This window comes from Ziziphus jujuba, chromosome 2 (genome assembly GCF_031755915.1).
Source record: "Ziziphus jujuba cultivar Dongzao chromosome 2, ASM3175591v1".
Lineage (NCBI taxonomy): Eukaryota > Viridiplantae > Streptophyta > Magnoliopsida > Rosales > Rhamnaceae > Ziziphus > Ziziphus jujuba.
In genome coordinates, this window is record NC_083380.1 from 26322169 (window position 1) to 26436095 (window position 113927).

The window sequence follows — 113927 nt, forward strand, 5'->3', positions numbered from 1 at the left end:
GTCGAATTTGATATTGGGTTCCTAATTGACACACCTAATTGCTTTTTGAGAACATCTGCTTCTCCTTTGGCTCAGACAATGTGGCCTTATGGTTGAGGCCTACCTATTTAAAAGTTTTAGGATCGAGTCTCTTGAATGGACCTTCTACTATTTTAGTTCACTGGTCCAGCCCAACATCTTTTTCAAAAGGAGCGAGAATTGTAAAATTTAAAATTGAAATTCTTGGCCCAGTGTTAGAAAGTGATTGAAAGCTATCTTTTTGAACTTCACCTTCACCTACGTGTTCTTCTATAATGGCGTCATCATGATGGCCTACGTGTTCTTTCTGAGCATCAGTGTGAACTGTTGGCTTTCCCTTTACACTAACTCTGACTCGGTTCAACTCGCTTTCCACTTTTGATATGGTGCCGTGTTTACTAGCACCAGATGCTCTGGCGTCAACTGTATCTTCTTCATCTCTATCATCTGTATTGGTGTCATTTGAGAATTTATCGAAGATTTCACCTCTCGGAATTTTGACTCTTTTTAAATAGCTTCTTTCAAATACCATTCTGAAGGCATCTGCTTCTGCCCTTGACTAAGGACCATATAGATCTCCACTTGTGATATGGTTATGGGAGAATGATTGATTGCAAGAAGCCTTCCCGTGTCCAATAATTCCACAATTGTAATAGAACTTAGCTAGTCTTTCATAGCAGAACTAGATCCATATTCCACCTTTCCCAATTTTTTGAAGAAATCCTATAGGAATGGATTTCTTGGTATCGAGTTCCACTTGAAGCCTCACAAACTTAATACCTATTATGTTGGTGTGAGATGAATGATCACACTATAGTACTTCTTTGAATAGGCTTGTATTTTTAGCGCATTCCCTCTAGTCATGTATTAGAGAGGAAGGCCATGGATCTGTACCCAAGATGAAGATAAACTAAAGTCTATGTCATGCATTGCCTTCTCAGGGCCCCATTCCTTCACCAGAAGATGAGAACCATTAAAGGACCAAGGTCTTCATTCCCAAATCCTGTTTATATCAGAAGTTGTTTTGAATGAAAACAAGAATATATTTTGTTCTAGTTGCTTCACACCCACTGAGTCCTGGGGGAACCAAACATGTTTGATTATTATCTAAACTTTGTTTTTGCTTATGCTTTTATCTAAGATAATTTTCCCGGCTAAAAAACACTGCGAAAGCTGTTTAGCGCTTAACTTGTCTCCTACCAATTGAAGTTCTGGTACTTCAAATATACCTATTTGGATTTTGTCCTCCATTGAGAAAATACTAAGCTTAAAGCTAAGCTCGGACCATCTAATTCATACCACCACATTAAATGGATGAGGGAAGGTTTACCAAGATACTTGTATTCTTGAATTTTCAATGCGATGCCTTGCCCCGAAGTCAAAAGGAACTGAATAGAAGGAAAACTTTTTATACACATCCTCTCTATGTAATGTTTACACACACTTTCTCATATGAAATGTAGCGTGCATGTTTATATATTAAGAGTGCCTTTAAAGCATGGCCTAAAAAAAATTGCACATAAAAGTAATGATATTGATGATGCACAAATTTGAACCTACATTTCGAAGCTAATACCTTATTAAAAACTTGCAACACAAAGGCATAGAGAAAAGAAAATGTGAAGATCTTACAATACCAATGTAGTGTCGACAAAAAACATTTTGATGTTTAAGTTAGATGATGATTTTTCAATGCTAAAATCGATATCTAATGTTTGTGTAAATATTATGCATACCTAATCTTCAAGAAGTATGATACATTTATATAAGTAAGGATATTAACACCAAGGCATCCAAGATTATACATAATTTGATATATTACATCCCTTTTTTTTTTTTTTCCCTATCATTGTATATCTCGAATTTCACTTTTCTATGGGCTTTTTACCCTCCTTTTTTGTGATTAATTTTTTAATAGATTTGCCACATACTTAGCACTAGGATAAAAATGAAGATATAAGCTTAATTTTGTATAATTTATGATGTAAAATACAAAAAATTTCAAATAAAAAATAACTTTTTTGACTAATGAAAATTATTATTAAAAAATAATACGTAAATATTATACAGATTTAAAAAAAAATAAAGATTTATAGAAAAGAAGTAATCAAGTATTTATAATGTCTAAAATAAAACTTTGAAATTTTAAAATATGTTATTTTATTTATCACATGCATTTTTTATATTTATATTTATTATTTTATTAAAAAAATTAAAATTTTCTAATATTTTTTGCAAAAAATTAATTTTTAATGCTTGATCAAATTTTTATTGATCTTTATGTTTTCTTGGATATTTATTTTATTTTTATAAAATTTAAATAATAATTTATACATATCATAAAGGATTCCCCCAAAAAAAAAAATGAAGACCCTTAAAAAAACAATAAAATATTTATAAAATCTAAAAAAAAAAAAGGGAAAAATTAATATCATAAAATATATTATTTTATTTATTATATGTACTTTTTACACTGATATTTATTATTTAGGAAAAAAATACTTATAAAATTTTCTAATATGTATATATATTTTTTAAATTTAGTTTTCGAAAAAAAATTTTTTTTTAATGCATATGTAAATTTTTTATTTGTCTTTATTTATTAATATTTTTAGGATATTTATTATATATAAAGATTTTTATTTTTATTTTTGAAAAATTACATTTTTAAATTTTTTTCGTTCTTTTACAAATTTCTTTATTTTTTTAATTTGAAAAATTTTTATATTTTGCACATAAGCTCTATAAAATTGCACTTCACATATATATATATATATAAATATATATATATTTCCCCTCATATTCCAAGCACATGACAAGTCTATTAAAAAGTTTTAAAAAAGAATGAAGATGCAAAGTATAAAGAAAAGTGAAGTTCATGATGCATAATGTTAGAAAAATAGTCTATGGGTACAAAGTATCAAATCAAATATAGTTTAAGGTGCATCAGTGCTAATATTCCTATAGAATATTGGTATTGAATTCCCATGTCCCTCAAAGAAATTAGCTCATCAAACCCTAATTAACTTGGACCACAGAGCCAAGAATTAAAAAAGGAGTGACTTTCTTAATTCATGTGATTCAATCAATCTTATTATACAGAATTTTCAGGATTCAATGTTTAACCAATGTATAAGCCTTGGATACTATCTTTCGGAAGACCCGAAGGAGACTTTTTCTTGGACAAACTAGCCTTGAAACATTAATCTTGGTGCATCAATTCACAAATAAGCATACATTCTTCCCGGATAGTCTGCCTAGATTGATAGAAGCGTTTTCTCAGCTCTGTATAAACATTTGCTTAGCCATCACATTTCATACATTTCCTTCAAAACTCCATAGCTAGACCCCCATTAAGATTGTATTAAGTCAGAGGGAGGATTCATTACTTGGAACAATTCTTTCCCACATACATTATAAAGTAGATCTTCTATATAGAAGCAGCACAACATATATATTATTATATATAATCCTTTTTTTTTTTTTGTGTGTTGAAAATATTATTATATATAATTAGTTTTATCATGTTAATGAGATAATAATATAATAATAACTTTTTATTTTATTATTATATATATATATTTGTTTACATTAAAAGGATTATAATGTGTTTGGACCAGCTTATGTCTAATTTAGTAAGGACTTTTAAGAATCTAGCTGTTAGATTCTCTTGTATTAATTTGTTTAATTGAACTGTATCTATTTTTTAAAATTATATATAAAAATTGAGTTAATAAATTGTTAATATAATATTATCACGTCAATAAGATTCATTATATATAATAATGTAGGGTAAGTCATAATATTGATGAAATTTCAATTAATAATTGAAAATTAAAAACCTAGCTAGTTGGGTTTTATTATAAATTAGGAGATAATTGCAAAGATATCAAATATATATATATATATATATATATAAAATTTATAAATGTAATACTATATATATAAGGAAATATTTTACTAGGCCTTGAAGTCTTGAGCATCGTGATTATAACAACATTTTGACGCAATATGTCTTTTTTTTTTTTTTTTTTGGCTTAAAATTTGACGCAATATGTCATGGGACATAAAAATAGAGTTTGCACATCTGGTTTACAACTTATATTATCTGAGATATCATTAGCTCCATTACTCATGAGAATGGAACTACATATATATATATATATATATATTCTTTTATACACTTTATTTATTTATTTATTTTTCCTAACATGAAAAGGCCTAGTATGATCTGAATTTAGAAAGAAAGAGGAGGCTATATATATATATATATATATAAGCTATCATAAATTAATCCAATATATTAATCTGCCAGTATTTATTTATCCCTTTTTCTATGTAAGACATTTAATTCGCATTTATTTGCAGAATATAACAAAGTAATATTTGATTAATTTCACAGTGGACTAAACAATTCAATATTTAAACATAATGGCAACTTCATGGAATACTTTCAACAAGATGAGATTAAATAATTACTTTCATATGTACTCCTTTTTTTTTTTTTTTTCCTTTTAAATTTTATTCCATGCATGCACTGACATTATCCTATTTTCTTATATATAGATATATATGTACATAACTATTTTTTTCCCCCCCAATTGCTGCATGTTGTACTATATAGATATAATAATCATATTCTAGATGATAAATTTTGGCGAGCCGTGGTTTTTGGCAAACCAGCAGTAATGGAAATCCCACACAATATGGGCCACAATCTCTATTCTCTTAAGGATAGAAATGTAAAATAAAAAATAAAAAAAGCTCCAAAACCTGTGGGCTGCTATTCAGGTTTTTGTTCTGCTAGCTTTTTTCAGTTTTCACCCTCAATCTCAATCTCAAAATCCAAATATCAAATATCAAATCCTAAAGGGGTTAAATTGATATAAAATAAAACAACCAGTCACATGATATCCAAAACTAAAAAGGTTTTATCAGGTTTGTCATGTGCTCTTGCTTAACTTGCACACCATAACCAATACCAAAATATCTAAATGCCCACTTTCCCAATAAATGTTTTTTTAATTTATTTCTATTTTTTTTTAAATGGGTGTTTTCTCTCTAGGTGAAAATTCTGCCACGTCACTGGGCATCATACATTATCCTTTTCACATAAGATTGCCACTATATGTGGGAAATTAGATTGTGATCAATTTGTATTTGGCAATCTAATAATTTTTTCTTTTATTTTCATTTTTTTTAGGTTAAAAAATTGATCAAAACTGATCACGATCTAAAACAAAGAAATAGATGGGATCTTTTTGATGGTAAAAAGGCAACCAACTCAAAATGATTTTGGAAAGACAGCTAAATATAAGATTTCCCCCAAAAAAAAAAAAAAAAATCTTATTATGAAAAAGTTTATTTTCTGAGATCTTATTGATAGAACATTTTAAAAACGCAACCAACTCAAAATGATTTTGGAAAGACAGCTAACTATAAGATTCCCCAAACCCAAAAAAAAATAAAAAATAAAAAATAAAAAATAAAAAAAATAAAAAATCTTATTATGAAAAAGTTTATTTTCTGAGATCTTATTGATAGAACATTTTAAAAACGCAACCAACTCAAAATGATTTTGGAAAGACAGCTAACTATAAGATTCCCCAAAAAAAAAAAAAAAAAAAAAAAAAAAAAAAAAAAAAAAAAACTTATTATGAAAAAGTTTATTTTCTGATTATTTGGACAATCAATGTATGAAAAGAAATGTAATAATTATAGTGAAAATTTAAAGCTTGTTGGACCAAAAAAAAAAAAAAAAAAAAGAAAAAAGAAAGAATTAGTGGAAATTACTACAGTTCTCACTAGTATCCTCTTTTTTTTTTTTCTTTTTTTTTCTACAAGCTATTATATAAAAATGAACTACTGGAAGATGTATAATTATCCATATGAAAACCAATGTATAAAAAGGGATTATTCTTTAACTTACTTAAAACCTTAATTTACCAAACGCGTCCCCAAGTGAAACCATTGAGAGAAAAAAGAATTGAGATTTCAAATTTCAACTAAATCTAATGTGTTATGTACTAAAATATTGAGTTTTTACTTTTATCATAATTATCGAGTTAGATGAGGATTAAATTTTGAAACTTTGGTAAAAACAATTTTTTTGTTTTTCGGGCTTCCTCACACCACACCAATAATTGGTGTGTTCTTTATTCAACATACATGTAATGGAAAGTCAAGGATCATCTATTTCAATTTTAATGCGTGGGAGAAGAAAGAAGAGCTTAATCAATTATTATTAATTCAAAATTATTTGACCTAATTTCTGGTGAGATCACTTTGACATTGCACTAAGCAAAAGCAGATTAGGAGAGAGATTTTCGAAGTATGAAAAGAAATTAAAAAAGGGACAAATCAAACTTCCTTGATTCACGATGATACTTCATTTTTTTTTCTTATGAAAAATGCCATTAAATGCAGCGGTTAATTAACAATTGTCGTATAAGAAATGAGTGGTGTATATATATATATATATATTCTAATGTTACATTGCAACCAAGTTTTTCCCATTTTATTATGAGTCATGACAAAACAAAGAAAGGAAAAAAAAAAAAAAGTTTGAAAAAATTTTCACCATTAAACCAAATATCCAAAGTCCCAGTTTCAAGTGATTAAAAAAAAAAAAAATTAATTTCCTATTTTTTCAGCCAAAAGTTATTTTTAGCAAGTGTTTGAACGAATAAAACTTTTGTTTGAATGAAAATAACTTTAGTGCAAGCATAAATAAATAAACTACCAAGTAGATAGTTCTTGTAGCGTCAATCTAATTAATCTTTGGTGAATGGGTCAATCTAATGTTGAAAGGCATTGTTTCTCATTTGAAAAAAAAAAAAAAAAAACTACCAATTAGATATTATAATGACTATCTAATTGTAGATAAGTAAATTATTGAAAAAATAAATATAAATCAATTAAATATTGTTAGTACACCTTTTGCTAAATTTATTTGGTTTTCCTAATATTATTCTTTTCTAATGCATGATTTTTTAAGACGGCTCATATCAAGAGACAATGAAAATTTAACTTTTAATATATGATTAAAAGTCTCCAAAAAGTTATTTTAAAAAAAAAGAAAAAGAAAAAAAAAAGCATATATTATTTTGGTTAAAAGTAAAAAAAGAAAAAACATATATACATATATATATATATATATATATATATATATATATATATATATATATATATATATATATATATATATATATATATATATATATCTTACGATAATTACTCCAACTTTTACAACTTTATATTGAGAACAAATGCTGCCATAGGGATAATGTATTTCGATTATATATGTTTGTGTGTATATATATTTTGATATCTAATTTAAAAAATAAGATATTTATAAAAAAAAATTAAAATATAAAGTTTGATCTTCTTAGAATTCAATAGTTAATAAAGATAAATTTTAATTTAATAAAATAAAATAATGTATAATATGTATCATAACTTTATGAGCATCTTGTCCTTCAAAATTGTACATGATAATGCATTTAACCTAAAAATTCGAGAAAAAGGACATCCTAGTGCCTTAAAGAAGGTGAAAGTCATGTGATACGTAAAACCTAAAGGCCACTTAAATTAGCTTTAGCCATTTACTGCCTACCTTTTTGTGTTGTACAAGCTAGATGGGGGTTATATTAGCCAAAAAACAAAAGAATCCATTTGGAGGACCATAAGACTACAGCTTATAAAACTACATATTTGGAGCATATTTGATCATTTGCACTAACTTTTGTTTTATGAAGTTCAAATAGATGAAGAAGTTTTCACGCTTATAAAATTTGAAAGCAAATATGTAGTACATATATAGCTAAATGGTGGATAAGATGTCTACTTTTTGTTTGTCATGTAAAATAGATGCTCAGTATTAAGCAGAGTTCAGAACTGAAAGCCAAAAGTACCGTATGTAATTGTGTTTTGTTTATTTATTAATTTATCTATTTGGTAATAGTAATTGTGTTTTATTGCATGTGAAGTCTCCAAAGAGGTTATTAAACCTTTTTTTTTTTTTTTCTGATAACATCAAGTTATAACATTTATATATATATATATATATAATGATTTTAGACTTGATTTATTATCACCTAGCATCAAGTTATATATATATATATATATATATATATTACTTTTGAAAAAATCAAGTTATAAAACTTGACGTCATTATTTCAGTTATTTAAATCCCTCTATTTTAGTGTTTATCAAAAAAAAAAAAAAAATCTGATTGTTGCCCAATTTTATTTATTCCAGAAAACCACAAAATAAAACTTAATCAAATTGGATATTTTACTATTTATCATTATTGATAAGTGGAATTCATATTAGATTTGATATATGCATTAATTAATTGGCCGCATTTAATATTGGTCGCCGTTAATGTTTCTTTTCTATTAGTATTATTTTTTTAAAGCTTGACACCTAATAAAGAAAAATGAATCCTTAATCGTAGTGAAATAAATTGTCATGCCATTCATTTGGTAATAAGTCACCTCATATGAGGCAGTGGTTTTCTTCATTTTCTATGGAGTTGTTGGCTATTAAATTTGGATTAGATTTATGCATTGAAATTGGTATTGAACTTGATATTGTCCAATCGGATTCTAAAACGGTAGTAGATCTTTCAGTATCATTGGACGATTATCTGGGTGGGGATTGTTTTTAATGGAGGATATTATAAACAAATTTATATACCTTATAAATTTTAGTTATGTATTTTCTAATTAGAGATTTCAATATGGTTATGCATAATACTGCAAGGTATGCAGTATCTGCTGGGAGTTGTATTTCAACCTTTGATTTAAATTGAAAGTTGTATTTCTGTTTACCTTATTTTCAGGTCACCTCATGTGCAAGTAGTGGCTTTCTTCTTTTTTCTATGGAGTTGTTGGCTATTAAATTTGGATTAGATTTATGTATTGAAGGTGGTATTGTCTAATTGAATTCTAAAAAAGCAGTGAATCTTTCATTTTCATTTGACGACATTGATTGTTAGTGGAGGATATTATAAACAAATAAAGATGTTTTAAAAATTTTAGTTGTGTTTTCTTAATTAGAATTTTTAATATGGCTATGCATAAGCTTCGAAGGTATGCAATAGCCGTTGATTTTACTAAAATTTGAATGGAGGAAGGGCTTGAATGGCTTCAGCCTTCTATTTAAATTGAAAGTTATAATTCTGTTTTATTTTTTTAATAAAATTCTATTTTATTTCTTTAAAAAAAGAAAAAAGGTCTTTTGTATTATAAATAGCATTTTTCTCAATTTTAACAGTAAATTTTTGAAAAGCAAAAGTAAAAAAATGTTCAATGGAAGACAATGTATTATTAATAAAAATTAGAACACAATATCTTCATTCGATCACAAAAACTTTATGAAAACCATTATGTAGTTTATATATATATATATATGTAGTACAAAATATTATTTAGTCATCTACCAAAATAAAAAATTTATCATGTAGTTCAACATTGAAAATCACATATCTTGACAGTTAACACTTATCCAAGAATTATCTTCCAACATCATACATTAATTTTTAGAATAAATTTCGAAATTATAAAAAAATACATTATCAATTTTTTTATTTGTATTTTTAATTTGCTAATTAGGTACCTTTGATTAATTTTAGCTTTATAAACTCTGTTTTAGTTGAAATTAAAATAGATTCATTTTCTCCTATCAGCTTCAAACATGGTAAAACTAAAAAAAAGTGGAGCAAGAGGCTAGTCCACTAAAGGCAAAGTATTAAAAGTACCCAAAAAAAGGAAAAAAAAAAATTTAATAAATTTGTCATCTTATCCAAAATTTGTGCAGAGCATCAGCTACGCGGTGAGCCGTTTTATGCGACAAGAAGATAGAGATAAATGCCAAACATTTGCCGGTAATATAGAAAATCAAAATTTAAAATTAATAATTGTTTTTTTGAAAAAAAAATAAAATAAATGGAAATGACCAACTAGATTCCAATAAACAAACCCAATTATCCTCAAAACCGGTCAACTTACACATCAGACATTGCTCAAATCCATGTGTAATTATCCATAAAATAATCCATCAAAAAATAATAATCCAGTTAAATAGACTAAAAATAAAAATAAAAGAAAAATGGATAAAGCTAAATCCAAATCAGAAAGACCCCACCAACTTTTTTTTTTTTTTTTCCTTTTATTTTCCATGACCATTTCTTCTTCTTCTTCTTATTCTCTCCCACTCCTCAAAGTTTGAAACCTGAAAAACAAACAAAAACCCTTTTGTGCTTCCTCTCTTTCAAAACCATAGTTACCAGTCAAAAAGTGCAATTTTTTTCTTTTTTTTCTGGGGCTCATTTCTTGCACTTTGTCCATTAAAAAGTTGAACCTGGTTCTCTTTCATAATTTTATTTTTTAAGCCTCTTTGCCTAAATAGCAAGCCAGGGATCAATTTCCTCAAATTTCTTTGATTAAAAAATAAAAAATAAAAAAATCTGGTTTTTGTTCAAAAGGTGGAGTTGATATTGGTTGGTTTTGCTTGTTGTGTTCATTAGCATTGAAAAAAACGCCTCCTTTTTGAGTTTCCATGGCTTGTTCATTGAAGACTGGTTTCTACATTTCTGGGGTGGATGAGATTTCTAATGGCTCAAAATCCAAAGGGGTTTCTGGGTTTTGTTCCTCCTTTGGTTTTCCCCATACTAGGGAACCAAATTCAAGACATTTTCCTGTTCTTTATGCGCGTTTCATGGGAAAACACCTACTCGTCTCAGATCAAAAGGGCTTCAGAGATTTGAAGGTCAAAACCCCAAGAAATTTCTCTGTTCATGTATGTAAAATTCTCTCTCCTTTTTTTTTTTTTTTCTGTAATAATTTTCAGTTCTTTAAAAAGTTTTTTTTTTTTTTTCTTCATTTGCATTTTTGGGGTTTATCTAAGAACTTTATATATCAAACTCTGATTTCAGGCACAAGCATCGATCTGTGTAAGCAGAGGTATGAGATGGTGGGAAAAGACCATTCAACCCAATATGGTGGAGATCCATTCTGCCCAAGAGCTTGTAAATTCTTTGCTTAATGCTGGTGATAGATTGGTTATAATTGATTTCTATTCACCTGGTTGTGGAGGTTGCAAAACTCTCCATCCGAAGGTACAATATAATTTTTTTTTTCTTTTTTTTTGGGGGTAATTTTGAGAAATATAATTCAATAATTTCTCAAGCTTTTCATTTTGAATCATTTTTGGGAAATTTTCTAATAACATTTAAATCAATTTCTCAGATCTGTCAGTTTGCTGAATTGAATCCAAATGCTCTCTTCCTCAAAGTTAACTATGAAGAGCTCAAAACTATGTGTCATGGACTCAATATTCATGTCCTGCCATTGTTTAGGTTCTATAGAGGTGCAAATGGACGTTTATGTAGCTTTAGCTGCACAAATGCAACTGTAAGTGTTTCATTCAATCAAATCAAATCCTATTTCTTTATTTCTTTATTATTTATTTGTTTGTTTTTGTTGTTGTTTGGTTTCTGAATTTGGTATAATGCTTATCAGATTTTATTTTATTTTTTTTGACAGATTAAGAAATTCAAAGATGCAATGGCTAAGTATGGTACAGAACGTTGTAGCCTTGGCCCTGCAAAGGGTTTGGATGAAAAAGAGCTATTGAAATTAGCTTCAATTGGTGAAATCTCGATAGATTTACCATTTCCATCTAAAGAAGAAGAAAGGGTGGAGAATTTGGTAATGGAAAGCATAGATTTATCTGGTTCTTGGAGCAAAGCTGGGAATCAGATAAAATTACAAGAAGAGAAGAGTGTTGCATTGAAGTTTTGAACAATTTGCAACAGCTTTTTTAGAATTTCAAATTAGAAATGGAGTAAAGAAACTCCCTTTCTTTTTTTGTTTTTGTGCTTTCGTTTTTTTTTTTTTTTTTGTGTGTCCTTTTTATGTATATAATTAATATTAGTATTTCCATTAGCAGCAGGGCTTTTGGGTTTTTGTTGCATTTAGCCCTGCTTTATTAATATTTATGGATTGGATATTGTTGATCTGATTTAAAAGATTAATACGGATCTATATTGTTTTTCTTTTCAATTTCTTTTATATATATATATGTATTTTTTTTTTCTGGGGGACATTTGTAGAAAATTGTATTTTATATGATTTGTTCTCATTGCTATTTTTGAAAATATTTTATTCTGGTTGGACCACCCAAAAAAAAAAAAGAAAAAAAAAAAGAAGTGGAATTGTCTACCTTTCTTAAATCCGAGCAATCGAGAAGGGGGAAAAAATTAATGAATGAGGTTATTCTAAAAGCTAGAAAGCAAAAGAAAAAAAAGAGGTTATTCTAAAAGCTGAAAATAAACCGTACATGACAATATTTTATTTATTTATTTTTGTTTTCAAATATTGATTTCAAAATTTGAATATTTTTAAAATTCTCATCCTCTTTCTTCTTCTTCTTCTTCTTCTTACTTTTCATCTTTATTCTATATTTATCATATTCTATAACAACAAAAACAATGATTAAATAAGCTTTCTATTTTTAATTTTCAAGATGATTAGACAAAATCAGATTTAATTTATAAACTTTAAAACTAATTTTGGATGAAATTGCAAGAAATAGCTGATTTTGACACTCAATATTGCCGGTTGCCTCATGATAATGAAAATAAGTTTTCATCCAATGATTATTTTTAATTTTCAAAATCATTAGCCAAAATCAGATTTCAAATAATTTGCAAACTTTAAAACAAATTTTTGATGAAATTGCAAGAAATAGTTGGTTTTGATAATCAAAATTGTCGGTTGCCTCAAGATTATATTTACTTTTATGGGTTTGGAAGTCCCTTTTTTTTACCTTGAATATTTTGCTCCTCTATGCAACCCGGTTGGGCCGTTGGGAAACATATAAAAGACAATTCTTTTTTTTTTTTCTTTTTTTTTGTTAGTTTTACATCAATTCTTTTTCTTCAAATTTTTATTTTTTGGTCAACCTTTTACTTCAAGTTTAATTCTTCAATATTCTTACATTAATTTCTGATAGGAAATTATTTCAAGCAATGGACTTTTTCAAGTTGCCAAATTATTGAAGTTTGTCAATAATTTCAGCTCTTAAACCATGACATAGTCAAAAATTGTTTATAGAATTCAGCCACGCACCATGCTAGGCATGTAACATGTGTTTTAAAATTTTGATCCGTCTTGAACCTTTACCAGATTATTATGCTTTTTATTATATAAATATTAAAAAAAATAACAAAGATCATTAGTTTTTCTACCTTTAAAAAACAGTTCAAACGACAATTATCAAGTTACTAGGTCAGCTCCTACAATATTTGATTTAAATCTCACAAAATCCAATAAAAAAATATGCATCTTTAAGATCAAAATGGGTCCATCGGAAAAAAAATAATAAGTAAATAAAACTAACCAATAAGTAAAGAAAAAAGTAGAACACAATAAATTATAATTATTCATTTCAAAGATTGTCAAATGTTGGTAATATATTTTATAATTTAGAAAATATCTGCCTACTAGTTTTGGATTGTGAAACATGTGGACGTAGTCTGATTTGAGAGTTGGTTTGAGTTGGTAAATAAACAAGGTAAATATCAAATAAAAAAAAAAAATCAACTACGCGTTGGAGCCAAATTATTACATTAATTAGTTCGGCAAGACAAGGTATATCAACTTCTACTTTCATTTGGAAAAATCTTGGCGTTTAATAATATATTTCCAAAATATAAAACTATGCCCGTGAGAATCAGTACAATAATTTAGTGTAGGACAACATGAGTTGGTTCAAGTTTTGGGGACACCTTGACCCCATCTACTGCCTATATAAAAATACCTTAATTAATATTAAATTAACTATTTTCTAATTAACCAAAACACAAAAAAAAAAAAAAAAAAAAGAAGGAAGAAGAAGTTTTCGTTTTTTCAAGAACATATCCAATGATAAATACTGTTCAAACATAATCATTTTTATAACTTAACATTGACATAAAATATATTATTAATATGTATTCCAATAATATACACAAAAATAACATTGTTTAAATATAAATATTATTAAATGATCATTAGATCTATTTTTTATTATTAAAAAGCAAAATAATAATTTTTAACTCAACAAAAATTTATGGGGCCCACGTACTTAATTATTGTGGACTTCCATGTCACAAAAATGACAATGTCAAATTTGATATCAAATCCAGCACTAAATTTAACATTGCCAAAATTTAGCATTTTTCATTAAAGACACAATTGAAATGATAATGCAAAATTATAATAATAGTATATAATTACCCAAATGGCATGCCATTTCATATGCTAAAGATTAAAACTCAAGTTTGTACAATAACTTTCCAACTGCCACATGATAAGTTGAGTAGGTTTAACAATTAATTTTTATGAAAAATCAATTTTTATGTACAAAGAAATATGTTTGATAGGAAAGAAAACTACTAAAGCAAAATGAAAATCCATTAGAGCATCTTCAATGATTTTGTTTATCAGTTCAATCTATCTAAAAACTCTTTACAATATCAGATAAACAGATAAGATTTAAAAAAATCATTTTCAATGATATTGTGCATTAGTTCTATCAAACTGATAAAACAATAAAAAAAATAGAAACTGTAAAAAATACTGTTTACTTGTTAAAGCCTTGTTAGATAAACTCGGTGAGTATTTTGTTTATTTTTATTGATTTTTGTTAAAAAAATAACTCCATGCGTTGGTTTTTGGCTTTTTTATTTTATTTTATTTTATTTTTCCTTTGGAGCTAATTTCTTCTTCTTCTTCTTTTTCGTTTCTTAATCAATGTTCTTCTTCCTCTATCTTTTTATTTATTTTTATTTTGTTCAACAAAATCTCAATTGTTCCAAGGGATTTGAACACTATCATCATCTTTGAATCCTTCCCACTGTTCCATGGTGATTAAAGCACGATTGAATTTGTGTTTATGATTTTCTTGGATCAATTTTTCACAAAGGGGTAAGTCAAATTTTCAAGGTTTTGTATATCTATTAAATTTACTATGAGAAATATTATCGTTTTTCAATAGACTCCTTGGTTTTTGGCTCTTCCTTTATCTTCCCTTATTTCACCTCTCTCTCTTTCTCTATATTTATTAAAGAAAAGCAGTAAAGTCATTACAAACAAACAACAAAGAAGCAATTTTAGATTTTTTTTCTTTTAGCCGAGCATAAGAGAAAGATGATGTTTCTAGGAATTTTGTGTTTACAACAATTAATTATGCTTGTGATTTAAATACCTTTTTTTTTTTTGGAGAGGGGGGGGGGGGGGGGGGGGGGGAATCTTTAAGCAATAGAAAAATTTGGAAAAGCCATATGTTGGTATCTCTGCTTTGGTTTTAGTAGTAAGGTTTCCTTCTTTTTTTTCTATTTTCTTTTATGGACTTGCCTTCTCTCTGTTCATCAAGCTTACAGGTTGTGTTGGTATGGTTTCGTTTATCAATCATCTTTCATTTTTCAATTTATTATATTTTAATCAGTTTAATTTTAATTAGATATAATTTTAAACTAAAAAAGTATGCACCAACATTTTATGACACTTTAAATAGAATCCATTAAAAAAAAATTATCAGCAAACATTATCTATTAAATAGAGAGAATGCCACATAAATATGAACACTTTCTAAAATTCATGTCACATAAACTCCAATAGATGAAATCATTGGAGATGCTTTTACCCCATCTTATATGTATAAAAACCAAAGTACAACATGGAAATATGGATAATTATAAATAGAAATGATGATTATATGTCTACCTTTGTTTTAAACATCAAAAGATTAAAAAAGAAAAAAAGTTATGTATTTGATTTTATTTTAGTTTATTTTGGTAATAAACAGCAAATTAAAAAAGTTATAATAACTCATAACATGCAAGCCAAAAATCATATATACAATTGAAACAAAACAAGAAGATTACCTTTCCAAATTATAGAAATTATCTAATTATATTATAGAATTCTTCAAAGACAACAATTATGTAATCTATTTTATTGTTTAGTTATCCTTTTCTTTGCATTGGAATGTCATTGAAGAGAAATAAAAAGGAAATTGGATATTTGTATTTTTTTTAATTAATAATATTAGAATTATCAGAAAATTTTATTTTTTATAATTTTAGGTTATATCAATTTATCAATAAATAACACACTATCACATCATTTTTCAAACAAAAAATTTATTTGTCAGTGGGATCCATGTCTTATTTAACAATTTAATTGGTTGTTTCAAAAAAGTTGTCTTTTCCTAATTAGGTTTTGAGTATAAAAAACCAATATATAATTAAATGCATCTAATTACATATTTACCATCTTAGCAAGTATCCCATTGGTGATCATCATCACTAGTGTAAATAGCATTTTTTTTTTCAACATTACAATTCATTTCAATTGAGGGATTTGAACCTTGAATTTAACATATATTCTTAATAATTTTTACCATGGATCCTACCTTAAGGATATGAAAAATGCCATATCATTTGTATTCAAAATTTAATAGATAAATTTTGTGTAACCTTGACATTAATTTTTTTTTTTTTAATATCAAAAGTATAGAAATTTGAACTTGAAATTATTTACTAAAACAATATCAGGTTAAGATGATTGAATTTGCTACCAACTAGCAAATTGAATGTTTAAGTGAGAGAACCTAATTCATATTTTAGTTTACTTCACTCAACCATATTATAAATATAAAATGAATAAATTTTATATAATAAAAGAGTTATGAAGATGGACTGTTAGAAACAAATTTAATAAAGTGAATAAATTATAAAGATGAACTGTTAGAAATAACCATCTATAACTCTCAAATAATACAAATAATATACATTTGATAGCTATGATATTGTCTCTCATAATTCATCTTCATGAATTCTTTACTATATTAAAATTGATCAAATGAAACCCCTCCTAGTTAAAAAAATAATAATAAATAATACCAAATGATGGCAGAAAGGAAAAACAAAAATAAAACAAGAAGAATACTGAAACAAATTTTTTTTTTTTTTCCGTTTTAACTTTTTGATTAAAAAAATAAATATATAATAAGAAAAATCTGACACCAGAAACAACGAGTGCGTCCCACAAATGATGGGTTGGAAGACAAAGTGAGTTGTTCTACAAAATGCAACTACACCAAAAGTAGCGTCCAACGTACAACTTTAATCATGAATTGATTCGTAAGATACCGTGGCACTGACATGGATTTCTCATATTCCTAATCAGCGTGGACCCACTTAAACCAAATTGGATAAGGATGAGAGTCTGGCATTGAGTCATTTTTTCAGGCAAAATTACAGTCTGTATAATTTAAGAGGAAACAATTTCTCCCATATAAAAATTTATAATTTGTTCTAGATCTTGCTTTTTGGTTTGGGAGCTACGAAGTCTACCTTTTTTTTTTTTCTTTTTTTTTTTTTCTTCCCCAGAATAATTGCATTTTACAATTCGCTAGTTTATAGTTACTGCATATTTAGGTTTTGATGTTGAAAGATTGCGATATTGAGATTCATTACAATTTGATCTAACTTAATTTTTATATCTTTAACCGTGATTAACAACTCTCCATGTAACTTGTATGTGTGCTCGGTAATAAAATGCAATTCAGTTTAGGGAGAATACCATTGATCCTTATTTTATTATTATTATTATTATTCTAATACTATTAGATTTGTTAAAAAACTTTGTTATTTGTTAGATCATGAGTTTATATAATAAATTTTAAGTCTAAAACCATAAAATATGAATTTTTTAGTAATATCAATTTAAATTATCATTTGGTATATAAATTTTAAAAGTGATTATTCACCGGTAATAATAAATGGTATTTTTTTTTTTAAATGTCATTCATTCTTTAAGGCTTCAAAATTGGTCACTTACCATCCTAGTATTTTATTTAATATTATAAAATTTAATTTTCTAACGAAATTGACTTATATAAATTCTACTTTGCCCTTATATTGTTGGAAATAAATAGTAAAATAATATTTTGTTATTTTTTTAAGGATCTTTTTGTACCCAACATCCTTATAGTTTTAACATTTTGCATTGGTATATTTTTCCTTTATAGTATTGAATTTAGCACAAATACCCCTTGAAGTTTGTAATTCATGCATCATCAATTCAAAACTTTCACAGGTTGACTTTTAAGTTGACTATTCTTGATGAGATTTTCCTTTTCTAAATAGGGGTATAATTGGAATAAAAATTATGTTATGTTTAACATTATTTAGCAATTAAAAAAATCATTGCGTGAAGGTATTCAGGGTATATTATATTGCATACTTTTTAGATTTTTCTTAATTACAATCAGATATTTTTATAAAGTTATAAAAATATAAGTATGAAGGTATTCGGTTGTAATAAAAAAAAACTTTAAGAATATGCAGTGTAATATATCTTTTTTAAACTAATATTGCACCATTTACAAACTTAGGGTGGTGTTGGTGCAAGTCTGAAACTTCAATGATTAAAGTGTAAAAATGTTAAAACTACAAGGATATTGATGTCAAACATTGTCTTTTTCATTGTATATTATAAAATGAAATAAATTAACAGATATAAAATAAAACAATATAAACTTCAAATATTTTATTGATTAATACTTTGTTCTTTTTTTTATAGTAAAATACAAAATAAAATTAAAAAAAAAAAACATAAAATGCAAACATTTCATTTATTATTGAAGATAACTAGATCTTTATAAGTCAACTACATTAAAAAGAAAAATTTTGAATACATATTAAATGTTGAGGCAGCGAGTGATGAATTTTGAATTTTAAGAGGGTAGTTCATATTTTAGCAAATAATAATACTAGAATTATCAAAATACTTATTAAATGATGTGTCGAATGACATGGTAATATTTAACTTATTTAATTAAAAATTTATTTATCCATATTTATATTATATGAATATACTAATTAATAATATATTAACATATACTATTTGTTAAATAGTTTTGGTGAATATTTTAATGTTTAGCGAACATTATAAAATCATTAAATGTTTCCTTAAGATCCCATTTGTAAAGTTAAACATTTTTTTGGAAATATGAGAATTCTTAGTTTTCCCATTTTTGAGTATTTTTCTAAAGGTAAAAAATGTAGACCCAATAAAAATCTAATTCTAAGGATTAACTTTTGATATTTTGCAAACTTTAAGGTTATTAAAATTTTCCTTAAGTTACCCTTCGATATGTTGAAAATTTCTTAGGAAAGGTAACTTTTCCAGCGTTTGCATATTTTTTAAAGGGTGAAATATGTAGACCTCTTGAAATCTTATTTTGAAGATTAACTTTTCTCATATTTGGGTAATTTTTTAAAAGGTGAAAAATGTGGATGCCTTCAAGATATAATTTTCCAGATTTGAAAATTAGAGTCAAATGCAATTTTTAAAAAAAAATGTGTTATTTTAACATTTCTTATAAAACCTACTTTATTTATTTTTTCAAAAGTTTATCCTTAATTTTAAAACATACATATATTTATTTACTTCCATGTTCTAAATTTTCTCATATATATTTTTTCTTTATGAGTAATGGATTTTGTTCTAAAGTCTTTTTTCATCATTTTATTTTAATTCTAAATTATAAAAGGAAATTACATTAATTAATAAATGCTTCTTATTTAACAATGACATAATTAAATTTATGTCATGGTAAATTTTTTTATGTCATATTTTAACAATAAGAAACATAAATCTATTTATAAAAATAAAACAAACATAACATATTGCTTATAAGTATGAAAATATGTTTTTCATTATGTGAGAAATTTATGTGATCACTTAGAAATTAAATTTTATTTTAAATTTTAATCCATAAAAGGATACTAACATTAATGAATAAGTGATAAAAAGTATGCTATTCAACAATGATGACATAACACAATTCTAACCATTAGATCTAATTTTGTTGACATGTCAGAATTTGACAGATATAAATTGAAATCCTTTATTTCCTTAGAAATGGCAAGGATCTTTTTTCCTCTCCCAGTGGAATTCTAAGACAACTGCAATCACTACCAAGTCCGATTGGCCAACAAAATCATACCACTCTCTCTTTGGTCAATTTGATTCACGTCATACCCACATCCATTTCAGCCTTTAGGATAAGTCTCCTCTCTTAGAATCAAACTCTTCCTCTCAAATCATTAAAACATTTTGATGTGGCTTCAATGTTTTAATGGTTTCTCAAAATTATAATATGCATTCACATTCTTACCACACACAACATTAAACACTCAAAGTAATATCGACTTTATTGCGAAAGTTCCTTTTAATCAAGGTTCGAACGAAACAATTTCAGGAAGATCAAGAAACTGGAAAAAAAAAGGCTAGAAGGAATTCTCACCAAGCAGGGAGACCCACAAGGCAGAACGAAAGAGGACAATCTTCCCACTAGGTTTTTCAATTGGTGGAAGAGGCGGACCGAATCATGCGCTCCTTCCCCCCTAAATGAAACTTATCTCATGAAATTGCAGGGGAATAAGAGGCAGAGATACATTTAGGGCGTGTTTGTTTGTTTTACCGGATTGGACAGGATTGTGTCCCAATCCGGTGTTTGATAGAAGCAAATGAAAAAGCGGATAACTTAACCGCTACAGTAGAATAATCCCCCTAGAGGAAGATTAAGCTGACCCTTCCCTCCCTCTGGGTCAAGTTTCTGTCCGAAGCTCATCGAAGGCTTTTGCTGGTGTCTTTCGAGTGCCTCTGCCCAGATCAAGCTCGTGGATAGTGTTCTTCTTCTTGAATCCGTGAGTTTTCCTTCTTCTTCTTCCTCTTCTCATTGTTCGTCTGCTTCTTCTTCTTCATTTTTCAGTTTATTTCTTTTTTAGGGCTCAGATCTGCCCATATTCCTCTTCTTCGATCTGGCATAGAAAATTTTTTTTCTTCTTCTTCTTTGTTTTTCATTTATTTCCTTCCTGCCATATTCCTCTTCTTCATTCTTCTTCTTTTTCGATCTGGCCATTTGTTTTTTTTTTCTGCGAATTTATTTTCGATCTGGTAGCACAAATCTGTAGAAAAAAATTTCTTCTTTTTCTTCGTTCTTCTTCTCCTTCAATCTGGCATTGTTTTTTTTTTTTTTTTTGCCATTTTATTTCTTCTTCTTCTTCGATCTAGTAGTACATATTTGTAGAAAAAAATTTCTTCCTCTTCGTTCTTTTTCTTCGTCGTTCTTCTTCTCCTTCGATCTGGCATTTTTTTTTCTGCAATTTTATTTCTTTTTCCATCTGGTATTACATATTTGTAGAAAAAAAGTTCTGCTTCTTCGTTCTTCTTCTTCTTTCGTTCTTCTTCTTCTTCGTTCTTCTATAATTTATGCATTGTAGAAGAATTTTTATGTGAGTCATCTATATCTTGACTGATTTTTTTTTTTTTTTTTGGTTGGGATCTTTTACAATTAGTGAAAAATTGGTTTTTGTTCATATTAAGGAAGAAGGCTGAACAATGGTGAGAAGGTAAGAGAATGTTCATTTACTTCAGCTAAATGGTTTCAATTGAAATTTGTGGCTGTCAATTTCTTTTTTTGCATACCTGGTAGTAAGAATTAATGTTTTTTGTTTTTATTTTTAGGTTTTGTTCGAATTCTTTGTTATGAAAGTATGGTTTTCTTGGTTGTGTTGTTGTATGTTGTTGCACCGGTGATGTTGTGATGTTTTCTGGTACCTCCAAAAGACACCAATTTTGAAAAATCAATTTCACTTGTGATCTCTCTATTTCTCTCTGCACCGAGTGATGTCATTTAATACATGCAGCTGATATTCTAGTCTTGAAAAACCAATTTCATTCGTGATTTCCCTATATTGCTTGCACGGTTGGGGTAATTTAGATTTTCGGATGAAAATTTGATTTTCAAAGTAAAGGAGAACTGCACCGAGAACACAAACGATAAACATGTCTTTGACATCTATGTCGTGTAATTAACATTCAAATATATTGGAAGAGTAATTGGGTGATTTTCACTTTTTTCTGGTATCACAGGTCCTAGGTCTATTTTGAGCAAAAAATATGTTGTGGGAGAAACAATTTAGTTGCTGAATGTGGAGTATTAAGAATATCTACTTTGTTCCTTTTTCTAGGGATATAGTCTCTGTTTTATGTATATGTACATCAAAGACCAAAAAAAAGAAACAACAAAAGTGTAGACCATTCTTGAAATACAATTACTTTGTTAGCTCTGTTTTCTGATGGATATTTGTACCATGCTTGTAAAGCTTTGTCTATATAGGATTTGAGAGTTGGGAGACACCTTTTTTGCTATATAGGAACAAAGTGTAACCAACACTAATTGATTATTGAACTTGCAAACAATCTTGACCATCCGATGCTTAATGGACGAGCAGATTGGTTTCCCTCCAGCAAACATACCTTGTTTTTCATATTGGTCTTGTGCATTGGGCCTTTCGGTTGGCTTACTTGTTGGGTTTGACTCTAGGGCACGTGATGCGATACGTGCCCCATCTCATTAGTTTCATCATCATCATGGAAAAGCAGCCCTTTCTCCCTAACAATCTAAAACCTAAACAAATAAAAAAGAGGCATCCAAGTTCAATTCTTGTTGATACGTGTACTTCATACCTCTGCTGCTCGTTACTTGCAATTTCAATTAAGGAAAACAAATTCACATGTTATTGCTAGGGGTTATCGATGATTTAAATTTCCTTGGTTTTTTGGTTTACATATTTTGTCAAATGCAATCAAAATTCATCATCTGAAATGAAAAATAAATAAATAAAAAAATAAGTAATACAAATGAATGAAGAAACATTTCAGCATGTGAATATTAAGTCAAACCAAATATACTCAGATTTTTGGCATCTCATCACTTAGACCACCATGTCCAAAACAGCCCAAACAAAGCAAACCCAATATAGAGTTTTATCATTCTCCCTCTGACAAGTAATTGGGTGGTTTTATAAATTATATAACACTTGGCATTGAATTGGGGATTTTTTTTTTTTTTAGCCAAAAATTAAAAAAAATTTATTAGTTCTTTGATTAGTGTTCATCTGCCATGTTGATGAATGTAATATATTTATTTGAATATTTAATTGTAATCGGGATTATTACTTTTACTATAATAATTAGAAGTCTTACTAATTTTCATTCAAGAAATATTTTTTGTACATTATAATTTTTTTGTACATTAAAATGTTATGTTTGTTTTGCTTTTTTGTTTTTTTTTTTGTTGTTTTTTTTTTTTTGTTTTTTTTTTTTTGTAGTGAATATGGATTGAAGAAAATTAGCTGCATTGTTGATGCTTTCAAATGATAAGGCATTAGAATATTTTTGTACATGCTTTATAGTTGTCGGGTTTATGTACATATATGTAGCAATGCGAGTGAGAAATGATAGAGGTGTTAGGAATCGAATAAATAGGACTCAGAGTTGTGTTCGTCTTTTGTAACTAGTTTGTTGGACAATGATGTTAACTGTATTAGTCAACTTAGGATGGATAGGAGAACATTTGGCATTTTATGTCAGTTATTATGCTAGGATGGATATGTTAAAAGAGATGGTACTGTTACATTAGAAGAGCAAGTGTGCATATTTTTGCATATAATTTCTCATCATACAAAGAACCGTACAATTATCATTAGATTCAATAGATCGGGGGAAACAGTTAGTAGATATTTCAATTCAGTGTTGAATGGAATGTTACGTTTACATGGGACTTTGTTGAGGCATTCTAAACCTGTGTCAGATAATTGTTCGGATGATAGATGGAAAATGTTTAAGGTATGTTGATCGATTAGTTTGGTTACTCTATTTAATTCGTAGATATATGTGGCAATATCTGATGTAACTAACTTTGTTTGCAACGTAGAATTGGTTGGGAGCATTAGATGGAACTTATATTAAGGTTAATGTACCCGAAATCGATAAGCTGAGATACCGAACCGGGAAGGGTAAGATAGCCACAAATATCTTAGGTGTATGTAACCTAAATATGGAATTCATATTTGTATTACCTGGTTGGGAAGGTTCCGCTTCAGACTCAAGAGTGCTTCGAGATGCATTAAGTAGGCCAAATGGATTAAAAGTATCCACCGGTAAGATCAATCCTAAAAGTTTATATTGTAGTGGACTAACATTGCGTTATCTAATATGAGCCATTTTTCTGTGTTAGGTTGTTATTATTTAGTGGATACTGGTTACACTAATGGTGAAGGATTTCTTGTACCATATAGGGGAACAAGATATCATCTTTTCGAATGGAGAAACGGTTGTGCACCTACAAATCATGAAAAGTATTTCAATATGAAGCATGCATCTGCTAGAAATATCATAGAAAGATGTTTTGGAGTTCTAAAAATGCGATGGGAAATTTTAAGAAGTCCATTGTTCTATCCAATTTCAACCCAAATTAAGATAATTACTACATGTTGTTTGATACATAATCTTATTAGGAGAGAAATGACACTTGATTCTGGAGAAGCTGAGTTTAATATGAGGAACGATGTGACATAAGTGGGGAGGAAGATATTATAGGATCAATTGGTTCTTCGGATCAATGGACTAATTGGAGAAATGAGTTAGCTAAGCATATGTTTGATGAGTGGAGAAGTCGTCGTGGTCAATAGTTGATTGTTATAATTTATATAATTTTGTAACTATTTAATTTTATGGTGTTTGTTACATCTTTTGTACGAAGACTAAATTATATTAAATATAACATATGAGATTTTTGTTACTTGTTATTAAATTCATATTTGTTATGTTATTATTGGAATCATGGAATTTTTACATAAATAGCAATGGAAGCTAGAGGTAGCAGTAACGATAATAGGGGTGGTGACTCTAGGCGTACATGGACTCAAAGTGAGAAAGAAGCTCTGCTGATTATCTTAGATGAAGCTGTAGCTAGTGGGAAATGTTGTGATACAGAGTCATTTAACCCTGGCACACTTACTATAATTGAGAGGCGACTATATGAGATGTGTCCTAATTCGAGACTGCGAGCAAATCCACATATTGAGTCGAAAATGAGAAAGTGGAAGAAGCAATATGGTATAATATATGACATGCTGAACAAAAGTGAATTTGGATAGAATGACTCTCTTAAATGTGTGGAGGTTGGCAGTGAAGAAGTTTGGCAAGCATTTTGAATATTATTTGAAAATATATGTTAATTTCAATTTTAGTTTGTTATCTAGCATTTTTTTTTTCTTAGCTAAACGTTGGCTTTTTGTATTTTAAAGTGCCTCAAGTGCAAAAGGTTAGAGAGGTAAACCTTTTCCTATTTATGAGAAGCTTGCTAATATTTTTGGGAAGGATCGGGTAACCAGACATGGAGCACAAACTCCAATTGATATGATAAATGAAATAAATCTGAACTTTACAAATGAACCAATTGATGATGTCGATTCTCCAATGTCTGTGAATCGAGGAGGTAGGGAACCATCTACACAAGTCCAAGCAAGAGGTAAACGAAAATCTAGATTGAAGGACGATGACATTGTAGCCGGGTTAGGCAATGCAGCAGAGAAATTATTTGATAAATTGGCTGCAAAGTTGGAAAAATCCGAGGCTTATTATCCACAATATTTAGCTATGAAGCTTGACAGATTAAGATTTGAGGCCAGTGACAATCTCAAAATCTCTAAGACAATGAGATCGGATCCATCCAATATAAAGGTTTTTAAGGTTATTAAAATGGATGCGGGGAAGATTGCATTTGCTCGTGACTTTTTGGATAACTAATTTAGTAAAGTAGTGGACTACATATTTCTGTTTATGTATGGGAGGATGATAATTATGAACAATTAGGTTTAAAACTTATGAACTTGTTGTATGGTGGTGGATGTTTGTTTCTAAATTTGCATGTAAGGATAATTTTATGATTATGTGTTATGTTTTAGAATATTCATATGCGCGTGATTGAGTTGATTTATTGTTTTTTTAATTGTATTACTATATTATATTATAATATATTTTTATATGCAGGAATATTAAATAGCAAAGAGAAAAGTTTATGTTGTGTTTAAAGGTAGAGAACCAGGGATATATACTTCTTGGCCTGAATGTCATCAACAAGCGCAAGGATTTAGAGATAATTTATATCAAGCATATAATGCAACCCAAGAAGCTGAAATTGCATATGTTGAGTATGTAGAACAACTGATGCGGAATTGTAATTATGCAAATCTAATACAAAATACCACCGCACATACACATGCTCAATTGAACAATGAATGGCATAATGGTTTTATAGTAGGTTTTTTATTTGGATTGCTATCAATAAGTATATTTACTTATTTGTTTTATAAGTAGATTATCCTTGTAAAATCCAATATATTTATATTTATGTAATACTTGTTATTTGAATTGCTACATGCGAAATCTATATACATATATGTATAAATTGGAGATGGATATTCTTATCTTTTCAACAAGTTCTTAATCACATATAGTGTTAATTATTTCTTTATTTGTGAATAATTGTTATTTATGATTTACCACACTAAAATTTTATTTTAATTGGTTTTGGAAGCAATATATTCATGTAATTTATGGGTTGAAAAAAATATTCAATTGTCTTATGCATACCATTAAAATATATTTATTTTTAATTAATTGTTATTTATGGCATACTATGTTTTAAGTTAATTTGAAGTTATTTCTAAAGTTATATATTAATATAATTTGTGGGTGTACACAACAAATTTTACATATTTTGCATGTATATATAAATATATAAATGTACAACCTTAATTAGATGTAATAATTTTTTTTTCATGTAAATTTAACTTTTAAAATTTTTATTTTTTAAAATTAAAAATATAATTACAAAATTGTCATATCCAGTCCAATTCTGCACGAAACATGGTACAATTAGTCCATCATTCAATCCGAAACTATGCCAAACATAGTACTACACTAACTATCCTGTCCGATCCGGACCTGTCCAGCATACCAAATGCCCCCTTAAAGTCCTCCGCAACCTAGTCAAGAAACATAATCCGCACTATATGTTCCTCATGGAAACTAAAGCAAACAGGTCCAAGATGACAAAAATTTGTAACCAGCTAGATTTCTACAACTCTAAAATCGTTGAAGCAAACGGTTTGGCGGGAGGCTTGGCTCTTTTTTGGAACAAAGTGCTTAATTTTGAGTTAAGGGGGAGCTCTAATCATTTGATAAATGGAGTTTTCAAAGGAGCAGACGAAAAAGAAAGCTGGGATTTATTTGGTTGCCATGGTACTCCATACCAAAAGGAAAAAGCAATATTCTAGGTGCAATTGGAAAAGAACATTCTAAACTGTAACATGCCCTGGTTGATTATTGGAGACTTAAATGAGATCTTAGAAGACTCAGAAAAGGTTGAAGGAAGGGTTTGGCAAAGCTCACACTCATACTTGAGAACCTTCTTCCAAAATATGGCAGCCATCGACCTGGGTTTAACAGAGAAAAGATTCACCTGGGAAAATAAGCAGGAAGGAAAAGTGTACATCAAGGAACGTTTAGACAGAGGCTTGGTTAATCAAAACTGAATATCCTTATTTAGTGAAGCTAAAATTAGACACCTACCCATGGAGTAATCAGACCACTCCTCTATCCTTCTATGCACTCACAAGCAAGAGAATAGGCAAAGGCGCCCTTTCAGATTCCTGAAAGCTTGGACCAATGACATATCCAGCCTAGACACTGTGAAGAAGGCTTGGGAAGAGATTCCGAGAAATGGAATGGAGGCTCACAAACTGATGAAAATATTAAATGACACATCCTCAGCCCTTAAAAAGTAGAACAATCCCATTTTGGCATTGTTCAAGAAAAGGTAAAAGATCTAGAAAAAGAATTGGAGAATGTCCGGTTTGGAAAGTTGGAAGAAAGACCTAAGCAACTCTATTTAGAAGAGGAACTAGGAGAACAACGAGTAAGGCTTAAGACTATCTGGAGACAGAAATAAAAGGAAACATGGCTTTTAGAGTGGGACCGAAACTAGCACTCAAAGCAAAAGAAGGAGAAACAAAATTGACCTCATTAAGAAGGGAGATGTTTGGCTGCAGGACAAGGAGCAAATAGGTCTCTACTTCACAGATGGGTACACAGATTTATTTACCTCTTCCAACTCTGTCTTTACTAGAGCACTAGAAGAGTTGGGAGAAAGGTACATCACAGATGGAAGAATATCAAACTCATGGAAATACCATCGGAGGAGGACATAAGAAAAATAGTATGGGAACTTCACCCTTTTAAGGCCTCCCGACTAGATGGATTCCCAGGAGTTATCTACAAAACTTATTGGGCCACGGTGAAATCCCAGGTCATCAAAATGATTGAAGAAAGTTTCAGCACCAAAACCATCGCAAGAGGAATCAACAAAACCATGTTGGTTCTCATTCCGAAGACGAAAAATGCAATAAACTTCAACCATTTTCGCCCAATTAGTCTATGCAACTTCAACTACAAAATTGTTACCAAAATCATTGCCTCAAGATTAAGGCCCTTGTTGCTTAAAATTATTTCTTCACCTCAGGAGGACCTTCGTTGAGGGAAGATGGATAGCAAAAAACATGGTTGTAGCACAGGAAGTTGCTCATAAGTTCCGGAATCACAAAGGAAAAAATAGATTAATATTTATCAAGATAGACATGAAAAAAGCTTACAATAGGCTTGAATGGGTTTTCATCACCAAGTTTTTGAAACTCTAGAGTTTTTCAGAGTACTTTAGAAGGTTGACATTCAGCTATATAAGTGCGGTAGATTTTGACCTGCTTATTAATGGCAGCAAAATGAATTTGATAAGCTCAAAAAGAGGAATTCAGCAAGGAGACCCCCTCTCCGTTTTTATTTTCATCCTCTGCTTAGAAATCTTCTCGAGATTGGTGGAAAGAAATAACTACATACAAGGGATCAAAATTAGCAGGAATGCACCAGCTATAACACACCTCCTCTACGCCGACGACATTTTGATGGCATGCCGAGCCAACTTACACAATGCGGAAGGAATCTAAAAGGTACTGAATCGATATAACAGCTGGTCAGGCCAAGCTCCAAACTACGATAAGTCTTGGATTTTCTTTTCCAAGAACACTACCGGAAAGACTAAGAAATTGGTTAAAGAGAGGCTTGGCTTCAAGGTCCTATATTCAGGCTCCATTTACCTTGGAAATTCCCTTATCATAGGAAGGAACAAACGCAAGAAATTCCTCCATCTTAAGGAAAGGATGTAGAACTTCCTAGAGGGATGGCAAGGTAAGACCCTTTCAAAAGTAGGCAAGGCAATTTTGATTAAATCAGTTGCTCAAGCTGCCCCTATATACACAATGTCGACTTTCATATTTCTAAAATCTATTTGCAACGAGATGAATGCTCTGATCAAAAGATTCTGGTGGGGGGCAAAGGAAGGCAGCAGACATTACCTAGCGCTAAAAAACTGGGGAAGCTTACGCAAACCCATAGCTTCTAAAGGCCTAGGGTTTAGGAAATTTAAAGACTTCAACATAGCTCTCTTAGCGAAACTCGGCTAGAAATTAACCAAGGCAAAGGACAACTTATGGACCTGTCTTTTAAAAGCCAAATACTTAAAAAACAAAACTTTCTTTGGATGCAAGTTCAAAGCTGGGAATTCGTATGTGTGGAAAAGCATTCTTGGTTCAAAAGAACTAATTCGAAAATGCTCTTGCTATAAAGTCAGAAGCGGATGGAGTATAAATCCCTGGAAGGACCTTTTGATCCCAGAAGTAGAAGGGAAAAGCCCAAAATCAAAGAGGGAGCTGATGATAACCAAGCTAGGAGAGTTGTAAATCTGCTGAACCCTTCTACTCTTATTTGGGACGAAGCAAAGCTACAAGAGGTTTGTGATCAAGAAGCCACAATAGAGTAAAGATTCATGAAGCCGACATAGAAGACAAACTTTTCAGGACAAGCATTAGCAACAGAACCTTCTCAGTTAAAAGTTGTTATAACATCCTTGTTGGTAACGGGGAACCTTATGACAACCTCTAGAAGGAAATATGGACAGCCAAACTTCACGAGAGATTGAAGATATTTCTTTGGAGGCTTGCTGCAGATGTGTTGCCTATGAAAGGCATCATCTACGAAAGAACTGGCATGGGAGACCCAAGATGCCCTTTTTCTAGAGTGTCCAATAGCAAGAGCAGTCGCTTTCTATAGTAAATAGGCCTAAAACTAAACTTAGTAGCCTCCAACAATGTCGAGGACTTGGTTAGGTGGTGTGTAAATCCTTCCCACCAGCTACATTCAAAACTAGGAGGAAAAGACTACACCTCTCTGCTCTTGACCACCTTTCTCTACATTACTTGGGAACTACGGAATGACTTATTATTTGAAAACAAAAGAGCTATAGCTCAGACAACGGCAAGATGGGAACCGCTCGTAGAAGAATTCAACCAAGTGACTCTGGCAAGTGATATCAAGAATCCACCTCGCAGAGACACAACCTAGCAACCCCCCAAAAGCAACAGAATCCATATCAATATAGACGTTGCATATTCTCCAGGTAATTCAGCGATAGCCTTCATAGCCAGGGATGATAAAGGCGTAGTTCGACTCCTTGCTGCCAAGCTCATACCACCGGTAAGAGACGACATAGTTGAACTCAAAGCAATCGAATCGGCAACATCTATTACGGAGGAATCGGCTTGGAAAGATGTTGATTGGCTTTGCGATGCTAGGTAGGTGGTTGATCAGCTGAATGATTCTTTTAAGCCCTACGAATGGGAATAGTGGGAGCTAGCTGTAAAAATCAAAACTAAACTGAAAGACAACAACTGACAATTTCTTGGTCCCAAGACAAGCAAACAAATATGCTGATCTAGCACCCAAGAAAGCCTTAAAGGATAACTTATCTTTTTTCTGTTCTAATACTAGCTTTTGTAACTACCTTGCTTCTGTTTTAGTTCAAATCCTCTCTGAGAAGAGATCTGTTTGTTCTAGGGGTTAAATCGGTTTCTTTATTCTGGTTCCCCTCCCATTTTTTATGCTTAATGCAATTACTATTACAACAACAAAAAAAACAAAAACAAAAAACACTCAGAATTCCTCAATCAATCCCAAATAACAACCAAATTTTCACCAAATTTTAACCAATGTTACTTCGAAAGTAGATAAGGATAACTTTGAGTTGGAAATGGTATGTGTAATTGACTGTGGAAGAGTTCTGGGTGAGACAAGGTTTTGGATAATGGCTCAGGGGAAGAGGTGATAAAAGAGTAGCAGTACAGGGCATAGAATTAAGACAAAGAAAAGGACAAGTAGGGCCTGTTTGTTTCACCGGATTGGACAGGATTGTGTCCCAATCCGGTGTTTGAAAGGAACAAATGAAGAAGCCGATAAGTTAGCCGCTACAGTAAAATAATCCCCCGAGAGGAGGATTAAGCTGACCCGCCCTTCCCCCTGGGTCAAATTTCTGTCCGAAGCTCATCGAAGGCGTTGCTGGTGTCTCTCGAGTGCCTTTGCCCAGATCAAGCGTGCCTCTGCCCATATCAAGCTCTGAATATGTGAGTTTGCCTTCTTCTTTCTCTTCTCATTGTTTGTCTGCTTCTTCTTCTTCATGTTTCAGTTTATTTCTTTTTTATTAGATCTGCCCATATTCCTCTTTTTTGATCTGCCAGAAAAGACTTTTTCTTTTTCTTCTTCTCTGTTCTTGTTCTTCTTCTTCTTCATCTACATTGTTCTTCTTCTTCTTGGTTTTTCATCAACACACATTCAGGCCATATTTTTCTTCTTCGTTTGTCTTGTTCTTCGATCTGGCAATTTGTTTTTTTCTGCAATTTTATTTTCGATCTGGTAGTACAAATCTGGAGGAAAAAATGTCTTCTTCTTCGTTCTTCTCTTCGATCTGGCATTGTTTTTTTTTTTTTTTTTTTGCCATTTTTTTTCTTCTTCTTCTTCAACCTAGGAGTACAAATGTGTAGAAAAAATTTCTTATGCTTCTTCTTCTTCTTCTTCGTTCTCTGATTCTGGGTGCTCCATCTTTCAATCTTTATCTTTTCATCAACCACGTATGAAATTTTTTACTTTTGCAAGATTGTGATGCCAAATAACATATTATCCATCCTCTAATTACTAAAATTTTATCTAATTTATCTAAAATTTCAAATTGCTATCCTCTACATATTCTGTATGTTGTATTGAACTTGTGGATGCACAAATTTTGCCGTTAGGCTAGTGTACAGTCCGTGCTTCCAAGGTTATGTGTTAGTGCCACATTTAGATAACATCTTGATAACATCTTTAGAAAATTTAATCTGGTGGTTTCTAAGCTTTCAATATGTCTTAATGAAATGCCAACCAAAGAAGCATAGTTTTGACCAGAGAAACATAGTTTTGATGGCCATCAGTAAGAAAGGGTTGATAAATCTTGAAACCTGAATTAAGTGCATGAAACTTATTTTAATCGCCCAATCACATGGGACTAGATTGGATCAGACTTTAGTGTGAAATTTGGAACTTTGTTTCATCTTGTTGGATGAAAGTTAGCAGTTATACTATCTTAATTTAAGTATGGCGGTTAGAGATTTTTTTTTTTTTTTTGGGTCAATATCACATTGAGATTGACAAAAACCTTTTAATTAACCCGTAATTTGGGGGGGGGGGGGGGGGTGGGTGGGAAGAACAACTAATGTGTAGAGCATATGCAGTTACTGAAAAGTAAAACGCCTATTTTGTTACTATGTGCTATATATTTTATGCATTTTGTCAAGCAGATGTTGGCCAAGTATGCAGATGTGATCCACTCATCTCCTTTTTCTGTTCCTTTTAAAGGCATGCCTTTCATGCCTTCCTTCTATGTTCTTAGAAGATGTAAAGAAAGCAATTATGTATTTTTATATTACAAATTAAAGCATCAAACTAAGCTAGCTACAGCCTTGAAATGGCCACATATATATATATATATATATATATATATTATATTTCTTATTCTTGGAAATTGTTAATTAAATGGTGTTATCATATTGACAACAACCTCTAGTCCATGTCACAGATGGAAAGAAAACTTGTGGATGATATGGTCACCCAAAGAGGTCAACTTTGGAAAACAGATGTCTATATATATTTTTGTCTATCTGGATGCATAGATCAGGGTCATATACCATGTACCATGATCTCCTTGACCACAATTTTATCAAAAAGAAAAATGGCCATCCATCTTATCTGTATATGTTCATTCTTACCCACTACCCTTCACAAAAGTTCCACATGGTGTACCTTAAAATCCAGTTGGTTTCTGAGAGATATCATAATAACTTGTACCTTATTTTTCCAATTTTTTTAATTTGTTTCAATTTGGGTTTTTGTAAGTTTAATTAACAGTTAATCACTTTTTTACATAAATAATATTAAAAGTAATACAGTTAATCACTTTCTAATAAAATCTCTACTCTTGAAAGGGGTTGCTTTTACTTGAAGTATAAGAGCAGATTACCCATACATATGAATATTCTAGTGTTTATACAGGGATTTTGTCTTATCAAATGTCTTAACTTGTTGAAGAAGGCCTCCATTTTTTTTTTTTCCATTTTATTTCTTCTTCTTCTTCAATCTGCTAATACATATTTGTAGAAAAAATTTCTCCTCATTCATTCTTCATCTTCGTCCTTCTTCTTCTCCTTCCATCTGCCATTGTTTTTTTTTTCTGCAATTTTATTTCTTCTTCCATATTTACAATGCTTAGTGTACAGTCATGTCAAGTTTATACATTTGTTAATGTTGGACTTGTCCTTCTATGCGTAGGCTGTGAATGCTGATTCTGTATCGGAGTTGAGTGAACTTGGAAATCAATTAGCCAACAAAAGCCGTTATCTAAAGTTGAGGTATGCAGCTATCTACCTACAGATATGATTGTCAATGTATTTCTAACATATTTTTCTTTCTCTTTTTAACATTCATTGATTAGACTGTTCTGTTTTTTTTTTTTTTTTATGTTATTAGTTGACTGCAATTTATCCTTTGAATGCATTGCTTTTAAATTTAATATGGAAAATAAAAATAAGTGTAGCCACATCATGCTAGAGAAACAGAGAAAGATAAAATTAGATCTAGAAATCTAAAAATAAGTGTTGCCACATCATGTTCTGTTTTTTTTTTTTTCTTTGTGAGTGCTTACTTTGAATATTGACATGAAAAAGTATTTGGAAATTAAATAGAAAGAAATCATCATCTATTCTAAAAACTACAGTTAATAAAAAATAAATCCAAGAATGTATATCAAATTCATTTTTCAATATAAGCCTAAAAGCTTGAGAATATTTTTACTGGTCTCAACTTGAACCAGGGACCCTCAAGAGAATACTTGTAATGTAAGTCCACTATAAACAAGGATGTGTGCTAAGAATGGGAAGAGATTAACTTAGTCGTTGCGCCTAATTATTGAATAAGCAATGGGAAATTAACTATACATGATGTGGTTGGTGTTGAAGGTAGATGGATGAGGGCCCCAAAGCATGAAATTGTATTGAAGTTTCGTTCTCATTGAACTTTGGTTTACTTTTTTCCTGAGTGGGGTTAGTTCCATGCACAATGCAGTTCTTTGATAAGAAAATAAAGAAAAGGAAAGCAGAAAAAAAACAAATTAACGCTTTGCGGTTTAAATGAAAAAAAAAATAAAAAAAAAATAAAATACAAAGATTATGCTTGAATAATGATTAGACCAGTCCTTTACCAAAATTTAAAAATGAAAGTATGCTTAGATTGGTCGAAGATGATTTGCAAGCTGAAAGCCAGAGAACGAAACCGACACCAAACTATAATAAGTTGGGCCTTAAACATTGTTATTTAGTTTACTAGAAGCCCAATTTTCAATGCAAATGATTGGACTCATGTATACTTGTATCCAACTGGTGGATGGGCTTGTGGTCCGAAATCTTTTTTTCTTAAAATTTTTTTAAGAGATGGCCCAGTTATTTGTTTCTAGTAATCTTTTCAAGTATACTTGTATCCAACTGGTGGATGGGCTTGTGGACAGAAATCTTTGTTTTCTCAAAAAAATTTTCAAGTATACTTGTATCCAAGATATATTTTTGTAAATTATAATTTTTTTGTACATTAAAATGTTATGTTTGTTTTGTTTTTATTTTTATTTTTTATTTTTTCTTTTTTGTAGTGAATATGGATCGAAGAAGATTAGCTGTATTATTGATGCTTCCAAATGATAAGGCATTAGAATATTTTTGTACATGCTTTATAGTTGTCGGGTTTATGTACATGTATGTAGCAATGCGATTGAGAAATGATAGAGGTGTTAGGAATCGAATAAATAGGACTGCAGAGTTGCGTTCGTCTTTTGTAACTAGTTTGTTGGACAATGATGTTAACTGTATTAGTCAACTTAGGATGGATAGGAGAACATTTGGTATTTTATGTCAGTTATTACGCCATGATGGATATGTTAAAAGAGATGGTACTGTTACATTGGAAGAGCAAGTGTGCATATTTTTGCATATAATTGCTCATCATACAAAGAACCGTACAATTATCACTAGATTCAATAGATTGGGGGAAACAGTTAGTAGATATTTCAATTCAGTGTTGAATGGAGTGTTACGTTTACATGGGACATTGTTGAGGCATCCTGAACCTGTGTCAGATAATTGTTCGGATGATAGATGGAAAATATTTAAGGTATGTTAATCAATTAGTTTGGTTACTTTATTTAATTCGTAGATATATGTGGCAATATCTTATGTAACTAATTTTGTTTGTGACCTAGAATTGTTTGGGAGCATTAGATGGAACTTATATTAAGGTTAATGTATCCGAAATCGATAAGCTGAGATATCGAACCAGGAAGGGTGAGATAGCCACAAATGTCTTAGGTGTATGTAGCCCAAATATGGAATTTATATTTGTATTACCTGGTTGGGAAGGTTCCGCTTCAGACTCAAGAGTACTTCGAGATGCATTAAGTAGGCCAAATGGATTAAAAGTACCCACCGGTAAGAGCAATCCTTAAAGTTCATATTGTAGTGGACTAACATTACGTTATCTAATAGGAGCCATTTTTCTGTGTTAGGTTATTATTATTTAGTGGATGCTGGTTACACTAATGGTGAAGGATTTCTTGCACCATATAGGAGAACAAGATATCACCTTTCCGAATGGAGAGATGGTTGTGCACCTGCAAATTATGAAGAGTATTTCAATATGAAGCATGCATCTGCTAGAAATATAATAGAAAGATGTTTTGGGGTTCTAAAAATGCGATGGGCAATTTTAAGGAGTCCATCGTTCTATCCAATTTCAACCCAAATTAAGATAATTACTGCATGTTGTTTGATACATAATCTTATTAGGAGAGAAATGGCACTTGATCCTGGAGAAGCTGAGTTTGATATGAGTAACGATGCTGACATAAGTGGGGATGAAGATATTATAGGATCAATTGGTTCTTCGGATCAATGGACTAATTGGAGAAATGAGTTAGCTAGGCAAATGTTTGATGAGTGGAGAAGTCGTCGTGGTTAATAGTTGATTGTTATGATTTATATAATTTTGTAACTATTTAATTTTATGGTGTTTGTTACATCTTTTGTATGAAGACTAAATTATATTAAATATAACATATGAGAATTTTATTATTTGTTATTAAATTCATATTTTTTATGGTATTTTTGGAATCATGGAATTTTTACATAAATAGCAATGGAAGCTGGAGGTAGCAGTAACGATAATAGGGGTGGTGACTCTAGGCATACATGGACTCAACGAGAGGAAGAAGCTTTACTGATTATCTTAGATGAAGCTGTAGCTAGTGGGCAACGTTGTGATACAGGGTCATTTAAGCCTGGCACACTTACTATGATTGAGAGGCGACTATCTGAGCTGTGTCCTAATTCGAGACTGCGAGCCAATCCACATATTGAGTCGAAGATGAGAAAGTGGAAGAAGCAATATGGTATAATATATGACATGCTGAACAAAAGTGGATTTGGATGGAATGACTCTCTTAAATGTGTGGAGGTTGACAGTGAAGAAGTTTGGCAAGCATATGTGCAGGTTTTGAATATTATTTGAAAATATATGTTAATTTCAATTTTAGTTTGTTATCTAGCATTTATTTTTTCTTAGCTAAACGTTGGCTTTTTGTATTTTAGAGTGCCCCAAGTCCAAAAGGTTGGAGAGGAAAATCTTTTCCTATTTATGAGAAGCTTGCTAATATTTTTGGGAAGGATCGGGCAACCGGACGTGAAGCACAAACTCCAATTGATATGATAAATGAAATAAATCTGAACACTGCAAATGAACCAATTGATAATGTCGATTCTCCAATGTCTGTGAATCGAGGAGGTAGTGAACCATCTACACAAGTCCAAGCAAGAGGTAAACGAAAATCTAGATTGAAGGACGATGACATTGTAGCCGGGTTAGGCAATGCAGCAGAGAAATTATTTGATAAATTGGCTGCAAAGTTGGAAAAATCCGAGGCTTATTATCAACAATATTTAGCTATGGAGCTTGACAGGTTAGGATTTGAGGCCAGTGATAACCTCAAAATCTCTAAGGTAATGTGATCAGATCCATCGAATATAGAGGTTTTTAAGGTTATTAAAACGGATGCAAGGAAGATTGCATTTGCTCGTGACTTTTTGGATAACTAATTTAGTAAAGTAGTGGACTACATATTTCTGTTTATGTATGGGAGGATGATAATTATGAACAATTAGGTTTGAAACTTATGAACTTGTTGTATGGTGGTGGATGTTTGTTTCTAAATTTGCATGTAAGGATAATTTTATGATTATGTGTTATGTTTTAGAATATTCATATGCGCGTGATTGAGTTGATTTATTGATTTTTTAATTGTATTACTATATTATATTATAATGTATTCTTATATGCAGGAATATTAAATGGTAAGGAGAAGAGTTTATGTTGTGTTTAAAGGTAGAGAACCAGGGATATATAATTCTTGGCCTGAATGTCATCAACAAGTGTAAGGATTTAGAGATAATTTAAATCAAGCATATAATACAACCCAAGAAGCTGAAATTGCATATGTTGAGTATGTAGAACAACGGATGCGGAATCGTAATGACGCAAATCTAATACGACATACCACCGCACATACACATGCTCAAATGAACAATGAATGGCGTAATGGTTTTATAGTAGGTTTTTTATTCGAATTGCTAGCAACAAGTGTATTTACTTATTTGTTTTATAAGTAAATTATCCTTGTAAAATCCAATATATTTATATTTATGTAGTACTTGTTATTTGAATTGCTACATGTTAAATCTATATACATATACGTATAATTTGGATATGGATATTCTTATATTATCAACAAGTTCTTAATTACATATACTGTTAATTATTTCTTTATTTGTGAATAATTGTTATTTATGATTTACCATACTAAAATTTTATTTTTATTGGTTTTGGAAACAATATATTTATGTAATTTATGGGTTGAAAAAATATTCAATTGTCTTATGCATACCATTAAAATATATTTATTTTTAATTAATTGTTATTTATGGCATACTATGTTTTAAGTTAATTTTAAGCTATTTCTAAAGTTATATATTAATATTATTTGTGAGTGTATACAACAAATTTTGTATATTTTGCATGTATATATAAATTATATAAATATATAAATGTACAACTTTAATTAGATGTAATAATTTTTTTTTCATATAAATTTAACTTTTAAAATTTTTATTTTTTTTAAATTAAAAATATAATTACAAAATAGTCTTATCCAGTTTGATTCGGCACCAAATATGGTACAATTAATCCATCATTCAGTCTAGAACTATATCAAACATAGTACTGTATTAATTATCCTATCCGATCATATCCGATCCTGTCCGATCCAGACCTATCCGGTGTACCAAACAACCCCGTAAGGGGTTTTATCTGAGCCCGTGACGGTGTGGGTTTTGGTCTGTATACTTTTTTTTTCTTTTCTTTTGTTTTTCAAGAGAAACTCCAGTTGAAAACACACCATAAATACGAGGAAAATTTTTTATTTCTATACATAACAAAACAATACTGAAAAAACAAGAAAATAATGCGCCATGCAGTGATAGTTAATAAATTACTCCAAATTATATAATATTTTAATTCCTTTTTGCATGTAAAATTTATTTTTTCAAATTTAAAGTATATAAGTATTTTAATTTATAATATTTTAACATTAATGAATAAATTTTACATATAGTATTATTGCCACATTAATAAAATATTTAGATAATAATAACTTGAATGGAAATATTTAAATCATTATAAAAAAAAAATTGTCTGGATAATTTTAAAAAAAGAAAATTTATAAACTTTTTCAAGAAAACTGAAATAGAATACAATTTCCTAAACAAAATATCATTCTAAAAAATTAATTTTAAATATTTTTTAAATACAATTTTAATTTTTAATTTGAAAATATAAGTTTATTTAATTATTTATAAATTTTATCTCCTATAATTAACTAAACATAATTACCTCTAAAACCTGAACCCAAAACACTAATTTTTTGAACATCAATTTCCCTCCGCACTTTCCTTTTTACCCAGGTGTCTATGACTAAAACAAAAAATTTATGCAAACATATCGAATTTAGAAGTCCCATTAAAACGCAACAAATTCCATATTCTTGAACCATATGTTTTGGGGTATTAAGAACCGTGCGAGGCTCAGAATTCATCGAACTCCATTCATTCTATCTTACATTTATTTTACAGACCAAATTTCTTTCCTCCAATTGAAAACGAAAATGTCCATTTTTTTTTCCTGTTCAGTTGCAAGTCTTGTAGAAATATTTATTTTGGATCTATTTATGAACCAAAGCAGAAGGTTTCTGAATTAATATCTTATCTTTCTTTTCTGGTGAACAGAATATCAAAATCTTCTAACAAGATTTTCATAATTTAATTGCTACTACTACAATTGCATATTTTTTCATCACATCTAATTCCAAAAACGATTATTACACCAGGGCTATAGATCAAAATCAGATTACAAGTTGCAGGAATAAAACCACATCAAGTAAACTCCATTGGATTGAATTGGAGCTGGTAGATGGAGAGAGAGAGAAAAAAAAAAAAAATTATTTCGAAGTTTGAAACACATTGCAAAAGGCAAATATAATGTGAAAAAATAAAGGGCATAATAAACAATTTTATATGAAACTTTTACCAACACAAAGAACATCGCACAACTACCTGCCGTCTAAATTTGTAAGGAACAAAATTGTAAATTACACCAGAAAAACTAAAACATAAAAAGAAAAAGACAGCCTTCATATACTATCCAGCGGAACTAATCACACATGGTGCCTATTGGAGCACAATTTTATTATTGAGCTTCCACAATTGCACCATTCAAATCTCCGTTCTTTAAAACAATCATCAGGCTCACTTACCACAACTCAAAAAACCGAAAGCAAATTAAGAGCAACTGAACTAGATTAGAATTGAGATCAATTAACACCCTTAAAAAGAGGGTACTAAACAGCAAACTAGATAGATTGCCATTGTCATATTTTACCCTTCGCATAAGAAAGTCAACTGCAGAGCAAAGTTGCCATATCAAATGCTTTATATAGATAAGCATTGAAAGTAAAATTTCTAATTCATTACGCATCACCATTTGCATTGAAATGGTGAAAGAACTATTCGACAGAATCAGCGTACCATGAACCCCTCTTACAAATACATGATCCCATCCAGTATATGGACCAACATGTAAATATTTCAGTATTGAAATTAAAACAAGAGTATACACAGCTTCAGAACTCAAGATAGACGTACTGTCTTCTAGGAAGAATATCACAACAAAATCTTGCCACTACAAGAATGGTCAAAACCAAACATCATAAACACAAAAATTAGAACCTTAACAAATTTGCAACTTAGCTAATATGCTTGTTCTACATCATGTTAAACATATACATATACAGCGACCCAAAAAAAAAAAAAAAAAAAAAGACACTACAACAGATGCAGATGATGTCTAAAACACTATAGGAGACAGACCAAAAAAAAGGAGTAAGCTTTGAAACAAAAAACCAAAAACATAATAATGAACTATGATACGGGTTCTGCCTCAGAGGTAGTGACAATTACATATATCATCATATGTAATCTGATAATACGTGCATTAGTAAAATCCATCATTGGCAAATGCCATAAAATTTAGAACTACTCAAGCCAAGTAGCAATTTCCAACAAAGATAGATTATCAAAAAGAACACAATCACACTAATCTGTAGATGAAGAGAGATTAAAATATTTACGGACGAGAACAAAAATCAAAGTCATAAAAAAGGCAAAAAAGAATTGGAACTTTTATAACAAAATAAGAAAATTGATTAAATGAAAAAGCGCATCAGAGAGATTCCCATTTGACAAATCACCATTCTCCTAAGGAGTGCTGATGTCCCTGTCTGTTTATCGTCATTTGCACACTTCGATATATAAATCAAACAACTTTTTTATGCAAAACCCACATTCGGAAAACAATAAAAGACTAGAAGAACCCAAAAAATTAACACATAGCAAAAGTCAACAATTTATAATATACATATATATATATAATAAAAAAATCAAGGTAAAGAAATATTTGTAAATCGCTAAAAAAGATGATAAATTTCAAACGGAAAAGACTTGGAAACCTTAAAAATCAAAACTTTAATAAAAATTATGCCTCAGATTTTAGTTGTGTTCATGGATTCTTGATCTCATAGTATATTTAAACCCATCCCAGGCACATTCATAGAGAAAAACACAACAAAATAACAAAAGCGAAACAGAAAAAGAACAAAGGAGATTACGATCTATGAGTAAGCGCCGAAAGGAATCACTACCCTCATGAAGAACCAAGAGAAAATTACAAAGAGTAAATGCCAACCCTAAATCCCCTAAATCACGAACATTAGGGTTTATGTCCGCGAATTTGGAACTGGGGACTTCTGGCTCTGGAATGATCGTATATATAGCGAAGTGAGAGCTAGGGCAAAGACTAGGAACTTCTTTTATCATATATAGGAGGATGAAATCACAACCGTTGACTTGAAATGCTACCGAAAATAAAAAAATTATTATTATTAGGCATCAACAGCCCAGTCTATATGAGCTGGCTTCGAATCTCACCAGCACAAAAAAATACATAAATAAATAAATAAATTTGTAATGATACCCTTGTATTTCTACTAAATGTTAATTTGGATCCTTTGTTTTATCTATTTCCACTCATCTGTCTTTTTGCTTGTTTTATCAGCGGACTTTGTAAAACAAGAAAATGGTTTTTTCTTTAAATTTAAAGAATATATATAATTGATAGAAGAAAGTGTAGGGAAAAAAAAAAAATTGTCCATGAAAAGGAAGGTATGATTGAGAAAGGTAAGTATGATTATACCATTTTCTAATTTATTATTTTTTTAATTACATTTTTATTATGGAAAATATCAGTATAGTATTTTATATTTTATTTTTGTTTTAACATAATATAATTTTTTAATATTCTTATTAAGAGAGTTAAAATTTAACCCATTTATTCTTTTTTTGACCACTTTTTTTTTTCTCTTCTATAGTTTTTTTAAGAACTTAAAAAAAAAAATATATATATATATATATATACATACTTCTTTTAAAAGTATTAAATTTTTAAAATATTGGAGCTAAAATCTTCTCCCAATTTTTTTTTAAAAATATAATAAGTTATATATAATAATTATGATTATCTCAAATACAATTTCAAAAGTTAATCTTATTAACATTTAGTACATATGAAATTGTTTCTTTTTTCTTAACAGCAAAAATAATTTTGAGTGCGATTATGTTATTTTCATCATTAATTTTCATTTTTCTTTATTTCTAAAAATAGGTAAAAAAAAATTAATTACATGAAGGGTAAATTAGTTAAATTCGTACTTTATTTTTGAAAATTGATACTAATGTTAAAACAAAAATAAAGTATACAAAGCTTGTATTAATATTTTTTCATAATAGGAATGGAGTACTGAAAAAATAACAAAATTAAAGAAGCTATTGTGATATTTACCCATTGAAAATTAACAGTGATGGAAATTGAAAGACAAGTAAGAAGAGAAAATAAATTGAGAGAAATTAAAGGAGAGTTAGAGAAAAAAACAGTTGCGAGATAATTTTGTTTGTATATGTTATTCACTATTTTTTTATTTTGTTTTGATTTTTTTCTTTTGTAGTATATATTATTCACTAGACAATAATGTTTTTCTTTTTTTAAATAAAATATTTTACAACCTTTAAAAGTTAACAAACAAAATAATTCTTAGATAAGTAACAGAAGTTTATTCTTTAAAATCTCTTTTTCTTAATTTTACATTTAAATTATGTGTACATTGATTATCTTTGCCTCAACCTAAACCATGCAACTGAACTGGCTGGAGGGATGGTATACTTGGTATGCCATTTTCCTTTATTTTATGTGTTGTGTTTTGGTTTTTACTTTTCCATTTTTTTACCGAATTTTGGTAACAAAAAAATAAAATAGAAATCCATTTCCATCACTTTTATATCGTGGTATAATTAATCCGACTTTATAAGTATATTGTGCATACAGAAATGTTTTTTATTTTTTGTATAACCCAAAAAAAAAAGAAAGAAAAAACTATTATTGCAGGATGCAGTTTTCAACAAAAAATGCTTCAAAAAAAGTTTTATAGCAAAAAAGATAGTTGGGGGTGAAATAAATAGACTTGGGCTTGGGCCTTGGTTTAAGTCAACCCAAAGACAGTTGGGTGGTAAGAAAACGAAACTGGAATCACCAATTTTTATTTTTTATTTGTTTTTGGAAATGCATTCAAACTTGTTAAAGTTAGATAATTCTAGATTTACTAAACTTATTAACCAAATTTTTATTATCCAATGACTTAGTATCATTTCATTGAGTTTATATTCCATGATTTCTATAATTTTTCAACATTAATAAATTGCGGATTTGAGTTTTATTTTTGCTATTATTAAACCTATGAAATAATATTTAATGATAGCTTGTAGATGATGGTGATAATTGGTGGATTGAGTTTCCATATGAAAAATTGCTTGAGTTATGTTTTAACTGTGGCAGACTTGGACATGTTAAAATTGATTGTTATTGGTTGGTGGTTGGGATCAAAGAGCAATATGATGGTTGGTTAACGGTTAGCAAAATATTTGTTACAGCACCAAACGATGCTGGGTTATGGTGGGCAAATACATCAAGAGCGATCACATTGGTTCAGACGAAGGATACAAATGATATCTTGCCAAAACAGGTTTCTTAAAGTTCCAAAAGTGGTTTTTCATCTACATATAAAAGGATAATGGTGGTAATCTTTCTGATGCGTCATCTCAACTCAAGTTCTATTCGTTATTCCTCAATCATTGTTAAAAACAATTCATAATACTTTTTAATGTCAAATGTGATATGATATACTATTAGGATAGAAAATTGTTAAAATAAAAGATCTCCATCCTATAACATCCACTTAACAATGGATTACATTTGGTTGATCAAGCATCGCAAAAAGTGCAATGATAGAAGGGGTCTATTATGAAATTTACTCCTTTTGTATGATATGTATATTACTGGTTAAAACAACGTTGTAACATAAAACACTTACCTTAGATGGGCTGTTTCTTTCTTTTGTGGTAATGATCTTACATGGGCCTTAGGGAAAAGACTAACAACATGGGGCAGCCTAGTTTCTTAGACAGGTGCATACATTAACTTATTGGGCTTGTTTGACTAAGCCCATAAAATATGAAAAGGAGTTTCGGGTTTTTGGAAACAATGGAAACTTTTTTAAATTGCCTTTTGGACGAGCATACAGAGACTCACAGATAAGCCTTTTTTTTTTTTTTTTTTTTGTTAGATGAAGAAATTAAAAGAATTTTGATGATGAATTTTTAAAATATAGTGTTTAAATGTAATTATGATAAATTTAAGATGCTTAAATGAAATTGAAAATTTTCATTCGTCAATAATAGTAGTTAATGATAAAAAACAGAAGCAAAAACTAGAGCAAGCATAATTTTAAGTTAATGATTTTTAAAAATTTTTTTCCTTTTTTTTTTTTTTTGAGAAAAGAAGATTTTACCGTTAAATTTTAAATATAAGATAAATAAATTATCATTAAGTAGTTATTGTTAATTGCGCTGTTCTAAGAAGGCTAAAGTTGATGATTCAAGTTTTCAATGATCTAGAATTTATATATCTACATCTCCAGTATAAAAAAGTGAACTAATGGAACAATCATGGGTTTTAATAAAAAAATAAAATAAAATAAAATTCTTTACCCTGGCAAATAACTGCATTGCTAGCCGAGTCAAAATTGGCTAAATAAAAGTTGAATAGAAATAAAATTGAAATATAGAAAGGATAAATTGTAATTTCTGAAAACACAAAAGATATATACAAAAAGTGCAACAATAAAAGGCGTCTATTATTTGACCAAATGAAAATTAAATAAAAGGGGTCTATTATGAAGTTTACTCTTTTATAAGATAGGCATACATAATTGGCTAAAACGTTGTGGCACTTGTGGTAATAAAATTTGTTACCTTAGATGGGCCTTGGTAAGAGAAAGAATAAAAAGATTGGGCAGCCTAGTTTTGTTGATGCATACATATTCAACTTGTTGGGCTTTTTGAAATATATATATATAAGCCAACAAATGATTAAAAAAAGATTATCTTTTTATTTGGTGCTCTTCACGGCCTAATTTATTGTGGTGGAATATTTTTATTTATTTATAATTCATATTAGGGTTATAAAAATATTTTTAAATTTATTGATTAATTGATGTGATAATATGTAATTGATTTACTTTTGTATTCATTTAAAGATTTACTAATCAATTAATATTTCTAATACATTGATATCCAAATGTCTACATAAAAACAATAGTTTTTGAATAAATACTCTCTTTAAGTGATATATTGACAACATTTTTCTTAAAAACTGTCATTTTAGAATGCATCCGTATATGTTAAGAACAAAGAGATATCCACACTATAAAAGAAAAATAATATCTCTAACATGTATTATTTAATAAATAAATTTAGTTAATATTTTGGAGCTTATAAAATTATTGTTTATTTTCTTTTAAAAAAACACATTTATTGTTTATTTATCTGTTTTTGCAATGTATTGTAATATAATCAATTTAGTCATTTTGAAGAACCAAAAAAATATCCAATACCCAAAAAAAAAAAAAAAAAATTACCCCCAAAAAATCATAATAATAATAAAAAAAAGTTAAATGAAAATCTTGAGATGGTGGACCATGCACATATCGGCTTGTTGTCTAGTAGTTGAGATTTTCTTTTGTCTGTGTTTTCTATCATTATATTTTGTCCTCGTATCTTCGTACATATATTTCCATAAACCAACAAATTTATAAAGATTTTTACGAAAAAGAAAATGTACAATCCCGATGAAAATTCGAATGAATGTAAAATTTTCAAAAGAGGGACATAAAAACTTCAATCGATCCCGTAAACTTGTGGTAGGATAGGAATTTTAAAATTTAATGTTAATTGCACTTTATTACTTTGTTTAGCTCCTCAATTTTTTTTAATAATGATTTAGGCCTTCAAGTTTTCAATTTTTTATAAATTGATTTAGTTTTCAATTTGACAAATTGATTGGTACTGGTTCTACCTATATGGATTTCACATGATTTCTTTTTTTTAATCTAAATATGAAAAATTCTCACTCTTCAATTCTATCCATGTAAACAGAAATTAAATCAATCTACAACAAATTAAAATTTGAAATTTTAAATTATTATTTTTAAAAATTAAAAGTCTAAATCAACTAATCCTAAAAGTCTATCAAACAAACCAATAAATGTTTATGCTCTCCTTCCCCTATCTCAATTTAAGGTTGGAGATGAAAGAATAAAGAGCTGCACTTTTTTTACCCTCTTAAATCTGATACAAATAAGCTTGTTTTTTGGTTGATTGGCCAGATGCAAGCCATTGGACATATTATATAACATTTGCTGTTTGAATGCTATGCTAAATTAACATTTTTAGTACGTTTCTTTTATTTATTTATTTAATTTTTTTTTTTTTGAAGACAACATTTCTAGCAGTTGAATTAGAAAAATTATGTCAATGTAAAAATTTTAGGATGAAGTTGTCATTATAGCATTTTCCGTACGTTTGAGATGATGGTCTAAGATGTATTATGTTTCTATATCATTTCTTTCCATTTCTAACTTCAGTTTCGTACTTCATTTTTATTATCATAGGCATATCAAACCCCTTCCTATTTTACATTCCAACACTCCACTTTTTAATTTTTACTATTGTTACTAATATTATTATTATTTGGTATTTTTCATGTCTCCTAATTCTATCTTTTTTTATTTTTTCATTGTTAATTACACGTCTCCTACTCTATCTATTCGTTTTCTTATCAAACTGTCAAAACTTGTATCTAAATTAAGGGCTGAGAATTTGATTTAGACACCCAAAACGAAAAGGAAAATAGGTCCCAATCCAACTTTATTTTTCTGACACCCGATTTCGGTTGATCTACATGGAAACGCTTTTACAAAAAACCATGAGAGAGAATTCTCCAAAATCAAACCTCAATATTATCATGTTGGCGTCTAATCAAACCCATTGCTTTCTTGCTTTGAACAAAATATTTTTCCTCTCGAGTTTTCTCAAACCAAGTACTACAAATCACATTTGACGTCTCAAAGAAATGAAAATTGTTTTACGTGTCTGGCTTATCCCCTCTTTTATCAAATCTGAACATGTGGGTTTTTATTTTTTATTTTTTATTTTTTGTTCTAAGGGTTCAGCATGAACATGGGCTCGGATCCATATGGTCCAAAAATCATAAGAAGAAGGGGTAGCTTTCATGTATTCATTTCTCGCCGTACATATCTAGTAGCTATTGCTGCAGCCTTTTTTGTTGGGTCAAGATCATGAAAACTTCTGGTCCAAAATAACGGATGCAAAGCTTTTTGCATGTTAGTCACGACACTACTATTTCTTCATTACCCTTACCCTATCAAATCATATTGAATATTGATTGCTGCTTACACCACTTTCTTATGTTTGAAGCAATTAAAAATTCTACTAAAGAAAAAAAAAAAAAGAAAAAAGAAAAAACGACAAGATGAGTACAAGTTGGGATGATTCCCCTTATCTTCATTGTACTTTCGTCAGGGTGGAAACGATAAAGATTGTTGTCAAAACTCGAAAGAGTGTGAATGTAAGAATAGAAAAAAGTGATGAAAAGAATGTAAGAATAGAAAAAGTGATGAAAAATTTTAAAATAAGCTATTTAATTGTTTAATTGTGTGTAATTTGTTTATATTATATGTTAATATTTGTTAAAGTTCATTCAAATATAAATTAATGATAAAATTAAGGAAAATTGAGGAGAAAGGAAAACATAAATTTCAAATTAAATACAATTTCAATTTATGTTTTTTTTTTTTCAAACTTATAATTATTTAAAATATTTAAAAAATTATAGCCACCTTTTGTTAAAATTTGACATAAATAAATTTAATGATGCTATCAAACGACCTTTATCGATTTTTGTTTTTTTATTGCTTTAATAAACATGTGCGAGGGCCAAGATCAAATTTCATTACTTCGAAGTCTTTAAAGTGGTGATATAAATAATTAATCCTAGTAAATCTTGAGAGTTGAGATACTATGCATCATTTTAACATTTACTTTATTTTACAGAAAAATATATAAGTTCTCTTTTAAATTTGCATATCCTCGATCGGCATGTTTTGTTTTTAGTTAGCAATAAAAGAAAAAAACAACATTGGACATATTATTACAATGATTTTGTTTGGACATGGAAGAAGTACAATGAATTTGAACCAAGTATATATCGTTCTCATTTCAGAAAAGTTAATGATAAAAAGTCCAATTAAAATATAATAAAACCCTTCTTTATAAACCAGTTTCTTCTTCTTCTTCTTTTGATTTTGATTTTTTGGTTTTTATTGCCATTGGCCAGATTAAGAAAAGAAAAGTAAGACCGACCACATACATTAATTTGAAACTTTATCAGCTCTTTATTTGCTATTTACGATGACAGCTTTCTTTTTTTTCCCGGACGAGTGCTACCTAAAGTGCTTTCCTTATCACAAAGAATCAAATGATTAATTGAGATAATTAATTGTGTATAATAATCATCAAGTACACATACAGGTAAAAGCAAGCCGCATAATAACATGTAGACAAATGCATGCATTCCAACATACGAACAAAGTCATTACTAGCTTTGTAATTCCCATCCCACTTTTGACTCAGATATTATTTTTAATTTATTTATTATAATATAGATGATATGAAATTTTTTACTCCAACTTTTAGAAGATTATCTATTTTAAAATTGTTTCAAATGAAAGTACGTTTAATTCCAAAGGTTTTTTCAATTCTAAGTACCGTGAAAAGATTTGAGTTGTTAAAAAATATTAAATTTATATTTGAGGTATTATTATTTCACACTCAAACAATGTAAAATTGAACATCAAATCGTTTTTGCCAATAAAAATCTTTCAGTGTTACACAACTGATACGTGATTGTGTCCTTTCTTACCTCACATCTTTTAAAGTTCATAGGCTCATAAATTTTCTCTTGTCAAAAATCCAAAGTTTGAATATCTCCAAGGAATACAATAAATTTCTTATAGTGTTTCTATTTGCTAAATAAAATTTAAGCTAAATACAAAACAGTTTGTTTAACGAGCTGTATTGACGAGGCTCACAGAAACAGAAGAAGTTGTGCAGCTCCAGCTGCCTTAATTGAAAAAATTGAAAATTACTAATTTAAAAATTGAAGTACTTTAAACCCATAGCAATTAAATTATAGTTAAAAAAAAATCAAGAATACTGCTTCTTAAATTTTATGCTCTCTTCTTTATGTAAATGCTCTTCCTTGTTCATATTATCATTTTTCCCATCTAAGAAAAACAAAAAAAAAGCTACATAATGATAAATTATATTTGCTTTTTATGGGTTATGCATGTTACCAACTCACCCTAATATCCTTTTCAATCAAAATTTGTCCATTACCAGAGACCTTTTGTTATGATGTCAAATATTTTTTGTCAAACAGCATTTATATATGAGTTAATTAAATGGGAAATGTAACTATCTCCATTTCTTCATTGAATCACAGCAATATCTCTCTCTCCCCCATATCTATAGCATGTTACACTTTCACACAGAAAGCATATTAGAAAATAAAAAATAAATAAATAAATAAAAAGTTAAGCCAACTATCCATAACATCATAAAGAGAAAGATGCCGCTAAACTTTAGTGTTTTATGTGACGATGGCAAAGGGATAGATATATATCATTACATGACATGACAAACGATGTGATTTTCAATATCTATATTTCTCCTCTTTTTAATTTTAAGAAAAATAAAAAAGAAAATCGAAAGTTTCAGCAAAAAATAAAAAAAGAAAAGGCAATTACAGCATTGAATTAAGTAATGTTGGGAAATATCATTAGGTTGTTTTCAAAATTTTGCGATTTATTTATTTTTTTTCTTTTTTGTTAAATTGTTTTCGGATGATGAAAGAATCCTTGAGAGATAAGGAAATAACATAAGAAAAGAGATTCCGGCGGTAGAGATTTCAAGAAGGATAGAAAGAATACAAAATTACATATTATATGCTTTCACAATCAAATATACGGTGCATGTAGTACGTGTCATATATCCCACAATTTCGGTCCTTGAAAGTTGCTTTCCAATTTCTATGCCATCACGCTCGCCCTCAATTCCTCTCTATCATGTTTCTCAACGTCTATTTTCCGCCGTTTCGGTCCTTAAATCACTTTTTATTCTTCCAAGATTTCCAGAATCTCTTGGTCCCATGGTTAACATCTAAGGTTTCTGTTTTTATTTTGTTTTTTATTTTTGTTTTTTGTTTTTTGTGGAGACTGCTACAATAGGAGGACATTTTGGATACGCAATCATTTTAGAACCATGTCAAAAGAACAAATAGATTATTTTGGACCGTTTTATCTGCCATGCGCATGTTAAATTTGAACAACACAAAAAAGTTGTAGTGATTAATATATTAAAATAAAAAAAATAGATAATTATTTATGTACAAAATTTAATCTTAAAAGTACTTTGTAATTTATGATCCAGGTAAAAAATAGATAAAAGTATATAACAATTAAAAAAAAAATAGTGATTTCAAAAATTATGGGATTGAATTTAATTTGTTGTATATCAAAAATTCAAATAGTGATCACGATCTAGCAGAATCAAATAAGGAAAAATCATATCCAGGTCAACATGATCAATGTATCCCAGATAGAAAACAATTAATGTGTCTTACTCAAATACAATCACAGCTGATGTCACCTAGCCATATATATCTCTCTGTAGTAATGTACGTTACATTTCTTGTATAGTCTTAATGGCTATATGTGTAATATTGCCAAAAGTGTACAAGTAAGCTTACAATATGAATAATAAGTAGGCCCTGAACCTTTCTACAAAAATTTCATGGTGTTTGCGTGGTTGAAGATAACGTATATATCCAAGATGTAGAGAGGACTTTATCTATTTTTTTATTTATTTTAATTATTGTTTTCTTATCTAGATTAAATTATCAAATTATATTTTGTTTTTATATACTTTACTTAATTATCGAATAGGTTTTATTATTATCTAATTTATTTAATAAGATATTTATCTTGATAAATATTCTGGCTTGAATGTCTATACAAAGTTTCCTACTGAAGATAGAAGAGAAGCACAATATTACAGCAACCTTTTTCATGATGTCTATCTAGCTTTAGTCCAATTTTAGTTTTTTAAATTTTATTGTTCTATTATTGTTAGGCCTAACAAAATCCTACACAATACGATAACACTACACAAATCTACACGATAATTTATGGGTTTTGATTGACAATATCCTATCGGTTCTTTATCACTGTCACTTAATAAGACTCAATAAATTATCAGGTTTTAATAGGGTAAACACGATAATACATGATAAACCATAAAATTCATTAAAGAGGAGTATTTTTGTAATCACAAAAGTTTTATAATATTAAAATTATTTAATTTATTATTAAATATTATTTTATTATTTGAAAGCTAAGTTAAATTTAAATTTTAAAATTTATATTTATTCTTAATGGGCTAACGAGTTGAGTGACGAGTTATACGATATTTTATTGAATGAGTTTGAATTTATCTAGTTTTACACGAAAGCTTAACAAGTCGTATTTAGGTTAACTAAATTCCACACGAGCACGACATGAACACGATTCACATAACATGTTGCCAGGTCTAATTATTATTCTAAATATTTTATTTTTTATGTCTAAAAATCTTTTAAGATTCTTTAATTTTCTATTCTTGAATAAAGTTGCCTGATTGAGTTAGATTCCTGCGCATTTCTATTTCTTCTAATTTGCTTTTATTTGATTGCACTCCTTAATTTTGGCATGCTTTCATTTTATCTTACATAGACTAAAACATTTTTGATTATTTTTTTTAAATCAATACATGATATCGAAGCCTTCATCCCTACAAATTAGCAATAAAATCATGTCTGCTTCAGTGCTATCTATCAAGCAAAAAGTAGTTCTCATAATCCAAGCCTTTCATCAGTGCGCAAGCCTTGTTTTCATAAGACTTACTATAACCAACTTTATCTTTTAGAGATTACAATTTCTTCCCTTGATGTGTAGCCTTGGAGTTCACCACTATTTTAAAGATGTTGAACAAACTTCATAAACCATTAACAACATTGATGATAAGATTGAGGTAAACAAAAATTTTGAACCTTGGATTAATAATGATAAGTTTTCTAATAGCTTGAGTTCAAGGACTCATGATCAAAAAGTCCTAAGCCTTATTGTTGGAGCAACTAATGCATATCAAGTTTAGGATTCTCTTCAGGAACAATTCTTGCTTGCAACAAAAGAAAAGGAAGGACAATTGAAAAATATGCTATTATTGCTCAAGAAAGGTCCTTTATCTATAGATGAGTACCTTCAAAAATTTAAGAAAATTTGGAATGATTTAGTGACAATCAATCATCTAATGTTTGATTTGCATAAAGTTTTTCAATTGGCTCATAGTTTAGGATTAAAATATCAAGATTTTTGTGTAACAATGCCCACAAAAACCATCATATCCAAACGTTCAGTCAATTTGTGCTTGCTCTGCAAAGTCATGACCAGGCATTAGTTGCACAGAAGGAAGAAGACAAGCATTATGTTGGACATACAGAAGCATTCTTACGACAATGTGGAAGGGGTCATAATACTAGAGGAATGAGAACTTTAACTCACATGGAAGAGGCTTTGTTCTAGTAGTAGGCATGGTGATTCTTCATTAAATAGAAGTATTCCTCCACTTCCACCTCATCGGAATTTCAACCTACATAAAAACCCACCTCAACAAGATTTCAAACAACATCATAACCACCTTCAATAAGGTAATTCGTCTCATGAAAAAATTCACTGTCAATTCTGAACATAATTCAATCACTTTTCCAAAGATTGTTGGAATTTATCTAATCATAACTATTAATCCAAAGAAGTTCATTTAGTGATAACTACCTTTTTATTGATTGATCAAGAAGATGAATTGTTCTATGTTGACTCTGGAACTACAACACATAAGACTAATGACCCAGATAAGCTTAATAATCTTAAACCATACAATGGACATGATATGATTTATGTTGGCAATAGAGAAGCATTACCAGTACTTATATCGGTGATGCATCTATATCTATCAATCATGGAACAATTAATTTAAAAGATATACTTGTTCTTGAATTAGAGAAAAACCTTTTATCTGTTGGGAAGTTTATTAATGTCCACTTCTTGTATCTTTGAATTCACCACATATGGTTTTGTGATGAAGGATTAAAAATAGTAAATAATAGCAAGAGAATATGAAAATGGCCAGCTATACTCTTTAAAGAATCACTTCTATGAAGTGTTTAATGCAACAAAAGGAGGCAGAGATGCGAAGGTGTTTATTTATGAGATTAGTTGAGTAAGCTTGTGTTAGTTGTTTGTTATAAGATAGCTAGTTTTGGAGCTTTCGACATAAAAATCTTATCCGACTTTTCAAATCTATGGCATAAAAAATTTGGCCATAATTTTGAAGTCTTTCAAAGTTTTGAAAGATCGACAAAATATTACTGTTCTCATTAGTATACTAAGCTTTCCATACGCGCTAGCTATCAAATGGGCAAAAATTGTAAACTTTAATTTAGTGATTCCAATAAAATAAGTGATTCTCCATTAGATTAAACCCATTATGGTTATAAGGCTGCCCTAGTTAATTCTTTTCAAAACTTTCATTGTTATGCAATATTAGTTTAAGGTTACTCTCTATTCTCAAGTTAATGTGCTCTTAGGAAGAAAATAGATTTTTTCAGTTGCTTTGTCAAGTTTCAAAGGTTGGTTGAAAATCAAATTTAACAGAAAGATCAACGAGTTCTAATGAGATGGTAATGTTGAATTTACTTCTTTTGATTTTCTTAACCATCTTGAATGTGGTATAAAATAGCAAAACTCTTGTCCTGTAACACCTAAACAAAACAATGTTGCAAAACACAAGCATAATCATGTGACTGAAACTGGCCTAACCATGTCTTTTCAAGCAAATGTTCCATTGATATATTAGGTTGATGCTTTTATGGTAGCAGCATACCTCATCAATCAACTACCTTCTTCAATGTTACATAATGTCATTTCATATACATTGTTGTACGAATGGAAACTTGATTATTCTGGATTATAAATCTTTGTTTGTCGATGTTTTCCATCATTATGGCATCAAGGCAAAACAAAGTTTGATCCCAAAACCTATCTCCGTGTATTTTATAGCTATAGCCCAACGCATAAAAAATTCTACTACTTATATCTTAAAACTAATTAAGTATATCTGTCAAGATATGTAGTGTTTGATGAGTCTTTATTTCCCTATAATACAAACTCTACAACTCACATGTCCTTCAACCTAGAAATTACAACTTTCCTAGACTTTGATGAGTGGCTTATATATAATAGAAACTCCATCATTCTTACAACAACTTCTAAATCATCTCATGTAAATCTCTTAATACCTTATATAAATTTTGGTGAGCCTTTTATAGATAAGTTCGATCTTTCAATACCTACAACAATTGTTGCCGTGCCAACAAATCCCACTGAATCCATCATTGAACAAATTGAATATAATCTTTTATTATTATTCTTTTGAAGTGCGAGGTCATCATCTAATACATCATCCTGATTTATTTCAAACTGCAGGCATTATTTTTCTTTCAAATAAAAATAAAGAATTAAGAAATACCAAGCTAGTGCCCGTTTATCTTAAGCTTCCTTTGTTCATCATGAGACATCCTTATCTAGTTCTAAATTGGATCATACTAGTACTAATTTGACATAAATTCTCTTTATTCATACTGGAATTGATCCTCAACTTGATGTGCATCTCTTTATTTATCTACCCATTGATTCATCAGGTGCCCAACCTATTGCTCCTATGTAACCTATGACCACTCATCCTATGATTACATAACACAAGCTTAGAACTAATCTTTCATTTATTTGGCAAATGATACTTTTCTCATCTGACTACTCTACTCTTACTGAGCCCAAATCTTTTTGCACTGTACTCAAGGGTCCATGATGGATAGCATATATGAATGATCAATTTCAAGCTTTTTAATTTGATTGTACACGGTAGCTTGTTCCATCACCAAGTAACATTAATATAGTTGGTTATAAATGGTTTTATCTTTTAATATATAAAGAGGATGGCACATTAGATTGGTTCAAGGCCTGTTTAGTGGCGAATGATTTCACTCAAGTCTCTGATTTTGATTATGATGAAATATATTTTCTAATAATTTCTTTAGCTTTAACATATAAATGGTCCTTTAGGCAACTTGGTGAGAAGGATGTATATTTCATCGAAATTTAAAAGAAACCTTATTAATGAAACAACACATCTTGTTTTGTGAGCAGTACTTATTCAAATCATGTTTATCTTATTCAAAAATCATTATGTTGACTGAAATAACCTCCTTAAGCTTGGTTTGATTGTCTCTCCTAATTCTTGCTTAATCATTGATTCAAGTGTAATGTTGTAAATTCATCACTCTTTGTTTATCGGTCGGATTCCTTGTTATTTTACTTCTCAGTTATGTTGACAATATCACTCTAAAAGTAAGTAGTATAACTTCTTTTTAATTCATCATTCACAAACTTGGTCAAAAATTTACAATGAAGGATTTAGGTCGACTTCATCTTTTCGTTGGTGTTGAGATTAAGTATTTTACTAGTGGTGCACATCTATCTTTAGACCAAGTACATTCATGACCTTTTTGAATGAGCTTGCATGTCTGAATGTTTTCCAATATCAGCGCCTATGGCTTTTAAAATAAAAGCTACAAGCACAGATGGAGATGTTATTAAAGTGTTTGCTTATTATTGTCTTATGGGATCTCTTCAATATGTAACATTCACTAGACTTGACATAACTTTCGCGATCAATAAGGTCTATTAGTACTTAAGTAACCTAACTTGGTTCATTTGTGAGCTGTCAAAAGATTATGAGATGTCGTGATGATACATCTAATTTTAGGCTTTGCTATCTTTGTCAAAGCTCTTGCAATCTTTATGGTTTTTTTTATGCAGATTAGGCAAGGTGTCCCATTTCTAACATAGCATAACTGGCTACTATGTTTTTCTTTGAGCAAACTGTATTTCCCAGTGCTTCAAGTAAATGCCCACCATTCTTATTTTAACTCTGAAGCCGAGTATAGATCCATGGCATCTACCATTATTGAGCTCACTTGAATTTCTTTTCTTCTTAGTGACATTAGCATCTCTTTGTTATATTCTCCACAATTGTTTTGTGATAATCTAGATGCACTTTAAATGACAATGAACCCAATGTTTCATGCTTATACTAAACACATTAAATTAAACTATCACTTTCTTCATGAAATGGTAGCTCTTTGTTCATCCAATATGTTTCAAGTCTTACTTACCTTGATATTTTTACAAAGGCATTACCTCGTGCTTGTTTTGCAAGATTTTGGTTAAGTTAGGGGTTTAGAGTCCTATTACAACTAGCTTAAGGGGGCATCTTAAGGAAATAAAATTAAATTATGTTGAATCAAATAAAAAAGAATCAAATTAGGGTCAACATGCTCAATATATGCCCAATCAAAAGCAATTAATATATACATGTCAAATACAATTACCGCTATCATCTAACCATTATATCTCTATTGTAATGTACATATATACATTCCTTGTATAATCTTAGTTTTCATATGTGTAATATTGTCAACTGTGTATAAGTAAGCTTACAATATGAATAAAAAGTAGTCCTTGAACCTTTCTATAGAAATTTTCACAATTAATCCACAAAATTACTGATTGAGTAATTTATAGTTTAATATACTTTGGATTTATTGTTTTATCCTTCAAAAGATGATATGTCTTGTACTTTCAACCTCCAACAACTATAATGGTTATATTGCTATTTTGTACAAATTATAGTTTTTTTTTATTTTCTTTTTTATTGGTTTAGTTTAACCATCCAATCTTATCAAAATATCTCGATGAATTTCTTATTGGTACCTTCCTTATTAGCCTTTATCCTTCTAAAAGTTGAGATTTAATTATATATTTGGGGTTTATACGAGTCTAATGAAATACTAAGACTCTTGAAAGGCAAAGTGAACCCTGTTAAAGACTCATATAAACCTCAAATTTATCTTTAAATCTTAATTTTTGAAAAGATCCAATAGTTGATAAAGAAGGTCTTTATGAAAAGTACATTGTAACATTCCGTCTCCACTGACAGACCTATCAGTTTAGCCATTGCATTCGGTATGGAATTTTTTGTTCAAAGCTTTTCAGAAGGTTACCCATTTTTAGATTACTCTCGCCTGAGCATGTTTAACTTCAAAGTTCTTTCAAACCCTGAGGCCAATCACTCTGAAAAAGCTTCGAATTATGAGAATGATTATGATTACATTTGAATCATTCTCTCATCTACACTCGAAAAATGCGGGATTGGATACTAGGTAGCTTGCAAGAGTTTTGCATCCTTCCACACTAATTGCCACGATCCACCCCTTTAGGCCCTAACATCCTCGTTGGCATACTTCGGATCGGATACATTCTTTGGTACTATTTGTAACACCCTGTTTACACTAGCAAATCTGTCATTCTCTACCGATATTGTCCGCAATTTAACTATCATAGTCGGTATAAGATTTTCTTTGTCAGAGCTTTCCAAGAGGTCATTTATTCTAGAATTGCTCTTGCCTGAGTACGCTTAATTTTGGAGTTCTTTCAAATTCTAAAGCCAACCGCTCTAAAAAAGCCTAGTTGTCATGAGAATGATTATAATTATATTTGAATCATCCCTTGATCTATACTTGAACGATGTGGGATTGAACAGCAAGTAGCCTTTTAGTGTCCTGCACCCACCCACATTAATAATCAATATGATGAGAGATTGTTTATTAATTTATTTTGCATTTTTTTAAATGAAATTGATAAAATAAACTTATTTATTGTCTGTAATTTTGTTTATAAAACTATTTTATGTTTGTATTAATTCACTTTTATTTGTAAGTACAATGTGTAAGTTAGCTTCATCCTATTCATTTGTTAAAAAATGCATTATTGGACTAACCGTTAAAATAAAAAAAAAATAAAAAAAAAGATAGTTTGAGATGTGCAGTTTAAGTTATTGAGAATTATTCACTCCTTCTAATTTGTTGGATAATTTCAATAACAAACATCAAAATAGAAAGAACACACATAAAAAAAATAAAATAAAATAAAAAATGATAAGAGATTTAATGTAGTTTGAGGATAAAAAAGATTACCTTATACATAGCACACTAGCATTCGAATCTACCAATCACTAAGTTTGAAGGTTTATATATTTATATAAATGGGTAAATCATAATTTATTGACCAATCTTCGTCACAAATCTACGAAAGCAGGAATTTTTTTTTTTTTTTTTGCTTGAAGTGTCATGTATAAATTAAGATAGTTGAATGATGTCATATAAATAGTCTAAATGACTTGTTAAAATTGTTTGCCATAACTTGAGGGGAAGCAGCTCTAGCTGTTGTGATGAATATGAATGTTACATATTTTATAGACCATTGTTTCTGATTTTATCATAAAATCAGTCTCACCACAAAAATTTCTTTAATATGACTAATGTTATGTTTTTAGGAATAGTACAAAATTAGTGACATAAACTATGTAATTTTAGGGCCCTGTTAATTCCTTTAGGTTCTCTGTGATATTCATAATATTAATTGCTTCTACTTTTCTTGCATAGATGCAATCGCCTTTCTACTAATGTTTTTATTCATCACCATTCAACAACTAAATATGAGTTTTATTATTTATTATCATTAATTATCATCATTGATATGATTCATTACTAACATAATAAATGTTATTAAATTATGTTGAGAAAATCAACCTTTTGAAGCAGCCAATTACTTAAAGAATCTTTATTTATGCTTTAATTAAAAGATCTTTGATATATGCTTTTTAACTACATATATAAGAACAATTGAAATGGAAAATTTAGGTGAAAATAAAGCTTTTTTTTTTTTTTTTGCATTTTTTTATCATGTATTTTTGTTTTTTAATTTGGAAAGTTGTAAATAATATAATATAGAGATCGAGTAGTGCACGAGATGTGCCAAGAGACAGAAAAACTGAGTAAGAAATTGCAAAGATTAGAGAGAGAAAAAGAGAGAGATGCATGCATAGGAGATTATAGATGTCCAAGTTGCATAACACATCTGGACCATGGACTGTGAACCGAGGTGCTAAAGAATAAAAATCAAAGCTGACAGGAGAACAGAGGATATCAAGAAGGAAAATAAAAAATGACTAGAGAAGAGGAAGAATTAAAAGTTGCTGTAGTGCTGCTGTTTTATCAATATATAAATCAGATATTTAATATAAAAATTAATGTGAAAATTTTCTTTTTTGAATTGTAAAATTGTATAAAAAGTTAAAATTTAAAATTATATTTATTAATTATTAGATTCTAATTGATTTTTTTTTTCTAAATAAGATTTTAATATATTATTAAATTTATATTTGATTAATTTTTAATTTTTAAATTCTAACTTTTAAATGTAATTCAAAAACTAATAAAAATATATTTGATATAAACTTGACTATATATATATATATATATATTAAAAGTTGATGATGCTTTTATGAACAAATCCTGTAAATAAAAACTTACTATATATATATATATATAAGAAATAATTCATCAATTGATGATTTAATTCTAAGATTTGAAATTTTAACACTTATCGTATCATTAAATTTTCAATATAAGCATTTACAATGTTAAATGTGGCTTCCTCTTTATATAACATTTAAAAAATTAATATTGTTTTAATCTATATGACATAAATATATAGTCAAATTTAAAATTATTTTTCAATAAAATGTGCACAAAATCTGTGTTTATGATCATTAATTAACTATATATTTTATTTTAATTTTTTTAAAAGAATTAACCTTTTAGCGAAAAATTTGTTTTTATAATATTTTAACAGAATTTCTAAAACTAGATGTTCACATTGATAATATTTAGGCTAAATCAATTTGATATTCTTTTTTAACACTATCATTAAAAAATAAGTTTTTAAAAATATTGCTTATATTATTTATGTGATATAATTATTTTTACAATTCACATTCTATTGGAAATATTCTAAAGTGTAAATTATGTAAGGTATCAAAATCTCATATATATATATATATATATATATATTTTTGTGAATATATTAAAAAATGAAAATCTCATACGTATACAATTATTTTCTAGGATTTTTTGATGAATAATTCTCTAAGTTTATAAAAGAAGTTGATAGTTTTTATTTAGATGGTCCTGATATGAAAATTATATATGTACATATATATTATGCTATTCACAAGCAAATTCAACTTTTGCAAGCTGAGGAATTTAAGAGCATTAAATTTTGAAGAAAAAAAGTAACAATAAGATGTAATAAATATCCATGATTATAAAGTTAGCTAGTTGGCTAATTGTTTTGGTCCTTCCGATGCACCACCATCCTGAGGCTGATGCTCACCTCAAATTGTAAACTGCATATACATCATCACGCATCACCCACGTGCTGTCTCTTTCTCTCTCAGATGTGTGCAGCCTAACCGATAACATTGAATGAGAAGGTTATGGTTAGGATTCAAAAGGGTCAAAGTTATTTTTTAAAGTCAAAGTTGGGGATTTTTTTTTTTCTTTTTTAGGTGGTTCAAAATGTGTGTGGAAAAACATTACGTTTTGAGTAGGAATGGAGAATATCATAGTAGAGATTTGAAATATTTACATATACAATTTGATTCGGTTGAGAAGGAGATATCCTAATTTTAAATATAGAATTAAACTGAAATCTATAAATATAAGCAGATTTCGTAATTTAGAACTGTACATTTATTATAATATCATATTAAATATATGACATCAAATATATATGATTCTAACCACTTTAAATAATTAAATTAATTTATTTTTAATTTAAAAAGTTGAGAAAGCACCATTATATATATAGTTATATAGGTTTTAAAAGACGTCAGATATGATAAAGCGTAAGGTTAAGTTTTAAATTTTATAAATTTGAGCATTACTAGGAGGCGTTTAGCTATTTTTATTATTATTTCAATTAAATAAAATAACTAAAAATAATAAAATAATTCATATTTTAAAAGTTAATATATATAAGTCTATATCACCATATATGATATATGCCATTAACATAAAATTAGTAAACATATATTTATAATAAGTTAATGAAAATTTTGTAAATTACAAGTTTTCAAGAAAAAATAATAAATATTTATTCATAATAGATTTATGAAAACTTCATACTTTCTAAATTTCCAATAAAAAATTTAATCTCATATATATTACAAGTTTATTTACTTAATAATTCCTATAATATAGTATTTAGATATGATTATAGTCTAATCAATTTTTATCTATTTTTTTTTATTGTATTATGTTTCATTTTCTTTTAAAAAATGTGCAGTTTAATGTTATTTATTATTATCATTATTATTTTCTTTTGAATAGGTAAGCTATGCAGTATAGGAGCCTAAGGATTTTGCCAAATATTTTTAATGCTTATTTTTAACATTAATTTTTCTTTTTCTTTTTTAAATTTTATAGAATTTTTTTTTAACTTTTGTTAAAAAAAAAAAAACTTATTAATGTTAAAAAAGACTTGTACCTTATGATATCAAAGGGTATATTAGGCAATAAATATAACGTTAACTGTCTTTTTCCAAACTTTGCTTCAAAACAAAGCGTTTTTTCTAAATTTGAAACCTAAGCGTGGGAAAGTGAGGCTGGCAAATTTTTTGGGGCACTGAGTTATAAACATATGAAAGCATGCTTTCAGACCATGTAAGAAAGTAGTCCTGAATATTAAATGCCATTATTAATGCAGTTTGTATATGTGTCTCCACGGACCAACAAAATACAATGACAAGTACCATTGTATTATGCTTTTTATTCTATTTTTAAATTTTCTTCAATATAATAATTATGATAATCATCTTCTACTTCGGACTGTATCTTAATTTGGTCCTTACTTTTGAAAAATTAATAAATAATAATAATAACAATGATAAAAGTTGGGCTATAATATACCACGCCAAACCTCTAAGAGGCAAGGCTTTTGTGCCTGAAATTTACCCCAAAAAAAATGTTTTTGTGCCCTAAGGATACACCTATTTTCCCAATTCGTACCTTACATAGATGTAACGTCCAAATTTTTATAACTCCAGGGATTTTTCCTTTTCATTAAAAATAGATTGAATTTTAATATTATATTGCTATCAACAATAAGGATAAAAGTTAAAACATGAATACATCCCGATATGGCAACAACTACAAAAGAACTATGATAGAAGCTCAATATAGATCTCTTTCCCAAAAATTAATAAATAAATAAAGGCTCAAGATAGAACACATGTATAGTGTATACCAACCATATTATGGCTCTTAACCATTACCAAAATATATATATATATATATATATATATTATGGCTCCTAACAGGAATATGTATAGGAAGAACTTGTTGCATAAATACTTCATGTTTTACTAATCTATAACTTGGATTTGAAATTAATGTGAATCATATATATACTTATTCACATCAAAATATTGTTTCGTATTAGTTCCTTTTTTTAAGACGAAATTTTGTGACAAAACTACAATTTTGAAGAATAATATATTGTTCTGATTTTTGATTTCATATCTCTCACATTTTTAAAATTAAAAGTTTTTTTCTTGTGAATTTTTGAAAATTAAAAATTAGTGTTAGTGAGTAGAATTATAAATTAATCCCACATTGATATCTTTAAATAACTTATAAAAAGCATAAGATATATAAAAAAGTTCATTAGAAATGCTTTAGTTATGTATGATTAAACAATCATTCCTTATCAAGAGGTGGGAGACGTCTTTTTTTTTTTTTTTTTTTTTTTTTAAATGAAAAGAGGTGGAAGATGTCGCCCATATCACCAAAAGGTGCGAGTCATTATAAATACACGTATATATGTATATATATATATATAGCACTATTACAGTAAACATCAATCTTATGTTGTATTATACGCGTACCACCAATTTTTTGTCTATAATAGATTCAAACATCTTGTCTATTTCGATAAAATACTGATGGCCCACCGCTTAAGAATTGGTGTGTTTGTTAGCAAAATTGCTTTACGAGGTGTATAATTAAATGAGATAACAGAGGAAAATCAGCCGAGTAGTCGCATTATTGGAATGATGGCTTAGTTGGGATAAACCAAGCAACCGATCGATATATGCTTTTGGACAATCATCAAAAAACGCTTGGTAGGTTTAGCTCCGCCAATTAATCCATATTACTGTTAATTAACGAATTAATTCACCAACGAAATTAAGTTTGTAATTTTTATTGGTTCGGCACAAACATCCTTGTTACTAAGAAAATGTGCCAATTCCATAAAGATTCGTTCTATTTAAAGGCTTATTGGACATAAAAACTTTCAAATGTAATAAATCTTTTTTTTTTAAAAAAAATATTAATGCTTTAAAGATTAGAAGACAATTTTCGTCGTGTTTTTTTAATTTTATTTTTATTTTTTATTTTTTATTTATTTAATAAGGATAATTTTTGGGTTAAATGGAGGCCCAACAAGGGCCCTAATTGTAATCGAAGTCATATTTAACCAATATTTGAACATAAGTTCTATTTCTACAAAGACGTTGTAAGATAACCTAAATTTATTACTTAAGTCTCTTATATACTGTTCTATATGTGTTACCTCTATATATGTTATAGATTAAGGTTTCACGTATGTATGTATATGCATTCAACCCTCATTAATTTCTCATTGTGAGGCTCCTCTGTCACTAGGGGTCATAACTGATCTGTTTCAGAATAATCAAACTGATTCAACAGTAATTAATAATGGAAAATTTCAATACAATCCAAACCACTCTTAGTATCTCATTCAATCCAATCTAATTCACTGTAGTTCGGTTTTGTTCACATTGGTTGGTAAATTTAGACTTTTATCCAATTGTTAATTTTCATTTCAATCTAATTGAGAGAGAAATAATCGAACCAGGATTGGGTAGATTTAATTGGTTGCATCTTTTTCATTTTTTTAAATTTTTTTTTACCCTTATTTGTCACTGTGTGTCTAAGCTTGATCGAATTCATTATGTGGCAGTTAACTAAGTGATCATTGCATATAGAAATATGTTTTATAGTTTTCTCAACACGAACATTAAATTAATAAAAAGAACTAAATAATAAAATAATAATGAAGGGCAAGTGGAAGATGAAGTAAATGTTTATAGGATGGCGGAAAAGGGTTTGGTTTGGTAGGCCACTTGCGGGTTGCGGCTTGCAATCACAAAATCCAGCTTGGGGGTATCTAAATCTTTATCTCTCTTCAATCTCAGTCTCTGAACCTCCATCATTTTTCACTCACCCTCTACACTCTAAAACTCCACAGTACACAGAAACAAACAAAAAAAGAAAAAAAAAAAAAAGAAAGGTAGGTAATCACATGGTTTCAAGAAAGTGCCTCTTGCTCCTCTCAAAGTCATAGAAACCGCTAGCACTTGGCCGTTTAAGGTCCCCACACCTCAAACCCCTTTTATCAGCTTCTTTATTGTAGAATTACCAATTTCTCTTCCAACCCATCTATTTATTCCCCTCACCTGCCCCCTCCAATCTTTCCTCACACACATATTCCAACTTCTCTCTGTGTCTCTGCGTTTGAAAAAGTAACAACTAAAAAAAAAAAAAAATGTCACTTGTTGCGGTTTTCATGGTGGGGATTCTCTCTGCTTGTACCTTCTTATTTGGTTTTGGGTATGGTGATCAGGGTTGGATTGATGCTCATGCCACTTTCTATGGAGGTGGTGATGCCTCTGGTACAATGGGTTAGTCTCTTCAAACTTTTCGTACTGCCTAAGAAAGTTACTATTACTTAATAAAATGTTACCATATGATTACTCTTTTCTTATTATGTGGTACATACTCAATCATATAGTCGTGTTTATGTTGTATAATGATTTCTCAGTGATAATTTGTAAATTTTGGACTCCAGATGCTAAGATTTCCCTCTCTAATTTATAAAAACAAATATAAATAAATATAAAGTACTCATTTTCACACACTAATTAATATATTAACAATTCTAATAGCATTTATTGTGGGCCTAGTCCCAAAGTCTACTAATTTGTCAAGCAGAATTTATTTTGAATCAGATACCCTCATCTCCAGTATTGAAAAAAGAAGCATTTGCTGTTATTTATGATTATCATTAGTAGTTTCTTTGAAGATAATTAGTGTCAAACTTATTGTTTTGTAGAAGGATGATTCGAGTTCAAATCCTTATATTTCCAAATTTTTTTTTTTTAAAAATGATAATCATTAGTGGTGTTACAATCTTTAATATACTTTAATTATGAATAATTTTATAGGTGGAGCCTGTGGTTATGGAAACTTATACAGCCAAGGGTATGGAACAAACACAGCAGCCTTGAGCACTGCCTTGTTCAACAATGGATTAAGCTGTGGAGCCTGTTTCGAAATTAGGTGTGCAGATGACCCAAAATGGTGCCGACCAGGCTCAATTGTGGTCACAGCCACCAATTTCTGTCCGCCAAACAATGCACTCCCAAACAATGCTGGCGGTTGGTGCAACCCTCCACAACACCATTTTGATCTCTCTCAACCTGTCTTCCAACAAATTGCTCAATACAGAGCCGGTATTGTCCCCGTCTCTTACCGCAGGTAAAAGCCACTATCTTTTTTCTTTTTAATATAATTTTTTTAAAAATTCCGAATATAAAATTATTGTACAAGTAAACACAATGAGTCTATATAAATTCATTATTTTACTTTTTATCACCTCTGAAAACATCACAAAGCATTGTTGACAATCGGTCAGGTTATCAGCAGCCGCCGCACGCATGGCCTTTTCTCAACTTTTTTCATCCAAGTCTTGAAGTCTCCCAACAATATCCCATAATTTTTGTATTCTGTCTTTTTCTTACACTTCGTAAACAGAACTTGTTTTCTATATACATATTTTAGTATATATATATATAATATTATTTTACAGAACTTTTTAAAGATGGTGTTTTTGAAAAAAATTGTCGAATATGAGCAATATTATTAGTAAAGATTTTTTTTTTTTAAAATCATTATTTTTGCAAATGTTTTAATGTTAAAAAAAATGTTGATGGCACATGGTAAAGACTTATATATATGTATCTTAACTTTTTTTAAAGATACTTTTTATTCACGATATTCACTTTTATAAAGTATTTTTGTTTCTAAATAATATTTAATTTAAATTTAAACTTTTATAGTCCAAATTTAAATTCCTCATCACAATATCAAAGAAATAAAAAAAAAAACAAAAACCCTCTGCTTTATGATCATAAAATTTCTTGTGGTGGGTAAAAATTCAATATTTCAAATGAAAAGTTATAAACAAAATCCAATTCAAAAGTATAGAAAATCTATTCATAGATTCTTTGATAAGCAAAGCACATCTTTCGCTTTTTTTTTGTATCTGAAACTTTTTTCTTTTTTTTTTTCTCTTTTTCTTTTATATTGTGATAATGCAGGGTCCCCTGCCGAAAGAAGGGAGGCATCAGATTCACATTCAACGGCCATTCTTATTTCAATCTGGTTTTGATCACCAACGTAGGAGGTGCTGGTGATGTCCAATCTGTTTCAATCAAAGGGTCAAAAACTAATTGGCAACCTATGTCCAGGAATTGGGGTCAAAATTGGCAAAGCAATGCTTACCTTAATGGACAAAGCCTCTCTTTTAAGGTTACCACTAGTGATGGTCGCACTGTGGTCTCTAACAATGTTGCTCCTCCTGGCTGGTCCTTTGGCCAAACCTATAGTGGCCTACAATTCCCATAATAATAATAATAATAATAATAAAATTATCACCTTATATGATAGGATTAAGGAGAAGGAGACTAGAGCAATAAAGAAATGACAGAGCCATTAATATGAGAATTTGGCTTTGTTATTTTTAGTGTGATATATAGGAGTCGTCAAAACATAATGTTATTAGAAATGGGGTTCTATAAAAAAAAAAATTAGAAATGGGGTTTAGGGGTAGAGGAAATGAGAAGGGCTAGTTATTTGAAAATGGCCCTAAATCATCATTTAAATTAGGGGTTTTCTGGGATATGCTTTATTTTGTTTAAGGCAGAGACAGAAATTGGGCAGCGGTGGGGGATACATGAACCACCCGCCAACCCTTATTTGATTACTTATATGAATAGGTTTGGGTAAATTTTTTGGTTTTATTTTTCTATTGTTATTATTCCTCATGATTTACTTTATGAGGAAAAAGCTTCTTTATTATGTATAAGAGCAAGCTAAGTGTAATATTATCGGTTTGGTTAATAAATTTTGTTCTAGCGTTGTTGAACAAATTTCTCTTTTCTCATTAAATTGGAGTTTGTGGAACCTTTTTTTTTTTTTGGGATATTATAAAAAAAAAATAAAAATAATTATGTGTTGTGTATGTTTTAAATCCACGTGTCGGCAGCTTAGCACTTTCAGTTTATCTTTTTGATATTTGAGCCTCTCATTTGTATTATCTATAAAAATCAAACAAATATTCCACCAAAAAAAAAAAACTTTATTTTTATTTCAGTCTTTAACTCTTGTTGGGTCGATGAACGACATACATTGGTTTATAGCAATATTGTGTGGTCCTTGACATTGTCATGTGGCATTGGTCGACTTTTGTCGATTAGTTTATATTAAAAGTACTTTTGGGTTGGGCTGAAAAAAGATTTTACCTACAAATATTCACTAATCCTACAATTTAAATTGGGAAAATTGCCATGTAGGCACACTCATCGAAATTTAATGAACTCCCTCTAGTTATATGCTATTATTACTTGTAAATTTCATGAATTGGGTCATATAACATTAATTTTTAAAAGAACTTTAGTTTTATCAAAGTTATTGTTTGCCCATATAAATTATTATAATATTGAATTCCTTATTCATTATTTTAAAAATTAAGATTCTAAATGGTTTTGCATAAATATATATTTACAATATGTCAAAAGAAACGAAAATTTTCACTACAGCTTATTAAACAATTTACATATTTAATAATTTTATCACCAAATCAAACCTATAAGTCTAACATATGTATCCGTTTGATCATCCAAAAGGCCATATATATAAGTTTCTTTTTAACTTTTTTATTCTTATTTTTTTTGAAATTAGCCAAACCGTACACATCACTGCAATTTATTTTATTATTATTTTTTTTTGGACGCATACATAAGACTAGAAATTTTTCTGGACCTTTTATTGTTATCACGATATTATTGGGTCAAACCCAAAAAAAAAGTCATATACCCAAGACTTAAACTTTTTGGGCTATGTAGCCCGAGAATTGAGTCTAAAAAGCCTTAGAACCATAAAAAAGCCACATAATAAATATATATATATATATATATAAATGAGAATCTTAATTTAATTTAAAGAAAGGTTATACTGGCACTACCAAATAAAATTCATAAAATTTATACAGTGTTACAATAAATTGATATTTTTATTTTTATTTAAAATTACTATTAAAATTATTTAATAATTGAATATATTTGTATTTAAAAATATATGATAGAATATTTCAAATATATTTAAAAATATAAAAATAGATATTTTAAATATATTCAAAAGTATACAATTAAACATCTTTATAGATTTATATCTCAAATGTGTTCAAAAAAAATACAATTAAATATTTTAAATATATTCAAAAATATAAAACCAAATATTTTTAAAAATATTTATAATGTTGAGATCAAACATCCTAAAAAATACATATCTTTTGGGTTTTTTGAACGTATAAAATTGAATGCCTTACTAATTCGCTATATAAATGATTGGTTTTAGGTATTAAGAATTTTGCATAAAATTATTTTTTATATATTTGAAATGATATTATATAAAGAGTTCTTATGAAATTATAAGAAAGAACTTCTCTAATTTAAAATATCAAGAATATGAAAATTAATTTATATATATATATATATACACAATTTTTCTTCAATTCTTTTGTAATCAATTCTTTTTTAAGCCTATATTGGCGAGGAACATTCTAAATATCTTTTAAATTTAACATTCCTAGTATAAGCTATAATAAAAATATTACAATCCAAAAGTTTTAACCGGATATAATTGTTAATTTAACCAAAATTTAAAAATGACATTGTCCAAAATTTTTTTTTTTTTTTTTAAAAAAAAGAGGAACTAAGTTGACACTATGGTCAAGATTGAGGAAGGTAATCTATAAATTTCATTATTTTTTATATATAACATAAGTAATATAAAAGTTTAATTGTCTAATTCAAACAAAACTTAAATCAAAATGGTTCTTTATAATTTAATATAACTTCTTCTGCCATTCTAGTTTTATGATTAAATCAAATGAAAATCTTTATAAGATCTCACTCCCTCAAAATTGACATGAAATACATTAGAACCTTTTATGCAAACGCAAAACGTAATTTCAATAAGCCACTTTTCAACTACTAATAGGATGTGATGGATCCTACATGGCATGATATTCTAGCATCATATCCATTTATAAGATCTTCCAATAAGGGGCTAAAATGTAGACCCCACAGTATCTTTTCTCATCCAACAGCAACAAAGAAATAGATTTGTGTATACAAACTCTATAGATAAAAGGATAAGGCAAATTGTTATCTCATTGGCTACTTCAAAACCTACTACCACATCTCCACCGTTGGATCATAAAAAAAATCATACAAACCAACCGTCCACTTTCAATGACCAACAACGACCACAAAATTGGTTTTGAAACGAATTATACAAAGCCATGCTACAAACATTACATGTTCATTTTATACCTTCTACTGCTTCTATCACCAAGCTTGCCTGAAGAAAACCTCATATCCTTGATTGAAATTCAGGCCGGGAAAGATGGCGACCGTCACCACGCAAGCCTCAGCCGCCGTTTTCCGGCCGTGTGCCTCGAAATCGAGGTTCCTTTCTGGATCTTCTGGGAAATTAAGCAGGGATTTGTCCGTTAAGCCTTCTGCTACTCCATCAGCTACATCTTTTAAAGTTGAGGCTAAGAAGGGGGAGTGGTTACCTGGCTTGCCTTCACCAGGTTACCTCAATGGCAGGTATTTTTCTCACATAAACTCATTCTCACGGAACTCATGAAGATAATGAATTTGCTTAAATCAATCTTTGTTTGGTCATGTACTTTAAAAAAAAAAAAAAATTGTCTTAGTTTTTTTAGTTCATAGTCAAAACAATCTATATATATACACCATAATATTTGACCTTTTTTGTATGCTCAGCCTTCCTGGTGACAATGGATTTGATCCCTTGGGACTTGCTGAAGACCCTGAGAACCTCAAGTGGTACGTGCAAGCCGAGCTCGTCAACGGCCGTTGGGCAATGCTCGGGGTTACTGGTATGCTATTACCGGAAGTTTTAACAAGCATTGGAATCATTAATGTTCCTAAATGGTATGATGCCGGAAAGGCCGAGTACTTTGCCTCTTCATCCACCCTCTTCGTGATCGAATTCATCTTGTTCCATTACGTCGAGATCAGAAGGTGGCAAGATATCAAGAACCCAGGATGTGTCAACCAAGATCCTATCTTCAAGCAATACAGCTTGCCTCCAAATGAGTGTGGATACCCAGGAGGCATCTTCAATCCCCTCAACTTTGCACCAACTTTGGAGGCCAAGGAAAAGGAGCTCGCAAATGGTAATAATCTTAAAAAATACAAACTACAATTTATAAATTTGAAAATTTTGCTATGATGGGCATCTGGCTTTTGATTACATGTAATTCGGATAATACACTAGACATCCATAATAAACAAGCCGAGGTTGCCTATCATAGCAGGGCTATATATTTGAAAAGCTGAATTCAGCTAACTTCTGTTCAAATGGAAATTTTGCAGGAAGATTGGCAATGTTGGCATTCCTGGGATTTATAGTTCAACACAATGTGACTGGAAAAGGACCATTTGACAACCTCCTTCAGCACCTGTCAGACCCATGGCACAACACCATTATTCAAACATTCAGGGGAAACTAGGTCTATAAGATGACATGGAAAAGACATGTTTCCATTTATTTTGTAAGAGTGAATGGTATCTATTTGAAACTTTGGCATCAGTTGGGCAATGAATGTAGTAGAAAAAGGATTTACCAATGTACAGGGAACTACTTTTGCATTATTAATATTATCATTCTATTACAACCATTTCATTATTATCACTTGAGCTTAGGTAGAATTTGATTTATAAACCACTACCCGAAATATGCAACAGAAGTTATAATTTGCAATCAGGGAGGGCTATGAATGAATATCAGAAACTCCTCCCTATTACAACTTTGTAGAGGAAACAAATACTTAATATGAATTTGATCTTATGTAAATTAGAAATGTGGAACCCAAGCCGATAAAATGAGTTCAAGTACTACTGGATTGCTTTTTAGGATACCATGAATCTCATCTGGTAACTGTGTGAGAAGATTCGCCCGAGAAGATCTTCAAATGATCACTTGAATTTCTGCAAAAGATGAAAAATGATGAAAGAAATTCAGTAAACCTGAAGCAATACAGATCAAAAGCAAATGTTAGCAAGCAGCAAAAACATTTGCAAAAAATAAAAACAATAATAATAATTAATAAACTAGCAGTATATAACAAATTTGATTGGCCAAAACTTATTAATATTGAAAAACTGAATAAAAAATCTTATTCACGGTGATCATTTAGTGTTCTGGTCTTGACTCACAAGAAAATTCAGATGTTTGATCATCATGCCCAAAACCGGGATTTTCATGGTTCCCAAACAAGCAAGGCTGAACCACATGTGAGTGAAATGCATTGTACGGTCATATGACACATGAAACGCAATATCGAGAACCAACCATTATGTACAATGGTAATAAATATGTAAGATCTAATGTTTTTTGGTACAGAAAAAAAGAAGCCATATTTGGACAACTTCAAAAACCATCAGGATAGAAACCCACACTTTGCCAAAGAAGGAAAGAGAAAATCTTTCATTATCTTCTTACACCCCATTTATTTAACCACAACAATTACAAAATCCTTGCTTTTATCCATTTCATTGTGGATTTTTGAAATGAGAGGGACGGAATTCTCCTTTTTCTTTGAAAAAGAATTATCAGCCTATTTTACATAGATGTGGTTGGCATTCCAGTCCACAAAACTAGGAAAGTAATCCTTGTAAATCAGGAAAATTGAATTCTAAGGAATCAATCAACAAACTGATCCTTATTTATTAGGAAACAAACTAAATAAGTAAATATCCTAAAATAATATAAATCTTCATAATTAATTAAATAAGACCTGGCTCCTTTCTACACTCCCCCTCAAGCTGAACTGTATATGTTATACAATCCCAGCTTGGAGCTGAATTTTTCGAAACTGGTCCTTGGAAGAGCTTTGGTGAGGATATTAGCTGTCTGCAGTTTTGTAGGAATGTAGGTCAATTGAACTATCCTGTTGTTGACCTTCTTAGAGATAACATGTCTATCTATCTCAATGTGTTTCGTCCTATCGTGATGAATTAGATTTTTGGCAATGCTGATAGCAGCTTGGCTGTCTGAAAGCGTTCTTCTGGTGTTTTCTGTAATGGCTACGAGTTCACTAAGCAATCTTTGAAGCCACATTCCCTCACAGATGCCTGGAGCAAGGCATGATATTCCGACTTGGCACTGCTTCTAGAAACCTCTGATTGTTTCTTACTTCTCCATGCCACTAGATTTCCTCACACATATGAACAGTAGCTATTTATAGATCTTTTGTCAGTCAACTCTAAAGCCTAACTTGAGTCTGTGTAGATCTCTATCTCTCGATTTTCACATTTTTAAGAATAACAATCCATGCCTTGGTATCATCTTCAAGTACCTCAAAATCCGATACACAGCTTGTAGATGATCTTCTGTTGGATTGTTCATGTGCTGACTTACCACACTAATTGAGAGAATGTAATGTCTGGTCTAGGATGTGATAGGTATATCAATTTTTCCACTAGTCTTTGATATCTCCCTTTGTCAATTGGAGTACTCTCTTCATTTGTTGTCATCTTCTTATTGGGATCCATAGGAGTATTAATTGGTTTACATCCAAGCATGCTCGTTTCATTGAGTAAATCTAGGATGTACTTTCTTTGAGAGATAATAATTCATTTCTTGGATCGAGCAATCTCCATCCCTAGGAAGTTTATGAGGGGGCCGAGATCCTTAATTTCAAACTTGGTAGCAAGCAGCTTCTTTAACTTGATAATCTCTTCTTCATAGTCTCCAGTTAGAATAATATCATCAATGTACACAATTAGGATAGCAATCTTCTTCTCAAATGAGAATTTCACAAATAGTGTATGATCAGCTTGACACTGTTTATATCCTTGTAAGACTATTCTAGTGCCCTGAGTTTTTGTTTCCATGCTGGAATTCTTAGAGCTTCCTAAATAGAGTTTGGAACCTGCATATTATCAAGAGCAAAAACAAATGCACTATAGGGAGGTAGTAGCTTCTCATGAGCAACATAGTTTCCAATGGGGTTTTTTGTGCATGATCGAACACCTTTCCTTAGAGCGGTAGGCAAGTCAGAATTATCAACAATAGGACCAACGACCTTATGATTTGATGGATCCATACCTGTGCAAATTTCTGAAGCAAAAGGAATCGGTTCTAGTTTTTAACCTTGCTTGATTTGCGTAGTGTGTTCCTTATGCTCAATACGTTTCCTCCTCTTTCTAACATAGACTTGAAGTTCTTGTTCATTATTGGTCTCTGGTAGCTATGGAACAAGTTCAGGCTGAACTGTTTGGATAGGTTTGACATATTCAGGCAGGGCCATTTGAGTGTTTTAAGGTTCAGACATATTTGTGAAAGACTCGGATTGTTTTGATGAGGTATGAGAATGGGGTTATTGGTAACTTTGGAGGATGGTGAGAGTGAGAAAATTAAGAGTGAGTGTCTTGCAGAATGTCCCAAAACTGATATTCCCTCAAATGCTTCCCTGAATTTCAAGTTTGGAAAGTAGGACTGGTGCTCGAAGAATGTGACATCCATGGAGATATATATTTTTCTTATAAAAGGTAAGTAACACTTATATCCTTTTTGATTGGATGAGTAACTTAAAAAGATAACATGAGTGAAGAATGTGACATCCATGGAGATATATATTTTTCTCATAAGAGGTAAGTAACACTTATATCCTTTTTGATTGGATGAGTAACTTAAAAAGATAACTTGAGTGATTTTGGATCAAGTTTGGTTCGATTGTGATGATGAATGTGAACAAAAGCTGAACACCCAAAGACTTTGAGTGGATTATCTGAGGTGAATGATTTGAAGTGAGGAAAGGATTATTATATAAGAACTTGATGGGGATTTTAAAATTTTGGAACTCGGCTTGGCATTCTGTTAATGAGATAGGTGGTTGTTAGGATAGTTTCCTCCCATAAATATTTAGGAACATTGTTGGAGAACATGATTGATCAAGCTACTTCAAGTAGGTGTCTATTTTTCTCTGTCTCTCCATTTTGTTGAGAGGAATCTACACATGAGCTTAAGTGTATAATGCCTTGTTCCAAGATATAGGGACCAAGAATAGAATTGAAGTACTCCCTATCATTGTCAGTTTTTAGGACCTGAATTTTGCTTTTGAATTGGGTGTTAATCATCGAGTGAAAAGATAGGAAGATTGCCCCTGTTTTTGATTTTTCTTTCATGAGAAAGATCCATGCGATTTTAGTGTGGTCAGCAATGAAAGTCACAAACCAATGAGTTTCATTTATGTTTTTAACTCTTGAGGATCCCTAAATGTCACTATGGATCATAGAAAATGAATATGAGGGTGTATATTGGATGGTTGGATAGACATATCTAGTGTGCTTAGCAAGTTGGCAGATTTCACAATGATAAAAATTGGAACTTTTATTTCAAAACAATTAAGGGAACATCTTTCCAAGATACACAAAATTTGGATGATCGAGACAAAAATGCCATAACATAACTTTATTTTTTTCGAAATTGACATAGAATTGAAAATAGATTGAAAGACACAACTTGTAGAAGGAACTTTTTGATGAAGTGAAATACTTTCTTTAAGCAAATAAAGTCTAATACATAGCTTAGCATTGCCAATCACCTTCCCCGAATCCACTGCCTGAAATTCATATAAATTTGAATAGAATTTAGTCACACAATTCAAATCACGACTAAGTTTGCTTATGGAAATCAAATTACAATCTAAGTTCGACACATAAAGAACAAAATAGAGAAGCAAATCTTCTATTAATTGTATTGTTCCTGTTCCAGCTACTTTTGAGATTGAACCATCTGCTACCCTTACTGTAGAAACACTATGAGTCGGCTTATAGTGTTGAAAAATATTAATATCACCTGTCATGTGATCAGAGGCTCCTAAATTGACTATCCAAGGCTTTGACTTTGTGACTTTTGTAGTGAAGGTAGAGGATAGAGTACATTGGTGTGCTAACATACTAGTATATTATTGTGAGGTCGTTGGAGTTGATTGAGAGGAATTAGAAATCTGACCAAATATCTTCTGCAATGCATCAAGGTGTTCGTTGGTAAAGGGATTGGTTTTGGCAGCATTGGTATCATCCGATGTTGTAGCGGCATGAGCACGGCTCTCACGATCATTCCGTACACGATTAGGCTTCCAATCTTCTGGTTTTCCATGTATTTTCAAGCATGTTTCCTTAGTGGTGCCTGGGTCTCCTGCAATGTTCGCACCACGGCCTCCCCTTTTTCAGTTTGTTATCTTGAGAAGAATTATGCATGTATAGGGCCGAGCCTTCCATGGTTGGAGCAGTGTTGGAATCACCTATCATCATTAGTTTCCTTCGGCTCTCCTCCCATTGAACTTCTGAAAACGCTTCCGAAGTGTAGGCAGAGGTTTAATTCCCATGATTCTTCCCCTTACCTCGTCTAAGTCTTTGTTGAGACCGAGAAGATACTTAAATGTTTGCTTTTGTTCAACAAGTTTTCTATACAAAGCAGCATCATCAAGGCATTTTCAGGAATATCTCTCAAACATATCAAGATGCTGTTAGTATCGTGTAAAGATATTAAAATATTGGGTGACATTTAAATCCCTTTGTTGCAGGTCATGTAGTCTGGTTTCAATCTCGAATAACTCTGAAGTATTTTCTGGATTGGAGTAGATTTCACGTGCTGCTTTCCAAATCTCTTTGATTGTTTTGTAAATCAGAAAATTTTCTTCTACTTCGATGGTCATAGAATTGATTAACCATGACATAACCATGTGATTTTCCATTTTCCAAGTTCGATACTTAGAACCTGATTTTTCTGGAATGGAGACCTTGCCTGTAAAATATCGTCCTTCCCTTTGCCGCATACATACATGAGAACGGATTGTGACCGTTGAAGAAAATTATGACCATTAAGTCTGTGATTGGTGATAAAGGATGAATTTTCTTGAATGTTGGTTGAGGTAATTTGCTCAAGTTTTGAAATGACTTCCGAGGAAGAAGACTGTGAATTCATTCCGTATTTAGTCATGGTGGCGAGAACTTGGCACCAAAGAAATTAGGGTTCCAAACATGGCTCTGATGCCATGTGGATTTATGAAATGAGAGGATCGAAATTCTCCTTTTTCTCTAAAAAAGAATTACAAGCCTATTTTACATAGATGCGGCTGGCATTCTAGTCCATAAAACTAGGAAAGCCATCCCTATAAATCAGGGAAATTGAATTCTAAAGAATAGTCAATGGACTGATCCTTATTTATTAGGAACAAACTAAATAAGTAAATATTTTAAAATAATATAAATCTTCCTCATTAATTAAGTAAGAACTGGCTCCTTTCTACATTAACTAATTGTCTTCCCAATAATGGCTTCTACTTACATACTAGGCAATTACAAACAAATTTGCTGATTTGATAATTCTTTGGTCAAGCAAAAGAATGAAACTATTATGCTCAACTGTTGGTAGGCATTCTCATTATATATAGCACTTCCATTGGGCTATGATGCAGAAGTTGAAGCTTGACATTCTCTATCATACTGAGATCCAGGCAGTCCAAAATTACTATTTACTTAATAAGCCACAGGACTAACTAGCAAGTTCCTCTCATAAGGTTCCAATTTCATACTGTTTGGAAATTGAGTAATAATAGAAGAATGTACATATTTCTTATCATGTTCAACACTTAAACCAGAATTTGTACTCGACTCGTTCAAGGCAAAATCTACATGTCCTATATCACTGAGTTTTCCTGTATCACCAACCTCCATTTTCTTTCAATAACCAGTGCCGAGGCAACCAGCACAGTTTGGGGATAAAGCATCTGCAGGGCACTCAATACCACTAACAGGAGGGGAGATGGAAGAAGAAAGAGCAAAAAAATGGTCAAAAGATTAACATGTAGAAAATTAAAACATAATAACATATATTAATTGATAATAAAATAGCAAAAGACAATACATAATCAAGTTTGACAATGTACCATCAAACTATCCAAGAAAGTAAAGAGGACCTATTCATAAAAGTACAGGTCCAAGACAAGGGGTATTTGCTTTAGTATAAAACTCACCCATATAATAGATGCTTTTTCACACTGGGTTGTACCATATCCATATGTTGATTTTCATTATTTGAAACCCATGGTGGGAGTTGAGCCTGCACACCACCCATTTTCAAAGGTAAAGATATTTCATTCTGGAACTAGGCAAGTCGATGTTTAAATTACACAATCTGAAATAGGAAGAGAATTCAGCACCAACTAAAAGTATTTACTACCTGGTCTCTGTAATTTGTTGACACTGGAGGGCGTTTTGCTAAATTTTCCTACCACAAAAACATTGCATAAATAATTGTCAGCACCAAATTAAAATGATTCATGTGAGTCAATATCACAGAAGTTCACCAGAACACCACCACCAAACAAAGTATTTATATCAATGACAAAGCCATGCATATCAAGCCAACATAAAACTCAAATTACCAATCATTCTCACATGTAGGCTCACACAATAACCAGACACAAAGCTACGCTCTCTATCCCTCGTTGGAGATTGGCAACTAGCGGCTAGTTTCCCAGTTGCTAGTGTCTTCCCAGTGTATGGAAACCCAACCAGGAAGGTGTTAGTCGCTTATCACCTGGTCAATAATGCTAATCCCTCTTTTTATGCTATGTGCAAAACAACAAATTATCATCAGAAATTCATGTTGAACACAAGACCAGATAGACAATATGAGTTTGACATCATGCTAACTTATCATAATTCCAACTGCTTAAAGTTAAGTAAATAGGAAGTGCTTCCAACTCTGTATTTCAAGTCAACACCCCAGTTAACAGTTATATGTTAATCTCAATGATACATCTGAACAAAATATTGCTTTATCAAACCTAACTAATATCATATTTTGGTTTATGACAAATGGTTTCTTATGTCCTTTAATCTATAACTAGGAACAACCGAGGCAATCTAAAGAAATCAGTCTAACATAATATTAGGTAAAGGAAAAGACACCTTCTGCAGCAGTATCCCTTTAATTGACTCCCTTAGCATGTCTTCCATTTGGTTAAGACATCCTATATCATCGATCTTATTCAGATTACTCCAATAGCTAAAAACATTGTGAAGATAACATAATATTATTATACTTGCCAACAAACATGCATATTTATCACTAAATAATAAAGTATGAGCACACATCTACTGCATGGGCACAATATTTTCATAGAAAAAGTTAAAAGAGGAGGCCAAGCAAAACTAAGAGAGAAGATTTGAAAACATGTTACTATTCAAATACGGCGAGAAGCTCTTTTTTCATTTTTCTGACAGACCATGGGAGACCAAATGCCTAGAGAATAATTACAACAATCAACCTTATACTGAGTTGTGCCTCAATTTGATACCAAAATTTTCCCTTTATGCTATGAAACCCATGAAGTATGACATAATGTTAAATACATCTTTTTGTTGGGTTTTTTAAACTGAAAAAATTAGCCACCTAACATTCATGTAGACAACCCATGAATAGTATATGTTTAGATAAGAGATTTATTTGTAATAAAATTGATTTAAAGTAAGAAAACATTGATTGTTCATGCTTTCCTTCTTTCTGTTTTTATGAATATTATTCTAACAAGCACTTAAATTCACAAAAATATTATCCATGTTGACTTTCATACATGTACACTAGATGTCTTTTGTAAAACTATAACAAAAAAAGCATAACAAAAGAGTTATTAATTTAGAGGAATCATTGCTAAACAAAATTTCGGGACCAAATTGATACACCACCCAAAGTACAGGGGTGATTGATGAAATTATTTGAATGAACTGGTTATCAATGACTAAGACAACCTCACTAACATGCTTAATTTTGCATCCTCTTGAATGACCACTAAATGAAAGTTCCTGTTTTGAAAAAAGCCAAGGAGCAAGAACTTCACCAAAAGAAATGATACAGCAAAAGGGCCATGAATGTGGGGAGTTTTGCTTATGATCAAACGCATCAGTCATCCTTTAATCTACAAGCAATGTCCGTTAAGAAGCATTATATTATCAAGTATAAATAAAGTCAGTTCTGCCCGATACAAGGTAGGCAAGCTACTTAACCTTATGCAAGAATCACACTTCAACACATGGCAAAAGACTAGATTCAGAAACAAGTTGAACGCATTTTGGAAAAATTCAGTATGATGAATAATTTCTTAACTATTGGTATTCTTTGAGAATGTGTTGAACAAAGAAACAATTAATTAAGCATGAAATATTAATTAAAAGTTGTTAAGCAAAGTTTGCAAATGTCTTTGTAACACATTAGATGATAGTGTAAACAAATGTGCACAACGAGATGTTTTAGCGTACATTATATGCTAATGCTTACTTTAATTGGAGCTATAAGCTTGTGTGAAGATGTGTGAAGGCAATTAGGAGGTCACAACCATAGACCATTCATACGCTAATCCTCATCTCAAAAGGGCAAAAAGAATACTTAAAGATTGGATGTTTCTAAATTACAAATTGCCTGATCTCATTGTCATTGCACGTTTTTCTAATGCTAACAACATGATCCACAAGATCAAAAATGAATATAAATGCTTTTAACGACAAAAAGCTCAAAAGGTGCACCTCAGTCTTCTACGTACTCCTGTCAGTTGGGCTTGCAATTCCCATAATTGATTACTTGAATCCTGCCAAAAGCAATTTACAGACAACATTAAATATCATAAATAGTAAACCAATAGTTATAAATAACAGTAAAACTATAAATAATTTATTACCACAACTGTTCTCTGAGTGCTGCAAAGAGAAAATGAAAAGAAGTGGTCCCCAGTCAGGCCTTTCTAAAGGTTATACTCAACAAAAACTTACAACTGCAACTAAATTAAGCACATACCTTAAACCTGAGAAGTCGCTTGAACCCATGAAATAGTCTATATTTACATCATGATCTCATTTTTTAAATGTTTTCTTCAGTGCCTGTATTCACAAAGAGAACATCACAAATATGCAAAAACATGGTTAACTCTCCATATATCTGATGAAGCATGATAATTAAGTATTTTCTTGGAAAAGATGGACGATGACAACCCTACTTCAAGAGATGCCAATTTCCTGTTTCAGTGGAAGAAAAATCATTTGTATGAGTACCTATCAACGTCAATCAAGCTAGCAGATAAAAGCAGTTAAAAATTCATAATGCATTTGTTCAGCACCTCTTCATCCTTTCACAATATGATAACTGAGCAAACTTTTCAATAACCTCCCAAAAGTTCCTGAGAAAGCCAGAAAAACAGAAGTCATATTAGAGGAAATGGAAAGAGTTTAACTCCCCTTCTAGCCTCAGAACTTCTAAATAACAATGAAATAACTCTAAGAACCATACTACTCTGGATATATATATATATATATATACATATGTATATATATATACATATATCTAATCAATGAGAGAGAGAGAGAGAGAGAGAGAGAGAGAGAGAGAGAGAGAGAGAGAGAAGAAGAAGAAGAAGAAGAAGAAGAAGAAGATACACAACAGGTGCAAAGCAGTACTAAGGGACCTTGTTTTTGTAGATAAAAGAATTAGAAACATAAAAGTAGAAAGTAATAAAGGAGCTTGAGATTCAAAAGATAAACAAATACATCCTGTATATAGCTCATGCTTATTAATGCAGCATTGTTATTTTAGCTGTTATTTTTTCTAATAGTAACACATGACAAATTTATAGCTTTATGTAACAAACCTTCTCCTATACCATGTATATTTTAAAAAAGGACCATCTATCTATATGTCACAAGCGTATACAATAATCTGATAACAATATATCAACCATTTCTTTTACAGGAGAACACAACTGAAAACCCTTGTCTTCATACTACTTTAGCTAGTCACATACAAATTGTAGAACAATTAAACAGTAAATCATGCTGTTTTGTTCTGTCCCTGCCACAAGAGTTATCTAGAATTAGTAGTACAGCTTGAGACAGACAAAAATATATTGTTTCTTTTTAAATAACATACATCCTCCACATGAAAAAGATTCCTTCGTCTAAGAGAAAACCAATGGTTTAAGGACATGAATTCTAAGTTTAGGAAATAAAATATTCTTCCATATTCTAGACGCTATATTATACTGTATGCCCATTATGTGTCAATGATTTTCTTTACTGAACAATATATATCGATGTTTGAGTAATAATGTCAAAGAACTATGACAAGTAGAACATCATCGAAGAAGAAACCAAAAAAAAAAAAAAAAAAAAACTGTTAAATTTCCAATACTGAAATGTGTAATAAATATATAATTAACAATCTTAGGACTCCTGGCAATTTATGCTCTCTGTAATCTTCTTATCTTTGTACCAGCAATGCTATACTAAGAAAACACAAAATGGTTGGATAGCTGGCTAACCCCAGTTACCTGTGCGGCCCTTCCACTAATGCAGGCCTCCCAGTTGGGGAAAACATGAGAAACACCATATCGATATCACATTAGATTGATAACTCATTCGCATTCTTCATGATCCCACATTTCCGCTTTGCATAAGTAGCTTGTCGGCCGTTTACGTTCTCTAGTCTCTTCAATTTTAGTTTAACCCTTCCCATCCTGCAGACACCAAAATTAATATTCAAAAACAACTGAATTTAAGCAGTAACAAAATGTTTTATTTTGCATGCATTAACCCACTTTAGTTATTTAATTATAATACACTTTTTACAACTAGGCACCACCACTCAGATAATTACATGGTTAAGAAAATTTTTAATTTCAATTATCAACATAGATAATGATCAAATTGTATAGAGGACTGAAAAATTTTAAAATAAAATAAAATTCAATTTGGCAGAGAATAATAAATAAATGTTTCTTTTGTACAAAGAATAAAGCCCATTTATTTATGAACAGGATTGAAGATTTGTTCTTTTTTTTCTTTTTCTTTTTTTTTTTTGTTTTGGGACATGTTTGAAAAATAAAAATAAAGATTATGAACACAGGATGACAAACAAACAAACAAATAAATTTCAGTCATACACATTTGGCCAAAACTAAAAACAATCATGTTCATATGGAAAAAGAAAATAAACAGGCAAAAAGAAGCAGACCCAGATAAGAAAATAAGCCATAAAACGAAAAGGCACAGAGAAAATGTTTCCAAAAAGAGAAATCAAAATAAAGAATATGAACTCAGTAAGACAAACAAACTAACAAATTTCTTTTTAGACCCAAAAAATTGAAACAATCATGTTCATGTGAAAAATAAATAAAAATAAAATAAAAGAGGCAAAGAGAAGCAGACCCAGATGAGAAAATCAGCCATTATTAAAAATCACAGAGAAAATGTTTCGGAAAAAAAAAATTAAAACAGCGAGAAGATAACATACAGGTAAAACCCAGAAAGGAAAAAAAGATAATGTAGAGAAAGATTGAGGGAAAGTAAGTGATATCAACGTACGAATTCACACAAGCGGTTAAAACTTCTGTAATTTCGGTCTTCAAAATCAGGACAACCAACCACCTTGAAATTGTTCTCGCCGCTTTTGATTATGATTTTTAATTTTTAATTTTTAATTTTTATACGTGAAGAAGAAGAAGAATTTGTTCACGCTCGAAGGAGAAAAACTCGCATTTAATCGTTACACGGTTACACAATATGTGTTGCACACTCCGACAATCAATTGTAGTAACGATCCCAAGTTTTGGAGTTAGAGAGGGCCCAGAGCTAAATAATAATAATATCCTTCTAAATTAATAATAGTAATAATAATTTTCCAATTTTGTTTTAAAAAATAATTTTCAAATTTAACATATATCCAAGCCCAAAAAAAAAAAAAAAAATGCTCAAGTAAGCTTGTTAGTTTATTGGGATTTATATTAATTCTTGAATAATAATAACAATTTCCCTTTTTTAAAAAAATAATTTTCTAATTTAACATATGTCCAAGAAAACAAAAAAAAAAAAAATGCTTAATTAAGCTTGTTAGTTTATTGGATCTATATTGATTATTAACCAATACTGTAGATCAGTCAAACAAAAATTTTCCGCGGGCAATCCAAATTCAACAGTCATTAACTTTATGCATGGATAAAAGTAAAACATGTAGATTTTAGATTTTATAAAATGAGTATTGAAGGCTCAATTAAAATGTTCGTTGCACCATGTTATCTATACAATTATTATTGTATTTAAGATTTTTTTTTTAAATTATAATGTAAAGAAAATCTTGGGCTGGCTTTGGGAACTTAAAAAGAAACTTTTTTTTTCTTCTTAATATAACTAAAAATATTGTAACTTTGTGCTTAAAGAGTGATACATCAGTGATGTTAGTGATAAAATTTCTGGATGCCAGAGTTAATTAGTGATCAATTTCTATCATTTTTTCGACCACAAATTTGATCATTCATCCTAAATGTTTTTCTTTTTTACTTGTAAAAAAAAAAAATAAATTTGTAACAAATCTCGTTTGGAGAAAAAAGCAAGGAGATATGCGTTTGAAACAATAAATACATAAATAAAAAAATTTTAAAATATAATATTTTAACTGTGTAACTTTTTACGCAGTTAAAAACATATGATAAAAAATGAATGAATTTTAACACCATATTAAATATGCTAATGTGAAATAATTGTTGCAGGTAATATTTTTTCAGCATGGAGAGGTTAATCCAATTAAATTTTCGATTCAAACTGTATTCAAAGCTTGGTTCACATTTAAGCTAACTATATTCATAAGCTTTTAGCAGCAAGGCCAATTACTAGTGAAGCTTTCAAATGGACTTGTTGATAGGCATATACAATCCAATTGAAGGAAAATTATGTTTGTTGTTAGTGATAATAATAGAAAATACATGGTCAAACTTTTATTATTTATTCATTGTTATTATTATTATCATATTTCTTTTATGGAAGTAGAAATTTGAACTTATAATTAATTTTTGAAAAACACTAGTTTTGAGATTGAAATTTATTCCGGAAAAGACATATATTTCAACTTTAAGAATAAAAATTAGACTTATTTCACCTTTTTATTACGGAATATTTTGGTTAATAACTTCAGGGAAAAAACTAAAAAAAAAAAAAAAAAGTTCTAATAAAATAAATTCCATTATCCTTCGCTCTTTTTGGTAGCACGTTTTGGTCTTCTTCTTTTTCTCAAATCTACTGAAGTTAGGGATTCAGTTAAAAAAACTGAATACTTTAAACATAATCAATTTAATAGAACAGTGAGAAAGCATCCATATATGTTAACCAAGAGCAAGATATCTGTTCACAAGCTTGTATAAATTAGGTTTATATGCATTTTTTTTTTTCTCTGCTAAAAGGTTTATATACATACCCTAATGACACATTTATTATAAAAAAATCAACCATAATTACACATATTCATTGATAATATAAAATAGCAATAAACAATATATAATCAAGTTTAGCAATGTACTATCAAATTGAAATTATTAGGAAGACAAAGAAAGTCATGGGAATTTGCTTTAGCATAAAACTCACCCATATAAGGCAGGTCAATGTATAAAGTGTTATAGTTTTGGGCCAAGTGTGAATGATTTTTAATGGGCTTGGCCAATGTGAATGGTTTTTAATGGGCTTTGGGCTTTTATCTTTCCTACAGTTTGACTGAGTTTTTTTTTTTTTTTTTTGTGGGATTTGATAAAAATGAAAGGTGCGTGCGGAGAATTTGACGGCAACACGTTCTTTAGAGTGTTGAGAAGTTGGAGAATGTAGGAAACCAGTGAAAAAAAAAAAAAAATACAGCGATTGCATTCTTAAACACAAAGAGAATTACATTGACTTGCATAGTATGGTAAAATGAAGATATGCTGAAAGTTTGAAGGAAAAAAATTTTGAAAGTGTTGTGTCCAAGATTTTTACAGTAATTGTATCCTGAAAGACGATCGTCACTAAACATTTGCACCGTTGGACAAAAATTATCTTAAGTAGACTGTGGTACTGCACAGGCCTCAGTAAAATTTTTAGAATCAAATCACTATTAACAATGACATACATGTTCTAATTTTGATATTATTAATTTCCTGTATTTTGTTTACATTAATTTTATTTTATCCACATATAATTACATATAGATACATCCATATATTTTCCTAACAATCATAAGACGATTTTCGTGCTTTTATATATGTGGAGATGTGGATTTATTTATTTGTTTAAATTCATCGGTTGTTATATATATTTATATATTTTCTTTTGGGATATGTATGTGATTGGTGTGTTTTGTAATAAGGAAAAAGAAAAAATTATTTTGCTCCGTACCCGTGAGTGAGGATTGTTTGTAATGCATGTATATGTTGTTAATCAAATTTTATGTGCCATGATTTTATAACTTCCTTTTGGGTGATTGTTATTATATATATTTGTTCATTAGCAAAAAAAAATAATTATGTTACACGTGGCTTTAAAATTTGTTGGGCATATATATTTATTTTTGTTTCAAACTAAATTTTTTCCATAAAATGAATTGCCCATGTTTTATGATTTTTTTTGGGTAATTTTCCAGTGAATTTTCATCCCAGAATAGTGAAAAATTGACGAAAAATTGAAACCGGATAGGCTAACCCATTTACCAGGAAAACGGGTCAAAATCGACCTGACTGGAAGTTGAAGATGGATCAAAATATGGGTAAGGAAAATAGGTAAGGGCTAAATTCTGGGTTAGTGAGTCTAAATTTCAAATTCTATTGGACTTGGTCCAGTAGTGAAGCCCAACTTGTGGTCCGAATAAGCTATTGTTCAGCTCAAGATCCAGGCCTAAACTTGATCCTGGCCCATTTGACACAAGGCCCAATTGATTATATGCTTGCCATGTGTCATGAAATGAAAGCGCCATATGGCAGTAGCAAGGCGATGTGGTGCATGACGGCCAGATCATGTGTCACCTAATCGTGATACCACATGTCGTGCGATTAAAGGCGACACATGTAGACCTGTGACATGTGACACATGTTGGACTTTGACACGCACCATGTGTCGTGTTAAGGAGAAGCCACGTGTCGACCTGATACAGGTGACATGTATTTGACTCTACATGTGAAACATGTCAGTCAGAAAGCGCACCACGTGTAGACCCTTAGGGTCACATGGCATGATGTTAGTCGACACATAGGCTGCCACATCAGCATGCGGTGCCATATGGCAGTGTCGCATTAGTCACTGTCTGCCATGTCAGCTCATGGTGCCACATGTCGCGACATGTTATGTAACACCCCGTCCCAAATCACACCGGAATCCGTGCACGTTGACCGAGGTTGACCGTTGACCGTTGACCGAAGGGGTCAAAAGTTAACTTTTTGACTCGGTGGGAATTTCGAGTTGACCAGGGTACCGTGGCGAATTGCATGATGCCCCGAGTTCGTAGACGGGTAGCACGTTGAAAACGGAGCTACGGTTTGGAAGTTATGAGCAAAACAAGTTGCGATCCAAACTGTCCAAGGGGTGTCGGAGTTGACTTTTTATTTTTGGGGATATGAGCTTTGACTCATGCATGGTTGTGAAGTGCTCGTCGATACGAGTTCACAGACTAGCGGCACGCTCAAAACGGACATCCGGTTAAAAAGTTATGGACGTTTGAAGTTTACCGGATACCGTAATATTTTAATGTTTTTGAGACGATGAACAGTGAAATACCACGTGTCAGCTTCTGATTGGTCCACATGGCATGAACAGTGTCGCTCAGGGGTTTTTATTTGATAAAATTCTCGGGGAAGAGAGAGAAAGAGAGAGAGGAGAGAGAAAGAGAGAGAGAGTCCGCCGGCCGCCGAAAGTTTTCAACTTTTCCGGCCGATATACAGTACACGCACCGGCCAGAAAGTTTTCCCTCCCCATTTCCGGCAAAACCTCCAAGTTTCACGGCGATCGGCCGCCGGACGCGCCCGGATCGGACGTCTGAAGATCGGCGGCGAGTTTTTCCCCTCCACCGCCGGCCACCGCAGATCGGTCCACTTCCGGCCATTTTCCGGCCACACGCGCCAGTCACCCTTGATCCTCTCCTCAAGTCCGGCCGACCCACCAAAAATCACGGCCATCGGACCACCGACGCGCCGGGATCGGAGCGTTTTCCGGCGAGGGGCCGGAAAACTTCAAACCGTGATTTCTCCTCCGTCCGGCCTCCGTTTTGCTCACCGCCGGTCCCGTTGGATTTCTCTCCTCACGATCTACAAATCTGAAAAATTTCACAGCCAACAGCCACCGCACGCGCCGCCGCCGGCGACGGTTGCCAGTGACCGCGGCGGCTCGCTGGAAATTACTGTTCCGGCGAGTATCCAGTTTTCCGGCCGGCTCCAGTCCGCTGTGTTCGACCTCCTGAACCCGAATCCGGCATCCGTTTCCGCCAATTCGCGACGGTTTGGGAGAATTGCTGAGCCGAAACCCGAAAAGCTTTCCGGCGAGATTCCGACCCCGTCGGGTCCGATCACCCGAAAGTAAGACCGAATCCGTGATCCTCATCACGCGAGCTTCGATTCGGTATATAACTCGTAACCTTTTAGATATCGTTTGGTCTTCGCTCCCCGGGTACCCATTTGGGAATTACCCGAATAAAATATTAATATTTTTGGGTTGTGCACTGTGGTTGTTTAGGTGCGCGTACGAGTGGCGGAGTTGATCCCGAGGAGGTTCTTAGTTGATTTGCGTGCTCCAAGTGAGTGATCCACCTTCAAAAATTATTTTGGGCAATTAATTATGTTTATTTGGTATTTAAATTGATATTTAAATTTATGCTCATGCGGTGTGGTTTATTTGAGGTTTTATTTTGGTTTAATTTATTTATTATGCATGAGCATAGTATGTTTCGGTAGTATTTGTACGTAGTTTTCAGTATTAATTTTTCGGGCATAATTGGGTTAAATATTTTACGAAAATATTGGTTTAAATTTTATAAATTAGGCCCGCGGTATTTTTATGGTTGCATCTCGTACTTCGAGAAAATTGTGGTTTGTTGGTTATCAATGTTTCGTACCGGTTTGGTTAAATAAAAATATGTGGGATGGTAAGTGTGATAATTTAATGTATTTCCCACGGTAATTTTGGAAAATGGTACGGTTAGTTAATAATGTTTATTTTAGACGCACTCATGCAGTATTGGTGTTATGGTGTATGGTGTATGGACACGTGGTAGCGCGCGGTTATTATGTGGTTTAGCGTGTGGTTATTACTTCACCCGTGAGTTGCCATTGGACCGTGGGCAGGCAAGTTTGTTGTGCACAGCCGTCTCCCTCCTTGGCCGGTTGATGGTTTTAGCAGCGGTACTGTCAGGACGCCGAAGTGCCGGTTGCAGGTTTCTCTCTTTAACCCCCCGCCAGTCGGTGCTCGGGACGCTGGTTATCGGAGGGCATCACCGGTATATGGTGTGGTGCGTTGGTGTAAATTGCAAATAATGTTTTAAACCCCAAAGGTGTTCAAAAATTATTTACTATAATTTATTATAGTTTATTTATATTTGGGGTATTTATTTATTTATTTGTTGTTTGTTAAATTATTTGGTCCCTTGGTTTTCGGGAAGTACGCATATCGGGTTTTGTGAAAATGTTTTAAAAAGGGGAACTTTTCCAACGGAGTGAATAGTGAGGGTTTTGAGAGAAATTATTATTTCAAATATTTATTTATTTATTTATTTAATTGTTCGGTATTGATTAATTAAATTCCTTTATTTTTACATTATTAATATTAAAGGTGTTTGGTAGATAGGGTCACTCACTGAGATGATTAGCATGTCACACTCTTAAATTCCGTTCCCCTAGGTTCAGGTTGGAGACGTTGATTGTCCGGGGCGAGCCCAACGTCTCAGTTCGTTGCCGAAGGTTCAAGAAGTTTTTCTTCCCTTTTTCCTCTCGAACTTGTATTGCTTCGTTATATGTCATTTTATAAATTCTGCATGTATCTGTATAATGCTCTGTATACTGTATTGGATGTGTAGTTGTTTTTATGCACTGGGTTGCTGCTGTTGTTATATGAAGTGCTGAAATTTGTGGAACAATTTGTAGTTTGCGGGAGAAATAAGGGGGTGATTATAGAAGTGTGTTTTCAGTGCAGGTAATTTGTGGTAAGTAAATCCCTTAGGGGAGGCTCTGCCGGATTTTCCATTGGAGGGTCCGGTAGGGTTTCCCTAGGATCAGGGCTTGTCTAGGGTTCCGGGGAAGGAATTCTGGATGGGTCCTGACATGTTAGTTGTGTGGTGATGTGGCAAGTGGCACATCAGCATGGTTGATGATGTGGAAAGTGACACATTAGCCTATGGTGCCACGTGGTAGTGCCACATCAGCACAGTGAGATGTTAGTGATGATGTCATCATTGTGCAATTTGATGATGTTAGCCTGGTGGGTGTATACAACAATTTTGTAGGTGTATACTGTAATTTTATGGGTGTGTACAAAAATTTTTTGGTGTATACAGAAAGCCTATAAATCACATATTTTTATGTTTTCCTATTGGAAATTGATTATAATTAATCTATTGAGATAGAAAATAACAACTAATTAATTTATGTTTTTATGATTTATACAGAAATAGCAAGTGAAGATAATGTGACTATGCACATGCAGACATCTGTGATTCGAGTGCCTCCTTCTGCAAATCATGCAGAGAGATTGGAGAAGTTCAACGGAATAAACTTTACGAGAGGGCAACAGAAAATGTTGTTCTACTTGACTACGCTAGGACTTGCGAGGCTCTTGACTGAAAACGCACTACCAAGCAATGAAGAGAGTGATAAGGAGACACTCATGGCGCTAGACGTGTGGAAGCATTCCGATTACTTATGTTGAAATTATGTCCTGAATGGCCTATCTGATGCCTTATATGGAGTGTATTGTAGCATGAATTCAGCAAAGGAGCTATGGGAAACTTTGGACCGAAAGTACCAAACTGAGAATGCTGGGTCTGAATAGTTTGTTGTAGACCGATTCTTGGACTACATGATGGTGGATACCAAGCCATTAATGAGTGAAGTACATGCGCTGCAAGTAATCATCTAAGAACTTCTTGCTGAAGGGATGATAATTAATGAAGTTTTTCAAGTAGCTTCTATGATTGAGAAGCTAACTTCTAGTTGGGGAGACATCAGGAATTATCTCAAGCACAAGATAAATGAAATGTATATGGAGGCCTTTGTTAGTAAGCTTCGTATCGAAGATGATAATAGGAGATTTGATAAAAGATTTATGAAAGTTATGGTGAAGGCTAATATTGTGGAGCATGGTCAAAGCTCCAAGAACAAGAAGAAAACTAGAAAAGATTCCAAATTGGGGCCTAAAAGAGAGATCTCCAATAAGGCCAAGTTTCAAAGCAGGTGTTTTAATTGTGATAAGATGGGTCACAGAGCTATAGAATGTAGGCTGCCTAAGAGAAAGAGGAACAAAAAGGCATAGATAATAGAGCACATCACTCGAGAAGTTGATGACATTGACCTTAGTGGTGTAGTCTCTGAAATGGCGAGAAGTTGTTCATGAGAAACTCCACCACGTCAGAGATCCAAGGGGAAGGCATGTGTAGAGGCAAAATCAACGAGGTTATCATATCAAACAATTAATAAAAATAATGAACCTTTGGATCTAATACATAGTGACATATGTGATTCAAAATTCGTACCGACTAGAGGTGGTAATAAATATTTTATCACTTTTATTGATGATAACACGAAATATTGTTATGTGTATTTGCTTAAGAGTAAAGATGAGGCAATAGAGAAATTTATTCTCTATAAAACTGAAGTTGAGAATCAACTTAACAAAAAAGTTAAGGTAATTACAAGTGATCATGGTGGGGAGTATGTAACTCCGTTTTGAAGAGTATTGTGCTCAACTTGGCATTATACATAAAGTTACTCCACAATATTCGCTGCAATCAAATAGTATGGCTGAACGGAAAAATAGAACTTTGAAAGAAGTGATGAACGCAATGCTGATAAGTTTTGGATGATCTCAAAACTTGTGGGTGAAGCTGTTTTGTTGGAAAATGACATTATAAATAAGGTGATTCGAAAGGATCAAGTGAAGACACATTATGAGTTATGGAAAAGAAGACAACCTTCCTATAAATACTTACGAGTGCGGAGATGTCTAACCAAAGTAGTGGTACCTACTCCAAAGAAAGTCAAATTAGGTCCTAAAACCATTGACTGCGTCTTCATGGGATATGCACGAAATAATAGTGCATATCGGTTCCTTGTTTATAGGTCATAAATTCCTGATATACACAAGAACACGGTAATGGAATCAAAAAATTCATCATTTTTTGAACACATTTTTCCGTATAAGTGTGAAGAAAGACTGAGTTCACCTAAACGAACTTACGATGCTATCAGTGATGATAATCACGATAGTGATCAAGAGCAGGAGAATGAAATTGAGATTGAGGTTGATCTAAGACGTAGCAAAAGAGTAAGTACCGAAAAATTCTACGATCCAGATTTTCTTACTTATATGCTAGAAAGTGAACCTCAAAGTTTCCAAAAAGCTATAAATTCTCCTGAAGGGAATGTAGGCCATGTTTATTACACTAGACTAGTCAGTTCAGGACAAGCCAGAATCCCATTCGATGTTTAGAAGCGAAAATGGAGAACGGGACAGCTTATCTCGTTTGATCAATTTATCCCCCTTGAAGCGGACTGACCTGATCCATCTAAACACTTGGGTCACTTTTGTCCTGCTCTCTTCAAAGCAGCTTTCCTCCTCCTGCTCGAAGGTGTCTCTTGTCGGACCATTCTCCATATTTCTCCGATTTCTCACCGGACCATTCTCTGTGTCTCTCCGATCTGAAACCCCCGATGAGTACTGTTCTTTTTCTACGATCCATCATTTTCCTTATTCGATCTAATTTCTTCTTCTTCTTATGCATTCTTCTTCTTCTTCATTTTCATTTGATTTCTTTATCTGCATAAATTAGGGCTTTGATTTGCAAGGAAGAAGGTTTAATTTTGTGGTCTACATCTACAACTCTTGAATATACAGAGCCATATGAAAGTACTGCGAATTTAGAAGGTAAAAGAGTCAATTTTTAATCTATGTTATGGAAATTAGATGGATTTATCTTATTTCAATTTTCTGTTAATAATGGACAAGCTGGTGATGGATGCCAGATTGAAAATTGTGTTGCAAAATGCAAGTGTAAAGGATTTTGTAGATCATATAGATTGCTGTAAAGGAACAGTGTGTCTTTAGATTATTTTAGTATGTCTGTGTAAATATAATTTTGTAAATTTGGGTAGCTGGATATGCAAGTGAAATTTATATGGAGGTCTAGGGGTTTTGAGCTACTAGTTATGAACAAAACCTTGGAAAGCGAGGATGATTTTGGGCTCATATACATTTAACAAGCTGAAAAATCGATTCTAAAATTGGAAGGCATATATAGCAGGAAGTACTGCTAATAGACATTCATCAAGCTGTGCATACCTTTTAAAACACATATCATAACCTTTTTGTTGCATTGACAAACCTTTGTCAGCGTGAGGGTGTAGTGCAGTTATTGTTATTGTTTTGTTAATAGTTGTTACATCTCCTCTATGCATGTAGTTTAGTATTTGATAGGTATATGGTTGTCCTCTTCACGTATAGGTAGACTAGCACTACTTTGTGCCATTAAACAAAACCGTGTATGTATTTTTGGTCCTTTGTGGTTTTTATTTCTTTTCATATAAATATGTGTTTTGTTTTTCTCTCTTAATTGTTGATGATAAATGAGGTTTAATATCTTAGGCTGCAAAGGTGCTTCCCACCATACAAAGTTTAGGTGCTGCAATCATTGTAAGTTTTTTGTTTGTTTTGTACTTATTCTTGTTAATTATTTTACATGTTTGTTAGCACATTAAAATTCTTCACATATCAAAAATTGAGACCTTCGTTTGCTATATATATATGTTTTGTGATTTTTTGCTTGTTTATCTCTAAGAAAGGTGCCTTAGAATTATCTTTTTGTGTTATTATATATAATTACTTGAGTATTTGGGGTTAGTCAAGCCTTTTATCTGTAGATCTTGCACTTTTGTTGGCTTCACTCTTTGCTTCCCTGTAAGATAACTTGATATATATACATATATGATAGTCTAATATGCACTTCTAAATTTTCATGTTCTTATGTCTCTTTTTGTAATCTGCAGCATTGATGTTGTCTCTGTAGCCTTTGAGGGCCAATCTGCTGTAAATAGGCAAAGAATGGTATACAAAGCCATATGGGAAGAGCTTTTGAGCACAGTGCATTCAGTTGATCGGATGGCAGTTGTTGAGAAGTGATAGAGCAATGGGAATATACATTCGTAGGCAGAACTTTCTTGATAAATTTGCTTACTGATTGTCCAATGTTGAAACTAAACTCATGCCTTTTATGGTTCTAAATTGATCTAATTGTTCATTTGATCTGCTGTGCTTTAAGATTTATTTAATTATTATTTTTGTATCACTAGATTGAAGGACTAGCCAATTTACTTTTCTAATGTTTCATTCTATGCGTGAATTATATAATTCTTTTTGTTTGTTAAGAAATTATTGAAGGATGTGTATCTAGTCCCCAACTTAAAGAGTAAGATTACTATTGTCACTTGAATTGTCTATTAGGAACTGAATTTTGTGAATTTTTGCTTACTCTAAAATGGTTTTGAAAATATATACAAGTTAGGAACCAATAATTCGTTCTATATATATACAAAGGAAAATATTAAAATTTGTATGTAAATATAAAATATATAAATTTACAACTTTAATTAAATATAATATATTTTTTTGTAAATATAAATATATCATTTAAATTTTTCACTTTTAAAAATAATTATTTTAAATAATTACAAAATAGTCCAGTCCAATCCGATCTTATACCAAATATGGAATAACTAGTCCACCATTTAGTCCAGAACTATGCCAAACATAGAACTGCACTATTTTATCATGTCTGATCCTGTTCGATCCAGACTTGTCCAGTTCGATCCAATCCGATCTGAACCTGTCCTGCGTATTAAATGCTATCTTATAGAAAGAATCTGTGAAAAATGAGATTGATTCCATATTGCAAAATCCACTTAGGAGTTAGTGGATCTTCCTCCAGATTGTAAACCTTTGGGTTATAAATGGATTTTTAAAAGGAAGATAAAGTAGATGGAACAATTGATAAATACAAGGCAATGCTTGTAATTAAGGGATATAAGCAACAAGAAGACCTTGATTACTTTGATACTTATTCTCCAATAACGAGGATAAATTCCATAAGGATGGTATTGACGATCGCAGCATTGCGGGATCTTGAAGTACATCAAATGGATGTTAAAACAATATTTCTTAATGGAAATCTAGATGAATAGATCTATATAGAGCAACCTTGTATGAACTTAAATAAGCTTCAGGATAAGAAAAGAAAGTCTGTAGATTGGTGAAGTCCTTGTATGAACTTAAATAAGCTTCAAAGCAGTGGCATAAAAAATTTGATAGTGTCATGCTAAATGATGGATTTAAAATAAATAAGTGTGACAAATGTATCTATGTAAAAAATACAGAGAATGGATATGTTATTCTTTATTTATATGTAGATGACATACTCGTCGTAGGTAATGAGGATAATATTGTTCGAACTACTAAAGCCATGTTAAATTCCAATTTTAACATGAAATATGTGGGGCTTACTGATGTGATTTTAGGAATGAAAATTATGAGAACTTCGAATGGTATCATTCTTAGTCAAACACATTATGAGGATAAAATACTGGCTAAGTTTAGTAATGATAATATTGGTATAACTAGAACACCTATAGATATGAGTTTACACTTATTCAAAAATAAAGGGGAAAGTGTATCGCAAGTGGAATACACAAGGTTGATTGAAGTCTGATGTACTTGATGAATTGTACCAGACCAGACTTAGCATACGCAATAAGTAGACCGAGTAGATACATGAGTAATCCCAATGAAGAACACTAGAAATGAGTCGTTAGAGTACTAAAGTACTTACAATATACTCATAATTACGGACTGCACTATATAAGATATCCTGCTGTATTAGAAGGATACAGTAATACAAATTGGATATTAGATATCAAGAATTCAAAATCTACTAATGGCTATGTGTTCACATTAGCGGGTGCAACAGTGATATGGAAGTCCTCAAAACAAATTATGATAGCTCTATCCACGATGGGATCCGAGTTCATCGCATTAGATAAATGTGGTGAAGAGGCAGAATGACTGCGCCAATTTTTAGAGGACATTCCGAGGTGGCCTAAACCTATGCCTGCAATAAGTTTACATTGTGATATTCAATTTGCACTTGGCAAGGCACAAAATATTATGTATAATAGAAAGTCTAGACACATATGTCGGAGACACAATTCCATTAGACAGTTAATCTTAACTGGAATTATCTAAATAGACTATGTAAAGTTGAAAGATAACATTACAGATCTGCTAACTAAAGGGTTAAATAGAGAATTAGTTAAGAAATCATCGAGAGGAATGATATTAAAGCCCATGAGTAAAGTCGATATGATGGAAACCCAACTTAGTTGACTTGAGATCTCAAGATCTAGGTTCAATTATAAAGACTGGTATGAATCATTATGGAGGTTAGTCCTCTGCCCATTCCTATGATGAAACAGGGATAGATGAAGGTTAAGCATAAAGTATGCTTTTAATGATTCCTATCAATGTGCATTTGGTAATCTATGCATAGTCGTGTTGATTACAATGGAAATAGAAATCACCTATGTGAGAGAGAAGAGTGATCGCTTCATAGGAGAAATGTTAAGGGCGCAATTCTTTAGACACTCTCGCAGAATCAAGCAGATGTTAAAGGTCAAAATGAACACAATAATGAGAACTGAAGTGTACCAGGAAGGAATCGCGTATGAACTATATTGTCATTTACATAAACGACGAAATGGTTCAAAGATATCGCATCTACCATTAGTCAATAAAGTAGCAAGGGAAGGTTCAAAGAGTAACATATACTTATCCTATGCAGGTTCGAATTGTAGAGCTTTACAACCAGAGTATGCTTTATTTTAGTAGTCAAATCATTCATGTGGAGGATTGCTATAGTTTTGGGCCAAGTGTGAATGGTTTTTAATGGGCTTTTATCTTTCTTACAGTTTGGCTTTGAGTTTTTTGTGGGATTTGATAAAAATGAAAGGTGTGTATTGAGAATTTGATGGCAACATGTTCTTTAGAGTGTTGAGAAGTTGGATGACATAGGAAACCAGTGAAAAAAAAAAAAAATACAATGACTACATTCTTAAACACAAAGAGAATTACATTGACTTGCATAGTGTGGTAAAGTGAAGGTACGCCGAAAGTTTGAAGGAAAAGGTTTTTGAGGTTCCGTGTCCAAGATACTTGCAGTCATTGTATACTAGGAGATGGTCGTCACGAAACATCTACACCAATGGGTGAAAATCGTCTTAAGGAGACTGTGGTACCACACAGGCTTCGGTAAAATTTTCTAAGAGCAAATCACCATTAACAAGGATATATAGGTTCTAATTTTGATATTATTAATTTCCTGTTTTTTGTTTGCATTAATTTTATTTTATCCACATATATTTACATATATATACATCCATATATTTTCATAACATAAAGTACACAATCTGAACTTGACCTCTGTAATTTGTTGCCATAGGAGTGTATTTTCCTAAATTTTCCTACCACTAGTGTTGAAATAATGTCACTAACAAATTAAGGTGATTCATGTGTGTCAAAATAGCAGGGGTTCTCCATAACACCACTGCCAAACAAAACACTTATATCAAGTGAACCAATGTTAAAAAGTTTAAGCTGTAAAAATGTGAACCAATGACCAATCTATGCATTATCAAACCAACATACAACTCAAATTTACCATCTCACAAAGCGACCCTTACTTATCAGAGATTTGTAACTAGTGGCCAGTTTATGTTTCTAGAATGTTTTCGCGGTGTGTGAGTCCCAACGAGGAAGGTGTTAGTGGTTTATCATCAGGCTACTAATGCTAATCTCTCTCTCTTTTTTTTTTAATGCTATCTATAAAATAATAAATTTCCTTAAACAAGGATCATCAAAATCTCTATTGAACACAGGACCTGATGGACAAAAAGAGTTTGATATTGTGTCAAGTTATCATATCCCCAACTGAGCTTAAAATTAAGCTAATGTACATGATAGGAAGTGTACCCAACTTTGTATTTCAAGTTAATACACCACATAAACTTAACAATTATATCTTGATCTCAATGATGTACTTGTCATGTTTTGGTTTATGACCCAAAAAAAAAAAAAGGAAGAAATGAAATTTTTTTATCTTCTTTAAACTTTAATCAGAAAGAACTAAAGGAATCTAAAGAATCAGCCAAACATAATATTAGGAAAAGGAAAAGATAACTTCTACAGCTCTATCCTCTTAATTGACTCCCTTAGTAAGATTTGCATATGGTTAAGGCAGCTAATATCACTGATCTTATTTGGATTACACCAATAGTTGGAAAAATTGGGAAGATAATTATCATACGATATCAAAAGGCATGCATGTTTATCATAAGTTTTTTCTAAAATATGTAGCAAGTTTGAGCACACATCTACATGGGGCACAACCATCTCATAGAGAGAGTTAAAATATAAGGATATAAAAAAACTTAAAAAAAAAAAGATTTGAAAACATATTTCTCATCAAATTTAGAAACAAGCTTTTTTTTTTCCCCATGTCTTTGAGGTGTGAGACCAAAAAGTCTAGGGATAGTTACAAGAATCAACCTTGTACTAAGTTGTGCCTCAACTTAATCCTAAACTTTTTCTCTTTATCCAATGATAATTACAGGTCATCAATCAGTATGACAATCCTTTTAACATGCTAAATTTTTCATCTTCTTGAATGACAACTAAATGAAGCTTTCTATGAGCTTCATTGAGGGTTTTTGTGAGGTTTGGAATTGATGAAGGTGGATGGATTAAAGGAGGGTAATGGGGATCCCTATGGTGCATTTTCAATAGATCTAGGAAATAATAGAGGATTCATAGGAGCTATATTTAATTACTGCGAGTTCGTATGAGGAAGGAAAATGGATGATGATGGTGATTTCTCGGCTGAGGAACTAAAGGTAAGTGAGGATGATGTTGATGAGGCAGATTTTGAAGATCCATATGATAATCTAGATTGTTTAGAAGAATTGAAGAATTTTCAAAGGCTTATCCTTTTAAAATAGAAGAAGACCAAACTTTAGAAGCTATGGAAGTGAGCGCTAATCATCAAGCTGCTTAGGAAAACTCTTTCTCACAGCCTTTAGTGAAGCAGCTTCACCTTCATTGGAAAATTCAGGGTGGTTTAAAGTTAACGGATGTTGATAATGGCTTTTACCTTGTTAAGCTTCCAACCTTTAGGGATAGGATTAGGGTTTTGATTAAGGATCCTTAGGTTATTGCAAGACATTAGTTGGTTATCCAAGGATGGAAACTTGACTTTGATCCTTTTGTGGATCATATTATGAGAATGGACGTGTTCATCATACTTTCATTTTTGCCATTTCAATATTACCAACCTCAATTATTAATGAGGATTGGAAATTTGATTGGGAAATCTTTACATATTGATCATAACATTGAGATAGCTAGAAAGGGAAATTTGCTTGTTTGTGCATCGAGGCTGATGTTTTAAAGCCCTTTACACCAAAGGTTGTAGTGAGTCTCAAAAGGCTGTTAAAGAAAATGGAAAATAGTTGTCGATGATGCTAGTCCTTCGTCAATGAAGAAGGGAATTGATGCTATGTATGGTCCATGGATGATTGCTTAGAAGAAAAGAAGTAGTGTTAAAAAAGCAAGGAATAAAATAAATTTGGAGAATAAAGGTCTTGATAGAGATTGCTCCCATAACTTTCAAGATCTGTTTGAAGAAACAATAAATGAGATGTTGGAGGAGGATATGAGTCTTACTAATAATATGGAAGCTAGTTTAATGGAAGTGCAAGTTATTAAAGACAAGTCTAGGAAAGTAAGGATCTCTACTAGTTTCTTTGAAGGGATGCTTACTGACTCAGAAGATAGTTTATTTCTAGCATATTTTACTAAGGATCAAGGAGCTAAGGACAATAAGAAGACGGTTATCTCATCTAAAGGAGCTAAATTAAAAGAGGGAAAAAAGGAACATATTGATTCTCTTTGGTAAGACTTCTGAATTTAATAATCTCTTTAAGGAAAAAAGAGTTAAAAGGTTATATGAGGACCTCAAATCTGGAAGATCTATGAAAAATCTTTTAAAGTTCAATCTTTCCAAAGATGGCATAGTTACTTTTAAAAGTAATATGTATGAAATTGCTTTAAAGTTGGATAATGGTGATGGCTCCTCATCAGCAGTGAAGGGGTTAGGTGAGGTTAAGAAGAATTGAAACCACCAAACTTGTTTGAAAAACAAGTTGTTCATTGGATTTTGAAGTTTAAAGATTCTTTAGTTGGGACAATGTAGATTTGGGAATGCTTTTTCTCAATTGGAAAGATAAAGTGGTTTCTTTTTCCTTTGCATGTCTATAATGAATTTCTTAATTTGGAATACTAGAGGGGCTGCTAGTGTGGAGTTCAAAAGGACTATTAAAGACCTTATTTCAACTTATAAAATGAGTTTGCTGATGATTCTTGAACCTCATATCAGTGGTGCTAAAGATGATAAATTATTGCCAAAATTTTTTGGGATAATTTTGTTCAATATAACAATTCGTCCCAAGAAAACACCTAAAAGTTGAAATTTTTAACAGCTTGATGAAAGTTGACCAATTTGATCAAAAAGACCAAGTTTGACATTTCTTTGAAAATGAATTTTTGCTTTGAATTTTATACCACTTCGTAGAGTTCGCCGATGTGAGTTCACAGACCGACAATAAGTCTAATTTCGAGCTATGGATACAAAGTTATGGTTCTAGAAAAATTTTAAACATAAATATTATATCAGTATCTAAATCAACTCCAAATTTATATATATTAGTGATTCAAAAGTTTATATCTATAAGGGAACTGTATCTTCATTAAAAAATTAAAAAAGACCTAAAAAGTACTTAAAATCCCTGCAAACCCGAGTGACCCATGGACGGACCCACGATCCATTTTCTCCACAAATTAAGATAATGACGATTGGGTACTTTTCCAACCACCAACCGCCACATGCACCGAACTACTAGGGAGCCCATGTCGTCAATGGCCACCCACTAGAATTTCAGCTAAAACCGTCATCGAATGTGGCCGAATTGGGCCACTAACTTTGGTGACAACCTTATGAGGTCCATCAACACCAAATTTGATTGAAATTTGGAGAAGGGTTTTCAACCACCTGTGAGACTTTTGGACCAAGGCCGGTACACCATCATATTCATTGTTTCATGGGCTTTCCATTTTTATAAATTTTGTAGATTTTAAATTTTGTATGATAATTTTTCCATTTTTAGGTTAATTAGTTTAATACCAGATAAAATTAGATTGTATTTAGACACAATTGGATAAAATTAAAATTGGATTAGTATAATTAGGTGTTAATGGAATCCAATGGATGTTTAGACTTCATAAATTGGTCTCCAAGTAAAAAAACTCTAATTTTGGGTGTAAGGTATTTAAGACTCACAATATAAATGGACTATATGGTATTCGATTTTAGAAATTTTTGAGTTATTAAAGTGTTTTTGGTATATTGATAAGCATCCCATATCTTTGGTTTAATTTTTGAAGCGTAAGAAATATTTTATTATTAGTTTAGGCACCAAGGCTGATATTGGAGGCGATCCGATGAAGGTGTCGGTTTGAGTTATAATCTATAAATGATATTTATTTTCTAAAATGGTATTGAGAATTATGTATTGATTTTATATGATATCTAAATTACATTATTATTATTATGGAAATTATTTGAATAATATGCTTTACTGCATGCTACAAAAATAATTGTTTAATTTATCATATTATAGTATATTAAAAGGAATGGTTTGGCATAAATAAATTTTGGCATATGGCTATATGAGTATATATATGTTTATATTGGTATTTATGAGAATATTTTGATATGATGATTATGGTTATTATTTGATAACTTTTATGAATATTTTGGGTTATGAGTTGGATATTGAATTATGAATTATTGTGTATCATACTATACCATAGATATAGATTTGTTGGATTATGATTATGCATGCTTATTTGGTCATCATCTACTTGATCAAATGATTATTGAGGTTGAATGGGTGGTCCTAGTTTGTAAAGCCTCTAAAATGCCAAGTGTCGCGTCGATAGTTTCCCTTCCTTAGTAGTGGATGACACATTAGGATGCTAGTTGTGATTATGCGACATGTTATAATAATAGTTATCGTACACACCGATTTTGTTGGATGCACTAGAGATACAATATATATTTATATATATTTATGAATCATGATTCATAAAAGTATTATTTTATTTTTGAATGGATGGATATTATCTGATTTGAAATTCTTTATCCTATTTATAAAATTGTTATATTTTTTGTAAATTTTTTTAATCAAAATAGGGGAACTTTCAAAGAATAAAAGTGAAATTTTGAGAGAAAAGATTTTTAAGAATAATAATTATTTTTGTAATATTTTATATATTCACTTACTGAACTTGTTCCATAGTTTTATATCTTTTTTAAAATTATTCTCCTAAATCTCAACTGATAGATTACGTACATCACATCCAAGCAACATATGATGACTCTGATAATAGTATATACATTCTATCTTTTGTTGATTCTAATGTATAAATTATAACAAGCCCTTCAATATTTGTATTTGTTCATTTTAACTTCATAAATTACTTTGGTGGATTAATGTAATATGTATGACTGTGATATTATCTTTCTTTCTCTCTTGGATCTTGGGTTGAGACCCTTGATATTTGTGTTAATGGTTTTATAGGAATTCTATTATAAAATGTTTATGATATTTTATCTGTCCTGTTAGATGATATCCAAATTATGAAGACATTTTATTGGATTTGAAATAGAATTTGGCAAGGCTTCCCTATGCAAAACTACTTCAGTTGTCAAAGAAAGACTTTGAAAGTTAGACTAGATTTTATTAGGTTTTTTCTAAAGGTATTTAGGTTATATGGACTAATGAGATGTTAATGGTGGATGTCATCTTTACCTTTAATCAATTTGTTAATCTCTTAATTTATAATTCTAGTAAAAATCCTTGGTTGCTTACTGTGATCTATGCTAGTCGTAAAGATATAAAAGGGTAATAATGATACTAACAAGAGAGAGATGTATGGGGGTTTATTAAACTTTATTCCTTCGAATAAAATTACAAATGATTTGTTTAATAGTTGTTTCATGATGGACTTAGGATCTATTAGACCTAAGTTCACATGAAATAATTGTAGAATAGGGCATGCTATTATCAAAGAGAGATTAGACAAGTCCTATGAGAATATTAAATTGAGAGAACTCTTTCTTGAAGCTTTCATTAGAAATCTGCCAATGTCAACTTCTTACCATTATCCAATTCATTTTGTTGAGCAATAATGGATATTATGTGTTGTTTGAAACAAATCTCAAACCAAGTAAACAAATAACACGAGGAAAAATAGCAAGTAATAAATGAAACCAAGCATAACTACTAACTACTCTAGAGAAAGAGAGATAAGAACATAAATAAAGAGAGAAAACAAGAAACAATATACCAATATTTAATATGGTTCAACCAAGTTGACCTACGTCCATGTGTAAACAAGGTAGGATTTCGTTTTATTGATCTTGAAAAAACACAAGTTTAAGTCTCCAACAATAGCTCCTAAGAGAATTCACTCTTTCTCACTCTAAAGATGATTTCTCATTTTACAATTTTCACTTAGATCAAGTTTCAACAAAGATATAACAAAGTGGGGTTATTGTAGCATTTTGGCACTTTAGATCTCATTAGTGCACTTCATGCCTTAAGCCTGTGTGCCCACATGCTAAGTGCTGTGAGCACTAGCAGCCTAGCACGAGCTGAAGCACGACAAACATGCTGCTACTAGCACACTTGTGAGGTAGTCCCTGACGGCCCATGCATAATAGTTGCTAGTGAAAGGTCATGATGCACCCGGGGCGCTACTAGTAGCGGCCACATGCTCTAGTTGTTGTCCACACCCCACCATAGCTCATAGCACATGCCACCATATTTGCCAACCTTTATTCTTCATACCTCTAACACTGGTTTTATCGCTTTATTTTCCTGTTACAGACTCTATTAAAGCTTAATAACCCTAACTTCATGTATTGGTGATCCTATAGGGCTCCCCTTCCCTTGCTTACCAAAGCACCTAAGGAGCCTTCGGGGTCAACCCAGCGGCTTCTATTTCGTTAATACCATTTAACATATAACCATACACCATCAAGCTTGTACCATTTAGAGTCACAAAACAACACTCTTGGTTTTGGAGAATAGTCACATTTTGAATTGATTGCTAAAGCCTTTTTGTTTTGAGATGACTTGGTTACACCATAAAGGTTTTGATTAGTTTGAAAAGAATGAATGGAACTTTCATAATTCTAATTTCCAGGAAAGTTTGTGTAGGTTTTCTACTAAGTTAGGCAAGCAAAAAATGAGGTTTTTGGAAATACTTTTCTCAAGAAAATTGGACTCTTAACCAGACTGAATGGGATTCATAAGGTTTTATGCTTGAATTATAGTCCTATCTTGATTCAACTTGAGAAACAGCTTACCAGGAACTTTAATGAAGTGCTTTAATAGGATGAAAGCCTATGGTATTAAAAACCTAGATGTAGCTGACAAGGGGTGATAGGAACACTAAGTTTTTCCATCTCTCCACCATTATCAGAAGAAGGAAAAATAAGGTTGTTGCTCTCCAAAATGAAGAAGAGCAGTGGATTGATGACAAATGTTGTTTAAAAAAATTGGTTGTTAGTTATTATGAGAAGTTGGATAATGCTGAACCCATTGAGGGAGTGGAATTCCTCTGTTCCTAATTTGTTTCTTATGCTAAGTAAGTTGGATAGAGCTAGCTTGACTAGGCTTACTTCTGATCTTTAAATAAAGAATACTTTGTCTAGGATTGATGCTTGAAAGCCCTTGAACCTGATAGACTTCTTGTTGATTTCTTTCAAATATTCTAGAATATTTTGAAGCTTGATGTATATAATTTGGTGAAAAGTGTGTTCAATAATGCCAAATTTCCTACTGGTTTAAATATGATTTTTATATTAAAAATTCCTAAATTGGATAAGCCTCAAAATATGTCCAACTTTAGGCTTATAAGTCTTTGCAATACTCTTTGTAAGATTGTTAGCAAAGTGATGGTGCAGCAATTGAGACTGATTATGGAGAAACTTAGTTTTATTCCTGGTTGTTAAGTCTTGGATAATGTAGCTGTGGTTTAGGAAATGCTGCACTTTATCAATAAAACCAAGAGAAAAGAGGGTTTCATTGTATCGAAGATTGATATTGAGAAGCTTATAATAAAGTTAGTTGGTCTTTTTTGCTGAGAGTTCTTAAAGAAATTGGTATTCCACAAAGTTTAGTGTAGCTTGATTTGGCAATATGTTGTTGTGGAAGACATGGAATTCATTTGGAATGGGGAATTAACTAGATATTTTATTTCTAAAATGGGAGTGAGACAAAGTGATCCCTTCTCACCTTTTCTTTTTATGTCAGCCATTGAGAAACTCGTTTGCATTATTATAAGGCAAGTTCAGTTTGTTTGCTGGTATTCTATAAAGATTACTCCAGGTGGCCTTGAAATTACCCACCTTATGTTTGTGGATGACTTGATCTTATTTTCAGAAGCTTCTATGGATCAAGCTACTACAATGATGAATTATCTGAACCTATTTTGCAACAATTATGGTGAGAAGATAAATGTGAACAAGTTTCAAATTTTCTTTTTAAGAATACCGTAATTGATTCTAAAGATGATATGTGTAGAATTACTAGCATCCCTATTGTTGAAAGTCCTAGAAAATATCTGGGTTTCCATCTTTTTACTAATGGTAGGAGTAATAAAAACTTTAAGAGGTGTTTGATAAGCTGCATTAGAAACTTGCCTCTTGGAATGCAAAGGTGCTTTACACTATTGGGAGAGTCACTTTTCTAAAAGCTGTGTTAAATTCTATTCTTATTTATTCAATGCTATTTACCAAATTTTATAAACAAAGTGTGATGGATTAGAGAAGCTGAGTCGATGATTTCTTTAGCATGAGGATTATCTGAAATAGAAGCTGTATATGGTTAAATGGGACTTGATTTTTTTTTAGAAAAGCTATTAGGTTTTTAGAATAAAAAAACTAAAACTTATGAATGAAGTGTTGTTAATGAAGATGGCATGGAGGCTTTCTTAAAATAATTACAATTTGTGGAGCCATCTTTTTTGAAGTAAATACAATGTTAAAGTGGAGGTTTGGAATTCTAATAGAAGGATTAAACGATCTTGTATTTGAAAAAAGTCTTAATCTAAGCAACTACTTGTTAAAAGGAAATTTGGCTTGGAAAGTTAGGTTTAGAGTAAAGGTGAACTTTTAGGAGGATGGAATTCAGATAACTTGAATCTTGATTGGAACCTAAGAGTTATTAATGTAATAAAGAATGGTGGATGGAATTTTAGCTTTTCAGGCTATCTCTAATATCTATATGTTCCAATATCCATAGATAATTCTATGAAGGAGAGATTTTCTTGGTGGCATTTTACTAATGGTTAGTTTTTTGTTAAATCTACTTACCATTGGAAGACAAAAGGTGATAGCATTGGTGATAATTAAGGTTGGGATATTATCTAGAAATGTAAAGTGATTCCTAGAGTTCATCTTTAAGTTGGTTCTTGGTCATAACAAATTGCTTTCCAGTAAAACTAGCTTTAAACGTGCTTTGATTTTAAATCCAAATTGTGACATTTATGGTGTTGGTATTTAGCATTCTTTGCATGGTATGAAGGATTGTAAAATTTTTCATTAGGTTTGGTCTAGTTTGGGTGCGTTGGATGGAGATCCAATCTTTTTATTATAATTACAAAGAGTGGCTTGAGGTTAATTTGAATGGAAAATCTAAATTTTGGAGCCTTGGTTTTGCCATGTCTATGGATTGAAATGTGATTTTCTTGGTTACTTACTAGCTTATTAGAAATGGCATTATAAGCTTCTGTTCGAGATTGATTTTGTTCTCCCTTGGTATCTTAGAGAAACCATTTTGAGTTATTCTAAAGAGATCGTTCATAATATGTCTTTGAATATAGCTCGTGTTTTGACAACTTAAATCCATATTTTTTAGGAAGCTCCTAAGGAAGGATGGATGAAGATTAACACAGATGGTAGTTATAAGGAGTCTTCTAGAAATGTTGGTTATGTTGGTGTTATTCGTGAGTGTGGAGACAAATGGCTCTCTGGTTTTTGTGTTAATTTAGGTTGTGCGAGTTAGATTTATGAAATAACACCAGTTTAGAGAAATATTTTCTTGACTTACTTTCATTGATGTAACCTTTCAATATTTATATACATAAACTGATATATACAACAGAGAAGTGATAAATACTAAATCATTATTCTATCAAATAATACAATGATAAATATAATGTCATTATCCCATTAGCAGATATAGATAAACTATTATCCAGATAAACCAACTATAGTAACAGCCCCCCTCAAGCAACTATAGGAGAGGAACGAAGCATTAGTTTGCTCCTTAAAAAATGAAAGCGCGGAGCAGACAAGACCTTGGTGAAAATATCTACAATTTGATCAATAGAAGGAACATGTCTGACAACTAGATGTTGTGAAGCAGCCTTCTCACGAATAAAATGAACGTCCACTTCAATGTGTTTAGTTCTGGCATGGAAAACATGATTTTTGGCCAAACCGATAGCACTTAAATTATCATACCATAAGATAGGAGGTACAACAATAGGAATATGTAACTCACGAAAAATAGAATGCAGCCAAACTATTTCAGCAGTGACACTTACAAGACTTCTATATTCAGCTTCAACAGAGGATCGTGATATTGTTGATTATTTCTTAGCACATCATGTTATCAAGTTAGAACCAAGATATAACCAATAACTTGTAGTAGATTTACGATCATCTAGACTTGATGCCCAATCAGCATCACAAAACCATGAATGTTCATATTTGAAGAGCTACAAAAAAGTAAGCCAATGTTCATTGTGCAATGCAGATAATGAAGTATCCTTTTAACAGCTTTCCAATGAGACTTAAGAGGTTGATGCATATTTTGAGAGACTCTGTTAATAGCAAATGCAATTTCAGGCCCAGTAACAGTGACATACTGAAGGCCACCAATGATACTTCGATACAATGTGGGATCCTAAAACAAGGTACCATTAAGAGCAGAAAGCTGTTGTCCATTGACCATAGGTGTGGGAAAAGGTTTAGCATCATGCATCCGAGCCTTAAATAAAAGACCTTTGATATATTTACTTTCAGACAATAATAAGCCACCATGAATATATACAACTTCAATACCAAGAAAAAAATTCAACATACCCAAGTCTTTAAGAGTGAACATTGAGTGTAACAAGTTAACCACAGTATCAGTCTCCTTGGAACTGGTTCTAGTAAGTATGATATCATCAACATTGGCAAGAAGATAAAGAGTAGAAGTCTCTGTATGCCTTATAAACAAAGATGGATCTAATTTGGATTGTTGAAAGCCAAGCTAAAGAAGAGCACATGCCAATTTGGAGAACCAGGCTCATGGAGCCTGTTTAAGACCATACAATGCTTTATGTAACTTACAAACCAAATGTTTTGTTCCTGGAGCAACAAAACCCAATGGTTGGTTCATGTAGAATTCTTCTTCGAGTTCACCATTCAAGAAGGCATTATTAAAGTCTAATTGACATAAAGTCCAATTTTGAGCTAAAGCAAGTGTAAGAAGAACTCGAATGGTAATAGGCTTGATAATGGGACTACATGTTTCATTGAAATCAAAACTCGGTACTTGATGAAATCCCTTTGCAACAAGACACGCTTTGTATTTGTCAAGACCACCATCTGAGTGTAACTTAGTTCGATACACCCACTTACAACCAATGACATGTTTTCCTGGTGGAGCAAGAACTAATGTCAATGTTTTATTATACTGAAGAGCGTGGGATTCATATGTCATTACAGTAGACCACTATGGTTATGAAAGGGCTTTTTTAAGGGTCCTGGGTTCAAATAAAATATTAGTGGCCAGAAAAGTTTTAGGTTTCAACTTACCAGTTTTGCCACGAGTAATTGTAGGATGTATATTAGCGCCTGCATGTGATGTGTTGGATGGAACTGAAGCAATGGGCTAGCTCCCTGGTTGTGGTGAAGAAATGATATGGTGCATAAGAGATGTAGACGTTGACTGTGAGAGAGAAGCTAAAGTTGTTGAAGCTAATTCAACTCCGGGCTCGGTGGAGGATTGTGATGTTGGAATGCCATTATACCACTTATTTACTTGAATAATTGGGATAGATGATTGTGAAGAGTTGGTAGTAGCTTGCTGTTTTGAAAACATTGAAGCATATGGAAAGACAAACTCATCAAAAATAACATGTCGGGCAATATAAAGTCTACCATCCTTACTTAGACATTTGTACGTTTGTGGAAGTTGCTGTAGCCAATAAAAATGCAGGGTGTATAACGAAGCATAAGCTTTCATTTGTTGTAGGGCGAAGATTTGGAAAACAACAGCAACCAAATATACGAAGCGTAGAATAATCTAATTTCGTGCCATACAAACGTGGTGACTGCCTGTTAAGATTCTTTGAAGGCAACTTATTAATCAAGTGAACAGCAGGTAGAAAAGCCTCATCCCAAAATTTAATTAGTAAAGATGCTTAAGCCAATAATGCCAAACTTGTTTTAACTACGTGACAATGTTTTCTTTCAACAATCCCAGTTTGTTCATGTGTCTGGGGAAATGATTGATGAAAAAGAATGCCATGTGATTGAAGAAAGGAAAATGGTTTAAATTCACCTCCTCCATTTGATTGTACCATCTTAATTTTAGTTTGAAACTGTAACTCAACTTGGTTTTTGAACATGACAAAGGCTTTAAAGGCTTCTGATTTATGTTAAGTTGAACAATCCATGTAAATCTAATAAAATAATTAACAAAGGAAATATAGTATTTGAATCCATTGTAAGATAACATAGGAGAAGGTCCCTAAAAATCCAAGGTTATTAAATGTAAAGAAGCAGTGTACTGAGTAGACGAATAAGGTAAAGTTAAACATTTACTCTTTCCAGATAGACATGCAGAACAGATAGAAGATTTATTAGAATTTGAAAATTCAACATTACAATGTCTCATAACCATTTCTGTGACCTCACAAGAGGGATGGCCTAACTTTTGATGTTACAAATTTAAGTTTGATACACCAACATCCTTATTTGCAACTAAAGCAGCAAGCTTAAAATTATTAGAAAGCATAAAAATCCTAGAGAAGTCCGATCCTTGGTGCAAACAATAAGAATTTGGTTTATTCTTCCATTCATAGCCTTGAGACTGTTCTGCATTGCTCCTAATGTTAAAGACATATAATCCATGTCTATGCCTTCCTTGAAGAAGTATTGCCCCCGTAGTTCGATCCTTAACAAAACAAACATTGGGATGAAATTCAAAGAAAACATTATTATCACATGTAAACTTTGAAACACTAAGTAAATTCTTGGTGATTCTTGGAATATGCAACATATTCTTTAAGTAAAGAAGCTTATGTTGAGAAATAATTAAAGATGAGCCAGTATTTGAGATCTCAAACCTTCACCATTGCCCATGAATATTTTTTCTAAACCAGTATATTCCTGCTTCTCCATCAGATAAGTTGCATCGGGTGTGCAATGATTAGTTGCACCTAAATCTGGATACCAGTGAGGATCAATCAAAGAGTCAGGAAGAGCAACCATGGCAGATATGTTACTTTGATTATTCGGTCCTTGATATTCCTAGCTCTGTGGAGCTATGTGTCCTGGTCTTTGACAGAGTTGACAAATCGGTTTGTTAGAAGAATTGAAGGAATTGTATCTGAAGGCACGATAACCACGACCACGACCACGGTTGCTGCCTCATCCTCCATAATTAGTCATTTCGAAAGTACTACAATTCCCATATTGAGAGTTTCTCTGATTTCTGTTGTTTGCACCTAAAGTTGGACCAAATCTATTTGCAGAGATGTGTTTGTTAGCATAAACATTAACTTGCATTGAATTGTCAGTGATTGTATTGTGCTGGTCTAAACGGCACTCTTGGGCTAACAACATTGAACACACATCAGCAAGTTTCATTGGTTCCATCCTTGTAGTGAGAGAAACAGCAAAGGCATCATATTCACTGCCAAGCCCACTTAAAATATGAAGAATTTGATCTTCTTTATAAATAATATGACCTACAGAAGCAAAGGCATCAGTAATATTTTTCATTTTTAGAAGATACTCAACCATCGACAGACCACCTTTCTTGATTATTTGTAATTGAAGTTTGTATTGCATCTTCCGTGCCTGTGATTGTGAAGAGAAAAGACGTTCAATTCTTTCCCGTACCTGAAAAGATGTATCACACCCTACCATTTGTGTTTGAACATTATGTGTGATTGACTCCAATAATCAATACATTAGTATTTGGTCATATTGATTCCATATGACATAATCATTGTTGATAACTCCTTTCCTATCATCTAGAGTCAGATATTCAAGAGGCATGGCATCTCTATGACGTATGTACTGCAGCAGCCTATTTCCTTTGATAGCAGCAAGAGCTTGTTGCCTCCACTAAAGAAAATTATTTTCATCAAGCTTTGTTGAGAGTGGATGACTGAACATTCTTGAAATTTGAACAGTAAGTGTAGAAACAATAGTAGAAGTATTGCTGGTAGTAGCACTTGAATCAACTGACATGGTGAAATTTTAGAAAAAAAATGTGAAAGGAATTATAGGATCTGTTGAGGCTCTGATACCAAGTTAGATGTATAAAATAACAACAGTTTAGAGAAATATTTTCTGATTTACTTTCATTGATGTAACCTTTCAATATTTATATACATAAACTGAAATATGACAACAGAGAAGTGATAAATACTAAATCATTATTCTATCAGATAATACAATGATAAATATAATGTCATTATCCCATTAACAGATAAAGATAAACTATTATCCAGATAAACTAACTATACTAACAGTGCGAGTGTGCTGTTGGCTGAATTTTAGAGTCTTTGCATGGTTTACAGCAAGCTTGGCAAAACGGTTTCAAGAAGGTAATTGCTGAACTTGACTCTAGTATTATGGTGGGATGGATGAAGGGTGAAATTGACCTGCTGCATCCTTGCTTTAGTCTAGTCATGCGTTGCGAGGAGTTGTTTGTGAAGTCCAGCCGCACCAACCAACCTCACCAACCACAGCCGCACCAACCTCACCAACCACAGCCACCATTGTTGACATGCTGCACCGATCAACAATTGTGGGCTAAGATGTTGAAAAGTGTGGCCTTGTAAGCCTATAAATAGGCTCCTTACCTTTGCATGAAAACCAAGCCAAGAGAGCAATCTCAATCCTCCCAAGTGAGGAGAATTGAGAGAAAACTCCAAGAGAGAGAGTTGTTTAAGTTCCAGAGAGAACTGGAGAGAAGAGTGAGCAATTCCAGAGAGAATTGGAGAGTGCAGAGAGAGGTTCCACGAGAGAATCCTCCATGAGAGAAGTTTTTATTTTTGTATTCTATTTTTAAGAGATTAATAGAATTCTTTTATTTTCTTCTCATATTTCTTCTCTAAAGTGGTCAGAGAACCACAACAAGTGGTATCAGAGCCCCAGATCGAGAGCTTGGGTTCAAAATTTGAAGAAACAGAGCCACTGTTCTTCAAGTTGGTGTTTCGGAAAGTTGCTCAAATAATTAATTTGACAATCCCAGGTGAAAGTACCCGACGAGAGGAGAACAACGAAGTTCGCCGGAGAGAAAACGGACGTCCCACGCGCCCGCACGCGCCGACTGAAATTTTTCTGCAACTGTTCACGCGCCCACGCGCCGCACGCGCCGTCTGGAGGTTGAAGACGACCACGTCAGCAGCCACGTCAGCGAACCCCTGCCACGTCATCTGCCACACCAGCGACATGTCATCAGCCACGTCATCTGCCACGTGGTGCCACATCAGCACCATCTGCCACGTCAGCAATATTTTCTGAAATTACGGAACGGCCCCTGAAGTTTCGAAAATTACGGAACAGCCCCTGAATTATTGGAAATTACAGATTGACCCCTGTAGTTTTCTGAAATTACGGTGCAGCCCCTAAACTATTGGAAATTACAGATTGACCCCTATAGTTTCTGTATTTGCAGGTTGACCCAGAAATTTTGTGAAATTATATTTTTTGCCCCAAAATTTCTGGTAATTATATTTTGACCCCGGAAGAGTCAAGTCCACCATTTTCGGCCGTTCCGGACGCAACGGTTAACTCCGTTTTGCCAAATTCAGCTCCAATTTTGGTCAAGCCATAATGTCAATGGAAGAATCATCTTCGGGAGCTATGGTTAAGCTCACTGCCACAAATTATACACTTTGGAGACCTGGGATGGAAGATCTCCTCAATTGTAAGGATCTGTTTGATCCTATAGAAGCTAAAGGTGAAAACCCCGATCCCAGCAAAGTAGCAGAATGGAAGAAATTAAACAAGAAAACGATCGGTCAGATCAGGCAATGGATCGACCACAGTGTCTTCCATCATGTAGCGAAGGAAACAGATGCATATGCCCTCTGGACAAAATTGGAGGACATGTACCAGGCCAAGACTGCTCGGAACAAAGCCCTGTTG

General features: G+C 31.3%; 5 protein-coding genes, 1 long non-coding RNA gene and 3 other non-coding genes across 9 annotated transcripts; 4 read left to right on the top strand and 5 right to left on the bottom strand.

Moving 5' to 3' along the window:
• Nucleotides 1-10205: 10205 nt before the first annotated feature.
• LOC107409876 (thioredoxin-like 1-2, chloroplastic) lies at nucleotides 10206-12086 on the top strand. Its single transcript, XM_048474942.2, has 4 exons — nucleotides 10206-10821; nucleotides 10958-11140; nucleotides 11271-11435; nucleotides 11568-12086. The coding sequence occupies exons 1-4, from the start codon at nucleotides 10582-10584 to the stop codon at nucleotides 11823-11825; spliced, it is 846 nt and encodes a 281-aa protein (XP_048330899.1). The 5' UTR covers nucleotides 10206-10581; the 3' UTR covers nucleotides 11826-12086.
• Nucleotides 12087-29682: 17596 nt separating this feature from the next.
• Nucleotides 29683-36467, top strand: LOC132800765 (uncharacterized). Its single transcript, XM_060815031.1, has 9 exons — nucleotides 29683-29835; nucleotides 30341-30404; nucleotides 30502-30676; nucleotides 30873-30927; nucleotides 33738-33817; nucleotides 35486-35624; nucleotides 35713-35889; nucleotides 35996-36015; nucleotides 36296-36467. The coding sequence occupies exons 1-9, from the start codon at nucleotides 29683-29685 to the stop codon at nucleotides 36465-36467; spliced, it is 1035 nt and encodes a 344-aa protein (XP_060671014.1).
• Nucleotides 36468-39617: 3150 nt separating this feature from the next.
• Nucleotides 39618-42007, bottom strand: LOC112491845 (uncharacterized). Its single transcript, XR_007241201.2, has 2 exons — nucleotides 41779-42007; nucleotides 39618-40018 (listed from the first exon to the last, which is right to left on the bottom strand). It is a non-coding gene; the product is annotated as an uncharacterized LOC112491845 (long non-coding RNA).
• LOC112491856 (small nucleolar RNA snoR122) lies at nucleotides 41048-41127 on the bottom strand. Its single transcript, XR_003056205.1, has one exon. It is a non-coding gene; the product is annotated as a small nucleolar RNA snoR122 (small nucleolar RNA).
• LOC112491850 (small nucleolar RNA R44/J54/Z268 family) lies at nucleotides 41328-41412 on the bottom strand. Its single transcript, XR_003056199.1, has one exon. It is a non-coding gene; the product is annotated as a small nucleolar RNA R44/J54/Z268 family (small nucleolar RNA).
• LOC112491893 (small nucleolar RNA Z267) lies at nucleotides 41645-41718 on the bottom strand. Its single transcript, XR_003056231.1, has one exon. It is a non-coding gene; the product is annotated as a small nucleolar RNA Z267 (small nucleolar RNA).
• Nucleotides 42008-65183: 23176 nt separating the features above from the next.
• Nucleotides 65184-68044, top strand: LOC107419239 (expansin-A1). The gene is made up of 3 exons (XM_016027983.4): nucleotides 65184-65515; nucleotides 66059-66371; nucleotides 67214-68044. Exons 1-3 carry the CDS (start codon nucleotides 65380-65382, stop codon nucleotides 67518-67520), a joined length of 756 nt encoding a protein of 251 aa, XP_015883469.3. The 5' UTR covers nucleotides 65184-65379; the 3' UTR covers nucleotides 67521-68044.
• A 2426-nt stretch (nucleotides 68045-70470) lies between these two features.
• Nucleotides 70471-71889, top strand: LOC107419233 (chlorophyll a-b binding protein P4, chloroplastic). Its single transcript, XM_048473756.2, has 3 exons — nucleotides 70471-70789; nucleotides 70970-71385; nucleotides 71585-71889. The coding sequence occupies exons 1-3, from the start codon at nucleotides 70584-70586 to the stop codon at nucleotides 71719-71721; spliced, it is 759 nt and encodes a 252-aa protein (XP_048329713.2). The 5' UTR covers nucleotides 70471-70583; the 3' UTR covers nucleotides 71722-71889.
• Nucleotides 71831-82784, bottom strand: LOC107419238 (agamous-like MADS-box protein AGL65). The gene is given in 10 exon segments (XM_060814558.1): nucleotides 71831-72199; nucleotides 78256-78341; nucleotides 78462-78509; nucleotides 79196-79292; nucleotides 80807-80868; nucleotides 80959-80977; nucleotides 81075-81157; nucleotides 81274-81292; nucleotides 81394-81453; nucleotides 82600-82784. Coding segments are annotated over 10 exon segments (720 nt in total). The 3' UTR covers nucleotides 71831-72138.
• Between the last annotated feature and the right edge of the window lie 31143 nt (nucleotides 82785-113927).

Excerpts from the sequence above, each read along its gene's own strand:
- LOC107409876 (XM_048474942.2), top strand. The coding sequence starts at position 10,582 with ATGGCTTGTTCATTGAAGACTGGTTTCTACATTTCTGGGGTGGATGAG. Across the intron at positions 11,141-11,270 it reads GCAAAACTCTCCATCCGAAG|ATCTGTCAGTTTGCTGAATT; the intron begins GTACAATATAAT and ends TCAATTTCTCAG. Across the intron at positions 11,436-11,567 it reads TTAGCTGCACAAATGCAACT|ATTAAGAAATTCAAAGATGC; the intron begins GTAAGTGTTTCA and ends TTTTTTTGACAG.
- LOC132800765 (XM_060815031.1), top strand. The coding sequence starts at position 29,683 with ATGGAGTATAAATCCCTGGAAGGACCTTTTGATCCCAGAAGTAGAAGG. Across the intron at positions 33,818-35,485 it reads AGCCGTTATCTAAAGTTGAG|ATTCAATAGATTGGGGGAAA; the intron begins GTATGCAGCTAT and ends AATTATCACTAG. Across the intron at positions 36,016-36,295 it reads GAGCCATTTTTCTGTGTTAG|GAGAGAAATGGCACTTGATC; the intron begins GTTATTATTATT and ends TAATCTTATTAG.
- LOC107419239 (XM_016027983.4), top strand. The coding sequence starts at position 65,380 with ATGTCACTTGTTGCGGTTTTCATGGTGGGGATTCTCTCTGCTTGTACC. Across the intron at positions 65,516-66,058 it reads TGATGCCTCTGGTACAATGG|GTGGAGCCTGTGGTTATGGA; the intron begins GTTAGTCTCTTC and ends ATAATTTTATAG. Across the intron at positions 66,372-67,213 it reads GTCCCCGTCTCTTACCGCAG|GGTCCCCTGCCGAAAGAAGG; the intron begins GTAAAAGCCACT and ends GTGATAATGCAG.
- LOC107419233 (XM_048473756.2), top strand. The coding sequence starts at position 70,584 with ATGGCGACCGTCACCACGCAAGCCTCAGCCGCCGTTTTCCGGCCGTGT. Across the intron at positions 70,790-70,969 it reads CCAGGTTACCTCAATGGCAG|CCTTCCTGGTGACAATGGAT; the intron begins GTATTTTTCTCA and ends TTGTATGCTCAG. Across the intron at positions 71,386-71,584 it reads GGAAAAGGAGCTCGCAAATG|GAAGATTGGCAATGTTGGCA; the intron begins GTAATAATCTTA and ends GAAATTTTGCAG.